The 127,803-nt window shown below is 45.7% G+C and overlaps 1 protein-coding gene across 2 annotated transcripts; it reads left to right on the forward strand.

Annotated features, from left to right (window-relative positions):
• Positions 1 to 1,893: 1,893 nt before the first annotated feature.
• CTDNEP1 (CTD nuclear envelope phosphatase 1) lies at positions 1,894 to 104,148 on the forward strand. Of its 2 annotated transcripts, none has more exons than XM_069215525.1 (8): positions 1,894 to 2,510; positions 33,865 to 33,931; positions 52,104 to 52,222; positions 61,532 to 61,603; positions 62,170 to 62,286; positions 94,599 to 94,710; positions 96,420 to 96,504; positions 103,267 to 104,148. In XM_069215525.1, the coding sequence occupies exons 1-8, from the start codon at positions 2,409 to 2,411 to the stop codon at positions 103,325 to 103,327; spliced, it is 735 nt and encodes a 244-aa protein (XP_069071626.1). In that variant the 5' UTR covers positions 1,894 to 2,408; the 3' UTR covers positions 103,328 to 104,148. The 2 variants fall into 2 exon arrangements, with proteins under 2 accessions (XP_069071626.1, XP_069071627.1); XM_069215526.1 differs by having other exon boundaries at positions 2,277 to 2,501; positions 103,267 to 103,465.
• The last annotated feature ends 23,655 nt before the right edge of the window (positions 104,149 to 127,803 follow it).

Raw genomic sequence — 127,803 nt, forward strand, 5'->3', positions numbered from 1 at the left:
CCGGTGGAGTCTCGCAAACCGAATCTGAGGAAACACCCACAGGAAAGACCCTAAATAGCCCTCAGAGGGGGATTGGTCACCTAACCAGGTATGGACCTATCAAGAGGGGTCTCTGACATCACCTGCAGACACTGGCCAATCAGATGCTCCCAGAGTATCCCAACACCTTGGAATCCAAGATGGCAAAACCCAGGGACACTCTGGAGGAGCTCTGGGCACCACCCCTGGGGTGGTGATGAACAGGAGAGTGGTCACCCCCTTTCCTTTGTCCAGTTTTGTGCCAGAGCAGGGGCTGGGAGTCCCTGAACCGGTATAGGCTGGATTATGCAAGGAGGGCACCTGACTAGAACAGAATATTTGTCTCTGTGTTACGAGAAAACGTATGACAAATATCCCTCTCTGCAATATAATGGTCTATAAATTGCCTTTAAATTGCTCATAATGTGAAATATGCAAGACTATAAGCCAATTTGGGCCACAAATGTCATACAAAGCACATGGCGGCTTCACTGTTGTTTCTAAGGTTTGACACTCTTTCTCCGCTCCGCAAAACAGACCCCTCTCACACTTATGTAAGAGGTACGTTCTGGGCAGCAGCAGCAGGCAGTGAAGGCAATTTTAGTGCGCTTGATTATTAATGCTGCTTCGAAGTAAATGCACCTCGTCTTGGGGTGGTCTCTGGTGCGCTATAATGCTTGACTAATGCATATTAGTGTGGTAATGCAGACACAGGCATTGAAATGTGTTAGTGTAGCACATGATGCGTGGTACTTGGCAGGGCTGCCAGTGTTGGTGGAAAAGAGAGCTGTTTCTGTAGCGTTTTGTGGCAATTCTAGTAAGACAGGCATGCATTCTAGAAAGAAAAGATTTTTGGATTCCTTTTCTTTCATTCCTTCCCCCTCCAGGAACATGGAGCCTAGTTTTATTATGCAGTAAAATAAGGGAAGCATAATCTGAGCCTGCAGTCCAGACATAGAATTAACCATTATTCACATGTGAGTGAGAAATATGTTTAGCCTTACCTGTGTCCTTAATAGAATTTAAACTTCCCAACAGCTCTGATTTTTTGTATTATCCATAGTCCCTATTATTCCCCTCACAGACGTTACAACCCACCCACCCTAATTGCTGGCCTTCAATGGCTCGGTATTTAAGTGAGTGTTATGAATTGAAGATACTTATAGCACCCCGGTGGTGAGTGGGTTTATCTCTTCCTGTCATTCTCTCATGGATAGGGTGGTCAACCTCAAAAGAATTGACTGGGGGGACAGTAGGGACATAGAATAACCAGCTTTACCGGTAGGTAACCGGGCATTAATGTACCATGAAACCCCCTGTCCAGGAGCAGCTGCAGGAAGGCCAGTAGTCTGACTGCCTACAAACTGTCAGCAAACGTGGCAGCCATCTTGGCCGTGAGCGATCCCCACTTTCAAGCATTGTAATATAATACACGTACTAAAATATGTCAATTTATCAAGAATAGAAAAATGCAAGTTATGTACGAGTCAGTTATGTTTAGGATTCAGCAATATTTTACTACAGAAAAACTAATAAAACATATCGTTTGAAACCGTCCAGTTTAGAAGGCTGTTTAGTAGCTATTTTATGGGATTTTCCTCGAATTCCTCATATGTTTCTCATGCTGCTTGTTACTCTTCTCAACGTGGCCACTTCTTTCCACAGACAAACCCGGTCCCAGTCTATCTTTCGTTTCAACGGCAGTTCTCATCACTCCTGAGAGTAGACTGTTTTTTATGTCTACACACTCGTCCTCTGCGCCTGCGCAGTACACCTCCAGCAGCCCCTTGGGACTCAACTGCGCATGTGCATTGTTTTTCCCACGTTCCTGTGCTGTCCCCCTTCAGTTTCCTGCCGCGCACCCCCGCCGGAAGTGGTCAACCCGGAAGTGATCGCGGGGGTCAGTAATGGCGGCTGTCAGAAGGGGTACCACCAGCTCCCGCGGAAGTCGGAGGAGGACCGGCGACGAGCCAAGGCACTGAGGGAGACGAAAGTCCGAGACTCCCATTTCCTCCCTCCAGCAAGCCCTCCCCTTCAGGGCACCGCCCCCCACCCAACCCTGAGGTCCTCCCCTCGGCTGTCAGGGGAGATCCTCCCCCAGGGCCCTCAACCTCCAGGGCCCCTCCTGAGCCTGTAGAGACCCTTCCCCAGGCCCATGACAACCCTTCCTTAACTTGTCCCCGACCCCAGGCTCCACTGCTTCTGCCCTACAACCATATATCCGGTCTGTCCCCCCGTGCCTTCCAGCCCCCTACAGCCACGACCCCCTCGCTCCCCGTCTGCCCTCCAGGCACTCCCCCGGCCCCGCCACGGCCTGTCCTCGCCTCCACCCCCGGAGCCCACCCGGCCCCCCGCTCCTCTCCACCCTGGCGGAGCTCGGGTTGCTGGCCATGATGAAGACGCAGTGCCTGCTGGGGGTGCGCAGCTTTCTGGCCATCGCGGCCAAGCTCTGGAGCTTCCTGCTCTACGTGCTACGGAGGCAGGTCCGGACCGTGAGTACCAGCCAGTCTGTAGAGAGAGGAAATGGGTTTAGGAAATTGGGACATGGTGAAGTGTGGAAGGGGTAGATTTGGGGATAGGGTGCATGCCAAGAAAGTAGAAGGGAGAGGCCAAGCCAGTGTGAATACTTGCGTAGTATGAAAGAGATGGACGTGCTAAGTGCGGAAGAAAGTTTGTATAGTTTGAAAGCAAGAGGGGAAGAGAAGAAGCGTGCTCAAGCATGTAGAGGAGAGGTGCAAGGACAGTCAGTAATGTGACACCGCACATAGGCAAGATAAAGAGCAGACGGGGAAATGCCGAGCAAGTTCATGTGCTGATTTGGTGCTAATGAAAAGTGCTACCTTGAAAAGCAGTGAGACCTTTAGCACTTCATATTCTGTCTGTTTCTCAATTGTTAAACTTTGCAGAAGTAGATTCTGGTTGTCAGGAGTAAGGTCATTATTCAGTTACATATTGCAAGCTATTTGTGGACGTACTTCTGTGGTGCATCTAAGTCGCCATTTGTTTCTAATCATGAATGCACTGCTCAATCGTAAACAGTGACAGGTCGAGGAAAAATTGTATTGTACAGAAGTGAAAATGAAGTCGCGAGGAATTTATCACACAATCAACTGACGTGCTGTTAGTATAGTTCACATATCACTTGTACTGTCAACCTGCCAACCAAATAGACAACCAGGAGAGTGGGAAGGTCGCATTTCATATGTCTGATTAGGGAATCAAATGTGTTGTCTTACATAAAGTAGGAAGCGACCAAATCGTGGATTTTCCTGAGGTGCTAAGGCGTGTTGTACCAAGGGGCGGCTGCGCGAACTTGTGTCTGTCAAAAGAGGAAGTCTTGTAAGGGATATAAATAGTTACCTACTTATTGAGAGTACGATTAAGTTATGTCTGGTTAGTGTGAAGATAGTTGCGAAAATGAATTATCTAGGAGCACTGTACGGAAATCTTCGCGAACGTGAAAGGAGATAATATAATGCGAGTGATTCTGCGCCCTGAAATCCCGTCGGTCTGCCTCTGCTTCCTATGCTCTAAACATTCAGTAGTTATAATATACTGCTTATATCGGGGTCCTCTCCAAGACCTGGCATCTCGCGTGGAAGCTCTAAGTGCCAGCAGGTGGTATCAGCTGAACTCTCGAGGACGATTGGCGGTCCTATCATTTGGACCAGACCAGGCTTTAGACAGCACTAACTTCAGATACTCTACCTGTGGTGATCCGAAACACTTCAAAACTAGCTCTGCTTCTGAGAGCTGTCTGGAAGATGTAACGGCTGCAGTACAGCTTGAATCTCAGGAAGAACCTAAAGGGCAGAGGATGTGGTGCACCGCACTACAGAAAAAGTTACAGCGAGGGTGCCATCTAGCATCGCCTTTCTGTTATCTGGAGATATACATTTTGGCATTGACGATCTTAAGTTTAGAATCGTAGTTCTGCATCAGGGCGCCTGTGTGGGTCTTCGTCACCATCAAATGTTCGAAATACGAGATTTGTTAAACATGCATGTGTGTTGGTTATTAACCATGTACGGTGCTCCGTTACCTTTATACTACGTTCAAGCTCTATTAATATCTTGTGCAGACATACTTTGTGTGTAGATGAATTCTGTGGCAATTTTATTAATGCAGCAATTGACTTGAGACAAATGTACAAACTTAGTGGAAAGTCGCAGGTGCGAGCAGCACTATGACCATCTTAACTCGAGGACGCTGTTCGTGTTCAACACTGTTGGTCCTATTTAGTTCTTCTGGAACTTGACTGTTCTCCAAGAGTGGCTACCTCTGTATTTCCCCCTGCTCCATTGATGAGCAGACAGTAAAACACACGGTCTAATTGTACATATATTGCTCACTTAAGACCCCTTTGCAGCATGTATGTAGAGGCACAATACTGGGGACCTCAAACCTGAGGCAGTGGTGTGTTTTATTTCCTCCTCTCCCTGCCTGTCTCTTATGTGTTTGGTTCTGCTTTCTTGCCTGCTCTGCTACCTCTCGTTCTCTTCTAGTTATAGTTTTTGTATTTGCACATACTGTTGTTATCACTGCGACGCAGGTCGTTGCAGCAGTGGACTTGCTAGAGCTGGCGTAGATAAGGCTTCAGGTCAATAACTAGCTTGTTCCTGGGGTAGGCCTCAGCTGTATTCCTTCAGTAACATACTAGGGATCTGTGTGATTCTTGGTTAGAATGTATTATACTATTGTACTGTTTGGCGAGTCTTGTCTCGGAGATCCTTTCTCTGCTGTTGCCTTGACATGTTTAATTTCCTTTAAGAGGATAAATGAGCAGCAGCTAGGCTTTTCAGGACCAAGGCATATATTGGCTCACTGGATGCAACAAGCTGATTTATAAGTTAAAATGTGTGGCAAGCTCTGTTTTTTCAAATTATAATTATTGATGAGAAAATTGTGCATGGCAGGGGCCCGAGTTACAGCTACCTTTAGGGCATGAGTTATTGTCACTTAATACTAAATCTGTTAATATTTCCACAGTTTTTCAGATTTAAACTATTAACCTAACTATGTCTCTGTAATCTTTGTTTTTTCAGTGATTTTTCTTTGTCTTTTTATTGATATGTCCCAACTATAATGTCCCTATAACCTGCGTGTGTGAGTCAGTGGGTGACTGGCTGTGTGGGTGTGTGAGTAGGTGTGGGAGTGGATGTGTGAGTAGGCATGTGGGTGGCAGTGAACAGATTAATGCCAGATTACAAAAAGCACTGTTTCTGGACCAAGATTTGCCGTTCCGACAAGTTTGTGTAATTCCATTCAGCCATTTGGGTTGTAGTCATGTCTAAAAAATTAATGGGAAATTGTATGTGAAAAACCCGTTTTGGGACCCCCCTCCTACTTTTTCTCGGGCTTTGCTTGATGGCTCACCCCAAAACTTCAGCTGAAGTGGCTGGTATACTAGCTTTGAAAAGTTTGTGGAGATTTGTCAAACATTACCAAAGTTATTAGCAAACAAAAAATGCTTTTCCTATGTAAACTAGGTCCTAACTATAACTACCTACTGGTGATTGCCAGTAGGAGATTATATACACACTCACTCACTAAAAAAAGGTTAGGGTAACATTATAGTTAAGTGAAATGTTCAACAACAGCATAACTTTTAAACTCTAAAAACTGCAGAAATTAACCACTCATACTTATCTGAAGTAGCTATAACTTGTGTCCTAGGGTAACTATAACTCACACCCTTGCCATGCACAATTTCTCATCCATAAATATAATAATCTGAAAAACAAAGCTTGTCAAACATTGTAACTTAGAAATCAGCTAGTTGCTGCTCATTCATTCTCTTAAAAGGAAAGTAAGCATGTCAAGGCAATACCAGAGAAAGGATCTCTGAGGCAAGAGTTCCCAAACAAGGCAATAATATAACACATTCAAACCAAAAATCACACAGTTCCCCGGTATGTTACTGAAGGAATACGGTTGAGGCCTATCCAGGAACAAGCTGGTTATTTACTGTGGAGCCTTATCTGAGCCAGGTCTAGCAAGTCCACTGCTGCAACGACCTGCGTCACAGTGATAATAACAGAATGTGCAAATACAAAAACTCGCTTACTAGAAGAGAGGGAGGGGCAGCAGGGTAGGCGAGAAAGCAGAACTAAACACTTACGAGGCAGACAGGGGGAGGAGGAAATAGAACATGCCAGTGGCTGATATATAGATATATCCCTATCAACTGGGGATTTTAGTACTTGCTATAAGTGCCAGATTGAGTGTGTTGCTTCACTATCCCCAGAGGCCCACCAACCATCCTTACATGCTGTCCACTCAGTAGCCGGTAAGGGGTGTATTTCTAACTTCTTGCATGGTCTGTTCGTGAGCTCTCTTCCAAGACTGACAGGAAGAATCCTTTTTGAGGTGATGGTTTTGAGTAAAATGAAAAGGGTTGAATCAAATGGGAGAATCAATATTAGCCACTGGTAATTACATAAAGGTGTATGATTTTTTTTGTCCTGTATAAACCAGCCATATGCAAATTAGCCTTCGTCCTGCTGCATTAGAAATAATGTAGATCGAGGATGGGAACATAAGCATACCTTCACCAGTACAGCATATTTAGGCCTGCTCTGGGAGGTATAGCTTCATTCCGTTTTAGCATCTGCTTTCTGAAGGATAGATTCTAATCAATGCTTCATAGGTTATTACTTTTGATAGTGATCTGGTTTGAGTTTAATTGTGTTAAGTAAAAAGTTGGTCCAAATTGATAGGCCGCTTTGCCTGTGTATTTTTGATGATAAGGTATTGTTTCATGTGTCAGTGATGTTTAGCTTGGGTATATAACTCTATGGAGACTGGACATGGCGTTCCTATTGGGGTTCCACTGGTTGCTGAGCAGAGCTAAAGGACAATAGTCAGCCAACCAAAAATATAGAAATTGGCGGTTTTTTTGGAGCTGAATTTTTCAGAGTAAATATGTGATCTCGTTGTATTTTGGTCTCAAACCTGTGTTTAAGCTCATGGCAACAAGTTCAGATCTCTCCCAGTGCATTCAGTCAGTCATCCCTTCAAGGTCTATAAAATAAATATTATTGAGTTGTGTAGTAAAAAAAAAATACCTGTTTTTCAACATGACCTTTACAAATGCCATGTTATGATGTTATTGCAAATCCTCCCTATCTGGCCCTAATGCAGTTGCCCCAGTTGGCCTCACGTTTTTCATTTTGTTTGTAATTTCGCTTTGTCATCTTTATATAACGTTTAAGGTTACAGTCCTTTAGCTTATAGTGAGAGCTGTTTTCCTCATAAGTGGTGGCTTGAGGGGTCTTTGACTAAAGTCTACAAGGGTTATGATGGCTGCTCACGTCGTCCAGGTTTTACAACCTTCTGCCCGCTCAGCGCTTAGCACTCCCTGGTTGTGTCACAAGCTCTGCATGCCACAGGTCTGTGTGCCACAAGATGAGCGTGTCACCAGACCTTATATCGTAAGCTATCTTCCACCGATTCGTGTGTTGCTGGTCAATGGTACTTGTCTTCTTGATCCAAACTTCACACGCTTTCAATGCACTGAAAGTCTCTGAAGTTCTGACCTCATTCACTAAGCTAGGTTATACTGCCTGTGCATTCCACTCTTACTTTGTTGTGAGCTCTGGCCAGCAGGGAACCAGTGGTTGCCACCTTCATTTCTCAGTGTTTTCATATAGTTAGTATCTTCTGGCTTCTGGCTGTAACTTGGCAAGAATGAAGAATCCTTCACATACTGGTGTGCTCAGGGTGAAATTCTCACATCCTGGCAGCCTTAAACCCAATATTGGGTGTTCAGCCATACATAGACATTTATCACACTACATTCCTTTTGCCACTACTCGATTCTTCAGTCTTCTGCTCATTATTGTAATATGTGCTCATCCTTAAAGTGAAGTTGGGGGCCGATGAAGTGTTCCGTACTTATGGTTGTAAATTCCAAATGAGACGTGCAGTATTGTAACCTTCTTGAATATTGTGTACCCACAGTAGCATTTGAGTTGCTCTTTGATTTCAGTTCTTTCCATTTGCTAAAGGGCAGCAGAGCCCACTGAGATGTACCACTGTTAACAGCAGTGCATGCAGCTGTTCAGCTACAATATCTGAAATGTCAGCACTGTATTGTGATGCTTATTAGCAATAGTTAATATAACCTTACACTCCCAATGTGACTGTCTAACTCCATTTACCTTTCATCACTAAATGCTGCCAACGGAGCAGAGTTCAGGGTAAAACCATGGGACTCTGAGGGCAGTTACCTACTTCCATTGAATACCTATGCCACTTTAATGAAAAGCCTTGAAATGCCTCATGTAGATATTCCATACATATTTTCAGTGGTGTTTCAGTGAGCTCTTCGGAGTTTCTTCGCCGTTGAAGGCGTGATGTGTTTCCACTCTGACTACACTTTATGTTCTGTAAGAGACTGTTGAGCTGGAGCCTGGGAACGTTGAAGGTGTCGGGTTTTATTGCAAGGCTATTTTTGGTGCTAATCCTAGTAGCCACAATCGTTTTAGACACAGCACCTGAAGCATGTTAAGTTTGCAGGCAGGGGGGCACTGCATGCTTTGAATAATATTTTCTATCTGTTATCAAGTCAGCAGTCCTCTTTGCACTTCAGAGGGTAGAGAGGGAGCAAAGTGAGGGTAAACTACTCTAGAGCTAGTGAATAAACCTACGATTAGGTTTAAAAGTGCTCTGAAAGGCATAGCTAAAGGTGAGTTAGCTGACATCTAGGTTTTGAGCTTTGATTGTGAATTTATAGGTAGCTTTACAATTCCAAACTCAACCTGTGGAATCCTTCTGCTCCAGGAGAACTCTTTGAACTGGTCGTACAAGCTTTCTCTGTCACATTAGGCGTAACACATTATGGAGAGAAGGCATTTTCCACAGCGTATTACTGACCAGCATGCCTATTACACCACCTCTGTTAAGAGGGCACGCATGTTAATGTTTTTCTGTTGAGCTTTGAACGCTTTAGGTTCTGAAGAACCTAAATGAAGTTGGAGAATAGTGAACAGGTACAAGGAAAGCACTGTTATTCGTAGCTCGGAGGAGAGTGACCCAGGCATAGAGGATGATCTATTTTGGTAATGACAAGGATTTAGATATCACAATCCCAGCATGAATAATAGTTGCATTCATGAATTGAGAGATTGGCCATCGTGCCTGGTGGGAGAAAGATGGCAGATTATGTGGGCATGATGATCCTTAATCGTCCCCACTTTGTGTTCTAGGTTTTCATGCTAGGCAAGGTTGCAGACACATAGTGTTTTTTTTTTTTGTTTGTTTTTTAATCTTGGGTGTATTAACTTCAAGCAGCCTATTTTCAGTCTTTCTTGGGCTTCATTCATGAAACACAAATTATTGCACTACCACTACCGAAACAGAGGACTGCCACAAAAAATAGATGAAGCACAAGGAGAAGGACTTAAGAACAGACTTTGCAAAGCAGAGTGAGAAGCAGCAGTACAGATCAAATGTTGAGATCTCTGATGTTTTCTCAGTTCATTGAGCTTGGCTAGTAGGGCTACCTGTTTTCAGTGCCCTGTCTGAATGCCTGCCTGCTTCTGCTCAGTACCCCAAGGTCTCAAGGGTGCTGGATTGCCACTTAGCCCACCACCATATCCTTCTTGTCCACTGCACTCTACCTAACCACCGCTGCCTGCTAGCCTCTCACACCCACTCCGCCACAGTCTCCTGAATCCCTTGATAGTTAACTCTTTTCTCTCTCTGGAAGCCTTAAAATCAGTTGGATTCTTAGATAAATCCTTATCATCTAGGGAATGGGATACCCACTTGGGAGGATAATGTGTTTGCCAACCTGGAATTCATGTACTACATTCCGTAGCTGGAGGGGACTCATTCTCCACATCTGTCTGCACTGGCTTAGGAGATCTAGCATTTGGCAGTCCACAAGATCCACCTTTTAGCTAATCAGTTGCCGTGGCTGGACAGTGACTTTCCAGACCTGCTTAGTAGGACAAATCAATAAGTCCTTGCATGGTAACCTCACTCACAAGTCCTGTTATGTTACGCTTATGCAGATTTGTGGAGATCATTATTCCATGAGAGGGTATCCTGGTACTGAGCAGGTGTGAGTCTAGGCACACCTAGGGCCTAGTCGGACTACTCAAAAAGTCAGGTCTTAAGTTTCTTGTGGAATTCAAGAAGTAAGGAGGAAGCTCCAGTGTGTAGCAGCAGGTCGTTCCATGCTTTAGGAGTGATGTAGGAGAGGAGTTTACCCTTAAAAGAGACTCTCCACTGTGGGCGCCCTGACTGTGGACCTTTTCACCACCCCTGCAAAAGTGAAATGCTACCGCTTTTTTCCCCGATACCCATGCTCACAGTCCATGGGCAATGCTCTGTGGATTAATTGGTCCGGGGCATTTGCCTACACCTTTTTGTCCTCTTCATCCCATATGTGGTGAGGGAGAGGCACCATGTGTCCCTGACACTCCTGTTGGTGACCCTAGTCTAGGCAACCCTGGTACTCCATGTACATCAGCCTCCACTAAAAGCTGGTGCTCAGGCACAACCTTTTTACGCAGCAGCAATAGGGTCAACACAGACACCCAGAACCTAGCCAGCTCATCCTAGCAATCTGACATCTTTGTTCGGTTATAGTGTGCGAAGCGAGTAAACCCACCTCCTACATTTAGCAGCTGCATATATGCATTATAGTGCAAGGCCTTCATGGAGGCACTCCAGAAGGATTCAATCAACCCTGGGTGGAATCTCAGCATAGCCCTCGCAAGGCTCATGGCTCTTGAAATCCTACACTCCTCTGTCTTAAATTTTCTGTCATAGAAGATTGCTTTCCTTGTAGCAAAACCTTCTTTCAGACATATTAGCAAGCTTCAAGCCTTGTAAAGGAGCATTTTGTTTAGGGCCACAAGGTCAGAGTGATCATCAGGACCCACCCTAAATTTCTAACAAGGTAATCTCACATTTCCACATGAATTAGACTGTTAAGCTGCCCGGCTTCTTCCCACAAGAAGACTTTGTAACTGAAAGGGCCTTTTCACTGACTAGATGTTAAAATTGCGTTAATGTACTGGATAGACTGGACCAGATCCTTTTGTAAAACATAAAAGCTCTTTATGGTTTGTGCCAAACCATAGAAGGGAGACCCCTGCTCTGAATTTGGTATTGCGGGTTTGATTGGGAAGTGCATCCAGAAAGCTTATGGTAAGGCCAAGCATGCTCTTCCTGTACAAACCTGTGTGCTTTGCTGTACAGAAATGGTTACGCTGTGGCTTTTGTTCATAGCATGCCACTTGCCAACATCTGCAAAGCTGCTGCTTGGTAAACATGATACAAGTTTACTAAACACTTCTCAATGGATATTCTGGCCTGTCAACATACAATGGTGGAGTAAACTGTGTTAAGGGCTTTGTTCAATCATCTGCTTAATCGTCAAGCCTGCCACCGCCTTTGGCAAACTCCTTTACAGTCCATGTGGAGCAAGTTCTTTTTAGAGCCATATGTGCTACAAACAAAGAATGTTACCCTGTTAGCATCTGTTTGTAGCATATATTCTTGCGCCCATTGTCCTCCCCAGAAGCTAGCGAAAAGATGTTTCTCCCCTCATCTGTTTACATATTGCAATGCACAGTACACTTGTCTTTGACAGTCTTTTCCTCTCCACTTACACCACTCACCCACTGAGTGGATAACAATTAGAGGTTGAGCCTGTGCATTGTGAATCATAGGTAGGAGTCACAAGAAGTCTTGTAAGTGAGTTCATAGGACAAAAAACAAGTTGCAGTGTCTGTGCCCAACACTCAACAGGTGTGTTTAGAGCATGTGAATCTACAGCACTACACGTTACGAACCGATGCTCTCGGGGTAAGTAAAAGCTTCCTTCCTTTGTACCCAGTAGCAACAGCATTATATTGTTGATTATCATGGTGGTTTTTCGATAAGATAGCTGCCTTTTTGCCTGAGGCCCAGCATGTTATATTATGCGCAGTCTGGTGCAGTCTCTATTACCATTGTCGAAGGTGGTGCGGAGTCGTGACTCGAGACAAATCCTTTTTGACACATGCTGCTGTTTTCTCCCTCAGGCGTGGTAATATATAAAACGTAACTCTTTTCACATATGTATATGTAATGCTGTTATTTCCTGTGCATTATTTATTAACAAAAGTAAGCCGAACCTAGGCACAGTCTTTTTGCGTCTGCCTCTAGCGAGAAGCAATGAAGATGAAGAGTATGATCATTAATAGCCTCACCCTTTTGCTGTAGTAACAACTTGGGACGTCTCCATCGCACTTTAGAAGTACATGTCTTAATCTCGGTTTAGTACTACTCCTGTGTGCTAAGTAATGTTTTATTGGCGTACATTTTTTATGTATTTGCCTCGGCACCTGCACAGGTGTCACAGTTCGGTCTGAGTTTTAATTGGAAAGGCATTTTTTGTTTTCTCACTAACTTTGGCGCCATTCAACAAATCTGCGTGAAACTTTGCCTCCTTTATTGAAAGTTTGGCGCTGATTTCTCAAGCAGGGACTAAGGAAAAAGGAAGGGGGGGCTGTAGCCGTATAATATAATACTTCATTGCAACCGAGGAGTTCTGGCGACAACATAAACTACAAGCCTAAAGGCCATGTGGATCGCAAATATCATGAGTCCCTAGTTAGCAATATTGCAAAAGTTTACACAAGTTACCCGTTATGTATTTAAATATATATATATATAATGCTTCTTTTGATGCAGTTAGCATTGAAGCAATGTCTTTATTTTTAAACCTGCACAGTGTTATTGATAATAGTGACTGAAATACTGCATGAAATACTGCACTGTTGGTGGACTGTAGTAAAAAAAAAATGCAGAGTTTGCTGTCTTAAAAAGCACTGGCCATTGAAAGCGTAGATTTTGTTTTGTAGCTACTGCGAATAATGCAGCGCTAACAGCGGGCATTAGCTGCGATTAGAATGTTCAACTTTCATGAACATACAGTTGATTGAACAATACAGAGTCATTATGCCCAGGTAATTTTTTAAAGCTACTCCTACAGTGTTCCACTAACAGTGGGCAGAAACAGTAGTTCCAGTTTTGGTCTGGCCTTCAAGAAGAGATTGCCAACTACACCATGATCAACAGTGAAGCGTTACAGACATTATCATTATGGTGTAATATATGGAAAATATTTCATGGGAAACCTACACACATTGTGTGTGTGTTTGTAGTAGTATAAATTCTACTTGGTGAGACCAACAAAGATTTGCCAGTCAATGTTGACATATAACCAGGCTACATAGAGGTGTCCAGCAAAACCATTCATACAAGTTTGTGGACTAGATTTGTACCTTTATGATGTTTAGAGGTGCGGGAACAGAAAGGTTCTCTGCATAATAATGGACAAGCACCCCTGCCCTGAGTACCAACAATGCTAATGCCTGGATCTTCGCCCGGGACATCTTGTTTGGGGTCAAGGGCAACAAGTTTTTATGTTTACTTTGTCCTTGGGACAAGTAGGCCCAACCCTCTGCAGCACAAACCCTTTGGCTGCCTGTTTACAGAGAGTGGAACTCTATACAGTTGAGGTAATGTATTTCCAAAAGATAATGCTGTTCGAACTTGTATTTATGGTTCATTATTTGAAAACCTTCATTATTAGGGTGAGTGCTGTAAATAAATGTTTTAAGGTCACACTTCACTACTGACGTTGGTTCCAGTACAAATAAAAAAAACGTGTATACACATGTTTGAAAAGTTTAGGCTATGAGGCTAAGTATAATGCTCCCAGAATGCTCTCTGATTAGATGCAAATGAGGTGTCATTTAGTAAAATGTTTTGATGCATGCTAGTATTTCCCAAAAATATTTCTAATGGAAAATCAGTGTAACCATTTTCAACACGATTATGGGAAGCATGAAAATAAACAAACACTGACCAAGCCAACTGATCTGACATATCTTTATAAGTCTTTTAGTTTCATCAATGCGTGTCTTGTTTTGACATGGCTTTTGTAACACTTTATTGTTGTGGGAGCTACCAGGCCCTCAACATTGTAACAAACACTGGCAAAAAAAAAAAAACTTTTTGAACTCTAAAAGCACACGTTGCCACCAGTGGCGTAACAAAGGCCCCGCAGCCGCCCTCCAGGGGACCCCTTCAGCACAGCACCTGCCCTGAGTGAGTCTGGAGAGGGGGCTCCTCCATGTTCTTTGCAAAGGGGCACCCTCCAGTTTCGTTACGTCACTGATTGCCACTGTAGTTCCTGACACTGAACAAAACTACTTTGTGTGCCAATATGCTCCTTGTGGAAGAGAAGAATGCGATCACTCACAGTAAAGCCAGCCGAAAGAGAGAGAAATAGAAGTTTAATAAAAACAAAATGTCTTTAACACCAGACCTAATTAGGGACCAAGACCCACATGTAGGTAGCTTTTTGCATGTCGCAAACAGCGACTTTCGCTGTTTGCGACGTGCAAAAAGCACATTGCGATGCACAAACCCAGTTTTGCGATTCGCAATTAGAAAGGGGTGTTCCCTTCCTAATTGCGACTCGCAGTGCAATGTAGGTTTGTTTTGCGAACGCGGGCGCAAACCAATCGCAGTTTGCACCCATTTCAAATGGGTGCTACCACTTTCACAAAAGGGAAGGGGTCCTCCTGGGACCCCTTCCCCATTGTGAATGTCACTGTAAACATTTTTTCAGAGCAGGCAGTGGTCCGCAGGACCACTGCCTGCTCTGAAAAAATGAAACGAAAACGTTTCATTTTTCGTTTTTGTAATGCATCTCGTTTTCCTTTAAGGAAAACGGGCTACATTACAAAAAAAAAAAAAACTACTTTATTGAAAAGCAGTCACAGATATGGTGGTCTGCTGTCTCCAGCAGGCCACCATCCCTGTGAGGCCGCCATTCGCAAGGGGGTCGCAAATTGCAACCCACCTCATGATTATTCATGAGGTGTGCATTTGCGAAGCCCTTGTGAATCACAGATTGTGTCAGGGACACCATCCTACATTCGGATTTGCGACTCGCAATTTGCAGGTCGCAAATCTGAACCTACCTACATGTGGCCCCAAATTCTTAAAGAAAGTCACAAAAGTGCACCCATGGTATATGTCGTACCCCTATAAAATATTTGTGAACTGTATTTTAGCATGGGTAAATACGCATGTGTAGATTTGCTCATGTGAAAATCTATTGAGCATTTGCAAGTTCATTTTCCCTCCAGCCACTTTCTTTCCAACCCTGGAAGAAGTTCTAATTCTGCCATTGTCAGGAGTAAATGTCCAACCTTTCTTATTATGGGAAAATATTAGAGAGAAGCTGGTGAAGATCTTTAAAACATGCAGGTTAGTAGGTTTGCAGACTCAAAGGCATTCCAGCCCTGGAACTATTGCTTACTGTTTCCTCCAGCCCCAGTATGCAGATCTGCAGAAAGGTGGAAAAATAAGGAAATTGCTACAGTAGGGATTGAAACTGCAAGTATTCAAGCCCTACTATGGTAGTAGCCCTGGCATAATCAGAGAGGCTATTATCCGAGCTCTTGCATAATGAGATTGCCGCCATAATTTGGCGCCACACTACATGGCACCAAAGGGACAAGTAGATCTTTTTACAGGACAAGTAGATTTGAGAAGCAACCTGTCCAGTGGACAAGTAGATATTTTAATAAATTCCACACCCCTGTTAGTAATCCTAATTTTTGTTGTCATAGGCAAACACAGATCACACGTGTGCACCATGGCATAGGCCTGCCTCACAGATTGCGGTCATCGTGGTCCGTGATGGGCGCCCAATATGGTACCCTCATAGTGGTGGAAGGCTACTTACTTTATTTTCCAGGATTTAAGCAGCATGAGCCCAGTGGTGGCAGCATACCACACAGTGATCAGTAGGAGTAATCGGGTCCTTTAAACCTGTCACTGGAGTGGGGGCCTACAGGCTCACTAAGTTAAAGTTCCACTGGTGGATGAACTTCTTGAGTGGTGTACCTGAGCTGTGTGTATGTGTTCCTGGGAAGGATACAATACTGGGATAATGAAGTACTGGGCAGTGTGTTAAAGCTAAATGCATGCTCTGGCTGTATGTGTGCCTGGGAGTAGTTTAGTAGTTCGAAGGATATAGTGCCATGCAGTGCATGCATGTTAAATGTATGTGCTGGATGTATGTGTGCCTGTAAGGGGTACAGTATATGGAGGCTTCAGTGTGTGTGTATGCTGTAGGCATGATTGTGGTGTATGTGTGCTTATGAATGGTACAATACATGGAGGACCCTGGGTTCCATTTTGGAGACCCAGGCCTGCATGGTGAAGCATGCAGAGCAGGTAGGGGAATCCCGCAGACTGATTTGTGGATGGCTGCATTCCTGTATTAGAGGTGGGGCACACACTGGATGGGGAGAGAGCCAGTACACTTCAAAGAATGTTTTTTGATTAAGTGAGAGGTCACAAGGAAGGGGCCTGGGCACGTCTCATGAAGGAGATGGGACTAATAAGTGAATCGTAAGGCGTAGTGCTGGGGGCCTGAGCTAAACTTTTGAAGAGCATATCACTATGGCTGACATTCAGGTGTGATCTCAAGACACTCCTGTGACCTGTGTTGTGGAGCTGTCAGCTTTAGGGTTGCTCCTGTTGTGACAGACTGCCTTCAAGAAAAAGAAGAGAGCTTAAGAGTAGGCACGTCAAAAGAAGCAGTCCCCCAACATAAACTTCAGAGAATCACACTCTAAATCCCATTTGATGTCTAGAAATGGACTATAGAAATGAGAGTTTAAGACCACACACATTTTTATCTGCAAACCACTCAGTTTGGCTATGTGAGGAAGGTAAGCTGTGCAGGGCATCTACCTCGTGACAGTACTGGAGGCCAAGACCTGCTAGTCTCCTTGCTGGGTGAGGGGGGACATCACAAGGGGAATCCAAGCCACCTGTCTTCGATCCTGGAGCACCATCACCTGCCTGCTTGCTAAGACCCATGTGAGGAAGAGAAGAGCTTTGGAGAGAGCGAGATCTAGTGGAGAATCCTGTCGAATGGACTCTTTTTGTCTGGTGTGAGGAAATGGTTACTATACTGGTCCGTTGATTGCCTGTAGGCAGGACAAAGTTGGCGACCCTCATGCACCAGAGGAGGGCTGCTGTGAAGTGAGCCAGTCGGGCCGGATTGCTGTGCAGCTAAGGATCAGCAACCCCATATGCCAGGAGGGTTGTTGTGAGGATACCTGCTGTATTAAGACAATCAGGTCCGATGTACAGTAGGGACACGGGGGGGGACTGGAACTGGAACTCAAAAGAAGTGTATACTGACCCAGAGCATTGTTGAAGGAGTTAGGCTGCCATGGGGACCCCCATGCATCTACCTTTGGCGAGGGCTCAACACCAGGAGCATCTAATCCTCTTCTATCATCGCCCATTGTGGGAGAAACTAAAAGACTTAGCTCCAACAGGAGCCACAAGAAACCTCTGCTTGCTGCAGGAGAGCGACCGTGTGCGAGGAGATGGCGTATCAGCATGTGCAGCCTGCTTGGGTTGTGTGCAGTGAACTCACCTAGACCAGCCGCAGCCACGCCGCCTGTAGAGGGTGCTTGCTCAGGAACGTCTGACCTTCCTTGCCTGCAGGTGTGGGTAAAACTGAATTCAGACTATTTGGCCCCGGAGGAACTTGAGGCTAGATAGAGTGTAAGTGCTGGAACACGTTTGACTTAGGAGCAAAGTCAGAGTGAACTCTTGAAACTCAGATTACTAGTGGGGTATACCCTTGTTTTTGCCAGTAGTGAATGACACTATTTCTAGAGCAAGAAGGAAGTGGGACAGAGAACCTCCAAGGAAGCACTGGAGACGCAACCTCCGAAGGATTGTTTAGTTGTTTTGTGAATGTTGTATTTTTCCTTTGTGTTGGTAGCAGCAAAAATAAAATATTTCTCTTTTTTTTTTTTTCCATAAGTCATTATTTGGTCGGACAATGATTAATTGCTGCACACATTTTGAGCTGTGAGCCTGTATTCTCTCCCTTGTATCCACATCACCCACGCACGCCCAAGGGGGCTGCTCGGACCTCCGAGTCAGTCAAGTGCTGACTGGGTGCTTGGCCCAGTTGCTCAAATCCATAGTAGGACTGGCCCAGACATCTGGAGCAAAATGCCTCAACCACCACAGTGGGTCCCAGAACCACTGCTTGCCCCGTGGGCCTCTGAAAGGGGCTCTCACAAGTGCCTAGTATATTGTGTATGTAACTGCCTGTCAGGAATCGGAAGTGCATCTAAAATGTTGAGAGGTAGCTTATGGAGGAAATTTATATCCTCTGAAAAGGAGCTCTCAGCCTCACCCCACCTTCCAGCTGACACTAGAAGACTGGAGGAATATGTAGAAGTTTGGAATTGCCTGAAAACTGACCCCAGAGCAGAGCTGGACATGTAGAATACTTGCACCTTGCAAACCTGGTATACGTATGGGGCAGAAACCATTCCGGGGTTTCTCCACAACCAGTAAATAGATCCGACATCAGTTTTGACCCCCAAAAAACCTTGAGTTCTAGGGTTCTGGTCGCTGACTGCCAACTCCCTTTGCCAGGTTTGGGAACAAGAACATAGAAAGTTCTGCATCCCACCAGGAATAGTTACCTAGCGAGCACCTTGATGGAAGGGGTTACTCACTGTGCAAGTATACTTCCAGAACCCCTCTCCAGCAAGCTTCAAGGCTGCTAAGAAGAGGAGGGATTCGACTAGGTAGACAGGAAGAGCGGAACATTGGCTTGTTGTAGCCCCAGGATGGATTTGTTCTGCCAGGCAATGCGTTCAGGCCTTGTCAGTCTGACTTCCCTGCAAAGAGCCTGGAGCAAAGCCACTTCTTGCTAAAAAAGCAAAAACACCAGAAATTGCTTTCCACTAGGGAAAATTGCATCCACGTGTGGCAGTTTTATCAAAGGACGCCAAAACTTCTGTGATGGCATGGCTCTAAGGACAATCACACTTGAATTCAGCAGGATCATTAAAAAAACAGAATTGCTTTTGACGGCTTGGGACTGGAAGAAACTCAACTGCGGTTGGCTGTTGTTCATCCAGACCCTTGACCAGTACAGAACTGTGCCTGTGCAGTTCTGTGTGCCCACCTGCACACTAACTCCATGTAGCAGTCTATTGTGGGAGCAAAGGACTGGGGCCTCCTCTTTGCCGGCAGATTGGCAGCAGAGTGGCCCTGCTCCACATCCTTAAGGTTCTGTATGTAATCAGGTTTGCCTTTTCTTGTAGTTTGTCCATCAGCTGCTGAGCTGGTCCTAGGATGTGTCTTTTGGGTTTGTCTGTTTGTGTAGGGTTGGAGGGTGTCATCTGTGTTTATTGTATCTTATCCTTTTAAAACCTCCTCATATAAATTCACCTTTATGTGGTCTATGTCTCTGGCTTATAGTATTTCGTATATGGAGTTGATTGTTCCTTTGTTCTTGAAAAAAAACGTAATGGAGGTACCAGGTTTAGCGCTGTGTATTTATTCTTGTGAATGCATCAGTAGATTTTGATTGGTTGTCGATGGATCAGAGTTTTTACTCCATCCTTTTGGTACTTGCAAATGTGAACAGGTTTGAAGTTACAGTTAGCTGGTGTAGGTTATAACAAAGATGCCAAATTAATAAACATATATGCTGTACTTCCACTTATTCTGAAGGAGTCTGCCTGTTGCTTGGAGGGCTCAATACCATCTGGTCTGTTTTTGCTTTAAAAAAAATAAAAATAAAAGGCGGGGGCAAAAATGCATCCCTGTTGTACAGTTTTGATTATTGGGATTTATTTAGTGAGCCATTGTTCCTAATCCTGATGCCAGCAAATAGCTCAGAATACAGCAAACATAACAATTTTAACAGGATTTTCCAAGGCCATCATTGGTTACCCTTTGCTTATTTACTATACCAATCTACACCAGGATTATTGTCACCTGCAATCACTTTTTTCAGTAAACTGTGAAATAACTCCCTTTGGCAATCTGCTTTAAGCCACAATTACTCCGTTGTAAACACATTCTTAAGAGAGGTTGCTGTACAGCTTCCTCAAAGGAAGATATTTTTTAGCACTTCCTGTATTTCTTGCTGCTGAGAGAGCTTCTCCAGTTTGCTCTATTTCTGCAGGCCCTACCCTTCACCCTGGAACCTACAACGGGTTCTGTATAAACATCCCCTTTCTTTGCTCACAAGTATTCTTAAAAATTGATAACACAGATTTGGGTAAAAATCATCCAAAGTTTTAAGCTTAACTTCTAAAACTATGTCGGAGACACCCAGCTCATGATGAAATTGCAAGCCTGGACATGACCTCCACAGATATATCCTAGATGACTGATATTGATCACAGGGTGTCTGACGGTGACCTCAAGGATGAGTTTTGAGTTGACACAACTATCCGCAGTCTGATTGTTTCTGGCCTGCAAAGTTGGACAAGTGCTAGTAAACAACCTGGATCTCATGCAGGATAATAATCTCTGCATGTTTTGCATCACATTGTGCTCCAAAGTTGCTGAGTTCATCTCAGAATTGTAAGACAAATTCTCATGTTGAAGGACTTCCCTCAGAGGGTGAGCCCTGCTTTAGACCTACTCAACTATCTACTGAATTAAACTGGCTTATTCTTTTTCTCCTTTCCATAGTACACACCTCTGCTACCACAGCAAGTTTGGGGAGTGACTACCATGTTTCTAACCAAGTCTTGTCATCCTCTTGGTCCTGTTGAGTGGCATCTGAACACTCAGCAGATTCAGCAGAAGGTACGCACATACTTGCATACATACTAGCACATAAACATATCAAATGCCAACTGTGTGTGTCTTTCTTCTCTCTCCCTGAGCAAACTTTCCCCATCATCACGGCTCACCTAATAACCGGGCCTGCAGTCCGAGGCCTGGTTGCCTCCAGTTCGCCTCACTTACATGAATACGCAGCATCTTCACACCACTGTTCAAATTCTAGACTCAAGGAAGGAGTTGGTAGGCCAGGTGAGGAGAGTAGAAAATTGCAGCATGTTAGACACCCCTGTTATCACTTACCTATAAAAGGTTTGCGGATTAGGTTTGGTGCAAAGAGAACAACATGAGCAGTTGCAGAAGTGTAATAATGAAGGTCATTACAAAATACATTTACATTTTCCCTTGCTGTGAGCACACTAGAGCTTTGACTATTCTCCATCAGATTCACAGTTTACTGAATCATTTGTAATAGAATTCTGCATCTTTTTCACCTAAGCGTTTTGATATACTGTTGAATAAAACAATAAGGAAACATTTTGAGAATGGCCAGCACTTAAGACTACCTGGCAGAGCTGTTTGGAGGACGAGCTGGATTTAGCTGGTGGCATAAATCAAAGCAGAGAGCTTAAGAGTTTGATACATTGGTAAGATGGAGTGAGAGGGCCTAGAACTCTGTTCTTGGTTTAGTCATGGAATAGGTGTGCGCACACTGCTTCCATTGACAAACTTGATAGGTGGGGGCTTTGCGAGGGCTCATCAGGGGCTTCTAATTTGGCGTGGAGCTTCTTGCCTGCAGCCATGTGTTTGGTAATTACTATCTTCCTGTATTGGGCATGCAGTGAACATTGGCGCGTGGGAACAGAGCCGGAACCTGCAAGAGGTTCCAGAACATGGGAATATGATTGATGGTAGTAAGTTTGATGTCTGTGGAATAGCAGTAGTTTTCATCTCGGCTGTGAGCTGGAGAGTGTCCACTCGCTCATAGCAAATTGTTTGTTTTTGGATGTTGCTGCTGATCCGGGACCCTATTCAGATGTCAATGTCCAACAGTTGGCTTATCATGTAGGAGTAATACCTACAATTGCTACTCCTGTTTCTCTATATTGACACTACAGAATTAATCTTAGTTTAATATTACAAAGGCTGGAGTTTAAAATTAACAATAGTAATGACTGCAAATATCTTCAAGCTGAGGCTACCTCCCTCATACAATAACCGTGATAGTTTCATGATTCTACTCTGTTTTTTGGAATGTGCAATGAAGTGTTTTTAACATTATAATGCTATGCTGAAATGGTTGGTGTAAATTCCCGGGGGACCCTTAGCCTAGTGTTTGCTTTCAGCTGCGGGTCCCTAGTTGAGCCATTGGTGGCCCTTTTTTAAAGGTCCACTCTACTTGTGTTCTGAGAAAGGCTTTGTTACTTTGGCCTTTGGCAACTACGTCAGCGGCATGGGATTGGCATACCTGGTCCTACCACATGAATAGGTAATGACTTGGTATTATCCTGATGTCCAAGGTCTCCAACAGAAAAATATTATTTGGGGCAAGACAGGTAAACACAGACTAAGTAATTGCTCTACCCACAGGAGACATCTGACTCTATCCTGTTGGTCACAGGTTTAAATATAGAATGCCCTGTTAGATTATAGTGAGTACCATTGAGTTTGGTGATAACACATTATTTAATATGCAATTTAAGCACAGACAGACATTTTAATTTTTGATATGTGATACAGTTGCTTGCAGTCCCGATGAGCTTGCTGCGAGGGTTATTTTTGTGGTACTTGTACAGCGTAAATATAGCCAAAAGACAGTATAGTGCAGTTGAGGGTCAAAGGCACCAATATGGTCAACAAGATATGGGAGAGGTAGCTGGATTCTGAGATCAGACGTGTGGTGTTTCTACGGTGTGATGTAGTGTCATTAAAGAGGTGTAGTTTCATCTCTTTCCTAATTTGGAGCAGCATTGGGGTGGTCTTGAGAGATACAGGACGTTGTTTCAGATCTTTAGTGCATAATGGGAAAGACTTTCTGTATTGTGTTTTCTTTTTACACTTCTTAGTCTGTAGCTTGATGTCTGGGTTGTAGGTGTTTTGAGAGACATTGGAGATCGTGAGATTGTCTGCAGGGTAAACAGGATCACTCCTCGTGATGGCTGTGCAAATTATGCTGCAGGTTTGAAAGATGGTCAGGGCCGGCAAGGTGAGTCGATGAAGTTCCATCAGGGTGAGGGTGTTGTCATCGTATTTCTTCATGTCTTGAATGAGATGTGCTGCAGCATGCGCTTAAGGTAAAGGACACTCTGGAGTCTGGGAGGCAAGAGTATGAGAGCTTGAGCAGCAGTTTTGAAGTCCCTTTCTGGAACAAACAATTTCCCTTTCTTGGGAAGTGAGAGCTGTGGCGGTTTCACGTGTGCACATGGTGGTTCACCCAGAGTCCATGGCCAGCCAATGGCTGCATTAGTCTGCTGATTGCAGTGTGGCAGCTGCTGCTTGGCTTGTGCCGTGACTCTATCCGACAAGGAAGGAGTTCACTTTCCCTTCAACCTCTTCTGCCCTGCTCCTGATGAGTAGGAGCAGGTGCTTGGTTAAAATAGTGCCTGCGAGGGATGTGCGTCTGTTCCTTGTCTGTCTTCATGGGCTTTCTGAATATGTGTAAGGTTTCTTACGCCACACCACATTACGCACTGTTTACAACGTACGTAGATTTTCCTACTGGTATTTTGGGACCTTAGGAGTCTGCTGTAGCGCAAACTACAGCCACATTTTACTCCTAAAGCTGCTTGATCTTACTGCTGTGGAGCATAAATGGGCCATTCACACCTCAAACCCAGGACTTTAACAAAGGTGACATTTCTGCCACAAGGTGTAAAGCACTGAGACTTTCAGGTTATGGCACACAGGTCAGCATGCAGCTACGTCTGACTGCTGTGCATCTGTCTGCTACTTGAACCAGTGGGTCTGGATTTGGGTGCCAGGCCACTGAGCAGTGTAATGCACTTGGGGGAGTGTGTGTAAGAGGATTCTATGTAGGAAGCAGGATCCCTCACTTAATACCGTTCTTTCGTTTTCTAGTGCAGTCTGCACATGCGCAGCAAGGGGTTAACGGTTATGGTGACATATGTAGACTGTTGACAGGTTTGAAAACTGTGTGGAGCTTGTTCTCCACTGCCCAGCGTTGGCTGAGCTCCACAATTTAATCTGCACCTTTTCAAATGTTCCTGGTAATTTGAAGAAGCTGTAGTGAGAGGCCAGTCCAAGTAGCTGTGAGAAAGCCGAAGTGACACCGCAGCCAAGTGTGGTACACTAACCTCCATTTGATATCAAGCAGACTCTCTATTGGACATGGACCCTCTAAGGCAGTGGTCTTCAAACTGTGGACAATGGCCTGTTCGGAGGTTCGAATTCTGACTCTGCAGCACGAGCCACACCTGTGCTAGCTTCTTGGATCTTCTCCTCCACAGTTTGCTACATTCTTCTGCTGTGGAGCATAAAATGGTATTCAACGCCCCAAGATATAGACTTTCACAAGGGTTTCCAGGGCTCGAAAAATCATAAAAATGTTACTAGACCTGCAGGTCGAGTAATTTAAATAATCTACTCAACCTAACTGTAATGTACTTGACCTGTAAACGAGTCTCAATTCGTGTGATCCTAGGCAAATAGTTTACAGTTGCCTTTTTCTTAATTCTCACATACGAGTGCACCTTCAAATATGTGAGCTCAGCATTTCGGCAGTACAAAAAAACCTCTTGTTTGATTACGTAGACTAAAGTTTGCTGCATGCATCACAAGAATCTAGCCCACATACCCACGAGTTCTAGCCCACATAACCTAGGACTTCTTTTAGTTTACTAACAACATTGCCATCAGGGCAGGAGTATTTCTCAGTTTGTTTAAACACTCAATTTTAATAAATCTATAACTAAGCCATGATGTGGTAATATATTGTGTAGGAAGTTGGCTCTGTATGCACTATTTCAAAGTAAGGAATAGTATGCACAGAGTCCAAGGGTTCCCCTTAGAGGTAAGATAGTGGTAAAAAGAGATAATACTAATGCTCTATTTTGTGGTAGTGTGGTCGAGCAGTAGGCTTATCAAAGGAGTAGTGTTAAGCATTTGTTGTACATACACACAGGCAATAAATGAGGAACACACACTCAGAGACAAATCCAGGCCAATAGGTTTTGTTATAGAAAAATATCTTTTCTTAGTTTATTTTAAGAACCACAGGTTCAAATTCTACATGTAATATCTCATTTGAAAGGTATTGCAGGTAAGTACTTTAGGAACTTTGAATAATTACAGTAGCATATATACTTTTCACATAAAACACAAATAGCTGTTTTAAAAGTGGACACTTAGTGCAATTTTCACAGTTCCTGGGGGAGGTAAAGTATTGTTAGTTTTAGCAGGTAAGTAAATCACCTACAAGTTTCAGATTTGGGGCCAAGGTAGCCCACCGTTGGGGGTTCAGAGCAACCCCAAAGTTACCACACCAGCAGCTCAGGGCCGGTCAGGTGCAGAGTTCAAAGTGGTGCTCAAAACGCATAGGCTTCAATGGAGAGAAGGGGGTGCCCCGGTTCCAGTCTCCCAGCAGGTAAGTACCCGCGTCTTCGGAGGGCAGACCAGGGGGGTTTTGTAGGGCACCGGGGGGGACACAAGCTCACACAAAAAGTACACCCTCAGCAGCACTGGGGCGGCCGGGTGCAGTGTAGAAACAAGCGTCGGGTTTCCAATGTAAATCAATGGGAGACCAAGGGGTCTCTTCAGCGGTGCAGGCAGGCAAGGGGGGGGCTCCTCGGGGTAGCCACCACCTGGGCAAGGGAGAGGGCCTCCTGGGGGTCACTCCTGCACTGAAGTTCCGATCCTTCAGGTGCTGGGGGCTGCGGGTGCAGGGTCTTTTCCAGCCGTCGGGATTTTAGAGTCAGGCAGTCGCTGTCAGGGGGAGCCTGGGGATTCCCTCTGCAGGCGTCGCTGTGGGGGCTCAGGGGGGACAACTTTGGTTACTCACAGTCTCGGAGTCGCCGGAGGGTCCTCCCTGAGGTGTTGTTTCTCCACCAGTCGAGTCGGGGTCGCCGGGTGCAGTGTTGCAAGTCTCACGCTTCTTGCGGGGATTGCAGGGGTCTTTAAATCTGCTCCTCTGTAACAAAGTTGCAGTCTTTTTGGAGCAGGTCCGCTGTCCTCGGGAGTTTCTTGTCTTTATTTGAAGCAGGGCAGTCCTCTGAGGATTCGCTGGTCCTGGGGAAGGCGTCGCTGGAGCAGTTTCTTTAGAAGGCAGGAGACAGGCCGGTAGGTCTGGGGCCAAAGCAGTTGGTGTCTTCTTTTCTTCTTCTGCAGGGGTCTTTCAGCTCAGCAGTCCTCTTCTTCTTGTAGTTTCAGGAATCTAAATTCTTAGGTTCAGGGAAGCCCTTAAATACTAAATTTAAGGGCGTGTTTAGGTCTGGGGGGTTAGTAGCCAATGGCTACTAGCCCTGAGGGTGGGTACACCCTCTTTGTGCCTCCTCCCTGAGGGGTGGGGGGTCACTTTCCTATCCCTATTGGGGGAATCCTCCATCTGCAAGATGGAGGATTGCTAAAAGTTAGTCACTTCAGCTCAGGACACCTTAGGGGCTGTCCTGACTGGCCAGTGACTCCTCCTTGTTATTCTCATTATCTCCTCCGGCCTTGCCGCCAAAAGTGGGGCCGTGACCGGAGGGGGCGGGCAACTCCACTAGCTGGAGTGTCCTGTGGTGCTGGAACAAAGGGGGTAAGCCTTTGAGGCTCACCGCCAGGTGTTACAGCTCCTGCCTGGGGGAGGTGTTAGCATCTCCACCCAGTGCAGGCTTTGTTACAGGCCACAGAGTGACAAAGGCACTCTCCCCATGTGGCCACCAACATGTCTCGAGTGTGGCAGGCTGCTAGAACCAGTCAGCCTACACGGGTAGTTGGATTAGGTTTCAGGGGGCACCTCTAAGGTGCCCTCTGGGGTGTATTTTACAATAAAATGTACACTGGCATCAGTGTGCATTTATTGTGCTGAGAAGTTTGATACCAAACTTCCCAGTTTTCAGTGTAGCCATTATGGTGCTGTGGAGTTCGTGTTTGACAAACTCCCAGACCATATACTCTTATGGCTACCCTGCACTTACAATGTCCAAGGTTTGGCTTAGACACTGTAGGGGCACAGTGCTCATGCACTGGTGCCCTCACCTATGGTATAGTGCACCCTGCCTTAGGGCTGTAAGGCCTACTAGAGGGGTGACTTATCTATACTGCATAGGCAGTGTGAGGTTGGCATGGCACCCTGAGGGGAGTGCCATGTCGACTTACTCGTTTTGTTCTCACCAGCACACTTATCTGGATGCCAGGGTGTGCCAATTGTGGAATCAAAAGTACAGGTTAGGGAAAGAACACTGGTGCTGGGGCCTGGTTAGCAGGCCTCAGCACACTTTCAATTCAAAACATAGCATCGGCAAAGGCAAAAAGTCAGGGGGTAACCATGCCAAGGAGGCATTTCCTTACATATTGTCATCTACACACAGTAACCTTCCAAGAAATGTCCAAACACCTCTCCACTGACTTGCAGCTTTACTGATAAATCTGTGAAAATTGAATTTCAGAAAACATATCCTTTGCACATCAACATGTAAAGTATTCAGATTTTTGTCATCCTATTAAAAATATTTTTTCATCACACACAAATATAAAAAAGGGCTTTCACAATTACTGAACTATATTTTGAAAAGATTTAAAGGTGTCTTTTATTGCACGCCCACTTTTCAACTGAACACAACACCTGTTCAGTGTCAACTCGCCAGAAGGGGAAGTAGATATTAAGAATAGCTCGCCCTGATTATTTAAGACTCGCCATTGCAAGGGGTCCAGTGGATTTTTCGAACCCTGTGTGTCCTTTTTCGGCAGCCCTTAACATAGTGGACTTCCAGGCTATGCATCCCAGGTCAGGATGTAGTCACTTCTGCATGCTGACCTGTGTGCACACAACTTAAACACAAGGTTGTTGGAAAGAAGACTGCGGATTTTTTAGCCATTCCAAAAGTGTTTTGGCAATTTTTTCTTTTATATTGCACTAGTTAAACATATTGCATATGTTAATATGATCAAATAAAAGGCAACAGTGAGCGTTATTTGTTAACATTTCTTGCCTGATATTTACCCTGTCCCTGCCAAAGTCAATGAATTATTCCAGCTCTCATGCTTGCATATGCAATTTATAATGAAAAGCAGTTCGGAACATAGATGTGGACTTCTTTCATGATGCACACTTCTTGTCTAGACTCATGTGACCTGCATTGTTTAGTCATCTAGTGTTGGGGTCTGAAAACATTCTGTGCAACCAGTTTTTAATGATGGTGTCAACAATAGATGGAGTGTGTGATGTCTAGTGTAAGCCCACGCTGCCCTGCTGTGTCCTATTGCTCTTCAGAATTCATTAGATAGGGCAAACAAATGACCAGGGAGACCATCAGAACCAAAGACTTTTGGAACTCATCTGTATTGTCAGTAAATGTCATAAAGTCCTGACGCATTGCGTTTGTTTCCTTGTTTGCAGTAGTTAATGCTTTCCGTCATTATTTTGAGAAAATGTTATGAGGTCATTTTGTGATGCTCCATAGGGAATGAGCGAACAGGTTGGCATGGGAATTTATGAAGACTACTTCTGTAAACTTCACCATGAATATTAAAGCTCCTTCCACTTGTTTCTTTTTTTTCCTACCTGGGACTACCCTTTTTTGTGTGACCCAATAGCATCTGTGACCTAGGTCTGGATGCCCCAGCACACTCTGGTGAAATCCCCAGGGATATTTTGGGGAAGGGCTGGGTAAATCTGGAATTGATACAACATGATTGGGCACACAGTTGGCCTACTTTTGCAGCTCCCAGTAGTTCTCTTCAGAGGTTCCAGATCTGAGGCATCAGACTTTCCTAGAAGTGTCCATGGGTTCATGGATGGATGGATGTCTGAGGTCTAGTCAAACCGCACATGTAGAGTGAAGCACAACGGTATGTGATATTTCAGGACTCTGTCATTGTGGGTGTGCCTGAAGAATAATTACTTCTTGCGTCGATCAGAGACTTTGAAATGGACTGCCCAAATTGAGGCTTCAGTTTGCTCTTTTTTTCACAGACCAATTGCAAAATCATGCCAGTGTTATTGTGCTGTCCTGATCTATTTGAGTGGAACCGAGGGAATACCAGCTGGGTTAATGTAGCATCTGTCCCATGGAATCTCAGCAGTAGTGTGTGCTAACCTGAAGTGGTTGTGTGTCCCTGTCAGTAAGCGGACACATCCCTCTTGCCTTTTTAGGATACAATATCGAACATTCCAACCGCCGAGGGCAGAAGAATGTGTTCTCATTAGAGTTATCAGAAACATCTCTCAGCCATATTGTGAGGGTGACCAGGAATTCATTTAATGTTCTATCCACACACCACAGGATAGCTAAAGCTTGTAAACCCACCCAATGCAAATTGTGAAGCTTGAGTAGGAAACAGGACTGTGTAAACCAAATTTCAGAGTGGATTTAGCAAGAGACTGCAGTAAACGTTGAGTAGATTAAAGACCTAGGTTTCACCCTTATACGGTTTGCTTTGTGATTGTAATTGCCATGGATCACACACCTTGCCATCATTACAATTCTGTCCCACTACAATCAGTACCCTTTTCCCGGGAAAGGGTACCGATTGTAGTGGGACAGAATTGCTTAATGGAAAACCAACACTAACACCCAAAAAGGCCTTTAAAACCACGGGTTCCACTCCGACATAATCAATTGAAGATCAGTATAATCCTCTTACAGGTTCCAATACAGATCCTCCACTTTTGACAAATCTTTGTAAACCAATTGTACAAGTTATTCAGTCAACTACACGTTCTGTGGCAGGTATCCCACTAATGGTTAGATACAAACCAATCTATTTTTTTTTTATATATTTGCAAACAATGAAGGTAACTGTACACAAGTTATAACGAGCCCCAGAATTACTATACCTTCAGTCAACACACCAAGTCTGCAAAAACAAATTAAAACGTCTAATCTGATTCATAAAAAAAAAAATCGTAAGTGGCACACAATTAAGTATTCTAAAATAAATAGTTGTGCCTTCCACGACTACTGTAGATGAGCTATTGCTCATAATACAGAAATGACTAATTCTATTTTTTAAATTTATGTTGACCTTCTGGTTCTTACTTAGACAAGGTGTACTGATTCCTCGGAACGACATATGCAAATGTCTCCACTACGGGATATGAAACCATACGACTTTTTGGAGTAAGAAAAGCAGGTGGCAGAGAAGCTTTAATCTTTGCATCCTCATTGGTGGTCAAAAATAAACCCCCTTCCAGAGTTGTCAGCTCTTACAGAGAGATGTCCAAACTCATAAAAACGTATGACTTTATATTGATTACCACCCACGGGCTGCCATAGTGCGTTTTCTTTTCAGATACTTGGAATATCACCTGTTATCTCCTGACAAATCGTTAATGTCTTTGTATCAGATTTCAACCTCCCAGAGCTGTATGAATGAGAGCTACTCATAATCTCCAGTTTTTCCTAGAGAGTCACAATCTTTGCAGTTTGTCACAACTCATGTCAAAGGGTCACCTGACTCTTTCACTCTTGATAACCTTGTGACAGTTGATTAATAAGGGACTGATTGAATGGTTTACTGTTTCACCCTACTTAGAGCTCATCAGCCAGGCACAGCTTTGTTCCAGTGACAGCGTGCAAGGGACCCACATCTGGGCATTCCTGTCCCACGTAGGGTGACACACTTTAGTACATAAACTTAAGCATTCCATCCAATTCATTTTTTTTTTTTTTTTATCTCAACACTGGTAATTACTCGGGCAGCATCCCAATCCGTCGTTATTTTGCAAACATTCCACCCAGCTGTATTCCAATCAGTATTGATCCTGCACGTGTGGGAGCAGTCCAGCCCGAACTGCCAAGTCAGATGCTTCCTGAACCGGTACACAAGCGACCCAGGACCTGTTTATCAGCAAAGTATAGCTTGGTTTCAGTGACAGTGTGCACGGAACCCATGTCTGGCCATACCTGTCCCAATTAGGGTGAGACACTTAAGTATACAAAAACGTGATGGATGAACTTTTTGTATACTTAAGTTGATTAATAAGATAACTGTGTTCCATTTCAAGGCAAAATTGTACCTCTTAAAGTTAACCTGTCAGAGAACTACAAAGTTCAAACTAAGCAACCTATAGAAGATGTTGAAAACCAGTGTCAAATTGCTGCCTCCAAATTTACGGGACCTGTTTCTCAAATTGACCATTCCACTTCATTTGTGTTCCAGCACAGTGATCTGATAACTTCCTCTCTCAACAAGGGTGCAGCTCTAACTCTAAAAATAAGTGGCTGAAAAAATCTGCAACCAGGTACACTTGTATTAATAACAGTGAATTGGCTGAATTTTAAAGTATAGAAAAAAAATGGGGGGAAAACATCTGCCTGTAGTAGGCATACCTTAAAATCTAAACGAGATGTTTACAAGAAAAATGTAATTCTGCTAAAGCTAACTCTTTCACTAACCAGCTTAAATGGGGTGAAAAACAGACTGAAAAAACTCTTTCAAGTTTGCACGCTGATGTCCAAGCTTCAAATTGGAGCAGAGAAATGAGACAAGTTGACCAAATTGTTCCACAATAAGGCAAGATTCTACTCCTCCAACTTAGATGTAACTATCACTAAGAAAACAAATACTTCATGGTCTCACTTAAAGCTGGTTATACAGATAACGCTGACATGAGAACATTCGCCCATCACAGGTCTACGATTGCTCAATGTAGAACTGTGTTGCAACCCAGCTCACAAACTACCTGATAGAAAACAATCTGACGCGTCTCAGTCTCTGGTTTCCATGCAGGACACAGCACAAAAATATTAAAGTTGCATTCTGATTCTTTTAGATCTGTCCTGGGCCTGTGATACAGCGGACATTAAAATGCACCTCCAAACTCTCTGAGAAAGGCTGTGAAAATGTGCGCAATATGAAAATAGTTCAACTCCTATCTTAAAGGCAGACATCAATGTGTTTAAAGTGAGTTGTGACCATTTGGTGGATCACCAATTGATTTTTCTGGTGTGTCGCAAAAGAATAATAAATGAAGATGCCATTACATTTTGTATTTATCTTGTCACATTAGCTGTGCTTCAGAGATGGAGGTAAAATATCAGGCTATGACTTCTGACAAATTGCTGCTTATTTTAACATGGGTATTGGTAGTTATTTCCTTTCTCTGAATGCAAATTGCGAAGAGTTTTCTTTAAGTGAACAACGTGACAATCTTGCTGGTCTGTGAGGAAAGGCTGCCTGATGTCATTTTTTGTGACACACCACATAATTTAAATAACCTGTAAATGAAATGCACACATTTGAGCATATATCAGCACATTTTGTAATTCTGAAGTGATTAATGAAAAAATATTTTAATAGGATCAAAACAAATCGGACAATTTCATTTGGTGGTGCCCAAATGATAAATCCCCAACTAAACCCAATTTCCATTCCTTATCACTGTGCTGTGTAGTAAAACTGTATGTCTGTATATTTAGTGGCCACTTCAATAGAAAATGTGCTGCCTCTAAATGACGCTTTAGCGATCAGTTTGTGACAACGTGCTCTAAAATGCACCACCAGCTACATACTACCCCTTTACCAGCTATTGTGTTTGAGAATGCTGTATTTGATCTTGGGCCACTTCACCTACTTTGACAGTTCTTCTTCTGTTAGATCATTGTATTGTACTGGTGTTTTTATAGGACTTTTCATGGCCCTCCAAGGTCTAAATCACTTTCTCTGTTGTTAAGTAGCTACTCTACATGTATTAATTACATAGTGCTTTGCAGCCCTGACAAGGCCACAGTAGCTTTTCAGTTTCCAATGGGTTGATGAGCGCCGTTCCTGTGTCTGTTGTAGTTTGGCCTATGTGAGAGTAGCTGCATGTAGTGTGTGAGGTTTTGGGTAGGTTGGAAATGTTTTGTAGGATTTTACTGCACATGGAGATCAGTACAGTAGCTTATTGTAGATGGAGATTGCAGACACGTGATAGTTTGCACGTTGACGTAGATCTTGTTATAGAAGGAGATGCAGAGTTGATTACATAATCTTTGTCATAAGACTGGATTGGGCTGCTCACACCTCTGGGAGAGAAACAAGAAACCTCCAATAATATCTTACCCACCCACTGGTGCCCAGAGCATAATTTGAATAGAACTGTCAGGCAGTATTTTGCTCTGTGTGACGAGGAGTGGCAGTCCCAGGCTAGTCTGTTCGGCTCTTACCTTGGATCACTTTATTCCCATCTCAACAAGTCATAATAGATGATCTTTGGAAAGCCATATTTTGGTGAAAAGGCAAATTTTATTTATTTTCTGAATTATATGTAGTTGCTGATTGTCCTTTTTATCTTGGGCAATGGGATCCATAGTTAACAGGCTTGTACCGAGAAGGAGTTACTACCAATATGGACTGTACCAAAAAATAGGACTGTTCAGGTGTGATGCCAAGCTTGATGGAAATGGTGTGGATTGTAGAACACTACAGCACCCACACTTATGCAATACCATTTGCATTACTGCAGGATTAAACATTGTTTATCCTACTTCTAGATATGTGCCTGGTTTGCATTCTTGGTGCTCTTAAAATGGATTACTAGTTTGCTCTTTAGCTTTGTGATAATCAAGACGTTTGTTTAAAAAAACGGAGCTATGGGTCTACACTGAGTTGTAGACCAGTAGCTCCAAAATGTTTCGGTTCAGTGCAGTCCTGTGTGAGTGCTGCTAGTCGTGCGTATTTGTCAGATGAATATGCAGAGAGAAAGTGGAAGGTTACCTCCGCTCAGATAAGAGATGACCCAAGTTCTCGGAAACAGTTTCAACTATGTTGTCGTGATACATACTTAAGAATTAATTATGTATGCTATGTCTATGTAAATCACTTTGGTGAAAGTCCTATATAAGCACAGTAAATACATTGTGCATTTAGGGGGCTTCAAAGTTTCCGGAGCAAGAGTTGAAGGAGAGGGACACGCTATTAATTCATGTTACTTCAAGTGTGTTTTATAGTTGTAAGATAATTGTAATAAAATTATTTGGTGATGGTATATAAAAAAAAAAAAGCTAATTTTTGTTCATGGTGAAGTTCAGTCTTATTTCTCTCCTGCAGGTCATCCAGTACCAGACAGTGCGTTACGATATTCTTCCGCTCTCCCCTACCTCACGAAACAGACTAAGTAAGTACAAAGTACGATAGTGGAAATTTAGGGAATTGTGTTTTGTGGTTTTGCTGAAGGTGGGCTTGTAGTGAAATTTGTTAGCATTGTTTCTTATCTGTGAAGGCTTTTAATGTCTTTGACTTTTTTTTGTACAAGTGTGCGGTGTTTCTTTCGCATGCCATCGCTCAACTATCTTTAACAGCATGAAACCATACTACTTGTTTACTGGAGGCATTGGGGTCCCAATCACATCTTTAATAGCATGCCCTATGGACTTTCAACATCAGGGACACCTTCTGTCGGGAGATGACCTAAAAAAATGTCTGATGTGACACAGAGTCCGACCTCTGAATACTTCCGGTAGACTAAAATGGAATATCTGGCCTGTATTGCCAGCTAAAAGATGTTCCTCTATTCCAGGAACGTAATGCTACAATAGAAGGATCATGAGATGGTCACCTCCTAGCTGAGGAATATTTATTTCTTAGATCTTCTGGAAACCTTCCTTGCCCAATATGAATATTGCTGAGGCACTGTCTGTTTTTTTCCTTCATTCATTCACTGTTGACCTGAGCATCAGTTAATTAGGGATATGTATGTTCCAGCATATTAAACAACATTTATTCTTTAAGATCTTTAGTTTTGAAATAGTCTTTCTGTCCATGGCTTCTTTGGTTCCCTTTCTTCTGTAGTATTATATGAAGATATACCTGCCACCTGTTCGGCTAATTATCTCAAGGAAATGCAAGGAAGGAAATACAAAGGTTTGGAGTTGAATCTTTTTTTTCTGCAAAGGAAACTACCTTGTGAGTCCTTGATTACTTACTGTAAAGAGGGGACATTCATTGCTACACATTTTCTACTCTCTGTGTTCGTTCCATGCATTCCAAAGAAGAAAGTAAGCGTGCAACACTCCTCTAACTAGCATTGGAGCTGGTAGCACCATGGCATTCTTGGGCAGAAATCCACCTAACATGTGGCAGACTACGTTCAGTGACCACAACCGATAGATGCAAGGAAGGTCATTTTTCAAGTCAGATGGGTTCTCTCGGGAATTGCAGAGGCTGCCATCTTTCCATGCAGAAGGTTTAGTGGTTGCATCCTAGAGGCTGAAGTATTCGTCCTTCAGAATCACAGGCCTAATCAAGATGCCAAGCCCCAAATATTGGAACTCTCTTCCATTCGAACAATGAGGTGACTAGTTTGGAAGACTTAGTTTAGGAAGCATCCAACCAACCAGGGGGTCTTCCAACCAACATCTCATTCAGTTGATTCAAATCCACTAAAGGCAGCAGCATGAAGTACAAAAATCATCCTTCCAGCTACACATTCATAGGAAGAGCCCAGTTGTTGGCAACAAAGGAAAAACATGGAACCACCCAAAAGCGGTGAATTGCACACCTCTTCTCCATTGCTGAACATCACAGTGACAGTAACGTGAAAATTCACAGTGGCAAGACTTTTTTTATTTTTATTTTATTTTATTTTAAAAAGCTAGTTGGTATTTCTCATTATAGAGATCTGCTATGGACTCAAGTTGAAAAGTGCACCACCAAACATTCTGGATGACGAGTCACCAAGCACGCCCCTTTTGAAAAAACTTGTTTAAGAAACACAACTCCATACTGAAAATTCAATTAAGATGTGAATATAGGCCATTGGTACCACTTTGACAAAAAAGGGTTCACAAAGACAAAACAACACTTGACAAACTATCTGTACTTGTTTTCATACTGTCGAGTAGTCCATGGCTAGGTGGCAGGTGCCCTTAATTCCGTGTGCTAATGGAACTTTTCCAGATAGACGCCTAGCACGCTAATTTCATGAGGAAAACACTGTTCTAATTCTGGTTCCAGAGGGGTGGTTCATTTGTTCTGATGGATACAACTACCTGTGGATTCCTCACCTAATGAATACTCCCATGGCGCCAGCATTCGACGGAAATCTTCTTCCTAGTCTCTGCACGTCGACGAGGACGTCACTCTAGCCCACGCGACGCCATCTGACGTCATACAGGCAATAAGAGGTCCTCGCCGACGTCAGTTCCCTTTTTTCCGTGCATTCGAAACGGTTATCTTCGAGGGAGCTACTGTTGCTTTCGAAGTTAGTGTGTTTTTCTGCTGCGTGATTTTGATCTGAGAGTTACTATGTCTCAGAGGAAGTCTGGTTTCAAGCCCTGTCGGGAGTGTGGGGGCATTATGTCCGTTACGGACCCACACTCGGACTGTTTATGGTGCTTAAGCTCCGACCACGACGTCGCAACATGTGATTCATGCCAACACATGAATCCTAAGGCCCTAAAAGAGCGAGAGGCTAAACTCTTCATGGCAAAGTCGAAGAGGAAGGAGAAGAAGCATCATAGGAAGTCCTCCTCGCTGAAGACTCATCGGCGTCATCGAGATTCCCGGTGCCGTAGGGATTCACTGCGCCATTCCAGCCAGAGGTCTCGATCGAGGTCGCCTTCGGCTCGGCGTCGTAAGACTTGGGAGGTCAGTCCCACAGTCACTCCACATCCATCGACGCCGTTGCCTTCTCCGGCTTCACCGACTTCACCTGGGCAGATATCTTCAGTGATTGAAGTGACGCAGCCTCAGGTGTTCTCTCCGGCGTCACAGATGTCGAGGCTGGCGTCGGGGTCGCCTTCGATCCAGGCACCCCAGTATCCGGCTTTTCCTGCCCCTGGAGCTGATAATACCGCGTTTTTGAATGCGATGTATACCATCTTTCAGCAGATGGCTCCAGGAGGTGCTCCAACTGGTCCTTCGGGGCCGTTGGCTTTCACCTTGGGTGCTCCGGCGCCGCTACGACCAGCACCCTTCATGCCCTTTCTCCTCTTAGGGAATGTGGGCTCGGCGCCGGTGTCGACTCCGGTGTCCGCTCCGGTGGCCCCAGAGGTTTCGGCCCCGGGGTTTCGACCAGTGACTCCGACAGGACCATCGGAGGCTCCGAGACGCGCCTCTCTGCATCCGGCTCATACCTTGGCGTCGAAGCTGCCTGTGGCGCCGGACATGGCGTCGGATGGATCCGGCGATCGGCGTCGTTCCTCGAATTCGGCGGATGCCATGTCGACGCCGCGTATTGAAGAGAGGCTACATTCTAGGAGGCGTGCTCTCCGTCTCTTAGAGGAGCAGGAATATCAACGGGTCTTGGAGGAAGGAGAGATAGAGGATTCTGGCGAGGGTCTTCATGGACTGGATACAGCTAGTGGACTGGATACTTCCCCTGAGTGGGACTTGTCATCTCCAGGGGAGTATACTGAGGAGGCAGCCACTTTTCACGCTGTGGTAAGAAAGGCAGCTAACTTTCTTGAATTGCCTTTGCCGGTAGCGGAGGCGAAGCAGAATTTGTTGACTGAGATCCTGCATCCGGCCTCTACTGCAGCGGAGCCTCTTTTACCATTCAATGAGGCTTTGCTTGATCCGGTGTTGGAGGTGTGGAAGAAGCCGGTATCTTCCTCGGCTGTTCATAGGGCTGTGGCCAGGAGGTATCGGGCTGCACCATCTGACCCTGGCTTTCTGTCCAGACACCCTACGCCGGAGAGCTTGGTGGTCCAGGCCTCCTGTTCTTCTAGATCTGCGCCTGGATCTTTTCCGACGGTGCCGGGGGATAGAGACTCCAAGAAGTTGGACTCACAGTCCAAGAAAATATTCTCATCCTGCAGCATGGCGTTGAAGTCCACCAAAGCGTCATGTATCTTGGGGAGGTACATCTATGCTCTTATGGACGAAATAACATCTTCACATACGGAGCTTCCCCAAGGGCTTTTGGATATCGTCTCCGATGCCCAGGCTGCTGCAACCCAGGTTATCCAATCTGGGTTGGATACGACTGACTCAGTGGCTAGGGCGATGGGCACGGCTGTGGTTGCGAGGAGACAGGCTTGGCTTCGCAACTCAGGGTTCTCTGCGGACGTGCAGTCGACCCTGTTGGACCTCCCGTTTGATGGGGTCAAACTTTTTGGAGCCAAAGCAGATTCGGCCTTGGAAAGGTTTAAAGAAAGCAGGGCCACAGCCAAGTCATTAGGGCTGCAAGCCGCTTCTTCTGCCTCCTCCAGGTTTTTTAGGAGGTTTTGTGGATTTGGACGTGGCTCTTCCTCCTCTTCCTTTCGGGGGAGGTTCCAGCAACCCGCTTCTTCTCACCCCTATAGATCATTTAGAGGGAGAGGTAGGGCCTGCACCAGAGGAGCCTCTCAACAGCACTCTGCCTCTTCCTCGTCCTCTGGAGGGGTGCAGCAGGGAAAGCAGCCTTAGGCTTCCACCATTTCCCACTCACTCCTCCTGTAGGGGGAAGATTACGGCATTTTCAAGTGGGAGACTATTACAACAGACACTTGGGTTATCAGTATTGTGGAGAAAGGCTACACCCTTCCCTTTCGGGAGTTTCCGCCCCCCCTCCCGCCCGCCCATCTTATTGTTCAGAAGAACACCTCCTGTTGCTAGAACAGGAGGTTCAAGTCCTCCTTTCAAGGGGTGCGGTGGAGTTGGTTCCAGAGCAGGAAAGGGGTCGAGGTTGTTACTCAAGGTACTTCCTGATTCCCAAGAAAGATGGTCAGTTGAGACCGATCCTGGATCTGAGGATCTTGAATTGGTTCCTCAATCAGGAAAAGTTCAAGATGCTGACCCTAGCACAGGTGCTTTTGGCGTTGAACAAAGAAGATTGGATGGTGTCTGTCGACTTGCAGGATGCTTATTTTCATATCCCGATACTCAAGTCGCACAGGAAGTATCTCCGGTTTGTGGTAGGGTCGCAGCACTATCAGTTTGCGGTCCTCCCGTTTGGTCTTACTTCAGCACCTCGAGTCTTCACGAAGGTGATGTCGGTGGTTGCGGCAGAGCTCAGAAGGAAGGGGATAGCAGTATTCCCTTACTTGGACGACTGGTTGATCAAAGCCAAGTCCCCGGAGCTTGTGTCGTATCATCTGCAGTCAACAACCCAGTTGTTGTTCGACCTGGGCTTTTCGGTGAACGTGCCCAAATCTCACCTGGAGCCCTCTCAGCGCCTCCTGTTCATAGGGGCAGTACTGGATACAACATTGAATCGAGCCTTTCCTCCGCCTCAGCGGGTTCAAGATATTCAGGAATTGGTTCCAATGTTTCGAAATGGAGCGGTAGTTCCAGTCCTCAAGGTCCTTCGTCTGCTCGGTCTGTTTGCCTCCTGCATACTGTTGGTCACGCATGCTCGCTGGCACATGAGGGCTCTTCAGTGGTGCCTCCGAAGGCAGTGGTCTCAACACAAAGGAGATCTAGAAGGTGCGGTCAAGATCTCCAGAGATGCTGCTGTGGACTTGAAGTGGTGGATTGCGAGCAACAATCTTTCGCAAGGAAAGCCGTTCGCGCAGTCGCCACCAGTGGCCACGGTCATAACGGATGCTTCCACTCTAGGGTGGGGAGCTCATCTGGGGGATCTGGAGGTCAAAGGACTTTGGTCTCCAGAGGAACAGATGTTTCATATCAATCTGTTGGAGTTACGGGCTGTACGTCTGGCTCTCAAGGCCTTCCTCCCTTCCCTTCGTGGTCAGTCGGTACAGGTCCTGACTGACAATACAACCACGATGTGGTACATAAACAAACAGGGAGGAGTAGAGTCGTACCTTCTCTGCAGAGAAGCTCTTCGACTATGGTCCTGGGCAAAGGACCATCAGATTTGCTTGGTAGCAAATCATTTGGCCGGGGTCTTGAATGTACGTGCGGACAGTCTCAGTCGCCAATTCTCGGCCGAACACGAGTGGCGTCTCCATCCAGATCAAGTCCGTTTAATCTTCCAGATGTGGGGGTTTCCTCGGATAGATCTGTTTGCCACTCGGGAGAACGCGCATTGTCCGTTATTCTGCAGCCTCCAGTATCCGGTGCAGGGAGCATTGGGGGACGCGTTTCTGATAACCTGGTGCGACCGGTTGCTTTACGCGTTTCCCCCCATACCCTTGATTCCTCGAGTGTTGAGGAAGATTCGCCAAGACCGGGCCCAAGTCATCTTAATAGCTCCGGATTGGCCAAGGAGGGTGTGGTACTCCGACCTTCTCCAACTCTCGCTGTGCCCTCCGCTCCGTCTCCCTCTCAGGGCAGACCTCCTCTCGCAGGGGCAGGTTTTACACCCCAACCTCCAGAGTCTACACCTACATGCCTGGAGATTGAACGGGGCAACCTGAGTTCCTTCTCTCTCCCGCCTGATGTAGTGGATGTTATATTAGCGGCCAGGCGACACTCCACTAAATCTATCTACGCTAATAGGTGGTCTAAATTTGTTATCTGGTGTGGAGAGAGACAGATTGATCCCTTACATGCTCATCTGTCAGATGTTTTGTCTTTTGCTCTGTCTCTAGCGCAGAAAGGTTGTGCAGTGGCTACCATTAAAGGTTATTTGTCTGCCCTGTCAGCCTTCATTTGTCTTCCAGATCAACCATCGTTATTTAAATCCCCTATTGTTCTCAGATTCTTGAAAGGTCTTCTAAATAAATATCCTCCAAAACCATTTGTTATGCCTCAATGGGATTTGTCCTTGGTCCTCACTTTCCTTATGGGGTCCCCTTTTGAGCCTATGCATTCTTGCCCCTTAAGGTATTTGGTTATTAAAACAGTCTTCCTGGTGGCTATAACATCTGCAAGGAGAGTGAGTGAGTTGCAAGCCTTATCGGTAAAACCCCCTTATACAACTTTTTATGGGGATAAGGTGGTGTTGAGGACCAAGGCTGCTTTCCTCCCGAAGGTTGTTTCACCCTTCCATTTGGCTCAGACAATTACTTTGTACACATTCTATCCTCCGCCTCATCCTTCAAAGGAGGAAGAGAGACTACATCGATTGGACCCAAAGAGGGCGTTAAGTTTCTACATTGATAGAACGAAGGACTTCAGGCTGGAGGATCAGCTGTTCATCAGATACGTGGGCAAGAGGAGAGGAAAGGCAGTCCACAAGAGAACACTCTCCAGGTGGGTTGTTCTTTGCATTAAAATCTGTTACTCTTTGGCAAAGAAGGATCCTCCTGATGGCATTAGAGCTCATTCCACCAGAGCTAAGTCGGCCACTTCGGCCTTGGCCAGAGGTGTTCCTGTGGTCGACATCTGCAAGGCCGCAACTTGGTCGTCCCTTCACACTTTTGCAAAGCATTACTGTTTGGACTCTGAGGTCAGAAGGGACGGCCATTTTGCACGGTCAGTGCTGCAGGATTTCTTGGTTTGACCATTTCGGCAGCCACCACCGGGAGTGGTACTGCTTTGGGACTCTATTCATTAGGTGAGGAATCCACAGGTAGTTGTATCCATCAGAAGAACGAGTTACTTACCTTCGGTAACAACTTTTCTGGTGGATACATTAGCTACCTGTGGATTCCTCACGGTCCCACCCGCCTCCCCGTTGCCTTTCTGGTCTTACCAAGTAATCCTTGAGTGCGCTCCTCTTGGTTTTCAAGGTTGCAATAGATGTTGTATATATGGATACTTGTATATAATTATATGTATATATATTTGTATATATCTTTGTGTATATACATGATTTGCATATATTTGTTGGTTTAAAAAAAAAAAAAAGTTATATTAAATCTACAGCCATTTTATTGCAATGTTGTGTATTTTACAGTGTTATGGGATATTGCCTTGCTCTTTCATTGCATTGGGTTGTTGTTCTCATGCACGTAAAAAATGTTGGTACTGACGTCGGCGAGGACCTCTTATTGCCTGTATGACGTCAGATGGCGTCGCGTGGGCTAGAGTGACGTCCTTGTCGACGTGCAGAGACTAGGAAGAAGATTTCTGTCGAATGCTGGCGCCATGGGAGTATTCATTAGGTGAGGAATCCACAGGTAGCTAATGTATCCACCAGAAAAGTCGTTACCGAAGGTAAGTAACTCGTTCTTCTGATGGATACAACTACCTGTGGATTCCTCACCTAATGAATACTCCCATGGCGCCAGCATTCGACGGAAATCTTCACTCTAGCCCACGCGACGCCGTCTGACGTCATACAGGCAATAAAAGGTCCTCGACGACGTGCCGACGTCAGTTCCCTTTTTTCCGTGCATTCGAAACGGTTATCTTCGAGGGAGCAACTGTTACTTTCGTGGTTACAGTGTATTTTTTGCTGAGTAGTCCTTCGCTGCAGTAATAATGTCGCAGAGAAAGTCGGGTTTTAAGCCTTGTCGTGAGTGTGAGGGCAAGATGTCAGTTACGGATCCTCACTCCGACTGCCTTTGGTGTTTAAGCTCCGACCACGACGTCTCGACTTGCGATTCATGCCAGCACATGAATCCAAAGGCCCTCAAGGAACGTGAGGCGAAGTTGTTTATGGCAAAGTCGAAGAAAGAAAAACATCATAAGAAGTCTTCTTCGCCAAGGCATCGGCGTCATCGAGACTCCCGGCGCCGTAGAGAATCACGGCGCCATTCAAGCAAGGAGACTCGTTCCAGATCTTCGGATCGGCGCCGGAGGACTTGGGAGGTCAGTCCCACGGTCACGCCGCATCCATCGACGCCTTTGCCCTCTCCGGCGTCACCGACTTCACCTGGACAGGCGTCGGTGATTGAAGTGGTGCAGCCTCTGGTGTTGTCTCCGGCGTCGCAGACGTCAAGGCCGGCGTCGGGGTCGCCTTCGATACAGGCACCCCAGTATCCGGCTTTTCCCACCCCAGGAGCCGATAGTACCGCATTCCTTAATGCGGTGTATACCATCTTCCAACAGATGGCTCCAGGGGGTGCTCCGGCTGGCCCTTTGGCCTTTTCATTGGGTGATCCTGCGCCTCTACGGCCGGCACCCTTTATGCCCTTTCTCCCTTTTGGGAACGTGGGCTCGGCGCCGGTGTCGGCGCCGGTGGCCACTCCGGTGACTTCGGAGGGATTGGTCCCAGAGATTTCCATTCCGTCGTCGGGATTTCGTCCTGTGACTCCGGTGGGTCCATCCGCTCCGAGTGCTCTTTCATCGGCGCCGAAGTTACCTGTGGCGCCAGACGCGGCGTCGGTGGCTTCTGAAGATCGGCGCCGATCTTCGGCGGAGGCATTGTCGACTCCGCGTATCGAGCAGAGGCTTCATTCGAGGAGACGTGCTCTCCGTTTATTAGAGGAGCAGGAGTACCAACGAGTCCTGGAAGAAGGGGAACTAGAGGACACGGGTGATGGACTGCATGGTCTAGATACAGCCAGTGGGCTGGACACTTCCCCTGAGTGGGATCTTTCGTCTCCAGGGGAATACACGGAGGAGGCTGCTTCCTTTCACGCAGTGGTACGGAAGGCAGCTAGTTTTCTGGACCTGCCTTTGCCGGTGGCAGAGACAAAACAGAACCTTCTGACAGAGGTGCTTCATCCGGCCTCAGCTGCGGCAGAGCCTCTATTGCCGTTTAATGACGCTTTGCTGGATCCGGTGCTAGAGGTGTGGAAGAGACCAGTATCTTCCCCAGCGGTTCATAGAGCCGTAGCCAGGAGGTATCGAGCTGCACCAACTGACCCTGGCTTTCTTTCTAGACACCCTACACCGGAGAGCTTGGTGGTGCAGGCCTCCTGTTCATCCAAATCAGCGCCTGGTTCTTTCCCGACGGTGCCTGGGGACAGGGACTCGAAGAAACTGGATGCGCAGTCCAAGAAAATCTTTTCGTCCTGCAGTCTGGCGTTGAAGGCCACCAACGCAACTTGTATCCTGGGGAGATATATTCATGCTCTTATGGATGACATTTCCTCATCATTTACGGAGCTTCCACAGGGTCTTTTGGATGTTGTTTCAGATGCCCAGGCTGCTGCGACCCAGATTATTCAGTCTGGGCTGGACACCACCGACTCGGTGGCCAGAGCAATGGGCACGACTGTGGTGGCAAGGAGACAGGCCTGGCTCCGTAATTCGGGGTTTTCTGCGGATGTGCAGTCAACCCTATTGGATCTCCCTTTTGATGGGGACAAGCTGTTTGGCGCCAAGGCAGATTCGGCCTTGGAACGTTTTAAGGAGAGCAGGGCCACAGCCAAATCATTAGGACTCCAAGCTCCTTCTTCCTCTGCCTCTTCCAGGATTTTCAGGAGGTTTCGGGGATTTGGGCGTGGCTCTTCCTCCTCTTCCTTTCGGGGGAGATTCCAGCAACCTGCCTCTTCCCATCCCTATAGATCTTTTAGAGGGAGAGGGAGGGCCCGCACCAGAGGAGCCTCTCAGCAGCACTCTGCCTCTTCCTCGTCCTCTGGAGGGGTGCAGCAGGGAAAGCAGCCTTAGGCTTCCACCATTTCCCACTCACTCCTCTCCTATAGGGGGAAGATTACAGCATTTTCTCCGCAAGTGGAAGACTATTTGTAGGAAGTTGGCTCTGTATGTGCTATTTCAAAGTAAGGAATAGCATGCACAGAGTCCAAGGGTTCCCCTTAGAGGTAAAATAGTGGTAAAAATAGATAATACTAATGCTCTATTTTGTGGTAGTGTGGTCGAGCAGTAGGCTTATCCAAGGAGTAGTGTTAAGCATTTGTTGTACATACACATAGACAATAAATGAGGTACACACACTCAGAGACAAATCCAGCCAATAGGTTTTTGTATAGAAAAATATCTTTTCTTAGTTTATTTTAAGAACCACAGGTTCAAATTCTACATGTAATATCTCATTCGAAAGGTATTGCAGGTAAGTACTTTAGGAACTTCAAATCATCAAAATTGCATGTATACTTTTCAAGTTATTCACAAATAGCTGTTTTAAAAGTGGACACTTAGTGCAATTTTCACAGTTCCTAGGGGAGGTAAGTATTTGTTAGGTTAACCAGGTAAGTAAGACACTTACAGGGCTTAGTTCTTGGTCCAAGGTAGCCCACCGTTGGGGGTTCAGAGCAACCCCAAAGTCACCACACCAGCAGCTCAGGGCCGGTCAGGTGCAGAGTTCAAAGTGGTGCCCAAAACGCATAGGCTAGAATGGAGAGAAGGGGGTGCCCCGGTTCCGGTCTGCTTGCAGGTAAGTACCCGCGTCTTCGGAGGGTAGACCAGGGGGGTTTTGTAGGGCACCGGGGGGGACACAAGCCCACACAGAAATTTCACTCTCAGCGGCGCGGGGGCGGCCGGGTGCAGTGTAGAAACAAGCGTCGGGTTCGCAATGTTAGTCTATGAGAGATCTCGGGATCTCTTCAGCGCTGCAGGCAGGCAAGGGGGGGATTCCTCGGGGAAACCTCCACTTGGACAAGGGAGAGGGACTCCTGGGGGTCACTTCTCCAGTGAAAGTCCGGTCCTTCAGGTCCTGGGGGCTGCGGGTGCAGGGTCTCTCCCAGGCGTCGGGACTTTAGGTTCAAAGAGTCGCGGTCAGGGGAAGCCTCGGGATTCCCTCTGCAGGCGGCGCTGTGGGGGCTCAGGGGGGACAGGTTTTGGTACTCACAGTATCAGAGTAGTCCTGGGGTCCCTCCTGAGGTGTCGGATCTCCACCAGCCGAGTCGGGGTCGCCGGGTGCAGTGTTGCAAGTCTCACGCTTCTTGCGGGGAGCTTGCAGGGTTCTTTAAAGCTGCTGGAAACAAAGTTGCAGCTTTTCTTGGAGCAGGTCCGCTGTCCTCGGGAGTTTCTTGTCTTTTCGAAGCAGGGGCAGTCCTCAGAGGATGTCGAGGTCGCTGGTCCCTTTGGAAGGCGTCGCTGGAGCAGGATCTTTGGAAGGCAGGAGACAGGCCGGTGAGTTTCTGGAGCCAAGGCAGTTGTCGTCTTCTGGTCTTCCGCTGCAGGGGTTTTCAGCTGGGCAGTCCTTCTTCTTGTAGTTGCAGGAATATAATTTTCTAGGGTTCAGGGTAGCCCTTAAATACTAAATTTAAGGGCGTGTTTTAGGTCTGGGGGGTTAGTAGCCAATGGCTACTAGCCCTGAGGGTGGGTACACCCTCTTTGTGCCTCCTCCCAAGGGGAGGGGGTCACAATCCTAACCCTATTGGGGGAATCCTCCATCTGCAAGATGGAGGATTTCTAAAAGTTAGAGTCACTTCAGCTCAGGACACCTTAGGGGCTGTCCTGACTGGCCAGTGACGACTCCTTGTTTTTCTCATTATTTTCTCCGGCCTTGCCGCCAAAAGTGGGGCCTGGCCGGAGGGGGCGGGCAACTCCACTAGCTGGAGTGTCCTGCTGGGTTGGCACAAAGGAGGTGAGCCTTTGAGGCTCACCGCCAGGTGTGACAATTCCTGCCTGGGGGAGGTGTTAGCATCTCCACCCAGTGCAGGCTTTGTTACTGGCCTCAGAGTGACAAAGGCACTCTCCCCATGGGGCCAGCAACATGTCTCGGTTTGTGGCAGGCTGCTAAAACTAGTCAGCCTACACAGATAGTCGGATAAGTTTCAGGGGGCACCTCTAAGGTGCCCGCTGGGGTGTATTTTACAATAAAATGTACACTGGCATCAGTGTGCATTTATTGTGCTGAAAAGTTTGATACCAAACTTCCCAGTTTTCAGTGTAGCCATTATGGTGCTGTGGAGTTCGTGTTTGACGGACTCCCAGACCATATACTCTTATGGCTACCCTGCACTTACAATGTCTAAGGTTTTGTTTAGACACTGTAGGGGTACCATGCTCATGCACTGGTACCCTCACCTATGGTATAGTGCACCCTGCCTTAGGGCTGTAAGGCCTGCTAGAGGGGTGTCTTACCTATACTGCATAGGCAGTGAGAGGCTGGCATGGCACCCTGAGGGGAGTGCCATGTCGACTTACTCGTTTTGTCCTCACTAGCACATGCAAGCTGGCAAGCAGAGTGTCTGTGCTGAGTGAGAGGTCTCCAGGGTGGCATAAGACATGCTGCAGCCCTTAGAGACCTTCCTTGGCATCAGGGCCCTTGGTACTAGAAGTACCAGTTACAAGGGACTTATCTGGATGCCAGGGTCTGCCAATTGTGGATACAAAAGTACAGGTTAGGGAAAGAACACTGGTGCTGGGGCCTGGTTAGCAGGCCTCAGCACACTTTCAATTGTAAACATAGCATCAGCAAAGGCAAAAAGTCAGGGGGCAACCATGCCAAGGAGGCATTTCCTTACACTATTACAACGGACACTTGGGTTCTCAGTATTGTGAGAAAAGGCTACACCCTTCCCTTTCGGGAGTTCCCGCCCCTCCCATCTTATTGTTCAGAAGAACACCTCCTGTTGCTAGAACAGGAGGTACAAGTCCTCCTTTCAAAGGGCGCGGTAGAGTTGGTCCCAGAGCAGGAAAGGGGTCGAGGTTGTTACTCAAGGTATTTCCTGATTCCCAAGAAGGATGGTCGGTTGAGACAAATCCTGGACCTGAGGATCTTGAATTGGTTCCTCAAACAGGAAAAGTTCAAGATGCTGACCCTAGCTCAGGTGCTTTTGGCGTTGAACAAGGAAGATTGGATGGTGTCTGTCGACTTGCAGGATGCTTACTTTCATATCCCGATACTCAAGTCACACAGGAAGTATCTCCGGTTTATGGTGGGATCGCAGCACTATCAGTTTGCGGTCCTTCCGTTTTGTCTTACTTCAGCATCTCGAGTCTTCACGAAGGTGATGTCGGTGGTTGCGGCAGAGCTCAGAAGGAAGGGGATAGCAGTATTCCCTTACTTGGACGACTGGTTGATCAAAGCCAAGTCGCCGGAGCTTGTGTCGCATCATCTGCAGTCAACGACTCAGTTGTTGTTCGACCTGGGTTTTTCGGTGAACGAGCCCAAATCTCACCTGGAGCCCTCTCAGTGCCTCCTGTTCATAGGGGCAGTACTGGATACAACATTGAGTCGAGCCTTTCCTCCGCCTCAGCGGATTCAAGATATTCAGGAATTGGTTCCAATGTTTCGAAATGGAGCGGTAGTTCCAGTCCTCAAGGTCCTTCGTCTGCTCGGTCTGTTTGCCTCCTGCATTCTGTTGGTCACGCATGCTCGCTGGCACATGAGGGCTCTTCAGTGGTGCCTCCGAAGGCAGTGGTCTCAACACAAAGGAGATCTAGAAGGTGCTGTCAAGATCTCCAGAGATGCTGCTGTGGACTTGAAGTGGTGGATTGCGAGCAACAATCTTTCACAAGGAAAGCCGTTCGCGCAGTCGCCACCAGTGGCCAGGGTCATAACGGATGCTTCCACTGTAGGGTGGGGAGCTCATCTGGGGGATCTGGAGATCAAAGGCCTTTGGTCTCCAGAGGAGCAGATGTTTCATATCAATCTGTTGGAGTTACGGGCTGTACGTCTGGCTCTCAAGGCCTTCCTCCCTTCCCTTCGTGGTCAGTCGGTACAGGTCCTGACGGAAAATACTACCACGATGTGGTACATAAACAAACAGGGAGGAGTAGGGTCGTACCTTCTCTGCAGAGAAGCTCTTCGACTATGGTCCTGGGCAAAGGACCATCAGATTTGCTTGGTAGCAAATCATCTGGCCAGGGTCTTGAATGTACGTGCGGACGGTCTCAGTCGCCAATTCTCGGCAGACCACGAGTGGCGTCTCCATCCAGATCAAGCCCGTTTGATCTTCCAAAGGTGGGGGTTTCCTCGGGTAGATCTGTTTGCCACTCTGGAGAACGCGCATTGTCCGTTATTCTGCAGCCTCCAGTATCCGATGCAGGGAGTGTTGGGGGACGCGTTTCAAATAACCTGGTGCGGCCAGTTGCTTTACGCGTTTCCTCCCATACCCTTGATTCCTCGAGTATTGAGGAAGATTCGCCAAGACCGGGCGCTAGTCATCTTAATAGCTCCGGATTGGCCAAGGAGGGTGTGGTATTCCGACCTTCTCCAACTCTCAATGTGCCCTCCGCTCCGTCTCCCTTTCAGGGCAGACCTCCTCTCGCAGTCGCAGGGGCAGGTTTTACACCCCAACCTCCAGAGTCTGCACCTACATGCCTGGAGATTGAACGGGGCAACCTGAGTTCCTTCTCTCTCCCGCCTGATGTAGTGGATGTTATATTAGCGGCCAGGCGACACTCCACTAAATCTATCTACGCTTATAGGTGGTCTAAATTTGTTGCGTGGTGTGGAGAGAGGCAGATTGATCCCTTACATGCTCATCTATCGGACGTTTTGTCTTTTGCTCTGTCTCTAGCGCAGAAAGGTTGTGCAGTGGCTACCATTAAGGGTTATTTGTCGGCCTTGTCAGCCTTCATTTGTCTTCCAGACCAACCATCGTTATTTAAATCCCCTATTGTCATCAGATTCTTGAAAGGTCTTCTAAATAAATATCCTCCAAAACCATTTGTTATGCCGCAATGGGATTTGTCCTTGGTCCTGACTTTCCTTATGGGGTCCCCTTTCGAGCCTATGCATGCTTGCCCCTTAAGGTATTTGGTTATAAAAACAGTTTTTCTGGTAGCTATAACATCTGCAAGGAGAGTGAGTGAGTTGCAGGCCTTATCGGTAAAGCCCCCTTATACAACTTTTTATGGGGATAAGGTGGTGTTGAGGACCAAGGCTGCTTTCCTCCCGAAGGTTGTTTCACCCTTCCATTTGGCTCAGACAATTACTTTGTCCACGTTCTATCCTCCGCCTCATCCTTCTAAAGAGGAAGAAAGACTGCACCGTCTGGACCCAAAGAGGGCGTTGAGCTTCTTTATTGATAGAACAAAGGATTTCAGGCTGGAGGATCAGCTGTTCATCGGGTACGTGGGCAAGAGGAGAGGAAAGGCAGTCCACAAGAGAACACTCTCCAGGTGGGTGGTTCTTTGCATTAAAATCTGTTACTCTTTGGCAAAGAAGGACCCTCCTGAGGGCATTAGAGCTCATTCCACCAGAGCTAAGTCGGCCACTTCGGCCTTGGCCAGAAGTGTTCCTGTGGTTGACATCTGCAAGGCCGCAACTTGGTCGTCCCTTCACACTTTTGCGAAACATTACTGTTTGGACTCTGAGTTCAGAAGGGACGGCCATTTTGCACGGTCAGTGCTGCAGGATTTCTTGGTTTGACCATTTAGGCACCCGCCACCGGGCGTGGTACTGCTTTGGGACTCTATTCATTAGGTGAGGAATCCACAGGTAGTTGTATCCATCAGAAGAACGAGTTACTTACCTTCGGTAACGACTTTTCTGGTGGATACATTAGCTACCTGTGGATTCCTCACAGTCCCACCCGCCTCCCCGTTGCCTTTCTGATCTTACCAAGTAATCCTTGAGTGCGCTCCTCTTGGTCTTCAAGGTTGCAATAGATGTTGTATATATGGATACTTGTGTATATTTATCTATATATATATATATATATATATATATATATATGTATATATATATCTTTGTGTACATACATGATTTGCATATATTTGTTCGTTATATTAAATTTACAGCTATTCATTGCAATATCGTGTATTTTACAAGGTTATGGGATGTTGCCTTGCTCTTTCATTGCATTGGGTTGTTGTTCTCATGCACGTAAAAAATGTTGGTACTGACGTCGGCACGTCGTCGAGGACCTCTTATTGCCTGTATGACGTCAGACGGCGTCGCGTGGGCTAGAGTGACGTCCTCGTCGACGTGCAGAGACTAGGAAGAAGATTTCCGTCGAATGCTGGCGCCATGGGAGTATTCATTAGGTGAGGAATCCACAGGTAGCTAATGTATCCACCAGAAAAGTCGTTACCGAAGGTAAGTAACTCGTTCGTCTGGCTCATTGAAAATCTTTTTGCACAACATACCTGTATGTTTAAATTTCATTTTCTTTTTTATTATTCTTTATAGTATGGGATTGGTTAACTATAAATAGTAAGGAAGATCCTGTGGTGGAGTCCTTAACAAGTACTTGCTGTTGTAGGTCGTCTGTTGCGTGTGTTTGCAACAAAAACAGACTTGAGGAAATCTGTTCAGGTTAAATTTATCTCAAATCCTCGAATTTGTCCAGTAGAATGACATTATAATGTAAACTGTTTGAACATGGTGAATGTCATTCTTGTGGAAAAATATTTCCTTAATTTAGTCTTCTTTTTTTAGTGTATTTTTATTATGTCAGTTATTTAAATCACTTCTTTGTTCTTCATTCCCATTATCCCTTTTTGCTGTGGAGGGTGTCAAATGAGGTGGGGGGCTCACTTCTATCACTCATTCCATGTTTGCTCTTTCTACTGTTAATGATCTCCTGTGTCCCATCACTTCTTTCCACTTCCTAGTACTCCTCCCTCCCTATTATAATATTTCCACAGAACCTCCCTCGTATTTGCCTCTCACATTTCACTACATGCTTCGGGCACCCCCTCAGCCCCCTTCTTGGTATCTCCCCCTTTCCCTCATTTGACCTCTTCTGTTTCCTTCTTAGTTTCTCTTTGTTCCGGTCTAGTTTAATAAAGTTATAAAAAAGCAGACTACACCAAAATGTATTTTGTTTGCCTAATCCCCCTTTCTTTCTTGTTTTTCTTATAACTAAAACACAATAGAATATGTGTACCGACTGATTTAGGAATTGTAAGTGTTTTAGAATTGAGTTTCTTTCCTAGGTTGAGTAAGTTGCTGGTGTATTTTTGTTAGATCACCTGATTCCTATTTTTGGTAATTGGGCACTTTACTGTGGCTCTCAAAATGGGACTTGTAAATGTGAGTTTTATCACAGTGAAAAATATGGTAGTCCTTCATTATGATATCTTAATTAAATGCACAAGTGATCAGCCCACTTCCTCTGAGGAAACCATGACTCTGGATACAGAAAACAATCCAGATGCTTACCCAATTTTAGCTGAAATAGAAACTGTCATTGCGAGGCATTCTGAAATTCGTGGGCAGCCTAACGGCCTTGAGTTGAATATTGTAAGGGTCAACACTGCAGAGTGACAGTCTTCCTGTTATAGTACATTCTTATTACCTTTTATAAAGCAGGGGCTAGAAAAAAATAAAACAAAACAGTTCTGTTATTAGTCTTTTTTTCGATTATTGTTCATTTGCTAGCCTGAAAAATAAAGCGAGACAGGCATTTGTTATTTGGAAATTGAGGTTTTTCCAGTTTCAATTACATAGATTTTCATTATGTATGCATTTAATAAAGATATGCTTGATGGAGGTCTTGGCTTCCAATAAGTTACTGCTTCTCTGGTTCCAGCAGGGCTCTCCTTTGCATTTAAAGATCTTCTTTGGGTATAGAAAGCTCCTGCCCTGTTTCTGGCATACATTTTTGTGGCTTTGATAACTTATAGACACCTTCTATATAAGAACATTCCTCTGTGCAGATCCTCAGTTTTGGTGCCCATAGGCCACTGTCCATGTTAGAATGTTCCTCTTTTTGGAGTGCTGCAAAATTAATAATTCATGTGGGTTCCTGTTTTTGTGTTGGTTCATCTCTTGCAGGAATCTTCTTTTGGTTTCCCTAAACTGTTTTCCCTTTTCTCTGCTGCAGGTCATGTGAAGAGAAAAATCCTCGTACTCGATTTAGATGAGACGTTGATACACTCCCATCATGATGGTGTCTTACGACCGACAGTGCGGCCTGGAACGCCGCCTGATTTTATTCTAAAGGTTAGACATGACGGTGAGAAAAGGGGTCTGAGTGTAGAAGGGGCATTGCTCAGGACACAAGTGCTCCTCTCTTTCTAAAAACATCACCTGGGATGTAGTGTTACACCATTAGTGAAACGATAGATGGCTGCAGTATGGATGGAAGGTATCAAGCTCAGTTCCTGAAGTTGGATGATTGGGTGATGTCTGCTCCCCTGTTGGACTTAAGGTGCCATGCTGTGTTAAGCTGAGCCTGATTATTAGTAGCTTATATCTCTAGAAAATGTCGACGGAAACCAGCGTCATAATGTTATTCTTACCCTCCCTTCGCAAGAAACTCAGTAATGGAAAATTACCAGTGCTTGACACTAAATCATACCCCTCACTGCGCACACACTTGGTTCTCATTTGTTAGCAGATCACAGAGGACGTCTGATACAATCTTACTGCATGCCTGATTGCCACATTCAGGCTTTCATTTGCCTTTCAGAGTAAAAAACATTCTCTTCAAGAAGAGATGTTTACCTTCCCACCTCACATGAACTGCCACAACCACTCGGCATTCTTGTAGTGCCCCCACTCCCCCTTGTGGTGAGTGCATGTCCCTTCTGTGGCTCTGCTATTGTAATTTTTCCAGCTAAGCTTTACATTTCTTTTTAGTATATATCAGCATGTTTTATGTGTTATTTAAAAAAGTAATTGCTGCAAAGCTGACAAATTACCGTCCTTTCTTCAGTTATATGCATTTTTATTTTTATTCCATTGACATGGGTCATCACGTTCAAATCCTTCCCTAGATGTAGTGAGAGATGAACCTGTCCAGATCAGGAACATTTACACTAAAATCAGTGATTAGGCAAAAAAAGTTGGGTAGTTTTAAAACCTACTCTTATCTTTTTTTAAAGAAGTTACTCCTTGATGTACCTTAGTCTGATTGAGGGTGCAGTAATTGCATAAAAACTGAATAATTGTGAGATGCTGGGAATGCAGTACACGAGAGGAACATACACCTATCTAAATTCATATGTTTTTCCTTACATAGCTCAAAATGCTCATGTAGAAGCTTCTCAATTCCCCTTTGAGTAAAATGTGAAGCCTTACTCAGTGGGAATGTCCTTGACAACATATCGTTCATGGTGCATACCTTGCCAGTTTGGTTCGCTTTGATGGCAGACATCTTGGCATCAAACCTTATGCAGCTCTCTATCAAGGGGTCTATGCTCCTTCAGTGTCAATCTTTTCATTGTCATGCTTCTCTACGTTGATCAGGAATGATGAGAATGCTGCTCATGCATGAACTTTCTTGAACCTTTTGGTTTTTAAGTGGAATAATGGCTAAAGTTGGTACCAGAAAGTTCTGAGGTGAACACAGCAGCTCCCGTTTCAGCGGACTGTGATCCTGTCTTGGCAATTATGTTGCAACAAAGGCATTCTGTGTTTAAAGGTGGAGGTAAGACATGGGATTCAATGAACATGCAGCTCCTTCACAGATGCTTTTCCAGAGTGCTCTTCCATTTATGGACAAAGGCATAATGAATATTCAGCAGTAAAGAATGGAGTCGTTACTGTTACATTTACAGGTTTATTGTAGATTAGTTAAAATAATAGCAATAAAAGCAATAATTGCAATAAAAGCAAAATAAAATAGGTAAGACAGTAATCCGTTCAAACATTCCTTTACTACGAGCCTTGTATCAAACAAAAAAAATTGAGGATGATCAAGCGCAGTGGGCCTATAGTTTGCTTCGTGAATTTGGGAAGCATAGTTGTCAGAAGTCTTTCTCTTTTGCAGAGTAGTTCGGGACAGATACACAAATCATAAAATGTATAGAATCGGCTTTGGCTCTGCTCAGCCAGCAACAGCAATGTCCAATTCAAGACATTCTAGCCCTTCCCTCTTTAATATCAGATATGGGATGTGTGTTCTCTGAGGACAGTGGATGCAATTGAACACTGGTGAACCTTTGATGGGTATTATGCTACATTGAATCAGTCAGTTGGCACTGTGTGTGTGTGTGTACGAGCTGGGCCGTTTTAAGTTTATTAAAGCTGATTAGGTCTTCTTGAAAGGGGAGCCTCTTAGTGTTTCCTTAATTGCTTGTTTTTATTCGAAGGCAGGCTGAATCTCATTGGGGGGAAAAAAGAGATTTTGAATTGCAGAGTACCCTGTTTTTAGAGAAATCTTTACATCCACATAATGATAAAATAACTGCCTACCAACCGACCAGGCACTGTCCTCTGAACTGGATGGTCAGCCTGGTTGGCTTAGAAAGCGTGCAGTTGTTGCACTTTAAATCGACCAAAGATCCCTTTCTTTCCGCTTTGCCTTTTTTTTAAAAACACACTAAGGTTTCAAAATATCCTGCCTTTAAATTATTATTTTCAAAGTTGGTCAACTTAAAATAAAATGTGCTTGTCCATATGCTTAGAAGTATTCTCGTGTAAAATGTTCTGGAATCCCACACGTAGACAGAGATGCTCATTGGTCATCAGTTTGAGAGTGACCAGGCCAGGTGTCTGGCAATGTAACTAAAATGCAAACGCAAATTTGACTAGTTTAGAATTTTCTTTTGTCCAAGATACAGTGGACACTGGAGTACCTTAGCCAAGTAGACGTTTTTCATATAGGTTTTCTTAGTACAGTGAGCTGTAGAGTTATGTGGAAGGTTTTTGCCTTCATAACATCTCAGTGGACTGTAATGACTTTTCTTTCACCATTCAGTTCTGACGAAAACAATCTGCTTGACCTTTTTGTCTGCTTCTTCTTGAGTCAGTTAGACAATAACATTTTGTAATATTAATATTAGAAATAGTGTTTTGCTACCGAGTTGTTGGCATTTGTCTTTATCACTGTTGAGGTAAGAAAGTAGGTTGTTTTATAGACTAAACCATTTAGATAATTATGGATATTGCAACCCCAAATATTATTTACAGTAATACTGACAGAGATTTGCATATACGTTAATCAGTTAATTCGAAATGTATCCTCTTCTAGATTGTTATTTGAAGTAATAAGGTTTGTGCCCCTGAGTGGATTTGAACCCCAGCCTTTGTACAAGAAGTCACTTAGATTCACCGAAGGCGGCAGTCTCACCATCATGTAAGACATTGACAAGAAAACAAATACAGCCTGGTTACTGCCCTCTGTAATCAAGAAACTGAAAAAGTTCCCCCAGAAAACGACTTCAGAACTGCTGTTTGAAGTTCTTATTCTCATGCATTTGGATGGTGGCAGTGCCCTGCTGTAGGAAGTTGGCTCTGTATGCACTATTTCAAAGTAAGGAATAGTATGCACAGAGTCCAAGGGTTCCCCTTAGAGGTAAGATAGTGGCAAAAAGAGATAATACTAATGCTCTATTTTGTGGTGGTAGTGTGGTCGAGCAGTAGGCTTATCAAAGGAGTAGTGTTAAGCATTTGTTGTACATACACAAGCAATAAATGAGGAACACACACTCCGAGACAATTCCAGGCCAATAGGTTTTTGTATAGAAAAATATATTTTCTTAGTTTATTTTAAGAACCACAGGTTCAAATTTTACTTGTAATACTTCAAATGAAAGTTATTGCAGGTAGGTACTTTAGGAACTTTGAATAATCACAATAGCATATATACTTTTCATATAAATCACATATAGCTATTTTAAAACTAGACACAGTGCAATTTTCACAGTTCCTAGGGGGAGTAAGAGTTTGTTAGTTCTTGCAGGTAAGTAAACCACTTACGGGGTTCAAGTTTGGGTCCAAGGTAGCCCACTGTTGGGGGTTCAGAGCAACCCCAAAGTCACCACACCAGCAGCTCAGGGCCGGTCAGGTGCAGAGTTCAAAGTGGTGCCCAAAACACATAGGCTTCAATGGAGAAGGTGGTGCCCCGGTTCCAGTCTGCCAGCAGGTAAGTACCCGCGTCTTCGGAGGGCAGACCAGGGGGGTTTTGTAGGGCACCGGGGGGGACACAAGTTAGCACAGGAAGTACACCCTCAGCAGCACGGGGGCGGCCGGGTGCAGTGTGCAAACACGCGTCGGGTTTCCAATGGAAATCAATGGGAGACCAAGGGGTCTGTTCAGCAATGCAGGCAAGGGGGGGGCTCCTCGGGGTAGCCACCACCTGGGCAAGGGAGAGGGCCTCCTGGGGGTCACTCCTGCACTGGAGTTCGGATCCTTCAGGTCCTGGGGGCTGCGGGTGCAGAGTCTTTACCAGGCGTCGTGATCTGAGGAGCAGGCAGTCGCGGTCAGGGGGAGATTCGGGATTCCCTCTACAGGCGTCGCTGTGAGGGCTCAGGGGGGGGGCAACTCTGGCTACTCACGGTCTCGCAGTCGCCGGGGAGTCCTCCCTGAAGTGATTGTTCTCCACAAGTCGAGCCGGAGGCGTCGGGTGCAGAGTAGCAAGTCTCACGCTTCCGGCGGGAAACGCAAGTTGTTTTTAAAGTTGCTCCTTTGTAACAAAGTTGCAGTCTTGGGTGAACAGAGCCGCTGTCCTTTGGAGTTCTTGGTCCTTCTAGAGCAGGGCAGTCCTCTGAGGATTCAGAGGTCGCTGGTCCCTGGGGAAAGCGTAGCTGGAGCAGTGTCCTTAGAAGTGGGGAGACAGGCCGGTAGAGCTGGGGCCAAAGCAGTTGGTGTCTCCGTCTTCTCTGCAGGGTTTTTCAGCTTATCAGTCCTCTTCTTCTTAGGTTGCAGGAATCTGAGTTCCTAGGTTCAGGGGAGCCCCTAAATACAGAATTTAGGGGTGTGTTTAGGTCAGGGAGGGCAGTAGCCAATGGCTACTAGCCCTGAGGGTGGCTACACCCTCTTTGTGCCTCCTCCCAAGGGGAGGGGGTCACATTCCTATCTCTATTGGGGGGATCCTCCACCTGCAAGATGGAGGATTCCTAAAAGTCAGTCACTTCAGCTCAGGTTGCCTTAGGGGCTGTCCTGACTGGCCAGTGACTCCTCCTTGTTTTTCTCATTATCTCCTCCGGCCTTGCTGCCAAAAGTGGGGCCGTGGCCGGAGGGGGCGGGCAACTCCACTAGCTGGAATGCCCTGTGGTGCTGTAACAAAGGGGGTGAGCCTTTGAGGCTCACCGCCAGGTGTTACAACTCCTGCAAGGGGGAGGTGATAAGCATCTCCACCCAGTGCAGGCTTTGTTACTAGCCACAGAGTGACAAAGGCACTCTCCCCATGTGGCCAGCATCATGTCTCGAGTGTGGCAGGCTGCTAAACCAGTCAGCCTACACGGGTAGTTGGTTAAGGTTTCAGGGGGCACCTCTAAGGTGCCCTCTGGGGTGTATGTTACAATAAAATGCACACTGGCATCAGTGTGCATTTATTGTGCTGAGAAGTTTGATACCAAACTTCCCAGTTTTCAGTGTAGCCATTATGGTGCTGTGGAGTTCGTGTATGACAGACTCCCAGACCATATACTCTTATGGCTACCCTGCACTTACAATGTCTAAGGTTTGGCTTAGACACTGTAGGGGCACAGTGCTCATGCACTGGTGCCCTCACCTATGGTATAGTGCACCCTGCATTAGGGCTGTAAGGCCTGCTAGAGGGGTGACTTATCTATACTGCATAGGCAGTGTGAGGTTGGCATGGCACCCTGAGGGGAGTGCCATGTCGACTTACTCGTTTTGTCCTCACCAGCACACACAAGCTGGCAAGCAGTGTGTCTGTGCTGAGTGAGGGGTCCCCAGGGTGGCATAAGATATGCTGCAGCCCTTAGAGACCTTCCCTGGCATCAGGGCCCTTGGTACCAGGGGTACCAGTTACAAGGGACTTACCTGGATACCAGGGTGTGCCAATTGTGGAAACAAAAGTACAGGTTAGGGAAAGAACACTGGTGCTGGGGCCTGGTTAGCAGGCCTCAGCACACTTTCAAATCAAAACTTAGCTTCAGCAAAGGCAAAAAGTCAGGGGGTAACCATGCCTAGGAGGCATTTCCTTACACCTGCCACATGGTATCTCAGACTCCAGTCTGATCCCCATCTCTCTTTAAGGCAATCCTTCATGCACAGCATGTCTCATCCAGGTTTGGAAACTTATGGCCAACTCTCCCCAGCCTAATGGAACTCCACTGTCTCCTCTTGCTCGCCACGTGATCTTCAAAAGCAGCTACATCTTTTACAAACTCATCACGACCACCACCCCTTCATATCTGGCTTACAAGTTGGCCATCTCTGGTGGCTCTTGACACACCCACAGACAGGACACTGTCAGACTAGAGGCAAAGAAGTGCAGAAGAGAAAAAAAAACAAGGCAACAGTGCTTTGTCTATGCACCCAGGATCTGGAACAACACCCTTTTATCTGTTGAAACTACACGATTACTGCGTTTATTTGGGAAGTAGCTGTAGATGTATATTATTTTGGGGGGGGGGGTGAAGCTATCACTCATTTTTGGGGCCCAGCACTTACTTTTCCTCAAGAAACATCAACCCAGAGCAAAAGAGAGGAGAACAAACGAGGTTTAGGAGTGAGTAGCAGAAACAGAAAGACAGAAAAACAGTTAGAAAGGGGGAAAGCAAAGGTGAAAAAGAACCGGAAAGAGTAAGATAAAGATATAAGAAGTTACTGGTGATGGATTATAGAGGCATGCGTTGGATTTCTCACTCTGAACTCTGACTTTTAATAGCGCTAGCCGGCTTCTGAGCAAATGTGTGGATCCAGGCACTTGTTCTTTTACAAATAAGCAGAGAATCCAGCCACCTCTCCAATTACATGCTGACTTTAACTTTGCCTGTTACACTGAGTATCACTTTGCTGCCTTTTGGATAACTTCACACTATACAAATTATACTTACAAGTATAGATTTTTGTAGTGTCTGGATTTGAAACATTGCTTCAATAATTCATTGTCTTGAAGAAAGGCCTTTAGCTGACGTATTGCAGGGTTAATGTAATCTTCATAATGCAGGGTCAAATGCCCAAAATGTCATTGGTTGAGAGACCCAGTTCTCTCGTCAAAGTGTTGTTCCACAAATAGTTTGTAATGCTATGATAGTTTGCTATGCTGTGAAGCGTAAGAGATTGACCAAAAATTAAGACTTTCTTTCCATCCACCCCAAACCCACGAGAATCTGGAAGATCTTGGGCTTAAGGTAGATACTTTCAAGAGATTTTCATAAATCAGGGCTAACCTGACACCTGCTTTCTGCTCATTGTTTGAACCTGGGATAGAAAAACCCAGAGGCAGGAGGTGTTCCATAACAAGTTGAGGAGTATTTGTTAAACCAAGCTTTGGTAAGGATTAGCTCTAGTGTTGCACCGTTAAATGTGGTGTGTCATGCTGTAAGCATTTTAGGGCGATTTAGTAATATATTTATTAAAAGTGAGTGTTTAAACAAACTGAGAAACACTCCTGCCTAATGGCAATGCTGTTAGTAAACTAAAAGCAAGTCATGTGTCCCCTATATGTGGGCTATATCCTTGTGATACATGCAGCAAATTTCAGTCTACTTAATCAAACAAGAGAGGGTTTTTTGTTCTGCTGAGCTCATATATTTGAAGGTGCAATCAAATGTGAGAATGAAGAAGGCGACTCTGTAAACTATTCCCTAGTATCACACAATTTGGGATCTGTTTACTGGTCAAGTACATTACAGTTAAATCGAGTAGATAATTCAAGTTACTCGATCTGCAAGTCTAGTAACATTTGTATGATTTTTCAAGGCCTGTGATAATAAGAGATCTTCCTGCGGCAGTAGTTCAGCAAAGCATGGTTGTCAGAGGTGTTGAAGAGTGTGTCAGCCCCAAGGGAGCCATTACTGATGATGATCTATCGTTGGACATCTCAGGATATACTTTCACTGTGTCATGTTGGAGTTTTGTAACTTACTGGATTGATCGGGCTGGTGGGTTTAAGAATATTTCCCATCTGTATGTAAGTATTCATTGGGTAGTCAAAGTGGGAGTAGACACCTGGCTACGTCTTACAGAGGCAGGTGGACAGTAAAGCGGTTGAGATGGGATGGATAATTGATGCGGGAGAATGACTTCAACTCCATTGTGCCAAATGTATAGGCCAGGGAAGATATTTCGAAACGTTTCAGAGCATCAGGAGGTGTGCATAGAAAAATAATTTCCCACAAGAGTTCAGCAGCAGTTCAAGTGCATCTAATAAGCAGTTCTAGCCCATTAAGTACCATATTATATCGCTGTTTATGTGTGAGAGTCCGACATTTCGGCTGTGATATTTAAAGAACGCTTGGGCACAAATTCAGAAAGCCTGCTTCTCAACACACTTATGGGAGAAAAATACTATGAGTGGTGCATGTGACTGCATTAGTTTGTATGCAGTAATCTGTGCAGATGATGGGCACTTGGCTGGAAATATTAAACAGATGGATTATGATGCTAAAATAGAACGCCCAGAGTATAGGAAGAAAGCTGATTTCCCAAAGCAGGAGAAAAATATGTTAACTGACAGCTTTTCCTCTTCTATTCATTTATGTCAACACTTGGTTAAGTGCAAAATTGAGGTTTTGGGGGAAAAGTGTGACCGTTGCTGGCTCTGATGGCGGGTTTTGCAAAAGACATCCTTCCAGTATGTAATGGTGGAATTGGTAGCGATTAGAAGCCAATTCCTAAAATGGGGACCACGAAGCAAAGCTAAAGTAATAGTGGGTGGCTTCACTGGATGGTGTCTGCTAACCTTGGGTTCAAATCGGATAATGAACTCTTTCCTGTGAGCGTGCATCATAGGAGTAGGCTGCGTGCACTCTGATGCCCTCCTCTGCTATTGTACAAAACCATTACCTTCTTGAACTGCAAACGTGGCACTGCTTGAGTTTAATAAAAACAAATACCATCATTCCTTAGATATATTCTGTGAAATAATATGAATGGTTGTGTTTATCCTATAAGGGATACCAAATCAAGAGAACCTAAATTACGCTTCCTATGCAATAGTCCAACATTCTCACATCCATCACCAGTTGTGGGAGAGTTTGAAAGCTGGGGGATTGAGAGGGGTGATGGAGGTAAATCTTGCGCTTTGATTTTCTGCGACAGTCCTAGATTTTCACCAGCTGTCACAGCTGATTTCCACAAATTTAGCAAATTCCAAAGAAAGACTAGCGAGGAGCAATTTAACATGCATGAAACTGGGTGTAAAAGTTACATGAGAATGTACCCCTTAGAACCCTATTGTCTATGTTTCTATGTTGATGAATGCTGTTGTTAAAGTCATTCTGTGCCTGTTAGTTGATGTAAAATTGTTGTCTTTTCTCTGTGTTCACAAAATGTCCCAGTTTTGCGTTTTCAAAATCTGGTAACCCTACCTCTGAAGGAAAGTACCCTCATGCATCGAAAAAGATTCTGATAATGCTTTCCTAATAATATATACCTCTCTTTCTACAGGTTGTCATAGACAAACACCCTGTCCGATTTTTTGTACATAAAAGGCCGCATGTGGATTTCTTTATAGAAGTGGTAAGAACTCCTTGTTCTTTCTATGGTGTGGCTGGAGGGGGACTCGCTGTCAGGGTGGCCAATTGTGTTACATGCCTGTGAGTCACAAAGTAAATGTTTCCTGAACACTGATCCCAGTGTTTGGGTGCTGTCACGTAAGAGAAGACCTTGTACATGTACATCCATGATGTAATAATAGCCAAGATAGCTTAATGATGGCTAATGTCCGACAAAAAGCGCAACTGAAGCCAGAAGTTATAATCTATTGTCAGAGTGCTTTGCATGAATGCTTTTCTTTTGTTACATCTTGTACATGCATTTGGCAGCTGGCCAGGAACATGTTGTGTGGAAGTGGAGAAGTGATTTTTGAACAAGATACTTAACAGGCATGTTGTTTGCTGTGATGGTTGTGCCACAGGATAACATGATAGTGGACTGTGGTATGATAAGATGGCTAGAGCTGTGAGAGTGCATGAGGGTAGTACATGGTGTGTACTCTGTTTTTTTGGTAGGAGGAAGGTCTGTTTTTATGGGCCCTGACTCTTTTTCTCCTCTCCACCTTCCCCCACTTTTTTTCTTTGTTCAAGGTCAGTCAATGGTACGAGCTTGTTGTCTTCACAGCCAGCATGGAAATCTATGGTTCCGCAGTGGCAGACAAATTAGACAACAGTAGAGGTGTTCTAAAAAGGAGATATTACAGACAGGTGAGTGTGTGAAATACCATTCTGATCGATGCGTCTGACTGCAGATTCCTCACATTTTTAATTTTCCCAGGCAACAAACTAGATTCAGAAACTTTCCCTGTCATAGCTCTCACATGCCATGAGAGTTTATAGCGCCTCTGTCATCAGAAGTGATGACGCAGTGTCATGCAGACATCAGTTCCTGTTTTTCCGCGTCTTTTGATGAGGATCTGAAGGTCACCTCCACTATTTCAGTGGTTTTTTTTTTTTTTTACTGACTTTTGAATGCTATTATTTTAATGATAGTGTGCAGAGATATATTCCCCTAGAACTATGGCATTTAAGTCTTGGTATGCCTTTAGTAAACAAATGTCATCACGTACCCTTATCTCTTCCTTTGCTGTCTTGCCTCCAAACACGGCTCACAGGCATGGAATAAATGCTCCCTAATGCAATTGACGAACATCAGTGAGCATGAAGCCAAGCTCTACAATGTGGTGCATAAGAAGCAGGGCTGGTACTTTTTGAGATCTCAAGATCATTCTTGGTCTCATTCACTGTCCTTGGATAAGTCCAGCATGAAGACAAAAGTGAAGTCTCAGCAAAAGAAAGAAAAGGGAAGTGTAGCTCAACCCCTTCTCAGTTGACAGGGAGGAGTCATGTAGCCAGCTCTCAAAGTCTCTGATAGTCTCAGGGAAGTCAGTTCTAAATGATTGCTAGATTGGAGCCTATATTCCCTAAACTTCCCAGTCTGTAGCAAACTTGGCAGCAGATGAAGGCCTTTATGGAGGCAATGCTGTTATTCTGTGCAATGTCTGGGCTTCCTGTTGGACTTACATCAGCTACTCCTTCCATGCCCAGTGAACCCTATTCGAGCCTTGATGTGCCAGTGCCAGGCAATGCCTCAACCCATTTGCTTCAGGGCCATCTGCGCCAGCCTCTGCTCTAGAGTCTTTCGCCTGACCTCTGTTCTGATCCAAACAGTGATCTGGAACTGGCTTAAGTGTGATCTCAGCCTATGTTGCACTGAGTTAACTAAAGTGCAAACTGTAGCTCTGGATAATTTCCCTACTTTTGCTTCCTCTTGACAGTTGCACTACGTTAAGTTATAAGCCGTGTGACCTCTGTATGGAATGTTCGTCTTCAGTAGGCCTAACATTGCAAGTGCCTCTCAGAAACCATATCAGAAGTGGCATATTAAAACCTTGAATGGTGGATGATTGACGGCAAACCAACATGCAACAGAGAATTGTGCCACCCCATCCAGAGCAGGAGAGACAGCTTTGTCTTCTCTGGGTTGGTGACTGAGGGGTATCACTTGGACAGTGTGGAAGGCAGAAGCCTCTGGTTTCTGGTGCAGTAGTGCCACCATATAGTCCTTTTAGAGCTGCTCACTGTTCACATGCCCCTAGAAGCGTTTCTTTGCATTCCATCGAGCTGGTCAGTCCACATCCTGACAAACACAGCCATCTTGTAGTGCTGCTATAAGCATTGTGTAGTCAGGAGGGGCAAATGTTTGTGTGTGTGGGGAGGGGGGGGGGGGGGCTCATAGGCTGTGGTGGAGGCTGAGCCCGCACAAGATATCCTTGATGGTCAGGTTCTCAGAGTAGGGGGAATGAACTCATCAGGTGATCACATGTTTTCTATTCCCAGCGGTGGCTAAGGGTTTCTTCTCAGAGTGTGCTATGCCTTACGTACATCTTTTAGCCACGTCAGATACGCTCAGTGTCCAGCCCGCTCACCCTGGAGTTTCCTTCTCCAGGCTCTCCTGGACATTGCCTCTTTTATTCATTTGTGCCTCTAGCACATCCTGGTGGTCCTAAAGGTCAGAGTGACCCAGCTCATTGTCAAAGCCTCTGATTGTGCTGTGACAGTGAGCTGACCTCAGATGTTTTGGTACTCTGACCTTTTGGATCTGAGCATTGGTCTGAACAGTTGCCATCCAGTCTGACTGCCTTTTTGGAAAGATCTGCTGTGCAGCAGGTGGGCAGAGTTCTGCACCTGAGCCTCCAAAAACTACAGCTCCAGGTGTGGCAATTGAGCCGAGCCAACTTTGTGGCTCTGACCTAACTATGGATGTAATTTTGGAAGCTTGCTTCCCTTGCACAGAGTTCATTTATATTGGTCGTTGGTATGATTTATCACCTGGTGTGGCGACCAACATGCTGATCATATTCAGGCCAAATTACCTTATGTTCTTGTGTTTCTTAGCTTTTGCCCATCAATGCTTTGCTGTTGGCACAGTTAAGGGTTATTTGCCCCCCCCCGCCCCCCCCCCCTCTGGCCGTCCTAAGCCTGACACCCTCTCCTTAAGTCACCAGTTGTGAACTGCTTCGTAAAAGAGCTTTCATGTGTTCCCCTGCTCCTTTCATTATTCTGCAGTGGGACCTGAATTTGGTCCTTAACATTTTCAAGTGTGCACCGTTTGAGCCTATGCACAGTTGTACTTTTTGGTCCCCCTGGCTGTTTTCCCATCACAATCACTACTAGGAGCAGCATAAGTAAATTACAGAGTTAAGTTGTTTAGGTTCTCTTATCCAACCTCATTCCCTGAAAGTTGATGCTTCGGCATTTTTATGAATAACAATAATTTGCGATCCATGCAAAATCCCTCTGAGAGGCTACATTGGTTGGATTCAAAGTGGGTCCTTAATTTGTACACAGACTGGACTAAAGAACACGGGTGGACTATCAAATGTTTGTCTGGTTCGCCAACATAAAGAAGAAAAGGCAGACCAGAAACACACCTTCTAAAGGTGGATTGTCCTTTGCATTCAGCTGTGCTATGCTCTAGCCAAATAGGATTCTCCAAGGGTCTTCATGCCCATTCCACCAGGGTGAAAGTTGTGACCATTGCCCTGGCTAGATGAGGTTCTGTCCATACCTTTCACCAGGCACTCCTGTATCGACATGCTTTGAATCTAAGATCTGCAGTGAGGGTTGATTTGCCTTCTTGGACCTCAAGGCAAAAGTCCTTCTTGGTTAAAGAAAATCACTCCTCAGACCTATCACCTTGAGAGGTACTGCTTTGACATTGAGTTCAAAAGGTGAGAAATCTGTGGTTCAAAGAAGAACTAGTTAATAACCTATGGGTACCAATTTGCTTGATGGCATGTGTGGCTGTAGATATGCATGCTTTGCTTTATCCTGGCATCTAAAGTTGTGTCCGGAGTGTTACAAGTTTTTTCTTTAAAGGAGATGTTTTTCAACTCGCAGGATCGAGTGACTCCTCCCTCTCGGCGATACGGCGCATGGGCATCGAGTCTTTTGTGAACTGTTTTCTCTCTGCCGTCGAGTTATGACGTGCAATTGTTTGCTCCGTCTTAGACTTGCTCCAGCCCAAAACTATCCCTCCGTCTTTTCTATTTAAGGGTATTGTCCATTCGATCAGGGTTTTCTTGCGTATCGTTTCCAGTTTTTTGTTTGTATGCTCTTCAGGATAGAGGCCTGTCAAGCCGTTAGGCCTTAAAACTCTTGACACCAGAGAGACACCATTTCAGTTTTGCCCTCTGCCATTCAAACTACCCCTACCCCTACCCCTACTCCAATCGTCATCAGGTGTGTAATTTATACCACCCGCCAGACCATCAAGAGGGCTACCTTTCTGTCCAAGACGCTCTGAGACTGAAGAGCTTGTAGGCTAGAAATGGCCCGCAGAGCTTGAGATGACATCCAGGATATCTTCAGGGAAGAACATGCACACGAGAAGCCTATCAGGAAGCCATCTCCATCCAAGATTCAGATTCACACATCCAATTTGACGGCGAGAGCCAAGAACTGAATTTGGCGCAAACTGTGACTACAGTGGCCCCACCTCTTACCACAAAATCTCCCAAAAGACCCCACACTGAGGCCTCCAGACCGCCTCTGCATTCAAGCCATAGTTGGTCTCTGAAAGAAATTTCAGATGCTCCGCCCATTGGCTCACCACCAAAAACGAAGACTGCGGCTGCATCTTTGGCTCTGACCTTCCACCACCAAGCACTTGGCACCAACCACATTGATTACAAGCCGTCAATCTTCGGATCTGAGCTTGGCGCCGAAAAAGATACAATGAAAACTCATTCAGAGCATTTGAACTAGAGCCACTCCTCCACCACGCCATCACCTATTCAACCAATTTTATGGATCAAATCTGTTTATTAAATTTTCAATTATAGAACATCACACATGTGCTACATCACATTATTGCCAAAAGGCACGTAGTTAGCTTATTCCATGCGAAACAATAAAAAAGACGAAGATTAAATGCTTAACACAACTATGTTTCCCCACTGCTGGTTGACAGTGCATTAATCAAACGATCTCAGGCTCTATTACAATATAGTTCTAGTCCAGAATAAACATCCTCTCGTAGGCGACCTCCCCGGCAATCAATTCAAATTCAGAACCCTCAGATAAGTTGGACATGTCAGCTCTGAAAACTCCCCAGATAGAATACGTAAAAACGGTTGCCAAAGTTCCCTAAAGTCCCCACTCTGCAGCTGTGAAGTCAGGGTAAGCTTTTCCATAGCGAGGATAAACCAGAGCTTGTGCAGCCAAGAGACTGTTGACGGGATCTGCTCTGTCCCCCACACTGATAGCAACAGCTGTACAGCAGCATTCAAGGCTAAGGCCATCTGCCGACCCGTCAAAGATCTTAGGGGAAAAGTGAGCGGGTTGGGGAGACCCAGCAAAGTATACGCAGGAAATCTAGGGATCTGAGTGTCAAAGGCCCTGTCCACAGTGTCTATTATGTCCTTCCAGTACCGGTGTAATTTGGGACAATGCCATAGTAAGTGCACATCCCACCGCCACACCCCCTCCAGCAAAGACTAGATTTGTCACGATTCCAAGCATGGATCCTGTTTGGGGTGTAATACCAGGAGGAGGCTACTTTATAGGCTGTCTCTGTACCTGCTGAGTTATAAGCTGTGTGGTGCGCCCTATAAAAAACACTCTCTGTAGGAAGATGGCTCTGTATGCACTATTTCAAAGTAAGGAATAGTATGCACAGAGTCCAAGGGTTCCCCTTAGAGGTAAGATAGTGGCAAAAAGAGATAATACCAATGCTCTATTTTGTGGTAGTGTGGTCGAGCAGTAGGCTTATCAAAGGAGTAGTGTTAAGCATTTGTTGTACATACACACAGGCAATAAATGAGGAACACACACTCAGAGACAATTCCAGGCCAATAGGTTTTGTTATAGAAAAATATCTTTTCTTAGTTTATTTTAAGAACCACAGGTTCAAATTCTACATGTAATATCTCATTTGAAAGGTATTGCAGGTAAGTACTTCAGGAACTTTACATTACATTAGCATATATACTTTTTACATAAAACACAATTAGCTGTTTTAAAAGTGGACACTTAGTGCAATTTTCACAGTTCCTGGGGGAGGTAAGTTTTTGTTAGTTTTGTCAGGTAAGTAAGTCACTTACAGGTTTCAGTTTTTGGTCCAAGGTAGCCCACCGTTGGGGGTTCAGAGCAACCCCAAAGTTACCACACCAGCAGCTCCGGGCCGGTCAGGTGCAGAGGTCAAAGAGGTGCCCAAAACGCATAGGCTGCAATGGAGAGAAGGGGGTGCCCCGGTTCCGGTCTGCCAGCAGGTAAGTACCCGCGTCTTCGGAGGGCAGACCAGGAGGGTTTTGTAGGGCACCGGGGGGGACACAGATCAGCACAAAAAGTACACCCTCAGCAGCGCGGGGGCGGCCGGGTGCAGTGTGCAAACACGCGTCGGGTTTGTAATGGTTTTCAATGAGAGATCAAGGGATCTCTTCAGCGTTGCAGGCAGGCAAGGGGGGGGCTCCTCGGGGTAGCCACCACCTGGGCAAGGGAAAGGGCCTCCTGGGGGTCACTCCTGCACAGGAGTTCCGTTTCTTTAGGTGCTGGGGGCTGCGGGTGCAGAGTCTTTTCCAGCCGTCGGGAAAGGGAGTTCAGGCAGTCGCGGTCAGGGGGAGCCTCGGGATTCCCTCTGCAGGCGTCGCTGTGGGGGCTCAGGGGGGACAACTTTGGTTACTCACAGTCGTAGAGTCGCCGGAGGGTCCTCCCTGAAGCGTTGTTTCTCCACCAGTCGAGTCGGGGTCGCCGGGTGCAGTGTTGCAAGTCTCACGCTTCTTGTGGGGAGTTGCAGGGGTCTTTAAATCTGCTACTTGAAACAAAGTTGCAGTTCTTTTGGAGCAGTGCCGCTGTCCTCGGGAGTTTCTTGGTCTCTTGGAAGTAGGGCAGTCCTCTGAGGATTCAGAGGTCGCTGGTCCTGGAGAAAGCGTCGCTGGAGCAGGGTTCTTTAGAAGGCAGGAGACGGGCCGGTAGGACTGGGGCCAAAGCAGTTGGTGTCTTCTTTCTTCTTCTGCAGGGGTTTTCAGCTCAGCAGTCTTCTTCTTCGGTAAGTTGCAGGAATCTAAATTCTTAGGTTCAGGGGAGCCCTTAAATACTAAATTTAAGGGCGTGTTTAGGTCTGGGGGGTTAGTAGCCAATGGCTACTAGCCCTGAGGGTGGGTACACCCTCTTTGTGCCTCCTCCCAAGGGGAGGGGGTCACATCCCTAATCCTATTGGGGAATCCTCCATCTGCAAGATGGAGGATTTCTAAAAGTTGGAGTCACTTCAGCTCAGGACACCTTAGGGGCTGTCCTGACTGGCCAGTGACTCCTCCTTGTTTTTCTCATTATTTTCTCCGGCCTTGCCGCCAAAAGTGGGGGCCGTGGCCGGAGGGGGCGGGCAACTCCACTAGCTGGAGTGTCCTGCGGTGCTGGCACAAAGGGGTGAGCCTTTGAGGCTCACCGCCAGGTGTGACAGCTCTTGCCTGGGGGAGGTGTTAGCATCTCCACCCAGTGCAGGCTTTGTTACTGGCCTCAGAGTGACAAAGGCACTCTCCCCATGGGGCCAGCAACATGTCTCGGTTGTGGCAGGCTGCTGGAACTAGTCAGCCTACACAGATAGTCGGTTAAGGTTTCAGGGGGCACCTCTAAGGTGCCCTCTGGGGTGTATTTTACAATAAAATGTACACTGGCATCAGTGTGCATTTATTGTGCTGAGAAGTTTGATACCAAACTTCCCAGTTTTCAGTGTAGCCCTTATGGTGCTGTGGAGTTCGTGTAAAACAGACTCCCAGACCATATACTCTTATGGCTACCCTGCACTTACAATGTCTAAGGTATTGCTTAGACACTGTAGGGGCACAGTGCTCATGCACTGGTGCCCTCACCTATGGTATAGTGCACCCTGCCTTAGGGCTGTAAGGCCTACTAGAGGGGTGACTTATCTATACCTGCATAGGCAGTGAGAGGCTGGCATGGCACCCGGAGGGGAGTGCCATGTCGACTTACTCGTTTTGTTCTCACCAGCACACACAAGCTGGCAAGCAGTGTCTCTGTGCTGAGTGAGGGGTCTCCAGGGTGGCATAAGACATGCTGCAGCCCTTAGAGACCTTCCTTGGCATCAGGGCCCTTGGTACCGGGGGTACCACTTACAAGGGACTTATCTGGATGCCAGGGTGTGCCAATTGTGGAATCAAAAGTACAGGTTAGGGAAAGAACACTGGTGCTGGGGCCTGGTTAGCAGGCCTCAGCACACTTTCAATTCAAAACATAGCATCAGCAAAGGCAAAAAGTCAGGGGGTAACCATGCCAAGGAGGCATTTCCTTACACTCTCCCACTCATCTTCCGATAGCTCCCTCTCTAGCTCCTTCTCCCATCTCAATTGACCCTTAGTCTTGGTTGAACGGGCCTCCCCCCGCAAGAGGACATAGAGTTCAGAAACCACACGCTTATCCTTTTTCATTAGAATCCATTTTTCAAACGGGGTTAACAGCCTATCAATGAATATCCTATTGGCTGGAAGCAGGGCCCAGTGTCTTATTTGGTAGTACATCATCCTGTCAGCCTCGATTAGGCCATATTGCTCCCTCAGCTGGTCGAAGGGGATAACCCCCCTGCTCATCAAATGAGTATCCCACCCTTTTGCAGCCCCTCTCATACCACCGACGCAGTGCTTCCGGCTGTAGGCCAGGGCCATAATCGGGGTTCGCACCCAGTGGAGTCATTGGGGACGGGAAGGTCGTCAAACCCGCTCTGCCGACCACCTGATCCCACGCTCTCATCGTAACCTCCGTAACCGGTGATACATACAACCCCTGTGCCCTGTGACGGCGCCTAAGCCAGGGTTCCTTCCATATGTGAGAGCCATCCACTGCCTGGTCCATGAAGCACCAATGCTACTCAGAAGACGGTAGGCTCCATTCCAAAAGGAAACGCAACTGTGCTGCCTGAAAGTATCGAAGGAGGCAGGAGACCGCCAGCCCCCCTCCCTTTTAGGACGATACTGCCTTCCCTTCCCATATAAATCTTAAGTCCGCCGTTTGGAGGGACGCTATCGTTCGCGGGGGAGGTTCCAGCGGGAGCACCTGGAACAGATAAAGTATACGTGGTAGGATGGTCATTTTCACCGCCACAGCCCTGCCCAGCCAGGACAATTTAAGCCTCCCCATGACTCCAAGTCGCGCTGCACCTCTCGCGTTAGTTTTCGAATAGTTCAACTTTGCTATACTGGCGACTTTGGAGCCCAGCTCAATCCCCAAATATGGGAGCCCCGAAGAGGTCCATGTAAAGTGGAAACGGGCCTTCAGGTCCCTTTCAAGCTCCGCAGTGATAAACTTGCCCAGAGCCTGCGATTTGAGCATGTTCATTCGGAACCCCGAAACCTGCCCAAATTCCTCTATAACACCCATTAGCGCCGGTAGTTCGGTCATGGGCCCCGCCAAAGTAAGGATGACGTCCGCGTATAGCGAAATGAGATGCTCATCCCCCCCAAACCTCATACCCGTGATCTGAGGGATGTCCCGGAGCCTCTGCGCCAGTGGCTCCATGTAAAGCGCGAACAGGAGGGGCGAAAGCGGACACCCCTGCCTGGTACCTCTTTGGACGGCGAATGGCAAAGGGAGCGTCCCATTAACCCGGACCGCTGCCCGAGGCTCTTGATAAATGCATTGAATCCATGTCATAAAGCCTGAACCCAGTCCAAAGCGTTCGAGCACCCTGAACAGATATGGCCAGTGAACCCTATCAAAGGCTTTCTCAGTGTCAATAGACAGGAAGAGCGCCGCCCTACGGGAACGTTCAGTTTTGTCCAAGAGATGGAGCAATCGCTTGGTATTATCGCTGCACTGTCTATGAGGTATAAATCCCGACTGGTCAGGGTCCACCAGCCCCGGCATATAATAGTTGAGACGGTGTGCCAAAATGCCAGTGAACAGTTTGGCATCGATAGTCAGGAGGGAGATCGGCCTGTACGAGGCGCATTCCTCTGGGTCATTCCCCGGTTTAGGGATAACAACGATAGTAGCGTCTAACATACTAGGCGAAAGCACACCCGTTTGACGAAAGGAGTTAAAAAGTAGCACAAGAACGGGAACGAGTTCTGCACAGAAGGATTTATAAAAAAGCGCAGAAAAACCATCGGGCCAGGTAACTTCCCGGTCTGCAACCGAGCAATCGCAGACATAACCTCTTCAGCCCTTATAGGTTGGTCTAACGAGACTGATTCTGTCACAGACAAAGGAGTGATTGCTATGTCCTCTAAGAAGGATTCTGGGGCTAAGTCACCGGGCTTCTCAGCCATTTACTGATTTTGATAGAATTCCGCAAAAGCCTGCGCTATTCGGTCGCTTGTGCGCGCCTCTGCCCCAGAGGGGGAATCGTACCATTTTTATCAGTGACGCTGCACGCTGTGCTCTCAACCTATGCGCCAGTAGCTTGCTGCACTTATTACTTCCTACATAATACTTTTGTTTGAGACGGACTACCGCATATTCTGCCCTGTCCCAGTCCAACCTCCTCAGCTGCTTTCGGACCTTCTCAAGCTCTCGCCACATTCTAGGAGCACCGGTGTGTTTATGTGAGCACTCTAACACCCTCACTCGCTGCTCCAAGTCCCCCCTGAGTCGAGTCCTCGCCTTATTGTCCCTAGAAGAAAGCAACATCACCTCACCCCTCAAGACAGCCTTCAGTGCCTCCCACAGTGTTGCAATGCTTGTTGTCCCGTTGTCGTTAAAGCTAAGGTAATCTATTATTGCCCTTCGGATCGCCTCTACCATTGAATCGTTCTGAAGCATTGAGTCCCTAAATCGCCATCCCGATGGACTGACCCTCTCCATGTCCGTGTGAATCTCAACTGTTACCAGAGCATGATCCGACAAAGCCCACGGCTCAATCGCCGAGTCTCTAACCCTGGGGAGATGCTCCTGGGATGCCAGAAAAAGGTCCAATCTAGCGTATGTTTTGGTTGCCGATGAGTAAAAGGAGTAGTCCCTCAACGTGGGGTGCGCACTCCTCCACACATCCACCAGACCACACTCACTCAGCCACTGCCGGCCTGCATCCGACAAAGACCCAGTCTGACCATACCGTTGGCTTGAGCGATCCAGGTCCCCATCCATCACCAAATTAAAATCACCCCTCAGCAATACAGCACCATCAGGGGATTGGAGCAGCGGAGTCAGAGACTGTCTCAAGAAGGCTTCTTGTTGGGAATTGGGTGCATATAGGGAAGCGATCGTGAAGGAGAAACCCCCCAATCGAATCCTCATGGGCAAGAGCCTCCCCGGAACCTCATGCAATTTGGATATCACTTCCCCCGGAATGAGCGTGATAAAAGTATCGACACCCCTGCATGCTTTGACGGTAGCGAGGACCAAAACTGCCTGGGAAACCACTTAGAGCGCATGCGGTAGGTATCTTTAAGGACAAGGTGCGTCTCCTGCAGAAGACATACATGACTCCCGGATCTCTCTAAAGCTGAGAGGATGGCTAGCCTCTTAGTAGGGTTATTTAGCCCCCTAACATTTAAGCTTATACACTTGATGGTCATAGCCTATACTGAAGAAAGCAAGCAGAGGAGAGAAGAGCATAACATAGGACTATCACCCACAATATTATCTGGACCGCCTAGAGTACTCAGGCCTGAGGATGCCTTCTCAAAGGACCAGCATCGCAGGGAAAACCAACAGCAAACAACCAAAAAGCACAACAGGTGCATATGACAGAAAAGTCCTCGATCGTCCATCATCGCGAGGTAAAATCTCCACGGGGCAGTATATCCCATCATATCAGTGACTTGGTCCATTGCCCCCGCCGCCTCGACCCTCTGCGACAATCAACATATTATTACGACTGCAGCCTGTAGTAATCCCAGGTGCCCCCGGATGTCCAAGCTAGGCTGAAGTACCGGCGGCCACGCTGTTCAAAGCGGCTTCTCTCTCCGATCTGAGCTCCGAGGCCGTCGGGCGCTGCAGCTTCCTTTTCTTCTCTTTTCTCCGCCACAGAGGAGGGCCGCCCGCCGATAGATAGAAGATGTGTATCCCGCCAATTCTTCCTCTCCAGAGGATACTACCAGCTACCAACAAGTCTCTGCTATGCCAGTTGCGTACCATAATGTTCCTATACACAAGGATCCTATTCAACAGGATTTTCTATATGACACGCTGACCAACACACAGAGGGACAGTCAATATATCCCTATGCTGTCCGGTATGATGCAACATGCAAACTTTTTCAAGAGCCTGTTCCTTCAAGGAAAATAACACCAAGTGTAGATAAAAAAATACAAACCAGCTTCATCCGACCCTTTATTTATCAAATATCAAGTGCCTACTACCGCCAGGAAAAGAGCTAATAGCCAGGCCACTGGAGACTCCCCAGCTTGACAAAGAAAATAAAAAAGATTGTTGCGACAGGCAAGAGAGAAGCTGCACAGGCCAGTAATCATTAGCAGATAGCCAAATCCCAAACTCTGCTCTCTAGATATGATAGAGCTCACTGGGAAGAAATGGAGGATCTCCTCCAATATCTCCCAGAATAGCATCGCCAACAAATTGCGTTGGAGGGGCAAACTTTTCCTGACAAGTTGGTTAGATGTGCCCTGGATGCTGTAGTCACCGCAGCACGAGGCATAAGCACAATTGTCCTAATCAAGAGACATGCTTGGCTTAGATGTACATCAAGCAGCGTTAAATATGCCCTTTACTAAAGAACATATCTTTGGTCCACAAGTTGATTCCACCTTGGAAAAACTAAAAAAAGGACACAGACACTACAAAGGCAATAGGGACTCTATAGTCACAGGCACAACGAGGATTACTTTGTCACCCACTCTGCAGAGGGGGTTACAGATCAACCACTTTCTCTGAGCCTTCCATACCTCAATACAAACAAACCTCAGGTCCCTATACCAGATGTTCCTTCATAGGAGCATTCGGAGGTCAGAATTTTAGAGGCAAAATTCTGAGACTACCTCGGCATACCCAACCCCCATATAACATCAGTTGGGGGATGCCTTCAGGACTTCTGTGCTCAATGGACACAAAACATCAGACCAGTGGGTTCTCTCCATTGCCCAACATGGTTATTGCACGGAGCTCACAATCACACCTCCCAGTATCCCTCCTCGCTCACACAGGTTATCTCAAGAACACCTCAATCTCCTCAAAGAAGAGGTACAAGCTCTCCTTTCAAAGGGACTATAGAACCAGTTCCACCCACATATCAAGGAACAGGAGTATGTTCCTGTAGGAAGTTGGCTCTGTATGTGCTATTTCAAAGTAAGGAATAGCATGCACAGAGTCCAAGGGTTCCCCTTAGAGGTAAAATAGTGGTAAAAAGAGATAATACTAATGCTCTATTTTGTGGTAGTGTGGTCGAGCAGTAGGCTTATCCAAGGAGTAGTGTTAAGCATTTGTTGTACATACACATAGAGAATAAATGAGGTACACACACTGAGACAAATCCAGCCAATAGGTTTTGTATAGAAAAATATATGTTCGATGGCATCTGTCGCTGTAGATACGCATGTTCTGCAATAGCTCGCCATCTGGTGTTGGGCCGGAGTGTTACAAGTTGTTTTTCTTCGAAGAAGTCTTTCGAGTCACGGGACCGAGTGACTCCTCCTTTTGTCTCCATTGCGCATGGGCGTCGACTCCATCCTCGATTGTTTTTTTTCCGCCATCGGGTTCGGACGTGTTCCTGTCGCTCCGAGTTTCGGAACAGAAAAAATAGTTAATTTCGGAAGATTTCGTCGGTATTGTTGCGTTCGGGATCGGCATACTTACATTCAACACCGCATCGAAGATCGAAGAGCTCCGGTGCCCTTCGGGGTAATTTTTCGATCCTCCGTCGGGGCCTGGTCGGCCCGACCGCGTGCTGAAGAACGCCGATGGAACGGACCCCGTTCCGTTTCTGCCCCAAATGCCACAATAAATACCCCTACACAGACCAACACTTGGTCTGCAACCTGTGCCTGTCACCTGAGCACAGCGAAGACACCTGCGAGGCCTGTCGTGCGTTCCGGTCCCGAAAAACACTCCGAGACCGTCGAGCCAGAAGACTTCAAATGGCGTCCGCACCGACAGCCCGACGGGAGTTCGAGGAACAGGAAGAGGAAGGTACCTTCTCGATCCAAGACTCAGACTCCGAAGGATTCGACGATACACAAACCGTGAGTAAGACGTCGAAAACCACACAAAGAAACATTTACAAGGCCCAGGGGACGCCACTGCCACCAGGCCATGGCTCAACCCATAAAATCGGTGACCGACCGTCGGCACCGAAAAAGGCCCAAACAGTGCCGAGATCGTCCGACTCCGGTCGAGACACCGGCACGCAGCCTTCTCGGGACCGAGAAAGTGCTGGAGACAAGCCTCGACACCGAGATGCCGGTGTGGACACGGCTCGACGCCGAGACAGCGGCACCGAAACAGATCGACGCCGAGAGGTTTCGGCCCCGAAAAGGAAAAAAGTCACCTCGGAGCCGAAAAAACACGCAGACAAAGTTTTGACGCCGAAACAAACTGCAAGCGACCCAGCTTCAGGCTCTTATACAGAAGAGCACTCGCTAACCTCCCAAATGCAGAAGCATAGGTTTGAGGAAGAGCTACAAGCAACTGATGCGGACCATACGCAAAAGCGTATCTTCATTCAGCAGGGGACAGGAAAAATAAGCACCCTTCCCCCCATTAGGAGAAAGAGAAAGTTGGAGTTCCAGACGGAACAAGCACCACAACCAAAAGTGGTGAAAAGAGTTACACCACCACCCTCTCCTCCGCCCGTGATTAACGTTTCACCAGCACAAACGCCATCACACTCCCCAGCTCACACCACCATGAGCCAGGGTGACCAAGACCAGGACGCATGGGACCTATACGACGCCCCAGTGTCAGATAACAGCCCAGAGGCATACCCTACAAAACCATCTCCACCAGAAGACAGCACCGCGTACTCTCAGGTGGTGGCTAGAGCAGCACAATTTCACAACGTAAGCCTCCACTCAGAACAGGTCGAGGATGATTTCTTGTTCAACACACTCTCCTCCACCCACAGCTCCTACCAAAGCCTGCCTATGCTCCCTGGTATGCTCCGGCACGCAAAAGACATATTTAAGGACCCGGTCAAAAGTAGGGCAATCACACCAAGGGTGGAAAAAAAGTATAAGCCGCCTCCTACAGACCCGGCTTTCATCACAACACAGCTGCCACCAGACTCTGTTGTTGTAGGAGCAGCTAGGAAAAGGGCCAACTCTCACACATCTGGAGATGCACCACCCCCAGATAAAGAAAGCCGCAAGTTTGATGCAGCTGGTAAAAGAGTCGCAGCACAAGCTGCAAACCAGTGGCGCATCGCGAACTCCCAGGCACTACTTGCGCGCTATGACAGAGCCCACTGGGACGAGATGCAACATCTCATTGAACATCTGCCCAAAGACTTCCAAAATAGGGCAAAACAAGTGGTTGAGGAGGGACAGGCCATCTCCAGCAACCAGATCCGCTCCTCCATGGACGCTGCAGATACAGCTGCACGGACAATTAATACATCTGTAACTATCAGAAGGCATGCATGGCTCCGAACGTCTGGATTTAAACCAGAGATTCAACAAGCAGTTCTCAATATGCCTTTTAATGAAAAAGAACTGTTCGGTCCAGAAGTGGACACAGCGATTGAGAAACTCAAAAAAGATACGGACACTGCCAAAGCCATGGGCGCACTCTACTCCCCGCAGAGCAGAGGGAATTACAGCTCATTCCGTAAAACGCCCTTTCGAGGGGGGTTTCGGGGTCAAAGCACACAAGCCAGCACCTCACAAGCCACACCGTCCAGTTACCAAGGACAGTATAGAGGAGGTTTTCGGGGACAATATAGAGGAGGGCAATTCCCTAGAAATAGAGGAAGATTCCAAAGCCCCAAAACCCCTACTACTAAACAGTGACTCACATGTCACTCACCCCCTCCACACAACACCAGTGGGGGGACGAATAGGTCATTATTACAGAGCATGGGAGAAAATCACTACAGACACTTGGGTTCTAGCAATTATCCAACATGGTTACTGCATAGAATTTCTACAGTTCCCTCCAAACATACCACCAAAAGCACAAAATTTAACAACACACCATTCCAATCTCCTAGAGATAGAAGTGCAGGCACTACTGCAAAAGAATGCAATCGAATTAGTGCCAAACACACAAATAAACACAGGAGTTTACTCACTGTACTTTCTGATACCAAAGAAGGACAAAACACTGAGACCAATCCTAGACCTCAGAGTAGTCAACACTTTCATCAAATCAGACCACTTCCACATGGTCACACTACAAGAAGTATTGCCATTGCTAAAGCTGCACGACTACATGGCAACTTTAGACCTCAAGGATGCTTATTTCCATATACCAATTCACCCATCGCACAGGAAATACCTAAGGTTTGTATTCAAAGGAATACATTACCAATTCAAGGTACTGCCTTTCGGATTAACAACCGCACCAAGAGTCTTTACCAAATGTCTAGCGGTAGTCGCTGCACACATCAGAAGGCAGCAAATACATGTGTTCCCATATCTAGACGACTGGCTAATCAAGGCCCATTCGTTAATAGAGTGCTCAAATCACACAAATCATATCATACAAACCCTCTTCAAACTAGGGTTCACCGTCAATTTCACAAAATCCAAAATTCGGCCACGCAAGGTACAACAATACCTGGGAGCCATAATAGACACATCAAAAGGAGTAGCCACTCCAAGTCCACAAAGAATTCAAAATTTCAACACCATCATACAACGCATGTATCCAACACAAAAGATACAAGCAAAGATGGTATTACAACTCCTAGGCATGATGTCATCATGCATAGCCATTGTCCCAAACGCAAGACTGCACATGAGGCCCTTACAACAATGCCTAGCATCACAGTGGTCTCAAGCACAGGGTCACCTTCTAGATCTGGTGTTAATAGACCGCCAAACTTACCTCTCGCTTCTGTGGTGGAACAACATAAATTTAAACAAGGGGCGGCCTTTCCAAGACCCAGTGCCACAATACGTAATAACAACAGATGCTTCCATGACAGGGTGGGGAGCACACCTCGATCAACACAGCATACAAGGACAATGGAACGTACATCAAACAAAACTGCATATCAATCACCTAGAACTTCTTGCAGTTTTTCAAGCACTAAAAGCTTTCCAACCAATAATAGTTCACAAATACATTCTCGTCAAAACAGACAACATGACAACAATGTATTATCTAAACAAGCAGGGAGGGACGCACTCCACGCAGTTAAGCATGTTGGCACAAAAAATTTGGCATTGGGCAATTCACAACCAAATTCGCCTAATTGCACAGTTTATACCAGGGATACAAAATCAACTCGCAGACAATCTCTCTCGAGATCACCAACAGGTCCACGAATGGGAAATTCACCCCCAAATACTGAACACTTATTTCAAACTCTGGGGAACACCTCAGATAGACTTGTTTGCGACAAGGGAGAACGCAAAATGCCAAAACTTCGCATCCAGATACCCACACAAACAATCCCAAGGCAATGCCCTATGGATGAACTGGTCAGGGATATTTGCTTACGCTTTTCCTCCTCTCCCTCTCCTTCCTTACCTGGTAAACAAACTCAGTCAAAGCAAACTCAAACTCATATTGATAGCACCAACTTGGGCAAGGCAACCCTGGTACACAACGCTGCTAGACCTATCAGTGGTACCCTGCATCAAATTGCCCAACAGGCCAGATCTGTTGACACAGCACAACCAAAAGATCAGACACCCAGATCCAGCATCGCTGAATCTAGCAATCTGGCTCCTGAAATCCTAGAATTCGGGCACTTACAACTTACCCAAGAATGTATGGAAGTCATAAAACAAGCAAGAAGGCCATCCACCAGGCACTGCTATGCAAGTAAATGGAAGAGGTTTGTTTGCTACTGCCATATTAATCAAATACAACCATTACACACAACTCCAGAACATGTAGTGGGTTACTTGCTTCACTTACAAAAATCTAACCTAGCTTTCTCTTCCATTAAGATTCACCTTGCAGCAATATCTGCATACCTGCAGACTACCTATTCAACTTCCCTATATAAAATACCAGTCATTAAAGCATTCATGGAGGGCCTTAGGAGAATTATACCACCAAGAACACTACCTGTTCCTTCATGGAACCTAAATGTTGTCCTAACTAGACTTATGGGTCCACCTTTTGAACCCATGCACTCCTGCGACATACAGTTCCTAACCTGGAAGGTGGCATTTCTCATCGCCATTACTTCCCTGAGAAGAGTAAGCGAGATTCAGGCGTTTACTATACAGGAACCTTTTATACAACTACACAAAAATAAAGTCGTCCTAAGGACCAATCCTAAATTTTTGCCAAAGGTTATTTCACCGTTCCATCTAAATCAAACAGTGGAACTTCCGGTGTTCTTTCCACAGCCAGATACCGTAGCTGAAAGGGCACTACATACATTAGATGTCAAAAGAGCATTAATGTATTACATTGACAGAACAAAGAACATCAGAAAGACTAAACCACTCTTTATTGCATTTCAAAAACCTCATGCAGGAAACCCAATTTCAAAACAAGGTATAGCCAGATGGATAGTTAAATGCATCCAAATCTGCTACCTTAAAGCTAAACGACAGCTGCCCATTACACCAAGGGCACACTCAACCAGAAAGAAAGGTGCTACCATGGCCTTTCTAGGAAACATCCCAATGCAAGAAATATGTAAGGCAGCCACATGGTCTACGCCTCACACATTCACCAAGCACTACTGTGTAGACGTGTTATCCGCACAACAAGCCACAGTAGGTCAAGCTGTATTAAGGACATTATTTCAGACTACTTCCACTCCTACAGGCTGATCCACCGCTTTTGGGGAAATAACTGCTTACTAGTCTATTGCAGAACATGCGTATCTACAGCGACAGATGCCATCGAACTGAAAATGTCACTTACCCAGTGTACATCTGTTCGTGGCATCAGTCGCAGTAGATTCGCATGTGCCCACCCGCCTCCCCGGGAGCCTGTAGCAGTTTGGAAGTTACCTTCAATTATTTATATATGTATCATCTCAACCTTAAATAAGTGCATACTTAGTCACTCCATTGCATGGGCACTATTACTACAATTCAACTCCTACCTCACCCTCTGCGGGGAAAAACAATCGAGGATGGAGTCGACGCCCATGCGCAATGGAGACAAAAGGAGGAGTCACTCGGTCCCGTGACTCGAAAGACTTCTTCAAAGAAAAACAACTTGTAACACTCCGGCCCAACACCAGATGGCGAGCTATTGCAGAACATGCGAATCTACTGCGACTGATGCCACGAACAGATGTACACTGGGTAAGTGACATTTTCATTTCTTAGTTTATTTTAAGAACCACAGGTTCAAATTTAACATGTAATATCTTGTTTGAAAGGTATTGCAGGTAAGTACATTAGGAACTTTGAATCATTTCAATTGCATGTATACTTTTCAAGTTATTCACAAATAGCTATTTTAAAAGTGGACACTTAGTGCAATTTTCACAGTTCCTGGGGGAGGTAAGTTTTTGTTAGTTTTACCAGGTAAGTAAGACACTTACAGGGTTCAGTTCTTGGTCCAAGGTAGCCCACCGTTGGGGGTTCAGAGCAACCCCAAAGTTACCACACCAGCAGCTCAGGGCCGGTCAGGTGCAGAGTTCAAAGTGGTGCCCAAAACGCATAGGCTTCAATGGAGAGAAGGGGGTGCCCCGGTTCCAGTCTGCCAGCAGGTAAGTACCCGCGTCTTCGGAGGGCAGACCAGGGGGGTTTTGTAGGGCACCGGGGGGGACACAAGCCCACACAGAAATTTCACCCTCAGCGGCGCGGGGGCGGCCGGGTGCAGTGTTAGAACAAGCGTCGGGTTTGCAATGGAAGTCAATGAGAGATCAAGGGATCTCTTCAGCGCTGCAGGCAGGCAAGGGGGGGCTTCCTCGGGGAAACCTCCACTTGGGCAAGGGAGAGGGACTCCTGGGGGTCACTTCTGCAGTGAAAGTCCGGTCCTTCAGGTCCTGGGGGCTGCGGGTGCAGGGTCTTTTCCAGGCGTCGGGACTTAGGTTTCAGAGAGTCGCGGTCAGGGGAAGCCTCGGGATTCCCTCTGCAGGCGGCGCTGTGGGGGCTCAGGGGGGACAGGTTTTGGTACTCAGTCGTAGAGTAGTCCGGGGGTCCTCCCTGAGGTGTTGGTTCTCCACCAGCCGAGTCGGGGTCGCCGGGTGCAGTGTTGCAAGTCTCACGCTTCTTGCGGGGAGATTGCAGGGTTCTTTAAAGCTGCTCCTTTGGATAAAGTTGCAGTCTTTTTGGAGCAGGTCCGCTGTCCTCGGGAGTTTCTTGTCGTCGTCGAAGCAGGGCAGTCCTCCGAGGATTCAGAGGTCGCTGGTCCCTTTGGAAGGTGTCGCTGGAGCAGAGTTCTTTGGAAGGCAGGAGACAGGCCGGTGAGTTTCTGGAGCCAAGGCAGTTGTTGTCTTCTGGTCTTCCTCTGCAGGGGTTTTTCAGCTAGGCAGTCCTTCTTCTTGTTGTTGCAGGAATCTAAAATCTTAGGTTCAGGGAAGCCCTTAAATACTAAATTTAAGGGCGTGTTTAGGTCTGGGGGGTTAGTAGCCAATGGCTACTAGCCCTGAGGGTGAGTACACCCTCTTTGTGCCTCCTCCCAAGGGGAGGGGGTCACATCCCTAATCCTATTGGGGGAATCCTCCATCTGCAAGATGGAGGATTTCTAAAAGTTAGTCACCTCAGCTCAGGACACCTTAGGGGCTGTCCTGACTGGCCAGTGACTCCTCCTTGTTATTCTCATTATTTTCTCCGGCCTTGCCGCCAAAAGTGGGGGCCGGAGGGGGCGGGCAACTCCACTAGCTGGAGTGTCCTGCGGTGCTGTGACAAAGGGGTGAGCCTTTGAGGCTCACCGCCAGGTGTTACAGCTCCTGCCTGGGGGAGGTGTTAGCATCTCCACCCAGTGCAGGCTTTGTTACTGGCCTCAGAGTGACAAAGGCACTCTCCCCATGGGGCCAGCAACATGTCTCTAGTGTGGCAGGCTGCTGGAACCAGTCAGCCTACACAGATAGTCGGTTAAGTTTCAGGGGGCACCTCTAAGGTGCCCTCTGTGGTGTATTTTACAATAAAATGTACACTGGCATCAGTGTGCATTTATTGTGCTGAGAAGTTTGATACCAAACTTCCCAGTTTTCAGTGTAGCCATTATGGTGCTGTGGAGTTCGTGTAAAACAGACTCCCAGACCATATACTCTTATGGCTACCCTGCACTTACAATGTCTAAGGTTTTGCTTAGGCACTGTAGGGGCACAGTGCTCATGCACTGGTACCCTCACCTATGGTATAGTGCACCCTGCCTTAGGGCTGTAAGGCCTGCTAGAGGGGTGTCTTACCTATACTGCATAGGCAGTGAGAGGCTGGCATGGCACCCTGAGGGGAGTGCCATGTCGACTTACTCATTTTGTTCTCACTAGCACACACAAGCTGGTAAGCAGTGTGTCTGTGCTGAGTGAGGGGTCTCTAGGGTGGCATAATACATGCTGCAGCCCTTAGAGACCTTCCCTGGCATCAGGGCCCTTGGTACCAGAGGTACCAGTTACAAGGGACTTATCTGGATGCCAGGGTGTGCCAATTGTGGAATCAAAAGTACAGGTTAGGGAAAGAACACTGGTGCTGGGGCCTGGTTAGCAGGCCTCAGCACACTTTCAATTCAAAACATAGCATCAGCAAAGGCAAAAAGTCAGGGGGTAACCATGCCAAGGAGGCATTTCCTTACACAACCCCCCCCCCCCCAAACGAAAGAGGATGAGACTAACCTTTCCCAAGAGAGTCTTCATTTTCTAAGTGGAAGAACCTGGAAAGGCCATCTGCATTGGCATGGGCAGTCCCAGGTCTGTGTTCCACTACAAAGTCCATTCCCTGTAGGGAGATGGACCACCTCAACAGTTTTGGATTTTCACCTTTCATTTGCATCAGCCATCTGAGAGGTCTGTGGTCAGTCTGAACTAGGAAGTGAGTACCAAAGAGGTATGGTCTCAGCTTCTTTAGGGACCAAACCACAGCAAAGGCCTCCCTCTCAATGGCACTCCAACGCTGCTCCCTGGGGAGTAACCTCCTGCTAATGAAAGCAACAGGCTGGTCAAGGCCATCATCATTTGTTTGGGACAAAACTGCCCCTATCCCATGTTCAGAGGCATCTGTTTGCACAATGAACTGCTTGGAGTAATCTGGAGCTTTTAGAACTGGTGCTGTGCACATAGCTTGTTTCAGGGTGTCAAAGGCCTGTTGGCATTCTACAGTCCAGTTTACTTTCTTGGGCATTTTCTTGGAGGTGAGTTCTGTGAGGGCTGTCACAATGGATCCATATCCCTTCACAAACCTCCTGTAGTACCCAGTCAAGCCAAGGAATGCCCTGACTTGAGTCTGGGTTTTTGGAGCTGCCCAGTCCAGAATAGTCTGGATCTTAGGCTGGAGTGGCTGAACTTGGCCTCCACCTACAAGGTGTCCCAAGTAAACCACAGTTCCCTGCCCTATCTGGCATTTGGATGCCTTGATAGAGAGGCCTGCAGATTGCAGAGCCTTCAAAACCTTCTTCAGGTGGACCAGGTGATCCTGCCAGGTGGAGCTGAAGACAGCAATATCATCAAGATAAGCTGCACTAAAGGATTCCAGCCCAGCAAGGACTTGATTCACCAACCTTTGGAAGGTGGCAGGGGCATTCTTTAAACCAAAGGGCATAACAGTGAACTGATAATGCCCATCAGGTGTGGAGAATGCTGTTTTTTCTTTTGCTCCAGGGGCCATTTTGATTTGCCAGTAGCCTGCTGTTAAGTCAAAGGTACTTAAGAATTTGGCAGCCCCTAATTTGTCTATTAGCTCATCAGCTCTAGGAATGGGATGAGCATCTGTCTTTGTGACAGAGTTGAGACCTCTGTAGTCCACACAAAACCTCATCTCTCTCTTTCCTTCTTTGGTGTGAGGTTTGGGGACTAAGACCACTGGGCTAGCCCAGGGGCTGTCAGAGTACTCAATTACTCCCAATTCCAGCATCTTGTGGACTTCCACTTTGATGCTTTCCTTAACTTGGTCAGACTGTCTAAATATTTTGTTTTTGACAGGCATGCTGTCTCCTGTGTCCACATCATTGGTACACAGGTGTGTCTGACCAGGGATTAGGGAAAAGAGTTCAGCAAACTGTTGCAGGACCTTCCTGCAGTCAGCCTGCTGCTGGCTAGAGAGGGTGTCTGAGTAGATCACTCCATCTACTGAGCCATCTTTAGGGTCTGATGAGAGGAGATCAGGCAGAGGTTCACTCTCAGCTTCCTGGTCCTCATCTGTTACCATCAACAGATTTACATCAGCCCTGTCATGGAAGAGCTTAAGGCGGTTCACATGGATCACCCTCTTGGGGCTCCTGCTTGTGCCCAGGTCCACCAGGTAGGTGACCTGACTCTTCCTCTCTAGTACTGGGTAAGGGCCACTCCATTTGTCCTGGAGTGCCCTGGGAGCCACAGGCTCCAGAACCCAGACTTTCTGCCCTGGTTGAAATTCAACCAGTGCAGCCTTTTGGTCATACCACAACTTCTGGAGTTGTTGGCTGGCCTCAAGGTTTTTACTTGCCTTTTCCATTTACTCTGCCATCCTTGAGCGAAGGCCAAGTACATAGTCCACTATGTCTTGTTTAGGCTCATGAAGAGGTCTCTCCCAGCCTTCTTTAACAAGAGCAAGTGGTCCCCTTACTGGGTGGCCAAACAGAAGTTCAAAGGGTGAGAATCCTACTCCCTTCTGAGGCACCTCTCTGTAAGCGAAAAGCACACATGGCAGGAGGACATCCCATCTCCTTTTGAGTTTTTCTGGGAGCCCCATGATCATGCCCTTTAATGTCTTGTTGAATCTCTCAACAAGGCCATTAGTTTGTGGATGATATGGTGTAGTGAATTTGTAAGTCACTCCACACTCATTCCACATGTGTTTTAGGTATGCGGACATGAAGTTGGTACCTCTGTCAGACACCACCTCCTTAGGGAAACCCACTCTGGTAAAGATACCAATGAGGGCCTTGGCTACTGCAGGGGCAGTAGTCGACCTAAGGGGAATAGCTTCAGGATACCTAGTAGCATGATCCACTACTACTAGGATGTACATATTTCCTGAGGCTGTGGGAGGTTCTAGTGGACCAACTATGTCCACACCCACTCTTTCAAAGGGGACCCCCACCACTGGAAGTGGAATGAGGGGGGCCTTTGGATGCCCACCTGTCTTACCACTGGATTGACAGGTGGGGCAGGAGAGGCAAAACTCCTTAACCTTCTGGGACATATTGGGCCAGTAGAAGTGGTTGACTAACCTCTCCCACGTCTTGGTTTGTCCCAAATGCCCAGCAAGGGGAATATCATGGGCTAATGTCAGAATAAACTCTCTGAAACCCTGAGGCACTACCACTCTCCTAGTGGCACCAGGTTTGGGATCTCTTGCCTCAGTGTACAGGAGTCCATCTTCCCAATAGACCCTATGTGTTCCATTTTTCTTGCCTTTGGACTCTTCAGCAGCTTGCTGCCTAAGGCCTTCAAGAGAGGGACAGGTTTCTTGTCCCTTACACAACTCTTCCCTTGAGGGTCCCCCTGGGCCCAAGAGCTCAACCTGATAAGGTTCCAGCTCCATAGGCTCAGTTCCCTCAGAGGGCAGAACTTCTTCCTGAGAAGAGAGGTTCTCTTTTTGGTGTTGTGTTGCAGCTGGTTTCCCAGCTGACTTTCCTTTCCTCTTGGTAGGCTGGGCCATTTTTCCAGACTCCAGCTCTACTTTTTCACCCTGTGCCTTGCACTGTGCCCTAGTCTTGACACACACCAGTTCAGGGATACCCAGCATGGCTGCATGGGTTTTCAGTTCTACCTCAGCCCATGCTGAGGACTCCAGGTCATTTCCAAGCAAACAGTCTACTGGGATATTTGAGGAGACCACCACCTGTTTCAGGCCATTGACCCCTCCCCACTCTAAAGTTACCATTGCCATGGGATGTACTTTAGTCCGATTGTCAGCATTGGTGACTGGATAGGTTTGTCCAGTCAGGTATTGGCCAGGGGAAACCAGTTTCTCTGTCACCATGGTGACACTGGCACCTGTATCCCTCAGGCCCCTCTACACTTGTCCCATTAATTAAGAGCTGCTGCCTGTATTTTTGCATGTTAGGGGGCCAGGCAGCCAGTGTGGCTAAATCCACCCCACCCTCAGAGACTAATGTAGCTTCAGTGTGACACCTGATTTGCTCTGGGCACACTGTTGATCCCACTTGGAGACTGGCCATTCCAGTTTTAGCTGGATGGGAGTTAGAAGTGGTATCTTTCTTGGGACAGGCCATGTCTCCAGTTTGGTGTCCAGACTGACTACAGTTTCGACACCAGGCCTTTTTGGGATCAAAGTTTTTACCCTTGTACCCAGGATTGTTTTGTGAAGAGGCTCTGGGCCCACCCTCCTGTGCAGGTTTTTGGGGGCCTGTAGAAGACTCTTTACTATTTTTATTTTTGGCTGTCTCACCACCTTTCCCCTGGGGAGGTTTTGTGACCCCTTTCTTTTGGTCACCCCCTGTGGAAGTTTTGGACACCCTAGTCTTGACCCAATGGTCCGCCTTCTTTCCCAATTCTTGGGGAGAAATTGGTCCTAGGTCCACCAGATGCTGATGCGGTTTATCATTGAAACAATTACTTAATAGGTGTTCTTTCACAAATAAATTGTACAGCCCATCATAATCATTTACACCATTTCCTTGAATCCAACCATCTTGTGTTTTTACTGAGTAGTCTACAAAGTCAACCCAGGTCTGGCTCGAGGATTTTTGAGCCCCCCTGAATCTAATCCTATACTCCTCAGTGGAGAATCCAAAGCCCTCAATCAGGGTACCCTTCGTGAGGTCATAAGATTCTGCATCTTTTCCAGAGAGTGTGAGGAGTCTATCCCTACACTTTCCTGTGAACATTTCCCAAAGGAGAGCACCCCAGTGAGATTTGTTCACTTTTCTGGTTTCACAAGCCCTCTCAAAAGCTGTGAACCATTTGGTGATGTCATCACCATCTTCATATTTAGTTACAATCCCTTTGGGGATTTTCAACATGTCAGGAGAATCTCTGACCCTATTTATGTTGCTGCCACCATTGATGGGTCCTAGGCCCATCTCTTGTCTTTCCCTTTCTATGGCTAGGATCTGTCTTTCCAAAGCCAATCTTTTGGCCATCCTGGCTAACTGGATGTCCTCTTCACTGGAGTTATCCTCGGTGATTTCAGAGTTGTTGGTCCCTCCTGTGAGGGAACCAGCATCTCTGACTATTATTTGTGGAGTCAGGGCTTGAGAAGCCCTGTTCTCCCTAGATAGGAATGGCGGGGGGGAATCACCCTCCAAGTCACTATCATCATCCTCTGTGTTGCCATCCTCAGAGGGGTTGGCTCTTTCAAACTCTGCCAACAGCTCCTGGAGCTGTAGTTTGGAAGGTCTGGAGCCCATTGTTATTTTCTTTAGTTTACAGAGTGACCTTAGTTCTCATCTGTAGATGGAGGTAAGGTGTGGTGTCAAGTTCCACCACATTCACATCTGTATTAGACATTATGCTTCTAAAAGTTGGAATACTTTTTAAGAAACTAAAACTAGTTCTAGGATCGAATTCAAACTTTTACCAAACTTTTAAACTCTAAAAGAAAATGCTAACAGGGACTAACACAAGGCCCTAGCAGGACTTTTAAGAATTTAGAAAACTTTTCAAATTGCAAAAATCAATTTCTAATGACAATTTTGGAATTTGTCGTGTGATCAGGTATTGGCTGAGTAGTCCAGCAAATGCAAAGTCTTGTACCCCACCGCTGATCCACCAATGTAGGAAGTTGGCTCTGTATGTGCTATTTCAAAGTAAGGAATAGCATGCACAGAGTCCAAGGGTTCCCCTTAGAGGTAAAATAGTGGTAAAAAGAGATAATACTAATGCTCTATTTTGTGGTAGTGTGGTCGAGCAGTAGGCTTATCCAAGGAGTAGTGTTAAGCATTTGTTGTACATACACATAGACAATAAATGAGGTACACACACTCAGAGACAAATCCAGCCAATAGGTTTTGTTATAGAAAAATATCTTTTCTTAGTTTATTTTAAGAACCACAGGTTCAAATTTAACATGTAATATCTTGTTTGAAAGGTATTGCAGGTAAGTACATTAGGAACTTTGAATCATTTCAATTGCATGTATACTTTTCAAGTTATTCACAAATAGCTATTTTAAAAGTGGACACTTAGTGCAATTTTCACAGTTCCTGGGGGAGGTAAGTTTTTGTTAGTTTTACCAGGTAAGTAAGACACTTACAGGGTTCAGTTCTTGGTCCAAGGTAGCCCACCGTTGGGGGTTCAGAGCAACCCCAAAGTTACCACACCAGCAGCTCAGGGCCGGTCAGGTGCAGAGTTCAAAGTGGTGCCCAAAACGCATAGGCTTCAATGGAGAGAAGGGGGTGCCCCGGTTCCAGTCTGCCAGCAGGTAAGTACCCGCGTCTTCGGAGGGCAGACCAGGGGGGTTTTGTAGGGCACCGGGGGGGACACAAGCCCACACAGAAATTTCACCCTCAGCGGCGCGGGGGCGGCCGGGTGCAGTGTTAGAACAAGCGTCGGGTTTGCAATGGAAGTCAATGAGAGATCAAGGGATCTCTTCAGCGCTGCAGGCAGGCAAGGGGGGGCTTCCTCGGGGAAACCTCCACTTGGGCAAGGGAGAGGGACTCCTGGGGGTCACTTCTGCAGTGAAAGTCCGGTCCTTCAGGTCCTGGGGGCTGCGGGTGCAGGGTCTTTTCCAGGCGTCGGGACTTAGGTTTCAGAGAGTCGCGGTCAGGGGAAGCCTCGGGATTCCCTCTGCAGGCGGCGCTGTGGGGGCTCAGGGGAGACAGGTTTTGGTACTCACAGTCGTAGAGTAGTCCGGGGGTCCTCCCTGAGGTGTTGGTTCTCCACCAGCCGAGTCGGGGTCGCCGGGTGCAGTGTTGCAAGTCTCACGCTTCTTGCGGGGAGATTGCAGGGTTCTTTAAATCTGCTCCTTTGGATAAAGTTGCAGTCTTTTTGGAGCAGGTCCGCTGTCCTCTGGAGTTTCTTGTCGTCGTCGAAGCAGGGCAGTCCTCAGAGGATTCAGAGGTCGCTGGTCCCTTTGGAAGGCGTCGCTGGAGCAGAGTTCTTTGGAAGGCAGGAGACAGGCCGGTGAGTTTCTGGAGCCAAGGCAGTTGTTGTCTTCTGGTCTTCCTCTGCAGGGGTTTTTCAGCTAGGCAGTCCTTCTTCTTGTTGTTGCAGGAATCTAAAATCTTAGGTTCAGGGAAGCCCTTAAATACTAAATTTAAGGGCGTGTTTAGGTCTGGGGGGTTAGTAGCCAATGGCTACTAGCCCTGAGGGTGAGTACACCCTCTTTGTGCCTTCTCCCAAGGGGAGGGGGTCACATCCCTAATCCTATTGGGGGAATCCTCCATCTGCAAGATGGAGGATTTCTAAAAGTTAGTCACCTCAGCTCAGGACACCTTAGGGGCTGTCCTGACTGGCCAGTGACTCCTCCTTGTTATTCTCATTATTTTCTCCGGCCTTGCCGACAAAAGTGGGGGCCGGGGCCGGAGGGGGCGGGCAACTCCACTAGCTGGAGTGTCCTGCGGTGCTGTGACAAAGGGGTGAGCCTTTGAGGCTCACCGCCAGGTGTTACAGCTCCTGCCTGGGGGAGGTGTTAGCATCTCCACCCAGTGCAGGCTTTGTTACTGGCCTCAGAGTGACAAAGGCACTCTCCCCATGGGGCCAGCAACATGTCTCTAGTGTGGCAGGCTGCTGGAACCAGTCAGCCTACACAGATAGTCGGTTAAGTTTCAGGGGGCACCTCTAAGGTGCCCTCTGTGGTGTATTTTACAATAAAATGTACACTGGCATCAGTGTGCATTTATTGTGCTGAGAAGTTTGATACCAAACTTCCCAGTTTTCAATGTAGCCATTATGGTGCTGTGGAGTTCGTGTAAAACAGACTCCCAGACCATATACTCTTATGGCTACCCTGCACTTACAATGTCTAAGGTTTTGCTTAGGCACTGTAGGGGCACAGTGCTCATGCACTGGTACCCTCACCTATGGTATAGTGCACCCTGCCTTAGGGCTGTAAGGCCTGCTAGAGGGGTGTCTTACCTATACTGCATAGGCAGTGAGAGGCTGGCATGGCACCCTGAGGGGAGTGCATGTCGACTTACTCATTTTGTTCTCACTAGCACACACAAGCTGGTAAGCAGTGTGTCTGTGCTGAGTGAGGGGTCTCTAGGGTGGCATAATACATGCTGCAGCCCTTAAAGACCTTCCCTGGCATCCGGGCCCTTGGTACCAGAGGTACCAGTTACAAGGGACTTATCTGGATGCCAGGGTGTGCCAATTGTGGAATCAAAAGTACAGGTTAGGGAAAGAACACTGGTGCTGGGGCCTGGTTAGCAGGCCTCAGCACACTTTCAATTCAAAACATAGCATCAGCAAAGGCAAAAAGTCAGGGGGTAACCATGCCAAGGAGGCATTTCCTTACAGTTCCTCATTCTAAAAAAGAACCGGGTCACTCTGACCCATCTTAGTTCTCAGGTCCCTAAATCAATACATTCTTTGAGAACATTTTCACATGGTCATTTTTCAGGATATCATTCCACTCTATCAACAGGTAGATTTTATGACCGCTCTAGAGGTGAAAGATGCATACTTCCACATTCCCATCCATCCGGCACTCCAAAAATATTTAAGATTTGTAATTGCTGGCAAACATTATCAGTTCAGAGTTCCACCTTTTGGGGGGTCACAACTGCTCCCAGAGTATTTACCAAATGCTAGCAGAGGTTGCAGAACATCTCAGATGACAAAAGATTAATGTCTGGATGACTGTCTTATCAAAGCCAGCACGTTGCCTCACTGTCAGTCCCACACATAAATTACAGTGAACCTTGTTCACAAGTTAGGGTTCACAATCAACTTTGTAAAAGCTCATCTACTTCTACAGGTTCAGCAATATCTGGGGCCATTCTCAACACTCATCTAGGATTAGCATACCCCATTGTAACACGGATTCAAAACTTAATAGTATCTGCTCCCTCAGTTTAAAAAAACTCACTCCCACAGTAAAACCTGTCATGCAGCTTTTGGGGATGATGGCATCTTGCATTGCCATCGTACCCCATGCCAGACTCCACATGCGTCAGTTCCAGCAATGTCTCTGTCGTCACTGGTCTCAGTCATAGGGTCATCTTCAGGATCTACTCTTGATAGACCGCCAAACTTATCACTCTGCAGTGGTGGAACCCCACCAAGCTCTTAAAAGGGAGGCCTTTTTGAGACCCTGTGCCTCAACTCATTCTGACCAAGGATGTATCCTTGACAGGTTGCGAAGCACATTTTTAAAACTTCACAGTGCAGGGTCTTTGGGATTACACACATCAACTATCTGGAGTTCAAGTGGTATTTCTGGCTCTCAAAGCTTTCTTACCTCACCTCATACACCAAGTTTTCCTTGTCCAGACGGACACTATGACAGCAATGCGTTACCTGCAAAAACAAGGGAGAGGGCACATTTGTTCCAGTTATCACAACTGACACAAACAATATGGAAATGGGCTCATAACCACCACAGTCACTTTCTGGCAGAGTATCTCCCAGGGATGGACAACGACTTTGCAGACCTGCTCAGCAGGATGCATCAACAAGTCCATGAATGGGAACTCCACCCACAAGTCCTTCAAAAACACTTCCACAGGTGGGGAAATACTCAAATAGATCTTTTTGCCACTGAAAAAAATGCACACTGCTCCAACTTAGTGTCCAGGTACCCTCACCCTCGCTCAAAGGGCAATGCTGTATGGACGAACTGGTCAGGGATATTTGCTTACGCTTTTCTACCTCTCCCAGTCCTTCTATTTCTGGTTCATAAACTCAAACACAAGTCATTAACTATGATACTATTAGTGCCCACATGGGCACGTCAATATTGGTTCACAACACTTCTGGACCTCTTGCAAGTTCCTCATGGGAAACTCTCCAGCAGGCTGGGTCCGCACAGGACCACGGACAGATCAGACAGACCCCAAATCGCTCAACCTAGCAATATAGCTCCTGAGGTCATAGAATTTGGTTATCTTAATTTACCTCCTGAATGGATGGAAATCTTGAAGGAGGCATGCAGACCAACAATTAGAGCATGTCATGTAGCAAAATGGAAACGTTTTGTTTGCCCCTACCAGTCAAAACACATGAATCCAATAACAGCATCTGCTCAATAAATTATTTGCTACCTAGTTCATTTGCAGCAAGCAAACTTGGCTTACACTTCAATCAGATTACATCTTGCAGCTATAGCTCCATACTTAAAAAAACAGAACATATTTCATCTTTCAGAATCCCTGGTATTAAAACATTCATGGAAGGACTTAAAAGGGTAATTCCACACAGACTTCCACCCGTTTCATCATGGAATCTTAACACTGAACTCACTAGGCTCATGGGCTATCCATTTGAGCCTCTTTACTCACGCCCTTTTCAGTTCCTTTCAAGGAAAGTAGCATTTCTGGTTGCAATCACATAACTTAGACATGCCACTGAACGCCATGCATTAACTCAAGAGAAGCCCTTCTTTCAGATTCATATGGACAATGTAGTCCTAAGCACAAATCGAAGATTCCTACCAAAAGTGGTGTCTCAATCACACCATTGATTTGTCATTTTCAGTAGCAGAGAGGGCACGCAGAGGGTACTCGTGTACTACATTGACAGAACAAAAGAGTCTAGGAAAAAAACAACTTGTGGCTTTTTATTTACCTTTTAAGGGCAATCCAATAAAAAAAAAACGGCACGGCTAGATAGATTGTTAAATGCATACAAACATGTTATTTAAAGGCAAAAAGACAATTGCCACAAACTCCTATGGAACATTCCATAGGAAAATAGGTGCTACTATGGCATTTTTGGGAAATATTCCTTTAGCTGACATATGCAGAGCAGCTCCTTGGCCTACACCAAACACATTCACAAAGCATTATTGTGTGGATTTACAAGAATGATGTCAAGCAAATGTAGCACAAGCTGTCTTAAGAACACTTTTCCAAACTCCCACAGGCTAGCCACCGCTTTTTGGAGGGACTGCTTTACAGTCTGTGCAAAGCATGTGTATCTACAGCCACACATGCCACCGAACAAAAAAGGTTACTTGTAGTGGTGTAGATTCACATGCCCATGGCCACTGTAGTTCCCTTTGATTTGCTTATATATTTGCACACATATATTTACACTTGCATGGATATCTATATCTCTTATCTCTATACTTCCTTCTTATACCTCTTTCTCACCCACCTGGGAGAAAACAAACTAACAAAGGACTCAATGCCCAGGCACAGTATCGCCGAGAGGAAGGAGTCAATCGATCCTGGTACTCGCAAAACATCTTCTTCGAAGAAAAACAACTAGTAACACTCTGGACCCAACATTAAATGACAGGGCTAAGTCAAGGCATGTGAATCTACAGCACTTCATGCCACAAACAGACGTCTACTGGGTAAGTAACATTTTCCTTCTGCTGGATAATCTAAATGCAGATTTCTCACTGCCCACCTGCCTCAATGTTCTGTGGATTGGATTTCTGGTTGTTTGTAAGGTTTCAAGCTAAAGATAACACACACTCATCACTCGGATTTATCGGCCACTTTGCGTCCACGGATGCAGAAATAATTGGCTATTAAATATCTCCTCTGTATGCAAGGGACGTGAAAACATGTGGCTCAGTTTGGTTTCTTGCTGATGTGGGACTGGAGCCCTCATGGAGTCCAATGACACCCTGTCGGCGCACAAGAGGTATGGTAAGAAAATTGAACTGAACCATCTGGGAAGATTTAGAAGGTGGTCAATCTGTGGTTCGATGGAGTGCACACCAACAGGTAAGTAACTTATTCTTCTAGAACTTGTACCATCACAGGTGGTCATACTAACCAGCTGTATCGTATCTTTGTCTCTGCAGCACTGCACTTTGGAGCTTGGCAGTTATATTAAAGATCTATCGGTTGTTCACAGCGACCTCTCCAGCATTGTCATTTTAGACAATTCCCCAGGCGCTTACAGAAGCCATCCAGGTAAGAAGAGCGGAACAATGCATAACGTGAGAACAGGGTATGTGGTCCCTAAGTGGTTGCGTTGGATACCTGGGAATACCACAACTGAGGGTGCCATGGTACGAGTGGACCTTGGCGAGGGAGACATACCAGAATGGCCCCTTTCATCAGATTCTCCTCCCAGTGCTCTCGGCAAGCTTATGTGCATCGCAAAAAATGTTTAGAATCTATTCATCCAACCCAGAAAGACACTGATCCCATATTCTCCACAACTCCCCCCAGTGAGGCACCTTCGACACATACATAACTACATCTCCTGGAGGGAGGAGGGGCTCACCCTGATGGGTCACCTATATAGGGATGGCACTCTGTTGTCCTTTTGAGAACTCACAGAATTATAAGACTTGGGGATGGGGCATTTCCTCGCATATAGTGCCATCAAAACAGTTATTGGGGAGAAATGGAAAACTGGCCTGACTGAACCACTGGCCAAAGAGGCCACGTAATGTGACACATACATGCAGAATCTACTGGACAAAATGAACCCCCTTCCCCCAAATGGAACAGCCGCAGACATGCCACCCCCAGGTCCCTTCATTAATGGCTCCGGCCAAGACACTGCACACTCCCTGATGACTGTACCTGAATACCTCCTCTTCACTGTACCATGTCTAGCAGAGACATGCTCACTACCTCGTACACCTCCCTCTTCCGCCTGGCCACCCCTGCTTCCCGATGCCACTAATCGTACACTGACTATACCCCAGCTAGCATTATGGGACCCATTATTCATTAGTGAATTGTTATAGCTGATTAAGATATTGCCAAAGTTTAGACACCTTTGGTTTTTCTGCTTGCATGTTCGGCAGGACCATCCTTAGGCACAGTGAGATATATGTAAAGGTTTTGACTGTAAGCCTGCCTTTCACAATATTTTTGGTAGAAGGATTACAACCCCGGGACTTCCTCTCTTGCCAAATATGGTACTGGTGCTGTCATTAACAAGAGGGTAGATGTATGTATATGTATGTATGTATATGTATGTGATATCTACCCGAATTGCTTCAAGTACACTGTTAAGCCACCTATTCATTCTTTTTCATAAATGTAAATAAAAATATCTATTAAAAAAAGTGGTCCATATGTGGTATAAGTCTTCTAGGTGTGGCTGTAGTAGGGGCCAGAAATCCCTGGTCGCAAACACCCACGATTTCCTCTGTCTTAATGGTTGGGTCTCCCTGTGCCTTGGTGACTTCTATTGCCTGCTTCCGCCCCTAACAGCTGTCTCGGTGGCAGTTGTTCACTCCTTTCCTCGGGTCACCCTCTTCCTGTGTCCTGCTGCTCAATCATCCACTCCACTTGTGATGATGCAGGACCTTTGTTGTGCTTCCCCGGTGTTCTCTTCTTATGCCCAAGTATCCTTGCATTGCTAGCATTCATTTGGGTTGATACCCATCCACTCCCTTGAGTTTTGTGCTTTTTAAACTTGGACTTTTCAACAGAGATATTGCATCTTTTTAGTCCTGTGTTGGTTTGTTTTTGATCTGCTAATGTATGATATGAGGGTGGTTGTTCCAGCTTGCTCATGATGTCGAAGTCTGTGGTTAGCGCTGTTTAGATTTGCATGCTCTGTCCATGTCTAATTAGGATGGTGAAATCTCTCCTTAATGATGACTCTGACTTGCATATCCCTGACTAGCTGCTTTGTGACTATTTTGTTTCTTCTCTAGATAATGCAATACCGATAAAGTCATGGTTTAGTGACCCCAGTGACACGGCGTTACTCAACCTACTGCCTATGCTGGATGCTCTGAGGTAAGATTTGATTAGAAAGGCACCAGGATACTTTTTTACCAACTGTGAATAGCAGTTAAAAGGTAACTGTGTAGAAACTTACATGAAATAATCTATCTGCACACCCCACCTGTTCTACTCCATCCTGGGATCTCGCACCTTTGTGCACCAAGCTACTCCCAAGATTATTGTCTCAGATTTTAGGTTCATTGCTCATATTTCCCCCCACATCCCACCCAGCCACCCACCCCTCCTTTTCTCAATATGCTCTTTATGTCCTCCTTAATAGTACAAAGTGGACTATTTGGAAAAAGTGGTCTACAGCATTTTCAGAAAATAAATTTCCATCATGATATCTTTCACAGAGTCACATGACAGAACAGGCCTGATAAGGCCTTGCCATCACCAGGAATGCAGTCAAAATTGTGATGGGCCTTGGTATTTACTGCACTGGTTCTTGGGCCTTGAAGCTGGTAATTGGTCGGATTAATGTAGGATTTTTTTTTTTTTTTTTAAAGAGTTGTTTGCCTTATGTGATCTGGCTTCTTTCATTGAAGATTTCTATCCTGGGACCATAAATTGTGCTAGTCACATAAGATAAGTGCAAGATTTGTGCACCGTAGGAAAATTTATATTATTCCACCAGGATATATTCAGCGTTTATTCCAATGGCACTGTTGCAGATCCACTTAAACGCAGATAATTTATCCAACAATATGTCTTTGTCCCCATTGCTCTCTATGGGGATTACATTGTACAGTCTTGATGTCTGGTACACATATCATTTTTACCTCAATGAAATCAACGGCTTGTGTTCTACAGACCAACTGTTTGTGATGTCCGGGGGCAATGAACTCAGCTGCTGGTAAGGCCGCTGTTGCCGGTTGGATTAGATCATGTATCTAGGTTCACTTCTGTGTCTAGGCACGCTCCACTGAGTTTTAAAGTGACATTCTTCAGGCATGTTTCCAATAGAGATCTGTTTCTGGTGTTTGCATGTGTTACCTGATGTGTTCTGCCCACACTCCCCTTTCAGGGTTTTGTCCTGAAGCGGTGCTGAGCGGGTTAGGAAGTTATGCGCTACTCTTTGCGTAGCCCAAAGTTTTGCAGTGCTTCTCCCCCTCTCATTCTAAATTGACAAAGATTCAACCCACACTTTTGAGAATGGGGAGAGAACGAGGTCATGACTGTGTGATAATGACTTAAACTGAGTCCATAGCCTGATCCACCTTTTTGTTTTTTTTTAACTCACGTTTTATTAGTTTTATACAAAGGGTATAAATACCGTTCAGAAGATGTACACAGGCCATATTAGTCACTGGACAGATAATAAAGGGAGCAACAAACTTTAAGTTAGGATCATATCTAAAGCGCATAGGAATAATTTCACATGTGTTGGCACTGGAGACTATTCATAGGCGCTTGATAAAATGCATGCTGGAAATTGCCATATTCATTTAATACGTACAATGCAAGTACTTCACCAAAGCCAAACATATAGAACTCTATTCCTTCCTTCCCTCCTCCCCTGGAGTGCTGATTGACTTTGAGGGTAGCGAGCAAAAGAAGATTGCAACAAAGAAGTAAGACCATGCTCTGCGTAAGTCCCTAGAATAGATCTGAAGTTGGATCCTCATTAACAGCACCTTTTAGTCAACCATGGACCAAAACACAATTAGGCTCTTTTTCTCCAAGAAGGGAGCTGGTGAGGACCCATATATGTGCGGAGAAGGTCCGACAGTGGGTGGCAGAGATCACACAATGTTAATAATGGTAAAGAGCATACAGAAACATGTTCATAGTTCGAGAGTGAAATAGTCATCTTTTATGTCTTTACTATCAATATTACTGGACTATGTGAAATTACCCTTTCTGGTTGTTTTTTTCACTGCTACATTTTGCTAACATTCAAATAAAACTATTAGAAATGAAGTATCTTCAAGAATTCGGCTGTTAATCCAGCTGGGTCTACAACTATGCAGTATTAGTGCACTAATATAATACTCTTCATATAAGCAGATATACATTTCTTTAAATGTTTTCCATGCCAAACCCTGAAGAGTGTACCCCCTCACTTTCAGCTTAATTTACCTTTTTTTTCTTTTTTACTAGATCCTGAAAAAAATACCCAGGAAATGATTATTCTGAAATTCACTAATTTTGTTAAGAATCCTCATGCTTCTAATTTGAGATGTGCCCAAACATCAGCCATTAAAGTATGCTGTTGTAAAGAGGAATCCGGGCATGAATCTTTACAATGAATTAATTTTTAAGTTTGTTATTACTAAAGATCGTTAAATAATTCACAATCTGCAATCCACTGCCTGGTCTTTGATTGCTGATCACCCCTGTTAATTACACATACATTAGACACATGACCTGAACAGTAGATGGCATATTTCACTATGCTAGTTAATCTGTCAAAGAACTGGTTATATCTTAATCATTTTTCATCAGGCCATTTGCCGGTAAGGTTAAGTATTTTGTTTAAAGCTGTGGTCCTTACCACGCATCAGCTAATTTAAAGTTTTGAGACATTTCTGCCAAGCCTCCATTAATCTAGATTTGCATTTTTCATTTTCCTTGCTAATTCGGTCTAAGTTAATCTCCATACCTACATGAAACACTCCACCTACAAAGCCTGGGCCTAAAATCTGCAGTAATGCCAGGTATCTGTACTTTTTTGGTGCTTGGAAGCTTAACCTTAGAAAGCAGCGAGGGTTGTTTATTACGAAGATGACTCCTTTTCCCATTTGGTCCATACATGACAGCGCCATCTGATATTTTAAATCTGTTATAAAATTATTTTAACTCCTTTAACATGTGCCAGTTACAACTCATCACTGCTTCCCGAGCTGCTGAATCGAGGATGACCCTAAGTGTCCTAAACTCAAATCTTTCCTTCTACAATTTTATTGACATTTTATGTAATTCCATATATTCAGAATAGGAACACACATTACCTTACACTTATAAGCAGCAGTATTGTCTGTATACCTTTACCTTCACCCACCGCTATGTCAATAAATATGTATATTAAAGAGTTGGCAATAGCAACTCTGCAGTTAGTTCAGATTCTCTTTCCATTAGAAAGATAGCTTTTTGTATGCAAATTACTTTGGTATTGTTGACAAACAAGAAAACGTTGATACTCAATTGTTTCATCCAGTCAGGTTTCGGCATGTCATATTTAATGCAGATCATTCATGGAGGAAAGAGTTCAAAAGGTTATAGGACAGAGGTCAGTTTTTAAAAAGACTATTCCCATGTTTACCTTCCTAGGAATTTTGCTTTCCACTTAAGCAACACACTGACAAAAATCCTGCCGATCTTGCCATGAAATAGAACTTTATTCAGGGGTTTCAAAGGGATAATTCTTTTGTATACCTTGTTATTCATTATGCTGTCCTGAATTTTAATAATTTGCAAGATGGGAATGCTGTGGAAATTGTCTGTGGTGCAATGCAGAGGCATGATGTGCATTATTCGAATATTGAGGAAAGTACAGCTCTGGTGTAATGGAAAAAACATTTTATTTTGAGAAAGAATGTTTTCATTATGCAGGTTTGCCTGGATCCAGGCCTCCATTTTGAGTATGCAACTGTTGTAGACAAGTCACAGTTTACTTTCCAAAGGCTTTTTCTGATTTCCTTTCGACTTTAGTGCCTTTTGATGAATCTGCATCAAATTTAGAAGACGTTTAGCAGTTTTAGCTTATGCTTGATATGGCGTATTCCTTGCAGATTCACCAGATTACTCTTTTCAGGGTAGTCGAGATATGCTAATACATGAAACTAGGCAGGCAGTTAGCAAGTTAAGTCCAATGCAGGGATCCCCAGTTTTATGCACATCTAAGAGGGTCAAAGTTAAGGATGGGGCAAGTGAGGGTCAGCGCTGTGGTCTGTTAATAACTTTGTTACAGTTTGATGGATCTGCACAAAAGCCAGTGAAAGAAAGAAAACACAATTTTGCTAACATGTAAAATATAAATTATGGTTCGCTTTGAATCTAGGTTTAAAAAAAACCTCAGAAAATGTTGATGAGACATATACGTTTGGTTTTGCGAGTTATGAATTGTGAGCCAAAAACTAACTTTCAAACTTCACTGGGTTTTCAGATTTAATTTGCTACCACAACGCTAATTTAACTTTTTTATTTTTTTTTAAACTCAATTTTCATTTGTTTTATAACCAAACCTAACCATAGCTTCACTGTTTGACTCCATTTTTTGTCCCTGCCACTTGGTTCACATGTGTTTTTGGATTTCTGGCACATTCAAGCTACAAATAGCTATTGCTTTGACTCCTGGGACCTTAATTTTTTTCTTCAACCACATTAGAGGAATCACCAGTACTGACTACTCAAATTTGACATGGACCAGGTCTCATGAGAACCTTGTGTATGTGGTTGGGTGGGGGGTGTTTGTTACGGAGAAGGCACCCTTCCAGTTGTGTTTCAAGTGTAACAGCAAGCTCTCATGGTCGGACCCTTACTGAGTTTGTTTTCAAAGCATAAGACCAAACAGCTCCCTTCCTCATGATCTCTAGGCATGAGCAATTTGCAAAGAAAATAAAATATTGAAGAGCGGGTCAATGTGATTTCCACAGAATTCAGTGCATGGACTCTGCTGGGGATATCGAAGGAGCTGACAGAAAGATCTTAGCTTTCCCTCCACCACATGAACCAGACACACTGCCTTTCAAGAAGCTAAAGTTAGCTTGTGAAGAAGACTGCATAGTTTTTCTAATGCATGGGAGGTGCAAACACAGACTAGTCCTTCTCAGGTTTCACCCAGCACTACATCTCACCCTCTCACCCTCCCCCTCTCTGTCAATTACCACAAACCTGCATCCGGATAGTCAGTTAGAACCACAGGAACCAACTTTTGACCCATTAGTGCTACATGAGTGTGTGGATCTTTGACAAGATTATAACATGGGTCTTCAAGATTAAAACCCCTCAGTGCTACCCAGTAAAGGCCTCACCCTGGGGTGGTTGGGTGGACCCAAGTTTCCAGCATGTTCAGAAGATAAAGAAACCATCAAAACTAGTTTGCAGCACCAACAGGTGAGAGGGGTGATAATCTCTATCAGGGGAAGAATCTAGGTATTCCTTCCACAATGTGAGAAAATGATCTCAGACAAGTGAGTTCTGCCCGTCAAAAAACCAGCAATAATGTTTGGAGTTTCACACCGCCAAACATCCAACTATGACGACATGCGGTCAGCCCGAGAACATTACTCTATTGCAAGAAGAATTGAAAGCAATTGTCAGCAAAGGTGCCGTAATGCCTGTTGGACATGCCTGTTGGACAGCATCAAAAGTAACAAGGAGTATACTGCCTATAGTTCCACATTACAAAGTAGGAGGGTACCCTGCTGTCTTTACTGTATCACAGACTGCTACTGGTCAAATGAAAGATTTGCGGGTATAGTCCAAAGTTCACCACGGCATCAAGTGGTGGAACAAAGCCTGTTTACTGGGACAACCCTTTCTAGGCCCTCAGCCGCAGGTGACTTACCACAGATGCCTGACTCGTATGTTGGGGGCGCATATTAATAAACTGATAGTTTAAGGCACCTGGATGCTTCAGCAACTGAAAATGCACATAAATGCCTTGGAGTTGATAGCAATCCAGTTGGCATTGAAAGCGTTTTCAAACTAATGTGCAGCTAAATAGCCCTGGTGAAACAGACATCATCACTGTAGTACATTAAATAAATAAAAATTGTTTGCCTGAGCTGTCAGTTAGCTCAGTCAATATTACAAAGCACTCTTCTCCACTAAATTGGATTGATAGCAGAGCATCTGCTGGAGATAGGCAATGACTTTGCGGACCGGCTAGGCCACCTAAAGTTGCTCCAACAATTACATGAGTGGTAGAGGAGTCCTCCGATACTTCAAAGGTACTTCAGACAGTGTGGGATGCCCCCAGCAGGTCAATTCTCAATCGCTAAAAATGCAAAACGCTCAAGCTTAATCTCCAAGTACCCACACTTCAGGCGCAGTGCATTGTGAATGAAATCGTCAGGGATATTTGCTTACCCTTTCCGCTGTTTTCACTATAGCAAGGCCAGTGGTCGGTTGGATAACATGGAGTTTCACTAGCCGCCACACTGAGTGCTAACTTTCATTTGGGACCACGAAAGATATTGCTTTGAGGTAGGAAACTATTCATTACACTAAACCAGGCTTATTTCCGAGATCGGATTTAAGGTTACTTTTAATAGAAAATTGACTTTAGAAAGTCCCCACTTTGCTGCCCTAACCTCTGGTAGTTTTTCCTTTATTTATGCCGCAATTGTTCCCCAAGATAACATGCTGCCCCCGGTTACGAAGTGTGAAGGGCTCCCAGGAAAGGAAACAAAGAACTGTTGGTGGGAGGAGATGTGACCTCCTCCGGCAGGATGACTACCCAGTGGTGGACACAGTTGAGCTAGCTTAAGAGGCTTACTGCCTCTGTGAAGATCATGGCGATCACACCTTTGCCTGCCCGCAGACAGGCTGGCTGTGTGGAGTGTGCTCCAGGAACAGTCTAGTGTGCATTTGGGTTTGGCATAGCAAACTTGAATGCATCCGGCTATCCACTTCCCTGAAAGAGAGATTGACATCTCCAGCACTGAGTGCAGAGAAGTTGTTAATGTAATGTTTTGAGTATTACAAAGCAGGAAGTATGTGGGTTGGTAAACAAATGCTCTTATGAAATAGTTTGTTCAGGCTGGATTTTGCCTAGTTTAGTCTGCTGTTACATATAATTGACTGATCTTTCTGGTTTTCCCCCAGGTTCACGGCGGACGTCCGATCTGTGCTCAGCCGAAACTTGCACCAGCATCGACTATGGTGACAGCTGCACCTCCTTTCTTCAGGGCTTGTCCCATAGCCTCTGCCTTAGCTCCTCATGGCCCCTGGCGGACTTCTTCTCAGGCACCCCCTCCACCATTATGTGTACTTACTTGAACTCTTTGCAGATTTTGGGGGGGTGGATTTTGGGAGTGGGGTAAACAAAGACCGAGTGCGACAAGATTAACTCTTCTCCTCCTTTGCCAACGTTTGTGCCAGAGCCTTGCCCTGAACATTCTGCTGGGATGGTCTGGACTTGGAACTCACCAGACCCAAGGACTTTGGAGTTGGATGGGGGGGGGGGGGGGGCGGTATGGAACAGGCGCCATCATATTGAGGGGCCTGCAGGGATGGGAGGGGGCATCTGTACAAGAAAGGAGGCTCGCAGGCCATTTTGAATTTGGACATTATCACGGATTGAAGAGCTGCAGGTGACTGAGAGAACACGCTCTCATGTTTTAACGATCCTTATCTTGTGTAAAGAATTTCTTCTTTGATTTTGACTTTTATTTTTTTCCCCCGACTTTTTTTCCTCTTTTTTTTTTTTTTGGTTCTAACCTCTCCCTTTTCCAAACTGGAAAATCACTTTGGCTGAGCCCCCAGCTGGCTCACCTCCAGTTCAAGCAATCGACATTTCAGTTGTGCAGTCAAAAAGGTGTTTTAATTGCCATTCTTTTCTATTTATCCCTTTCTCTCTGACTACAAAAACCATGTGGTAGTTCTAGTCTGATAACTGGAGAAAGAAACACGTTTTTGAGTTCAGTGAGCTTTCATTTCTCCCACCCATATTTTTTGAATGTTTGATTAAAACAATTGACATGAGCATGTCCATATGTTGGCTAGCTGTTTGCAGTAGTCCAGGTGACAGTATCCTTGGAAGGAGGGTGGGGCGCCCTTCCGGCTTCTACTGACTCTTGCAGTCTTCCCTAAATGAACGGGTTAAACTGTGCCTCCGATGTATTTAAATGTGGCTCAAGTAATGCACTGCCATCCATTTAACACTCTTAATTGCTCTGTTATTTAGTTTGTGTCTTTATAATGAAGTTATCCCTTCAGATGGTGATTTTGCACATTTGGGAGGGCCTTTTTGCCCCCACCAATGTGTTGCTGTCTTTTACACTTAGGTGTGGGCCCGCCCATTGTGCTGGATGCATGCTAGCATAGTTTTAATTTGCATAGACTATGGCACCTTAGCAACTTAAGTGTACTTTCACAGCTTTCCCTAGACACACTGTACCTAGCCAAGTGTTGGAATTGTGACTTTTGTTGGCCCACTTACTTTTCCACAGGCTGCTGATGAGGTTAATTTTTGATGGCCTGTATTTTTGGGGGGCGGCAACCCAGTATGTTCAGATTTTACTTGAAGTATGCCACCAGTACCTGTAAGGCTTTGTGCATGTGCAGCTTTAGATCCCCTAACCCATCTTACCTCAAACCCCTTTGTTCCCTGCTGTGCTCGCCTCAGATAATTATTTCAGGAAGTGGGCCATGGATTGCACACCCCTCCAGTGCTGCCAAAGGTGCAACAAAAAATATTCCTCGTCAGTCCTGCACAGCATTTGCAACCTCTGCCTCTCCCTGACCACAATGATACTTCCTTTTGACTTATGCCTTGCCTTCTGCTGTTAAAAAAAAGAATAGAAACTGAGGTATCGAAGGGAACACCAAGATGCACAGGCATGTTTCTCCAGAGACTCCAGATATTTGAGGAGCCCAGCCAGCACCCCATCCTCGACAGGTCTGTCCTAGACTGCTTGAATAAAGTGGACTCCGAGGGGTTGTGAGTATAACTTCTGCACACTAAAGCCAAGGGGGGGGGGGGGGGGGGGGGGGGACACGACCCTGCTCTTCTTATAAGTACACCCAAGCCTCGAAAGAGCACAGCACCCATGCAGAGCTGAAAGATGCATCAATCATAGATCCGCCACAGCCATCTGACTTCGGAAGTCACTGGGAGAAAGCTTTGGAGCTGAACAGGTTGCCATGAAGGTTGTTAAGCAACAAAAGTAGTCGAATCCAAAGAGCATTGATGCAGAGAGCACCTCTGAACCCAAGTGCTAAGCCAAAAATAAGGTGTTAAGAATCTGAGGTACGTATCCTGAACAAGGTGGCAGAAAAGGTCGACGTCAGGCAGAAGTGGCTGTTCATCCAACAAGAGGCTGGCAAGATCACTTTCAGGCCACGCACTCGACATCTGTCAACTACAGTGCCTCGTTTCCAAACAAGTGGAGGCTGACTTCTGAATAAGAGCTTGCCTATGGTGCACCAAGACATCCTGTGGCAAAGAAAGATAGATCACAAGCCCTCCAACAGAACCACCCAGGCAGTCAGCACCATCTCTACTCTCACTACTGCTACACTTATTCTTGCCTTCCACTCCACTACCACCAAAGTCACCCTACAGGTCTGTGCACTCCTACTGAGCCTCTAAGGGGAGGGAGTCCCCAAAGTTACTTCTACTCCCCCACCCCTAGATACTTTCCTGGACCCTGTTAAGGCAAAGGTAGTCACGGACAGGTCGAGAAGAAGTTTAAAGTTTCTCCCAGTGGCACATCTGTAACCAGGTCCCACCAGACTCTTTGGTGATAAATGTAATACAGAAGTGCGTTTCTGCTCAAGCCAGAGGCTCCATTGCCAGACAAGGAAAGCAAGCGCATTAACAATACCAGCAAACGGGGAGGTAGGAGTAGCCACCCTGTAGAGGTGCAGCTGGTTTCATTGGGAAGAAATGGAAACGCTGGTGGCCGAGATAAAGATCACTTCCAATGCAAATACCCACTGGGTTTTGTGGCTATTGCTTCCTGTGGTACATCTTATTGCACCGCAGTGCATGGCTACGAATCCCTGTCCCCAAGCGGTAGGTACAACACCTCAACATCCCAGTCAGTAGGAATATCTCTGGGGCCAAAGCAGATGAGATATTTCAAAAAAAAGAAAATATTTAAAAAAAAAAAAAAAAAGTCTGTGGACCCCCACTTTATCATTACTGAAAAAAAAAAAACACTCTCTCTTTCTCTCTTTCCCCCCCCCCAACCCGGGACCCTGGACCACAGGTTGGGAACCAATGCCCTAGATAGTAAAGTCAGGGGTAGCGCAAACCTACCAATGCCAGCAGCAGGCCTGTCATGAGTTGGCAGGCAGAGGTTCTAGAACAAGTGGTTACAATTGCAACAACTCCACACCCACCGAGAGGAAGTCACCTCAAATCAGTGTTTTTACAGCATGAATGTTTCCTGGATCTGGTAGTTAGGTCTGGAATTCATTTAAAAAAAATTTTTATTTTCTTTAGGGGGGGGAGGCGAAGTCGACGCATCCACAATTTGGTGTCTAATCCAGCCTCTCCTGGCATCGTACGTTGTTCCTGGAAGATTCCAAACATGGTGGCCGTCTTCAGATTCTTTTTTTCTGCCGGTCCGGAAGCATCGCTGAAGGCTCTTAAAGCATCAAAAAAATAATGTTTTGTCAACAGTTCATCAAGAGACCAGAGAAGAAAATATCGGATTTGGAATCACCAGGGGTCCACACACCGGAGAATGTCCAGGCAGGGGCCCCTTGTTCCATGTGAAATGGAAAATACCCCATTTCACTTCTGCCCCAGGTGCCACCACAAGTTTGCACAGAAGGGTAGCCATCAAGTGTAGAACCTCCACCTTTCATTGCATCACTGAAGCAACACTGCAACGCCTGTGTGGTGTTTATACCAAAGACTATGAAGGTGAGAGAGAGACAGAGGCAGGCACACCACGCTATGCAGGGCCAGATAGAAACTCCATTGCTGAAAGACCTGGGGTTGACCAGGGAGGAGGAGGGTGATAAGATTGCTGAGGTGTGCGAAGGAAAAAGCTCAAACCGCAGGTAACGCAGAAGAAGCATGTGGGGTGTGTGTCACAGGCTACTCGTCGTTTGTCTCTGGCCAAATACAACTGCAACTGCAGAGTGGTCTTGATCCTTGTAGGTTCTGCCTTGACCAAGGTAAGGGCGGGCCTTTCTGGTAGTCATGGTGCTGCTGACAATGGAGCGCCAAAAGGCAGCCTGTGCCCTCCAGAAGGAGTTCCAGGGGAAAAAAACCCAAAAGGAAAAACCTCTATAGCAGGGACTCCCTGGAACAAAAATAAGCAAAAAGTTAAGTCTTCCAACAAGAAAAAAATACTGGAACAAGCGAGGGGGAAAAACTGGCGCGAAGATCACCACCAAAGGAAGTGTTGTAGCGCAAGGAGAACAAGAATCACACTCCTTAAATACCCTAAAACAGGAAATGACCAACAGGAAGAAGAAAGACACCATATTCGATTTGGAAAGAATCAGAGGAGAATATAGAGAAAGGTGCCATTTTGGAAAAGGGTCCAAAGGCATGCAGGGAAAAAGAAAGGCATGCTAAGATAAAGAAGAACATGGCTAACCAAGTGTAAAAATAAGGAAAAAAGAAAAGGAGAAAGAAGAGAAAATGAAGAAAGGAACAGACTGCACCAGGTCAGTCGGGGGTGCCCATGCCTAATATTGAGTGCGCATCGCGCCCAGAACTCGCCGAGGCCCCATGCCCATTTTGGGGTCTTGTGTGAGGAAATATAGAACAGAAGGGGCGGGGCACACCCATCCACCAGAAACGAACCGCGGCCGTGCCCTGAGCCGAATGCTCAGCTCATGCTGCGGAGCAACAGTAGGAGCCCCAGGTTTGTTTGTATACAAATGAAAAAACCGACGGACCAACAGTGGGGCGTGAACAGAAGAAGCATCTTCCCAAGAACACTCACTAAGAGGATAACCCTTCCAATGGATAAGATATTGGAGATGGTTTCGAAATATGCAAGAATTACATGGAGTTCAACGCCTTATACGGTCTAATCTTTTGTTAACTAAAAGACACATAAAAAGAATGCCTGATAAGAAACAGTGTGAGGCTCCATATTATCAAATCCAAGATAAAGACTGTCTGTCTTCCAGATTTTTTCCCCTCCGTCTAGCACAAAATAAGTTTAAACCCTGCTATTACGGACCCTTTTCAATTCATCAGAAGATTAATCCAGTGTCCTTCCGTCTTCGTTTGCCTCGAACATGGAAAATCCATCCAGTATTGAACGTCTCTCAACTGAAGCCCTATAAGCCTGACCCTTTTCAGAAGCAATTCACCTGTCCTCCCCCTTTGTTGGTGAATGATGAACCTGAATATGAAGTTCATGAATCACCTCCTTTTCTCAAAAATTACATAGAATTCCACGCCTTATACGTTCTAATCTTTTGTTAACTAAAAGACACATAAAAAGAATGGCTGATGAGAAACGATGTGAGGCTCCATCTGATCAAATCCAAGATAAAGTCTGGCTTTCCTCCATATTTTTGCCCCTCTATCACAAAACAAGTTTAAACCGTGCTGTTATGGACCCTTTTCAATTCTTCAGAAGATTAATCCAGTGTCCCTCCGTCTTTGTTTGCCTCAAACATGGAAAATCCATCCAGTATTTCACATCCCTCAACTGAAGCCCTATAAGCCTGACCCTTTTCATAAGCAATTCACTTGTCCTCTCCCTTTGTTGGTGAATGACGAACCCGAATATGAAGTTCAAGAAATATGTGATTTTTGGGGAAAGGAGGTGATTGCAGGAAGTGTAAAAGAGGTCTTAGGAGTGGCAGAAAAATATTTGGGATGAAATCCATATGTGCAGAAAAAAAGTGGCTTTTGAGGCACTATGTACGGTATTATTGTAGGAAGAATCAGCAATGGGTAAATACATGGGCCAGTTACTCTGAGTGGTACTGCAAAAACAGCGGAGATATTGCTCGAGTCCGTGATTCGGGCATTCCAACTGCCCATTAGTTTGAGGATGGCATCCAGAAGATAAGGCTACATCGATATTTAGGGTTTTACAGAAATGCTTCCAAAACCGTGATATGTATTGAGGGCCACGATCTGAAACAATAACTGGAGGGAGGCCATGGAGACCAAAGATCTCTTGTATGAAGACTTGGCTTAATTCTTTGGATGTGGGTAGCTTCTTCAAGGCAGCAAAATGAGCCATCTTTGTAAAGGAGTCTACAGTCACCATTATTACTCTGTTTCCTGCTGAGGGTGGTAATGAACTCATAAAATCAGTTGATATAGTATGCCAAGGGACTGGTGGAACTGGTAAAGGTTGAAGTAGTCCTGCAGACCTCATATGGGGTATTTTTGCTTGGGCGCCTGATGGGACAAGATACCACATAACTCTCAGTATCTTGCTTAAGTGTAGACCACCAAAAAGAACGAAGGAGTAATTCCTGCGTGGCTTTGATACCACGATGACCGGCCACAGGGGAGTCGTGACACATTTGTAGTGCTTTTCTTTGCACTATCTTAGAAGGAAGGAATAACGCGTCTTTATGGTAGTAGTACCCTTTACTGTTGCATAATTTTGGGCGCAGCGCCATCTCGGTTTCTGAGAGGGTTGAGTACTCAGACCGTACTTTATCGAGGAAAGACTGGACTAGACTGGTAATTTGTTCTGGTTCAATGAGGTGCTGTGAAGGGGTGCTAGTACTTTCAGGGTAGCATCGAGACAGATCGTCCGACAAGATATTTTGAGAACCTGGAATATAGGAAACATAATAATCGAACTGGCTAAATAAGAAGGCCCAATTGGCTTGGCGCCTGTTCCGGCACTAAAAGTTTCGTAGGCATCGTAAATTGCGATGGTCGGTTCTCACTTCAAATGGTTCTTTAGAACCCATAAGGAATTGTCTCCACTTTTGACAAGCGGTTTTTAGAGCTAGAAGTTCTCTTTCCAACACCAAATCATTTTGCTCAGAATCAGAGAGCACACGAGAAAGACAAAATATTGGATGTTCTAATCCGTCGTTGTCCTGTCTTTGTAATAATGCTGCCCCAATGGCTCTTTCCGAAGCATCAGTGACTATGATAAATTGTTTGCCGGTGTCCGGATGCCATAGTATAGGCACTTGGGTGAAAGCTCATTTTAGGTTTTGGAAAGCGTTTTCAGCCGCATCCGTCCACATTAAACCGTTTTGCAAACTCTCTTTTTGAAGAGTCTGTGTGAGTTGGCTAGTTTGTTAAGCAAAGTCTGAAATAAATTGGCAATAAAAGTTGGCCAGTCCTAAAAAAACAAAAAACACTGGGTTTCTTTGATGGATGAGGGGATGGCCTGAAATTTCTCTGGCTCCATGGAGATACTGACCTGACTAATGTGATATCATCTAAATAAATCACAATGGTGTGATTTAACTGATCAGAAAATACTGAATCCATGAATCTTTGAAAAATAGAGGGGGCGTTGGTTTAAACCACAGGGCATTACCCTATATTTGTAATGACCAAAAGATATACGAAAAGCGTTCTTCCACTTATCACCTTCCTTAATTCTTAAAAAATGGTATGCTCCCGAAGGTCTAATTTTGAAAAGATCTGTGCCCCTCTAACTGATTCCAATATGTCTTTCAGGTAGTGGATATCAGTCTTTTATAGTGATTTTATTTAATCCACGGAAGTCTATACAGGAAGGTAGATCCATCGTCTTTTTTTCACATGAAGAAGAGGGGAGCCCCGTGGGAGAAGAAGATGGTGCAATGAGACCACTCTAAATTATTTTGCAGGTATTCCTTGTGTATTTTCTTTTCAGGTTTCCGTAAGAGAGTACATTCTACAAAAGGGGAAAACCGCTCCAGGTTAGAGGGGAATGATACAATCGTGGTCTCTGGAGGTAGAACTGGTTTTGTGGGTTTTTGGAACACGTCTATATAATCCAGATAATGGCTAGGTACCCTTTGAATAGAGTTTATGGAACACCCTAATTTTGGTTCTGTGGATAATACCTTCTTTGGGGACCAATAGATTTCGGAGGCATAACAATGGTCTTGTCAGAATTTGGGAGACAGAGAAATAGTTCTGGTTTCCCAATTGATATAAGGATTGTGCTGTGTAAACCAGGGTATTCCTAGGATTATTTTATGATTAGGAGAAGAGATTAAATCAAAGGAGACGTGTTCCTGATGCTTTCCAAAGTGTAGACATGGGGTAGGAGTAGTACTGATGACAGGACCGGATGCCAATAAGGATCCATCTACAGTATGAACCTGTTCTGGAACGTCCTTTGGTAGTCGTGGAATTTTTTTGTTTCTTGGCCTAGGTCTCATCCAGATAAATTCCACTGGCTCCACAGTCTAATAATGCCAAACGTGCTTTCTTCTTGACCTTCAGGTAACTGCAGGGTAACAGGTAACAAAAACAGAGCAGTTCCATCTTCTTTAGAACAACAGATTGAAGGTATCTCAGAGAATCCCGTCCCCTCCCTTCTCATAGAAGACGGGAATTGGTGTTTCCCGAGGACGGGCTGGGCAAACTTGTGGCCAGCAGCTCCACAATACAGACATAATCCTTTCCTCCGTCTGTTTTTTGCGCTCAATAGCCACGAGCGATGTCTATTTGCATTGGTTCCCCTTCGGTTGCTTCTCTTAATTCAGGTTGAGACTCTTCGGAACGATGGACAATTGTACGTGGGTTTCCTACATGAGAAGGTCCATGAGTTTTCCTCTTTTCTAGATGGCGTTCCTGTAGACGATACTTTATGGAGAGCACTAAGTCCATCAATCCTTGTAAATCTTCCACTCTAGCTGAATGTACTAGTTCATCTTTTATTTCTTCTCAAAGACCTGTACGAAACAGTCACAAGAGTACGTTCTACCCATGTCGTGTCTGCTGCCAGTTGTCTAAAGCGCATTATATATTGGAGAACATCTTGGGTACCTTGCTGAATATAAGAAACAGCGGGTACCCCAATGAAATGATGAGGAGCGGGACAGGAACAAGCAAACAATAGAAAAACAAAACCCACCTCCTATAATGGTTTTTAAAATAATTTGAATCTGTGATAGGAGGTGGGTTTTGTTTTTTTATTGTTACCTTCCTGCATATCACATAAAGCTTCCTCTGCTGACACCTCCAATCCTTGACGTTCAAACATTTGTTTAAATGCAGTGACAAACACTGAATATTCAGACAGCACAGGGTCATTGGAGGCTACTAACGGTGTCGCCTAGGCAGGACCAGACAAGGCACTGATGAGGTAACCCACTTTCGTTTTATCTTGCACAAATTGCGTTGGTCGGAAGGCAAAATAGACTGTCGGAGCATTGAGGAATTCTCGTAGCTTATTTGGATCTCCTGAAAAACGTGGCGTAGTAGCAGAGACAGTGGGAACATCTGTGGTTCGTGATACCAAGGCTTGTTGTAAAGCCGCATTTTCATTTTGTAGTTGTTTCAGTTCCTGGGCTTGCTGTTGAATGGTTAAGAGTAGCAACGGGTTGGGTTCTGCAGCAGCTGTTGAGGTATTCTCCATACTGGTCGATGAAGTCTGGTTCGTTTGGTGCTGCAATCTGTCACGGGCTATCATCGTTTATGTCTCTGGCCAACTGGAACTGAGGGTGGTCTTGATCCTTGTAGGTTCTGCCTTGACCAAGGTAAGGGAGGCCCTTTCTGGTAGCTACGGTGCTGCTGACGATGGAACACCAAAAGGCAGTCTGTGTCCTCCAGGAGGAGTCCCAGAGGAAAAAACCCCAAAGGGAAAAACCTCTATAGTAGGAACTCCCTGGAACAAAAATAGGCAAAAAGGTAAGCCTTCCAACAAGAAAACAATATTGGAAGAAACTGGAACAAGTGAGGGTAAAACTGGAGCAAAAACAACAGGAGCGAAGATCACCACCAAAGGAAGTGTTGCAGCGCAAGAAGAACAAGAATCACACTCCTTATATACCCTAAAACAGGAAATGACCAACAGGAAGAAGAAAGACACCATAATGGATTGGGAAAGAATCTTAGGAGAATATAGAGAAAGGTGCCATTTTGAAAAAGGATCCTAAGGCAAGCAGGGAAAAAGAAAGGCATGCTGGGATTAAGAAGAACATGGCTGCTAAGTGTAAAAATAAGGAAAGAAGAAACGGAAAAAGAAGAAAGGAACAGGCTGCATCAGGTAAGTGAGGGGTTGGGGGTGCCCATGCCTAATATGAGGGTGCGCCGCACCCAGAACTCGCCGAGGCCCCATGCCCATTTTGGGGCCTCGTGCAAAGAAATATAGAACAGAAGGGGCGCAGCACACCCGGCTGCCAGAAACAGGAACCGCACCCGTGCCCCGAGCCAAATGCTCAGCTCGCGCCACGGCGCAACACTGACTCATTCATCAGTCTGAAAAGTAGTAAAAAGCTACCTCAGGGTCGAAGATATCATTGACCGAGAGTAAGCAGAAGTCGAAAGAACCCATGGGAAGGACACTGCAGGCAGCACGGCTTTGGAGATGACTACGGCTACAACACCGAATGATGACCAAAGCAGGGGAAGACAAAGAACCACGTCACGCCAGAGCTCGACAATGGAAGGCTGATGTCAAAAAAGTAGTTGACATCCCTGCTCGAAGCTGAAGATTGGTCGGCCGAAATCAAACGCAAGAAAAAGCATCTTAAAGCGAAATGGTTGCAATTCTTCAGAAGGAGAAAGAGTTCAAAAACTCTTTAAGATATACAGAATTCTGCCTAAAGCCACAATGGAACAGACAGATGGGACCAAAGATGTCAAAGATCTCGAACCCCCAACACCCGAACCTCTGGAGGAGGAAGAACAAGACATTTCTTCACAGAAGCGCAGGACCTAGAAGTACCTATCAAGGGGGGAACATGGAACTTCCATTTAGAGCTAACACAGCTAAAGAAGAAACCTTTTGAACCCCTTCATAAAGTGTCCCGAATTCTGGTCACTTTTAAAACCGCTTTCATTATCACAATGACATCTCTGTGTAGAGTAAGTGAATTACAGACACTCACAATTCAGGAACCATACATGCACATACACAGCCAGGACAGTCATGAGGAGAGACCCGCATTTCTTGCGGAAGGTAATATCTTGTTCGATGGCATCTGTCGCTGTAGATACACATGTTCTGCATAGCTCGCCATCTGGTGTTGGGTCGGAGTGTTACAAGTTGTTTTTCTTCGAAGAAGTCTTTCGAGTCACGGGACCGAGTGACTCCTCCTTCTGTCTCCATTGCGCATGGGCGTCGACTCCATCTTCGATTGTTTTCTTTCCGCCATCGGGTTCGGACGTGTTCCTGTCGCTCCGAGTTTCGGAACGGAAAGTTAGTAAATATCGGAAGATTTTCGTCGGTATTGTTGCGTTCGGGATCGGCGTAGTTAGATTCAACAACGCATCGAAGGTCGACGCGCTCCGGTGCCCTTCGGGGTAGTTTTCGATCCCCCGTCGGGGCCTGGTCGGCCTGACCGCGTGTAGAACAACGCCGATGGAACGGACCCCGTTCCGTTTTTGTCCCAAATGCCACAACAAATACCCGTATACAGACCAGCATTTGGTCTGTAACCTGTGCCTGTCACCTGAGCACAGTGAGGAGACTTGCGAGGCCTGTCGCGCGTTCCGGTCCCGAAAGACACTCCGTGACCGTCGAGCCAGGAGACTTCAGATGGCGTCCACTCTTTTTTTCCACATCAATCAATTCATATACCAAATTTCTTTCAAAAGCCAAAACCTCCTGCGGAAAGAGTGCTACACACGCCAAGTGCCAGAAGAATGATAATGTATTACATTGAGAAAACTAGAACAATCGGAAGAGGAAAACAACTACCATTTGCAGACAACAGCAAACGAAAAACCAGTTACAACGTGTACCATTTCTAGATGGATCTCACAGAATATAGAAATATGTCATGAAATAGGAGTACAACTCCATATCAAACCAAGGGCACATTCTACACTCAAAGGAGCAACAATAACCTTTAATGCAAATATACCATTGCAGAATATTTGCAGAGCTGCTACTTTGTCATCAGTGCCCACTTTTACAAGGCACTATTGCACAGACATTCAAATAAAGAAGGACGCTCATGTGTGACAAAGAGTACTGAAGCATGTATTTACAATCCCAAACTTTGTAATCCAGGAAAGATTCACACTGCAAAAGGAAATTGTCTTACCTGTAGGAGTATTTTTTCAGACTGAAGAATTTTCTGGATTCACATGTGACCCACCCACCTCCCCCAGAAAATGAGGGAGAAATGCAGAAAGCTGTTTTGAAGATGGCAACTATGCTTTCAAGCTTCTGGGGAGGGTGCATGAGGTTAGGAGAGGCTATTAGACACCAAGTGGTGGGGCTGTTTATGCCCATAAAAAATAATAGAGAAAGGACTACTGCTATACAGAAGAAATCTGGACCCAACCACTAGATGGCAGAATAATACACCTATTTTGTTATTTAGCAATAGTTGAGCACAGTTCTTGCTTAGAATTCCAGACCATGCGATGTACCACCTGCTGCCACATCCTCTGCCAAGATCACCTCACCCTCCGTCAGGAAAAGGTTCAAGCGCTTCTACAAAATGGTGAAATACAGCTTACATCACCAGACCAACAAGATAAAGGTCTCTACTCACTGTACTCATGCCAAAGAAGGACAGTTCCCTGTGGCCCATCTAAGACCTGAAGCAATTAAACCAGCACACCCTGTAAATGACAACCCTACCAGATGTCATCATATGGTCATGTCAAGGGGACTCCATGGAGGTGCCAGACATGAACAATGCCTACTTCCATACACCCCCTCCCCCCATGCCAGGGTGTTTTCAAAGTGCCTGGTAGAGGGATGGCCGCATATATCGTCAGATGCGGCATTCGTGTCTCCCAATACCTTGACAAATGGCTGATCAAGAGAAGCAGACACTAACAATGCTTAGCAAACACTCAAACAGCTGTGACCCTGCTTCATAGCCTAGTAGTCACCACAAATGCAAAGAAATCCCACATCCAGCCCTAACAGATCCATCCCTTCTTCGTCTCAGTATTAAGTGCTGTCAAAATCCCAACCAAAAAAGGGTGATGACATTTCAGTGGCTGCAATTTTTATTTGCCAGTCCACCTACTACATGAGCTGTAATGAAGCTCTTGGGTATGTTGCCTTCCTTTAGAGCAGTTATGGCAGACTATATTTGCACCTACTCCATCACAGCAGTGGTGGAACAGCAAGTCTGTTGCTCAGCAGGTCTTTAGTGGAACCACTTCCACACATGACCATCACCACCCACACATCGCTCTCCAGTTGGGGTGCATATCCTGCCAACATGACTTGCAAGGTGCTTGGACCACTCTACATCTGGGTCAACTCATCAGCTAACTAGTGGTACTGGCCATCTGCCTAGCCCAAAATGACTTTTTTTTCAGGCTTGTCCAAGGCAAGGTTGTCCTGATAAAGGCTGACAGCTTGGCAGCCACATGTTAGATAGAGACATTGTAACTCACTCCCTTCAGTGGTCTGTGTTAGCACTGGCATGCAACAAGATCCACCTCTTAGCAGATATGTGCGGTGGACAGAGATTTTTTGGACCAGCTAAGCAGGGCACATCACCAGATCCTTGAGTGGGAGCGACACCTGTAAATTCCACACTGGGATATCCAGTGGTGGGGAAACCCAGCCATTGACGCTTCACCGCCTCCGAAAATGCAAAATGCCCAAGTTTAGCCTCTATTTGCCCACATCCACAGCAATGCACTATGGGGAAGCTGATCAGGGATATTTGTTTAAGCATTTCTTCCTCTCCCATTCATCCATGCATGGTGAGCAAGATAAAGGAGGTGTCCCTAACCCTAAATTTAGTGGTCATGACTTGGGTCACAATACTCCTGGACATGTCCATCAGTCCCCACAAGAAGCTTACTGACCAGGTTGTCCCTTTCTCCACAGCTAGGTGGCCAAATCAGGTACCCAAATCCCAGCAGCTCACCTTAGCGATCTGGTATGTATCATCTTAAGGGTTTGGCTACCTAACTTTCTCTGATGAGTGTATGGCCTTACTGAATGAGACTTGTAGGCATTCTACACATGCATGCTACAAAGCCAAGAGGAAGAGATTTGTCCACCACTGGATGTCAGAATCAGGATTCAAGATATCGCCTGTTAAGCTTTACACCAACAGTAAGTAGGTTTTGCTGATACCATCATATGTCTTCACCTGGTTTCTGTTGTATGCATGCAGAACAGGGAACAGACATTGCTCATCAACATCCCTAGTGTAAGACTCATAGAGTTACTTGGGGAAAAGGTTTATGGGTTTACCCTTCGAACTGTTCTACTCTTACAACCTATGTTTTCTAGAAAGGGCATTTTTTTTTGGTAGCCATAACCTTGTGTAGATGCATCAGTGATTTAGAAGCTCACCATTCAAGAACCATTCATTAGCAAATATTTGCAAAGTAGTTACCTGGATAACACAACACACCTTTACAGAGCACTACTGGATAGACTATCTAGCCCATTAACAGGGTATAGTTCGAATGGTTCCAAACACCTGCCTCATTTTGAGAGAGAGAAAAAAAATGTGTGTGTGTATAGATATAGATATAGATAGATGTAGATGTTCAATGGCATGTGTAGCTGCAGATACACATGCTATGCACAGGTCCTGCCATCTAGTGTTGGGCTTGGAGTGTTACAAGTTGTTTTTCTTCGAAGAAGTCTTTTCGAGTCACGGGACCGAGTGACTCCTCCTTTTCGGCTCCATTGCGCATGGGCATCAACTCCATCTTAGATTGTTTTCTTTCCACCATTGGGTTTGGACGTGTTTCTCTTCACTCCGGTTGTTCGAGGTGGAAAAATCTTACAAACCCTCTAAATTCGTCGGTATTGTTTTCGATCGCTTATTATCCATCATCGACACCTCGGTACCAGCAGATACAGATCTCTACTTGCCCTTCGGGGCACCCGCACCCAACTTGGGCCTGGTCGGCCCGACCAAAAGAATCATCGAAGCCTCATGGACCGGACCCCGTTTAGATTCTGCCCTCTGTGCCACGCCAAGTATCCCTACATGGATCAACATCTGGTCTGTAACCTGTATTTATCTCCGAATCATCGAGAGGATACCTGCGAGGCCTGTAGATCCTTCTGCTCAAAAAACTCTAAGAGACCGAAGAGCACGAAGATTAGAGATGGCGTCCAGACGCACCGAATGCCTCGACGCAGAAGAGGAGATGATCCACACCGCCGTCTCTGTTTGAGGGTCCGATTCCGAACAAGAGTCCCACATCGACCGACCAACAACAGCGGGCCAGCACGTGAGTACGCTTGCCCCGACCTAATCCAAGCCCAAATACAAGGCCTCGGGGACGCCACTGCCAGAAGGCCATGGCTCCACCCGTAAAAAAGCAACCGGTGACCAAGCAACATCTTTGGCACTGACAAAGGCCACGCCAACAACAAAGCCTTCGGACTCGAGCTGAGGCACCTGCTTTGAAGTTATAAGGCACCGACCCATCGAGCCCAAACCCCGAAAGTCACTTTCGGAGCCGAGGCCAACAAGTACTCCAGGCCCTTCAGTGCCAAAAAAGCCAGCTTCAGAGCCGAAAAAGAATAAATACGCTGAGGAGCATGGACTTTCAAAGCAATTAAAAGAAAGCCATAGATTTGCTGAGGAATTGACACAAATGGAGGATTTCGATGAGAAACAGGCCAGAATACAAATCCACAAAGACTGGCAAGATCCTCACTGCACCTCCTCTAAGAACAAAGAGGAAACTGTCCTTCCATGGACGTTTGGACACTGACCAGCCAACGGCTAAAGTGCCAAAAACAAGAGAAAAATCTCCGCCTCCTCAGATTTCACCTCAACAGTCTCCTCCTCATTCTCCTCAACTGTCTCCCCGCCTGCTACACCCACTGCACAGCCTCCATCACACACTATACAATCACAACATGACACGGATCCATGGGATCTGTATGATGATCCAGTCTCAGATAATAGTCCAGAGTGCTATCCATCAAAGCCATCACCCCCTGAGGATGGCACCTCATATATACAGGTTCTAGCCAGGGCAGCAGCATTTCACAACGTGGCCATGCACACCAAACCTCTGGAGGACGACTTCTTATTAACACATTGTCCTCAACTCACGCCACATACCAGAGTCTACCCATGCTTTCTGGCATGCTAAAACATGCGCAGCAAATCTTCCAGGAACCATTTAAGGGAAGAGCTATAACTCCAAGGGTAGAGAAGAAATATAAGCCACCACCCTTAGACCCCATTTTCATTACACAACAGCTACCCCCAGATTCCGTAGTGGTCAGCGCAGCAAGAAAAAGGGCTAATTCACAGTCCTCTGGAGACACACCCCCTCCAGATAAAGAAAGTAAGAAATTTGATGCTGCAGGTAAAAGGGTGGCGTCACAGGCAGCCAATCAATGGTGTATAGCCAATTTGCAGGCCCTACTAGCCAGATATGACAGGGCTCACTGGGATGAAATGAAGGACATTATTCAGTATCTCTCCAAGGACCAACAAAAGAGAGCCCGGTAGGTAGTAGAGGAGGGACAAGCAATCACAAATAACCAAATCAGGTCGGCGCTAGCCTCTGCAGATACAGCCGCAAGAACTATTAATACGGCTGTCACCATTAGGCGACATGCATGGCTTAGGTCATCAGGATTCAAACCTGAAATCCAGCAGGCTGTCCTCAACATGCCTTTTAACCAACAACTATTATTCGGCACACAAGTTGATACAGCCATTGACAAAATGAAAAAAGACCCTGACACTGCTAAAGCTATGGGTGCACGTTAGTCATCCCAATACAGAGGCTCATTTCGAAAGTCTCAATATAGGGGAGGCTTCAGACCCCAACCATCCGAGCCTTCTACCTCACAAGCCAAACCCTCGTACCAGACGCAATACCAGAGAGGGGGGTTTTGGGGATCCTACAGAGGACAATTCCCCAGATCTAGAAGAAAATACCAATCCTCAAAACAACCCACTAATACCAAACAGTGACTTTACCACCACACTTCCCCTGTGGGAGGAAGACTTCAAAAGTTCCACGCCCACTGGTTACCCATCACAACAGACAATTGGGTGTTATCCATTATCCAACATGGTTACTGCATAGAGTTCACACAAACTCCTCCAGACATTCCCCCAAAAACGCACAAACTTCCATCTCAACACATTTCAATGTTGCAAACAGAAGTACAGGCACTATTACTCAAACAAGCCATAAACCTTGTGCCACATCATCAAAAAGGAACAGAGGTTTACTCCCTGTACTTCCACATTCTCAAAAAGGACAAAACATTAAGACCAATATTAGATCTCAGGACTCTCAATCTCTACATCTGATCAGAACAGTTTCACGTGGTAACACTACAAGATGTAGTCCCACTGCTACAACAAGAAGATTTTATGGCAACACTGGATCTAAAAGAAGCGTATTTTCACATACCCATCCATCCAGCTCACAGAAAATATCTCAGATTTGTAATACAAGGAAAATATTACCAGTTCAAAGTGTTACCTTTCGGGATAACAACAGCTCCCAGAGTATTTACAAAATGCCTTGCCGTAGTCGCAGCAGACATAAGGAGACAACATATACATGTCTTCCCATATCTCGACGACTGGATAATAAAAGCCAACACTCAAAGACAGTGCCAACGTCACACAAGTTATGTAATAAACACCCTACACACACTAGGGTTCTCAATAAATTACCAAAAATCACACCTACAACCAGTACAAATTCAGCAGTACTTAGGAAGCCACATTAAACACCCAAAAAGCACTTGCAAGCCCAAGTCCACAAAGAGTGCAATCGTTCCACAGCATATTGCCAAAAATCCAGCCAAACCAACCGTACACTGTCAAATTTGTCATGAAACTGTTGGGTATGATGGCATCATGCATCACCATTGTCCCAAACGCAAGATTGCACATGGGGCCCTTACAGCAGTGCCTTGCAAAACAATGGTCACAAGCACATGGTCAACTTCAAGATCTAGCGTTGATAGACCACCAAACACACATTACTCTTCAGTGGTGGAATCCCACAAATTTAAACAAAGGGTGGCCATTTCAAGACCCTGTGCCTCACGCCGTTCTTACAACAGATGCATCAATGATTGGATGGGGAGCACACCTCAACAATCACAACATTCAGGGACAATGGGACAACAAACAAAAACAACTTCACATAAATCACTTAGAACTGCTAGCAGTATCCCTAGCACTAAGAGCCTTTCAACCTCTTCTTGTTCACAAACACATTCTTGTCAGAACAGACAATATGACAACAATGTACTACCTAAACAAACAGGGAGGAACCCACTCATCACAACTTTGTCTTCTAGCACAAAATATTTGGCATTGGGTGATTCACAACATACAACTGGTAGCTCAATACATTCCAGGGATTCACAATCAATTAGCAGACAACCTCAGCCGAGATCACCAACAAACGCACGAGTGGGAAATTCACCCCCAAGTGCTTCACAAATACTTTCGTCAGTGGGGGACACCAGACATAGATCTGTTCGCCACCAACCACAATGCAAAATGCCAAACTTCATGTACAGGTAACCACACCCTCTATCCAAGGGCAATGCTCTATGGATCAACTGGTCAGGGATATTTGCTCACGCTTTTCCCCCCCTCTCCCGCTCATTCCATTTCTGGTCAACAAACTGCATCAAAACAAACTCAAACTCATAGCACCAACGTGGGCACGTCAACCATGGTACACCACCTTGCTAGACCTGTCAAAAGTACCACACATCAAACTCCCAAACAGACCGGACCTGTTGACACAAAACAAATACCAGATCAGACACCCCAATCCAGCAACGCTCAATCTGGCAAGTTTGGATATCTACATCTTCCACTAGAATGCATGAAAGTGATTAAACAGGCAAGAAAACCTACCAGGCAGTGTTATGCAAACAAATGGAAAAGATTTGTTTTCTACTGCCAAGCAAAACACAAAACACCCTTAGACGCAACCATACAAGACATTGTAGGCTATCTACTCCATTTACAAAAAGCAAATTTAGCTTTTTCATCCATTAAGATACATCTCACAGCAATTTCTCCTTATTTGCAAAATAGACAAACCAAATCTCTATTTAGAGTGCCTGTCATCAAAGCTTTCATGGAGGGTCTAAAAAGCATCATACCTCCAAGAACGCCACCAGTACCTTCATGGAATCTCAACATGGTACTCACACGACTCATGGGTCCACCCTTTGAACCCATGCACTCCTGTCAGATTCAATTCCTAACTTGGAAAGTAGCATTTCTAGTGGCAATCACTTCATTACGAAGAGTTAGTGAAATACAAGCGTTCACTATTGAACAACCCTTTATACAAGTACACAAACATAAGGTTGTACTTAGTACAAACCCTAAATTTCTACCTAAGGGCATCTCACCTTTTCATTTAAATCAAACAGTGGAACTTCCAGTCTTCTTCCCGCAGCCAGACTCGGTGGCAGAGAGAGCACTACATACATTAGATATTAAGAGAGCTTTAATGTATTACATTGACACAACAAAATCATTTAGGAAAACTAAACAGTTGTATGTCGCATTCCAAAAACCCCATACTGGTAATCCTATATCAAAACAAGGCATAGCCAGATGGATAGTGAAATGTATCCAAACTTGTTACCTAAAGGCTAAAAGACAGCTGTTAATAACACCAAAAGCACATTCCACTAGGAAAAAAGGAGCAACAATGGCATTTCTAGGAAATATACCAATGACCGAAATCTGTAAAGCAGCCACTTGGTCAACACCCCATACATTTACCAAGCATTACTGTGTAGATGTGTTAGCAACACAACAAGCCACAGTAGGACAGGCTGTACTAAGAACACTATTTCAAACAACTTTAGCTCCTACAGGCTGACCACCGCTTTGGGGAGGAGAACTGCTTTGTAGTCTATACATAGCATGTGTATCTGCAGCTAAACATGCCATCGAACGGAAAATGTCACTTACCCAGTGTATATCTGTTCGTGGCATGTTCCGCTGCAGATTCACATGCGCCCTCCCTCCTCCCCGAGAGCATGTAGCCGTTTAAGTTACATTTAACTTTGTACATATGTATATACATCTATATTCCATTGCATGGACATCTCTTTCTTTATACTCTATCACTCCTACCTTACCCTCTGAGGGAAAACAATCTAAGATGGAGTCGATGCCCATGCGCAATGGAGCCGAAAAGGAGGAGTCACTCGGTCCCGTGACTCGAAAAGACTTCTTCGAAGAAAAACAACTTGTAACACTCCGAGCCCAACACTAGATGGCAGGACCTGTACATAGCATGTGAATCTGCAGCGGAACATGCCACGAACAGATGTACACTGGGTAAGTGACATTTTCCATACACACACAATACAGAAGCAAGAAAGGAATCCCACCAGAAAATCAAGGATAGGTGGTACGAAGAAAGGTTGCAGGAGGATTCCTCATCCAACAAGGCAAGTACACTTTCCCTGCCTTTTTAAATACTCTCAAGGAAGTGCGGAGAGCTGAAAATTCATCCAAAAACTATAGGGGTGTGCAGAGCATGAGAACCTATAGCACTACATGCTACTATGAAAACATGCTTACAGAATGACATTTTCTTCATGCTTTTCCACAGTTTTTGGTTTGGTCTTTAATCCTTCTGAATCTGCTCATGGACACCAGTTCTACTTCTGAGGTCTCGGTCATCCGGTTCTACACATTTGAAAAGGGCTGCACAATGTCCATGCTGTCAGTAATATGGCACCCTAAGAATCTAACTTTTTTGTTAACATTTGATGTCTTTATTTGCTTTCAAACTCAGCATTGTGCACAATCCTTGACACCACTTTCACTGACAGCAGGTTTATGTGTATTTGTTTCATGAATATGTCATGAAAGTGAGTAGAACCATCAGCTAAAGAAGCTGCAGGCTAAATTGTTAGCTGGAACGTACCGGACCAGAGTCAGTGCCTATCATTGAGCTTGAGTGCAGGTGACTGATAGGACTCTCCACCTCGCTTGTTCATAGCAAGGGACCGTCAACAGCCTTTGGCATTGAGTGCAGGGACTATTGGGCAAAAATATCCTACAATGCATTAGGTGGCTTTAGTTGCAAGCAAAGGGTTGTTCTTATATATTTCACCATTTGATAAATGTTTCTGAAAGCATGTGTCCTTGTTGTAGATTGCATGCTGTGCACTACCCCTCACCCCCCAATACGTTGTTTGCATGAGGACATTAATGCTGTCAAGACGTTATGGTCCTCAGGAGAAAACAAATTTGAAGGAGGAAGTACAGTATTTGTTGCATGTGTTGGCCGTAGATACATATGCTTAGCATAATCCTGCCATCTAGGGTTGGGCTTGTATATTTGCAGGTTGTTTTTCTTTGAGAAATCTTTCGAGTAATGCAGTGTGCTGACTCCTCTAATAGTCTATTGCACATGGTCTTTGGCTCCATTGGATTGCTTTTTTTCATGCCATCTGGTTCGAACGTCTGTCTCGGAGCTCCGAATGTGTCGAAGCTTCAACACATTCCTGGGCCTTCTTCAGCTTAGATACCAGAGGAAAACAACAACTACTGGTCTTTTTAACACCCTTTGTTCTGGCCGCACGGGCTTGGTTTCCAGCTCCGGCTTCTACCCTTCATCGCCATCTTCTTTCACATGATATACACAGAGTGATGGAAAAGATTCCTTTCAGCTTTTGCCCAAGTGTCACGCCAAATACTCCAGGTGAGACATCAGCAACCTCTGTGTGTGAGGCCTACTTGGCCTTTCGGTCAAAGAAGACACCACCAACGTAGAGAACTGCGCTAGACACATTCTACAATGCAGACAACTCGAACCGACGATGCACCGGACATCTTCGACGATCAACCACAAAGCCTCCATGCTTAGGAGAACGTTGAGGAGAAGGAGGCTGAAGTCCGGGAGGGGGCACCAATAGATGTTCCCACTCTACGTGCCAGTAGTGAGGAAGGTTCAAAATCGGACTAAAACCTGAACATTCCATTAGGACGTGAGTCCATTACAAAAAGCCTCCCATGGCCAAACAAAAACCTACACATTAGCTCATGGACCCCCACTACCATCGGGCCATCGAGACATCCAGAAAAAGGCAAAGGGGCATACAAATATCTCTCCACCTATGCAAACTTCTAAAGGCACCGAACAGTTGATGGTAATGACCACTACAAAGTTAAAGCCCTTTTCGGAGTTGGTGTTCAAGGTGCATAGAATGCCTAAAAATCCTTCTAGGCCTTAGGAGCACATAATGATGCCACAAAACCATTCTATACCTATGCCCTCAGAGCCGAAAACTCTCTTGGTGCCCACAACATCACACCTTGCCAAATCCTCCTCTCCATTGAGAACATCTTTGGCACCTAAACACCTGGCCCCACAACTTTAACAACACCGAAAGCTGTAAAAAAAATGTTTTAAAAAAGCCACAGGACAGTTCAACCTCTCTTACGAATTTGCAGAACACCTTGATGCAAAGCAAAAGACTGTCCATCAACCCAGACACAGGAAGAATGGTTACAAAACCACCCAATCCACCAACAGAAACTATTCCAAAGAGAAAAAAAGACTTCCTAAGAGGAGATCATGGGGTCCCAATTACCCAAGCCCCCCCATGCAAAAAGTGAAAGGATAGGGGTACTAGCCCCATACTATTTCTTCTAGAACCACTGCCTCTGCCAACATCTAAACCACTACCTTTACCCTCTTCTTCACTAACTCTTCAGTTACCGCCTCCTCCATTACTGCCAGCATCACCAAGACACCCCGCACATTCATCCACAAGGGTCACCCACAACATCTTCTTTAGGAGAAACAGTCCAGCTCACCATAATGATCTCTGAAACACCTTACGTTCATGATTCAGGAGGTGACACAGGGGAAATCAACCAGCCATACGACAACTATGATGTTGACCCTCTTGACGGGGAGGGAAATATGGATTTATTTCCCCTTTATACTCTCACCACAAGACGACACTACTTCATACCATGAGGTTCTCTGTAGAGCAGCACAATACCATAAGAAGCATGCCCTACAGAATGAGGGTGATTTTCTAGTTGAACCCTTCTCCAAATCACAGCGCAGTTTCCAGTTCTTGCCAGTTTTAAAGGGCATTTTTAAACCCACAGCTGAAATATTTATGAAACCCGAAAAACAAAGGTTTCAACACCATGGGTTGACAAAAAGTACAAACCCTTGCCAATTGCCCTGACTTGCATAAAAGGGCATGTCCCTCCAGACAGTTAGTGCATACAGCTAGGAAACGGGCCAACTTGCAGGGTACTGGTGATTCCCCTCCCACTGAAAGGGGAGCAAAAAGTATGATGCAGCCCAAGCAGCCAACCACCTTAGAATAGCAAACTCAGGGTCTCCTATATAGATACAACAGGGCACAATGGGATGAAATGCAGGATTTACTCCAGGGTCAAAACAAAACAACATCCAACACCACATTTCAATGCGCATTAGATGCAGCAGACTGTAGCGCAACGGAGGGAAACACCAGTATTATTATTATGAGGCTTTATGCTTGGCGAGTGGTGACTGGCTTGTAATTATGGCAGGGGAAGATGTTTATAATATTAATACCACCAAAACAACAAAAAAAGTCACTTTACCTGTGGGTGTCTTCCTCACAGTGTCCTCCTGGCTGCTCCAACGCGAGTCCAGGAAACACCACTAATTAATCCTGACGATGCTTTCATGCTGCCAACCAGCATGAAAGCAGCGTCAGGATTAGTCTTAGCAGCTCGGACTGCTGCTCAGACACAACCCTGGGGTTTGTGCAGTTTGTACACAGCCAGGTTGGAGAATCCTAAGTGTGCATGTGTGTTTGGCCGGCCTAAGATGGCTGGCCAAACACATATACACATATGTGCACTCGCTCACCATTCCCCCCTGCCCCCCCCCACTCACACACACAAAATGGCCCAGCCCCGCCCCTCCCTGCTGACTGAGCCAGCAGATGAAAAATAAAATGATGATAAGCTATTGTTTCATTTTTCATCTCCTGGCTGTTAGACGGGCGGGCAATGCCCCTCCGCCATTGCGGAGGAGCTGCCCCTGTGCTTTGCTGAATATCAGATTTTAAACTTGATGTTCAGCAATATCTAGTGAACCTACCATTTGAACATTTTCTTTTAAAATTTTGCAGTGACAAGCGTAGTCTCCTGCGCTTGTTACCAAACAACCCCCCCCCCCCCACAGGGGTGGATTTACATATGTTAAATAAATATTACTTTAAAAAAAAAAAAAAAACTAGAAATTCACTGAAAAAAACAAAGGTTAACATAGTTTGGCGAAATGTTTAGTAACAACATTTTAGACTCTAAAAACCACTGAAATTCACAAGTTACAGTTATTTCAAGTAAGTACAACTTGTACATCCTAGCCATGCACTGCCAATTACCCTACATATTACATCACTCGGGACATCATTGATAATATCACTACAGCATTTGCAGTGAAATTGATAAGAAAACTGTGCATGGTGGCGGCCCCAGTTATAGTTACCTTAGGTATGAGTTATAGTTACTTGAGTTAACTATAAATGGTGAATTTCAGGTGGTGTTAGAATTTAAAACGTTACATTGTTATGGTATATTTCACCGAACTATAACGTTACTTCAATCTTTGTTTTT

The sequence above is a fragment of the Pleurodeles waltl genome, chromosome 12 (assembly GCF_031143425.1).
Source record: "Pleurodeles waltl isolate 20211129_DDA chromosome 12, aPleWal1.hap1.20221129, whole genome shotgun sequence".
Lineage (NCBI taxonomy): Eukaryota > Metazoa > Chordata > Amphibia > Caudata > Salamandridae > Pleurodeles > Pleurodeles waltl.

Coding starts and splice junctions, on each gene's coding strand:
- CTDNEP1 (XM_069215525.1), top strand. CDS start 2,409: ATGATGAAGACGCAGTGCCTGCTGGGGGTGCGCAGCTTTCTGGCCATC. Junction 33,932..52,103: donor TACCTCACGAAACAGACTAA/GTAAGTACAAAG, acceptor TCTCTGCTGCAG/GTCATGTGAAGAGAAAAATC. Junction 61,604..62,169: donor TGGATTTCTTTATAGAAGTG/GTAAGAACTCCT, acceptor TCTTTGTTCAAG/GTCAGTCAATGGTACGAGCT.